This window comes from Coturnix japonica, chromosome 2 (assembly GCF_054131305.1).
Source record: "Coturnix japonica strain WE chromosome 2, WE-NBRP24, whole genome shotgun sequence".
NCBI lineage: Eukaryota > Metazoa > Chordata > Aves > Galliformes > Phasianidae > Coturnix > Coturnix japonica.
Window position 1 is genome coordinate 120,774,111 of NC_140664.1, and position 126,985 is coordinate 120,901,095.

A 126,985-nucleotide genomic window follows, 5' to 3' on the forward strand; every position below is an offset into this window, starting at 1 on the left:
ACTTTATGTTTCCTCCAGACAGACAGACACACCACTGTGCAACATGAACCAAAACAGAAGAGAGGGGATTTAGTTTTGTGGATGGAGAGGAGTGCTGGACTGGGACTCAGGAGATCTGGATTCAGCTCTCGGGCTGAGCCCAGACTCCCAGATTAATGCATTCATTAGGACGGAAATTACAACACTGGCTTCGACATCTACAGAAAAAAAGAAGAGTCAAGGCTTATTATTAAAAATTAAACAGGAACTATAGAATACTTTCTCTTATCACCTTAGAGTTCACATCATAACTCGCTGCATTAAGTGTGGCTGCTGGTAATGCTGAGTAAAAATAATGGAATGAAACATGATCGAATGTCAACGAAGGACTCCATGAGGGTCGAAGTCACACACTCTTCCTCTTCTTTGAACCCAATTCGTGCCAGAGTCAGCAGTGCCCAGACAATGCGGCCACCCACAGAAAGCTCAGGATGAAAACTGCTCCCATGAGAAGCAGATCCTACACAGAAGCCCATTGGCGCCGGGATTTCACTTCCAAAGCCTGCACTGACACTGAAGCAATAGTGAAGTATTTATCACAACAGAGGGTGGTGCTTGTCTGAAAAGAGGCCTACGGTTCAGTATTGGCTGAAGCTCATTAGAAACACTTAAGAAAGTCTAAGTGTTACTAAGTCACGTAAGCATAAGAGACACCAAAGCCTTTTGCTAATTAAATAACAGAAGATAATGTGATGAACATAAACAGAGGAAAAAACCCACAAAGATTATTTTTTTTTCAGTTTATTTTCCATTATAATTTTTGGATAACCAAGCAGCTCTGTATGGAGAAAGCACAGAAGAGTAATTCTGGCACTTTAGGACAGTACATTTTTTTTTCTTTTCAAGAAGTTTTCTAGACACATTCAGTCCACTTGCTCGGCCTACAGTCCATTTTATGAGCATGATCAGCTCACACGATTCCAGAGGAAGCTAACAATATATACAGTCAATGAAACTATCTTCTTGGCTACTCTGGGCCCTTTAAAATGTCTTCTAAGTCTACCCTGGCTAAACAGAATCCACAATATACATGATAGCTACAGAATACACTGTACTGAAATGAGAAATGCTCAGCACAAAAGGGGGGCTCTTGGCATGCAGCTTAAAATAAAAGGTAGAAGTTCAGAAGTTTATAAAATCCCAAACGGGGTCAATTAAAAGGAGTTAGCAAAAGAAGGGACTGTTCATTGTTACTGTAAAAAAGGCACTTTGAGTAAATGGGACCAGAATTGGAGGAATCTTAGTCGACACAAAGTTCAGTTTGGTTTCATAAAAAGGCTTCAATGCTAAGGGATGCTACTCAAGTTTCCTGCAGTTTTACATTAAAATAAATTGCTGAGTAGTTTATAATAAAGGACATAAAATGTTTACAACCAACTTGTAAAATTAAGAAAAGCATAGTATAAGCAAAATATTACTAAAAGCAGCAATGCATAGCCTTCCGTTGAGATAATGCACAATTTTGGACACCGTGTGTCAAACTCTTGTTTTTAGGATACTTTCAGTAGCATTATCGACATAAAATTGGCCTACAAAACAAAAGCTTTACCAGCTCCCATTCTTAAGGAGATTGAGGTCATCAACCAACCAAAACGATTTGTCAGTATTTTCAACGTCCTGGATGACCGACATCAAGTATATGAAATAACAACCACACTCTTTGTTCGGCTGGCTCACCGGAGGCAGCCGTCAAATCAGAGGAATGATTTTAATTCTTTCTCTAACATTTACACAGTAATGCGTTGCAGTTCTTTCCAATGTTGCTCACCACAGTTCATTTTTTCTCTTTTCTCTCCACAACCAAAAAATAAAAAAAAAGAAAAAAAAGAAAAAGGAAAAAAAAATACAAATCAAGCACTTCCACAGAAAGAATATTTGGCAATTTTATACTCCACTGAATGGTGGATTTTCACAATAGCTTACTTTAGGTTGAAAGTCATTAGTGGTCTTTCCTCTCGTTTCTGCCAAGGACTCTTCTTATCTTCACCTTGGTCATCTTCCTCATCCTCCTCATCCTCCTCCTCATCGTGACCTGGCGTTCCATGCTCAGGACTAGTTAATGGCTCTGGTTTGGTATCCACAGTCCTCGTTTCCTCCTGCAGGCTGGGGAGCTGCACACCACTTCTCTTACTGGCGCCCTCCAGTAGGCACCGCAGAGCATTGTCCTCGGGGCTACAAACCGCTGTTCCGCACTCGCTGCCACTTTGGTCCATATCATCCAAATACACAAGCTGCGTGTAAGCTGTGCTATCCGAAACCTTCCGCTCCCTCTGCTGGTGCTCTTGCACTGGTGGGTGACTCTGTGGCGCGGACAGATGATCTCCTCTTCCCTTTCGTGCAGATTTTGGTTCGTTCATGTCAACGCCAGAGTCCAAACTGGCATCATTACTCCCATTCCTCCCAGCTCTTTGGAGATCGATGTACGAATGTCTAACGTGAGCATTTGAGCGTCCATCTAGAGAAACGAACCACGCTCGAGGGTGAGGCAATGGCTTTCCCCCTCCTAATTCCATCAACGCCTTTTCTGTAAGAAGCTGCACTTCGCTATTCATTTGAGCCAGGGACGCATCATTAAGTGAGGCGGGGATGGAAATAGATTCGGACATGGGAGCGTTTTGTTGGCTCCACTCAGCTGCACCTGCATCTTGCAAATGCTGTTGAGATATTGCTTGTGATGTTAACTGTTGGGGCTGCAACTGTTGTGGGGGGTGTGGGAAAAGCCGTGCGTGAGGATTGGGAAGCTCAGCCTGAAGTCTTTCTAGATCAATGGGCTGGTCAGCTGGGACAACCAGCGGCTGGCTAACGAAAGAGTGCTCTGGTAATTTCATGTAATGACCCGGGATCACCAACGCGGGCAAAACTTTTCTGTAAACACTGTCATTAACTTGGTCAACAGAATTGCAGCAGATTAACTGACCTGGTCGAGGGAAAGATGTAGGTCTTTCAAGGTGATCAACTGAACGAGACATCATACATTCAGTAGGTCTGCAGTCCAGCAGCTCTTTTTCAGGAGCTGAAGGTGTGGGGTATATTTGCTCCTGAATATTGTATTTACTTCCAGTAGCAATATGGTTCATAGATACTTGAATTTCTCTCTCTTGCTTTTCAAATAAAGGCTGAGATAGCATAGCGTTGTAACTTCTCCTGTATTCATCTTTGCCGGGGGACTCATAGCCTTCAGCCATTTCTGTGGATTTTCTTGTCTTTAAAGGAAAACTATCAGCTGATTTGTGGTAGTCTTTTCTCAGAGACCCGCTGGGAGTCAGGTCATCCAAGGAAATCCTGCTCTTGTCCTTCTCCTTGTCTGAGAGCAGCTCCTCTCGGGAGCTGAACTCCTGGGAAGTACTGAAGGAGTGTTTGAGCATAGGCGTATGCATATCTGCTTCTCCACTAGGTGATACCATCTCCATGTGGACAGCACTGATTAATTCCTTTGCTCCTGAGCTTTCAGTGTGCCCGTTGCTAGCAACAGAGAGCCCGCCAGGAAATTCTGACTCACGGCGTGAAAATATTAAATTTATATGGGACATAGAGGTTGCTTGATCCTTCTTAGAGGTGTCCAGTGCTGTGGGAAGTTGCAGTTTCTTATGGTGCTGACGTGGTCTTAAGCATTTTCTTCTAAAAAAGCCAGTAACAAAAGAGTTACACAGTTAGGACTACTGTATGCAGGAACATGTACAGCGCGTGTGTTAAGGGGAGGCTTTTAGGCAGTGATTAGCAATGGGGGGAATTGAGCTTTTATTACTTAACCTCCCAATTAAAACCTTATCTTAGCAGCAAAGATAAAACTACAGAGCAACTTATGTCAGTTGCAAACATCTCAAACACCAATTACAAATTGGAGCAAATGCCTACAGGAGGCATACACAAAATCACTCATTAACACTGACTTGCTGATAAAAGTTTAACATTCTTTGTAATACAGGACAGGATTTAAAAAGGTCAGTTGGCCAAGCGCAAAACAGGTATAATTACAGAGATCTTGGACCAATACCTGTTTTTGATAGGAAGTTTTAGAGAACACAGGTATCGATGTGCACATTCAGCTTTCAGATTCCTTTAGCTACCATGCAACCAGAGACAGGGCATGCACATACTGCAAGTAACCAGGAACACATCAAATTTGATTTCAATATTTATTTCCTTTTCAGAAATGCTTTCTTTCTTCTTTTTTTTTTTTTATTTTTTTAATCCCAAGTACAAAAGTTTAAACACATAAGCTTTGAATGCAATGAGCACAAAAAGAGCTTAATTTCCAACATGACCTAAGTAACGAGGATGCAAATCTTACCTGCAGTAATATAAAAGGAGACACAGCAAGACTAGAAGTATGAGAGCCATCCCTCCTAAAATTGCCAAAAGAAACATTGTGTGATAGCTGGTAATGTCGTGCGTTACAACGGGACCTGGAAGGCCAGAAAAGAGAACTTAGATGTGCAACAGCCTGCAAACAAGAGGAACAATATAAACAGATAGGGACATCTTCCCTGGTTATCAGGATGCTAAGTGAGCAACACCACCGCTCATAGCCCTGGTGCCCATTGAGCAGACCACCTCTGAAGAAGGGCGCAAGTTGTGGAGAAAGCGTGTGCTGGTTTTCATGACTGCAAGTCCAAATAAATCATTCTGTGGAAAAGCAGTTAGTTTCAATGGGAGCATGCATCAGTGAATGCTGCCTTCCAGGTCCTGATGCTGACACAGTGCACTAAAGCTTTCATTGCTGGAGAGAAGTCATCACAGCATCTTCCAGCACTGTAATGCACATAGCAGCACTGTCGCTAACAGCTTCTCTCCAACAACATTTGCTTTGCTTTGCACTAACAAGTACATACATTGCAGTATAGGATTCACTGGAAGATGTGTTGGTGCTCTTTAGTTTAGATCAAGCCAAGCCAAGCGGATCTTCAGTAGCTTAAAAAAGCAAGCCGCTAGCAAACCAGTGTTGTAACTCCAGGATTCAATAATGCTTAGCAAATGTTCTAACATACAAATGCACACGCGTGGACAGCACCTCTTCACAATTCTGCACGTGTAACTCTGTCAGTTTGTCAATTCCTTCTCACGATTTTGAAATAAAGGCCCAAATTTCCATGTGCAGGTAAGGAGGTGCAGCACCAGCTGACAGAGTAACACGCCTGTATTGTGAAGGACAGCACAACTGAACAGCATCAAGGTTCTAGATCACGAGGTTTCTAAAACCCCATTTGTGGATCTTGAGTGGTCTGTAGAGCCACTGCTAGGAACACAAAGCTCATTTTGGTCCATTTCTTCAGGTAAGAAATCCAAATAGATTCAACAAGGAGACAAAATAAGTGAAAATACACTAGCCTGATTCAAAGAACATCAACTAGACTACAGCTGGAAAATCTGAATATTTATACATGCTATCCCACTACTACCTTTACATGACTGATTGATAGCAGGGCTTCAGGAGATTACATAAAAGGGAGAAGAGAAAAACCAGTTGAATTTTTCATGAAGAGGTTGCTTTCCTTGCAACAAACTGTTAGGAACTCTGATCTAGCCAGCAGAAAGAAGAAAATGTACAGTATGAGCAGAAATTCTGCCATACGAGATAAACCGCAAGGACAAAAGTAGGCCTCCTCCTGCCATGAGTTACAGGCTGCCTCCTAACTAAAGAATTAGGGGGCAAATTTCATGACTGGTAACTTCCTTACAGTCTGTGGCATTTGCTCAGGGCAGCTCCTTTTTCTTTATGTACAGTTATTTTGTAAAATTCCATTACATTCAATGTGATGGTGCAGTGCAGATCAGGATAAGCTATCTAACCTCTCATCTGCAGTATATCAGCTGAATATTCCAGCAGTTTCATTTAATATAATCTTAAATAACACAGCAAAAGTCCCAAATCCTGTACGTAGCATGAATCGACTACATGGAATATCCAAACAGATTTTAAAATCAAAGAGTTTGTTTTGTTGGTTAGATAGAGTTTATTTAGTTCACACAGCCAAGACAAGAACATTTTCCTTTCCACTGTTCAGTTTTCATCCAGAAAACCCAACGCAGAAAATCTCTAAGAAGAAGAGCACTTTGTTGGATTGATTTATACTGAGGTTATCTCTGATCTGTCATGGCTGAAGTACTAATAAAATTAAGGCTGCCACAGGCAGGAAAAGGGAAGAGCAAACTGCAACATTAATAATCTCCACTGGCACAGAGGTACATGTAAAACACAGTTCAGAAGTTCTGGTGTTACACAAAGAGTCCTGCACATGGCAACCAGTAAACCCATCTACCAGCGTCACTCTGCTAATAACACTTTCTGCAGCTTCTACCCTTATTCTTGGTATAAATTAAGTAGTCACCAAGATGAAGCAAAACTGACGTCATGGCAACATCGGCATCTTCAGCATATTAAAGATTACAATCAATTCATCAGTAAACTTCTAACTCAGGATGATGTTGGTTTGGGGTGAACCCATTAATTTGAGAATTTCTGTACAGAAACTTCGTATCAACTGTTTTTCTATCTGCTGGATACCAATGCACTGATGTTACACCTCCCCTCGTTTTCTAGCAATGGCTCTACCAGGCAGTGGTGACAAACACATCGAAGCAGGAACACTTTTAAAAGTTTCCCATTGAAATGGTTCTGAGATTAGCACAATCAGAATAATACTGGAGCACAACGTTTGCCCCCCACATTCCCCAAAAGATTTTAGCCCTTTACTTTCAGATTTCTGTTTTCTAATAATCCATTATTGATCAAGCTGTGGCATCTCAGATGAGGTCATTCTGAAAAATATAAACGTTATATATAAATAAATAATTGCGCAACGTTGGACATACCAATGAAATTCAATTCCATCTTACCTGGGATCGTAGGTGACATAGCTGCAACCCAGTAGCCCAGCTGAGGGGCAATGTAAGTCCAAGTCAACTGATTTCCTTCCTGTTGCACAAGTCCCAAACTACTCTTCAGCCATGTCCCTGTAGATATAAAGGTTGTAGAAAGGCATTGTGCATATATCCATACATTCCTTGGCAAACAAGTGGAAAAGCAAACAGTAACCTATGGATGTGCTTTAGGAATTGCATGCATTGCTGTCTAGTGGGAGATCACAGCTTTCTGTCACTGGCCCTTGAAGACTCCTTGTGGCCTTTTCAGAAGATGCTTCTGAAAGAAGCACTTAAAATTAAATAAAATTTAAAGTTTCCAAAAGGAATTATGGAAGATTATTATGATTAGATTCCACTTCCTTGAAGAATTACATTCCTGGAGCTGACTATATGTAAACAGCACATTTAAAAACTATGCCAAGAGACAGCACATCTCTTAGACCACGCGTGAGTTCTGCACACCACCTTTCTATTCTGTGCACTGGCCAGAGATCAAGAGATGGAAAGACTAAAGAAAAGTCCTCCCCAGAATGCCAGTTTTCCTCTACTGAAAGCAGGCTTATGCATGGCACTTCCAGGGTATGTAAAACTAGGTTTCATTGCTTTGATTCGGTGTGTTAGTCATTCCAAGTGTGTATACATTGGAGAATACTGTTTGCTTGGTAACGGATGATGAGTTATCTAAAATATGTTTCTCAAAGGAACTACAACAGAATTTTTAGAATTAGCAAATGATTAAACATCATGATTAATACAGCAGACGTGTTCAAGTTAACAAACCTCTTAAATGATCCAGACTGAAAACCTGTACTAGTCGAGTAAAATTATGTTCCAATAATTGAGCTACAAAAAACTTTATGATAAAATCAGCCATTGATCTCTTTTTGCAATTGATTAAGACCTCTGATCCTGGGGCAATGAGAGAAAGAAACACTTTGGACACTGGGACAGGCTACACAGGGTGGTGGGCGCTGCCCAAAGCGCAAGAGTTGAAGGAGCATTTGGACAGCACTCTCAGCCATTAGGTTCGAGTTCTGGGTGGTTCTGTGTGTAGTCAGGGGTTGGACTCAATCCTTGTGGTTCCCTTCTGACTTTGGACACTCTATAGTTCTATGATATTAAACATCCCTTATGGCTTGTAGATCGCTGCCATCTTTTTTCTCCTTGAAAGTAACACAGGATTGTTATAGTGTGCACTGCTGTGAGTTGAAGAATCAGACTGCAGGTAACAGACAAGCTACCCACATGGGTCTGTGTGACAAGTCACCCCAGCTGTAAGAAAAGAGGAGTGAGTGCAGGAAAGATCTGAGGCGTTTCCCAAAGCTGCAGTCCTGGCTTGGCATCACCAGTAATCACTGCACTCATGCTATTAATGCAACTGAGATAAGGAGGTTCTTTGCATGCTGTGGTGGCCACTACCACTACAGCTTATCTGCATGCAGGGAACCAATGCCTCAGCACTTCTGTATAATCAGCTCTGTACTGCTGTCTGAAGGGAAGGCAGTGCCTTTCCCTTACTCAGCTTCAAATACATGCTGTAAAGACAAGCTGCATCTTACATTCACAATCACCTTTCCTTTAAGTAATCTCCTGCCTGGAGCTCCAGAGTTTTTTCATCAGGTGTCACTCATAATGCACAAGCATTAGGTGTACATCATCTCTACATCTAGCAGTGAATGCAAATACATGGAGGATTTGTATTATATTTAATACCACTGAGATCCTGATGATTTTCCTCCATGTTTCTTGGATTACCGTCCGTGCAAACCCTGTACATGTGAGAATGGCTCTTCTTTCTTCTCTGCTACTCATTTGTCCTATATAAGTACTCCTTTAAAGATCTTTGGCTAATAACAAACTCATCTGAATACAGTGAGAGGCTGTTAGAAAAATAGGCATTTAAGAGCATTTCTAGATTTATGTGACTATCACTGCCACACAGTGATTCTGTATTTGAAACCAAGCCAAATCTGTGGCCAGCAGGACAAAGAAATTACTGACCATCTTCTGTTTCTCAAGTATGATTTTCAGTCTGTACACAGTAGAAATGACTCATTACTTCATCCAGAAAGTCATGCACGAGACCAAAAGCTGTATGCACAGTCTGGCTTATATGGCATCCATAAGCATTGTATCAGAACACCCCGATGCAGCCATGTCTTTACCAAGAACAGAAGTGACCAACAGCCCTGAACCACAGCTGAAAACAGCCCATAGGGTCACTTCTATCTCATGCTTAAGTGCCATTTGGGAAGAAAACGCCTCTAAAATTCAACTTCACTTCCCCCCTCCCTTGTAAATTCTGTGCAGCAAATAATCCAGACTGAGATACTAAGGAAACTGCTCCTCCTGACACAGAGAACAGGCACCAACTATTCAAAGGCACAGCTATGCAGAACAGACATTAAGGGATTCAAAAGTGATGACTGAAAAGAAGAAGGAAGGACCCAGCTGATGAACACACCGTGCTACCTCCACTTCTTTTACCGTCTCTAAACCCTTCTCATTCACACACAAACAAAACACATACATATGTAGCACTGCAAGGTTCACTCTGCAGTGCATTTTTAGTTACCTCAGAAGCTATTACCGATTTCTTCACTAGGGGGAACTGGTGTCCAGCTTGCCTTACATCACACAGAGTTCCAACAAATGGAATCCCTGTAATGCCTCTTTAAAAGTCTTTTGCTCAGTAATGCCCTGCCTGCATAATGCAGCGATCAAGGAGCTATCACAGGCTGCACTCTTATCACAAGGAGCAGAGCTCAGCTGCCATCCTGCCAAAGCAGCAGCAGCTCGGATTGCTCATATTTTAGAAACAAAAAGAATCCCGGTATTTGCAATGGAAACAAACAACAAAGTCAACTGCACAAGGTCAGCTGGATCTCATGTTTGTCTTCTGCTCACTTAGATCACTTGTTTCTGTTAACCACTGGATACACTCAAGGAAATGTAATGGTTGTTATAACACCTGTGAGAAAACTAGCTGCTTCCCTCTGCTGTGCGTAACTAGGTTTTAAAAACCTAAGAGAGGCATCCAACATTGGGCACCCTCAGACAAGAGGTACGAGGTTTCTATTGACCATCCCCTACAGGTCAGTATGTGAGGACAGCCATAAGAAATGTGTTTTTTAAATGGCACTGACACAACTTCCTTCACCAGGGCAATGCCAAGGGTGGGCTCCTGGGGGACACAGGTAAACCATTTCATCATCTGCCGTTCTTAATACCTTCCTTGTACATTAGTTTGCTGATATGCTCACCTCATGCTTCTGCCATCTCTCACCTATGGTTCACTAATAAAAGAGCATCCTCTCATGTGGCAGGATGAGGAAAGTGAGGAACTCCATCCTTCACAACGACAGCAGCTGAACAACTTGAATGGAAGCAGCTGAAACACTGTATTGTTTCTGTATGTGCTGTGTTGTACTGTTCCTTGTATGATTCAATAGCTGAAAGCCAACACAGTATTACTGCAGGGACATGACTTTCAGTATTCTGCAGTATTCTGCAGGTCCCTCAGGGCATTTCCAGGTCTCTCTCATATTTCACCCTTCACAGGTTTCTAATATCCTGGTCACTTTTCAGCTATCAGTAAACACCAGTGTTCCTGTAACTCTCCACGTGCAATACCTCATCATAATGGCTAGTCTTGTACCTTCTACCAAGCCAAAGGCAATCACACTGTACTTACTAGCTATGCTTGTAGCATTTCAAGCTGCTTTGAGGAAGCAACGATTCACTGCTTTGCAGTGACAAGAATGAATTCCTTACTGTATCCTGGATTCTTCCTTGCAATAGGAAACGCAACATTCTCCTTCTCCAAAAGCACAGCTAACTGTCCTGTGTCCTCCTGTACTTTCTGGTATGCAAGAGTGAAAACTAAGAGGCAGAGAATAACGGACTTCCATTTTGTCCTCTCCTACCCACTGGCTTGCAAAGAGAACTGTAATCATCTCTCCTGTACACGTAGGACTGCAGTTGCCAAAGAGCTAAGCAGAAACATTTAGGAGGGAAGAGAGGTCTTATCTCCCTGCATGGCTAAGTGTTAGGATATTTTAATTCACTATTCTCCAAACATCCCATACTATCTACTTCCTTTTCCCCCACAAGTCAGAACAACGGATTAGATCCACTGCTTGCTCAGTTAAATACAATTTGTAGCAGCTGTTAAGTAGTAAGCAATATGTGATTATAAACAAAAAACAACACAAATGTCTGGACGTAATGGAACTGATCATTTTTGTTCAAGATTGATTCTGTGGTTCCAAAGAAAACATACCAATGTATCTTTGGAGCAGAAAGAGCAAGTTTAGCACGGCTTGTCAGCACTGCACGCCTTGGGCCAACTTGCCATCAATTCTTAAAGAGTGTCTGGTGCTCCATGGAAAATTTCTATATATAGACACATTCCTCCTTATAGATCATTTTTACATTTCTCTTCCACTTTTTCCTCTATTACTGCTCAGTGTAGCCAACACGCTGATCCAGGACTCAAGTCAGGGGAGCTGTCTGCTGGCTCAAACCAATGGTAGGGGGAGAACAGAGAAGTTAGGTTTTCTGATTTTAACTCTTCCCTCACAAATATATATATATACGTATATGTATATCAACATTTAGTGTTACTAACACCTTGGAATGAATGTAGTCATTTAACAAATTTGTTCTTAAAAACCTTTGAGAACAGCTGCCAGCACTCCTTCCTACATTTAACTTAAAAGGAAGGCAAGAAAACTACCACCATAGCATAACCCCTTTATCACAGAATGGCCTGGGTTGAAAAGGATCACAATCATCAACCAGTTTCAACGCCCCTGCTACCTGCAGGGTTGTCAACCACCAGACCAGGCTGCCCAGAGCCACATCCAGTCTGGCCCTGAATGCCTGCAGGGATGGGGCATCCACAGCCTCCCTGGGCAACCTGTTCCAGTGCATCACCACCCTCTGAGTGAAAAACTTCCTCCTAATATCGAACCCAAACTTCCTCCTGTCTCAGTTTAAAACCATTCCCCATTGTCCTACCACTGTCCACCCTCATTAGCAGTCTCCTCCTCCTGTTTATACGCTCCCTTCAAGTACTGGAAGGCCACAATGAGGTCTCCCCAGAGCCTTCTCCAAGCATCATTAACCATCATTAGCACTACAGAGAATATAAAAAATGAGGGAACTTTAATAGAAATACAAATTAAAAAAAAATAAAATAGAGCTGATATCCTTCTGGCTGAAAAAAATTCCCAAATATCAGAGACAGGCTGAAGAGAAAAAGGTTCTGCCAGAGATAAGCATTACTTTGCAGCAACTCTGATTCTTGTATTTGGCTCAGACCACTTTCCAATGGGAGCAAGAGGCTCCTATCCAGAATAACCTTATCATCAAAAGGTTTTTATATTAGATCTGCATTTTAACACGCACTGCACTAAAAAAAAATGCCTTTTCATAATTTAATTTAGCTTACTTCTAAATAAGATTGTAAGACAGTACTTTCAGCAAGGAGAGTCCCCAGGCAGGCAGCTATTGCACAAAATCCTTTACAGAAAAGCTCTTCTGGACTGTTTCTTTACGCAATCAGGTCACTGCACGTACGGCCAGGCTGCCCAGAAAAGAGATGTCCTATTGTCTTCAAAGACTCTATTCAATGTGACAGCTTGCTGGCTCCTGACAGCACGAATGGGTCTGCTTTTGTAGTCTAGATGCACGATTCCTCTGAACAAGACACTACTTTCATAGATTTAAAGCTCGACCCTATTATTTTACATTAATCTGTAGTGAAATCCGTGGAAACATACGCCCCTCTGGCTTCCATGTGTGTGACCGTGCACGCAGATAATCACACACTGCTCCATCTCAAGTAAATGGCAAACTTCCTACTGGCTTAGGTGACACAAGACTGTGCTTAATGCAGGCAGAACTGCCACACAAGGCCATCTGCTCTAGAGAGACACATGTGACTCCCATTAAAGTCAAGAATAAAGGAGACAAATGCCCCTGTTAGCCCTGTGTGCTGTCTTCAATGGGAATTTGCACACTGGCATCTGAGCACAGAACTCAGCCCTCTGGGAGAATGTGCAGCGTTGCTCGCTTCGTATTGAACTTACTGAGCTGACCGACTCAGAGCCTTCCAGATCATTACTGCTGACTCCTCCTTACTTTGATTGTGTACTCTTCCTATCAATGATCAAAACGATTCTGGTAAATGACAGAGTGTGCTGCAGTCAGCAGTTCTTCCTAAGGACAATCATAAAATCTGAATAACACCAGTGTTTAAATTTACGGTAGCTATGGTTTCTTTTCCATAAATTACTTTTCCATGTGAGCGTTTGCTTGGAGGCTCTTCCACTGACAGAACACCGTTAGCTTTTTATTTTGTTGCTTTTAAACAGCTTGCTGACAGGATCAGCCAATCACACCACAAGGTATCAAGCAGGGAACCAAAACGGTGCCACTTATAGCACAAATTATTTCCTTCCAAGAGGTTTGTCAAATCAGAAGATTTAATTAGCCAACAGAGAGCAAATTAAGCATAATCCCATTATATAAATTCATTTTTATTCACAAGATTACCTTCCACGGATAAAGGATTTTTAGAAAGAAAACACAGATGCTTTTAACAGTTCTATTTAATAGATGTTTTAAACATTTGTTAATGAGAAGTGGTTTTCTTTCAGCATGGATCCCTTCTGTGACGTCTGAGCTGTCTGGTAGAAACGCCCTCCTTAAGCAAAGATTCACAGTGAAAGGGAGGTGTATGTGTCAAAGGAATGAACCAAATTATTATCAGGCTGACTGTGGGACTGCAAAGGGTATTCAGAACACACTACCAGTGTTTCTAGAAGTAATTGATTTAGACACTTCCAATGGCAATGTTATTATGGGGAGTTAATCAAGGTCAAGTTTGTGAAAACAATTCCTTGAAGTACGTTCTGACATTCATAAATTGTAGCTTTTCATTCTATCGGCTGAAAGCTGCTTATCATGTTTCTTTTCCTGACAGAAGATCACCTCTAGTCTGCATCTGCATTACAAGTTTAACTACAAAAGGATGTTTTTTTTGGTTTTACTTTTGTTCTTCTTCTAAGAAGCCAAAAATCAAGGCAGCAGGCTGAAAATTTCATTCCTGACTATCGGTAGAGACTACTCTCCTCCCCTCCACTCCCCCCCCAATACACATGAGCTTAAAAATTCTCAGTATTTCAGTTAATATTACAATTTTGTTTTTGTAGTTGCTAGGCAACATCAAAACATAAATGTCCCTGCTCTAAGCTCATACCTTCGTTATTCTTCCGCTGCTACAGAATTTGTAACGCAAGCCTTCCATGGCTCAGTCCTGCTGTTGATTTAGCAGCACCATTTTTATTTGGTGTAAAGAAAACACACACTTTTAACATATCTGGAAGATTTTTGCAAAGCCTGACAGTTCAATTTGTTAACTAATGGCTGAGAAGCTTCGTAGTTTTTGCAACCTCTACTCATTTTTCCATTAAATCACCTGTCAAGTATTTAACAAAAGAACATGCAGTTTTCATTATTTAATAACTCTAATTGTGTCTGTGCAGGAGGCAGGGCACACTGCACAGGGAACTGCTGGAAGTGTTCTGGTCCCCGCCATATTTCCTTCCAGAATGCCAGAACAGAAGTGATTTATTAAGTAAAATTACTCCTATACATAATTATTGCTTAAATATTGTATTCCAAAAGGGAAAGCTTAGTTATGTTTACCAGACCGCCATCCTAGGCCAATGCTGTACCTGAAAGTCACTGCCTTTAGTTCTTACCTTCTCACATTATTCATCACTTTCAGTCAGTTACTGACAAAATTACTGGAACAAGTAATAAATAAGGATGAGTCAATTCAGAACACCACATACCTTTTCCTTCACTCAGCCTCACACCACACTCACGTTCTCAGGCTGTCAGTGGAAGCAGAAGCACATTGAGATTTGGTTTGTTATCCCCAGGCTGCAGAAGGCGGCTGTCCCACATCTTCCTCAGCTTCTTCCAGCCCCACTGAGACACTTCTGATGTCCCCTTCTGCTCTGTGCACTCCTGCCACTATTTCAGTTCCTCTCCAGCTCAAGATCGCTGACTTGTGCTACTGCTGTTCTCCACTACATGAATTTTGATGTCTATCTTGTCCCACCTTCTACTGCCTGACTTCTATAGGTGGAGCTACAGGGCCATCTATACGACACAATGTCCACTATTAAAACCTGTTCCCAGAAGCAATGCTATTTGCTTCAAGTTTTATTTCCTTGACAACACAGAGGTTGATTATTTGCATATACCATATTTTGGCACCAACCTCATTCTTTCCATGTCAGCTTCATCACCACAAGATGCCATACCATGTCTGCTTTGCCACCAGTCCCTATTTGCCACCTCTCACACAGCCCAGAACTGTACAAGAGGTGGGAAGAGGATCAAATCATCCATTCACATCACTTGCCCATTTAAAAACACAACATCCATTTAAAAAAACAACGTACACATCAACAAACAAACTCAACTGCCTCCTCTGATATGCTGCACCTCTCCAGAAGGCCCAGGATAGTGAGAACATACCTCAGCCAGCAATGCTGCGAAGCACTGGGGGAAGAGCTGCTTTTCCTTTTGCTGCTGAGATCTCTCTACTACTCTGTAATTATATCTGCACCTACTATGCAGGCACCGTATATGGTGTAAAGCAGGGTTTGGTAGCTGCCATTTCTATGGCAACACATGAGATACAAAGTTCTTTGAAAGCAGTTAGTTAGAAATCTGTATTCCTTGGTGGATTCAGTTTTTAAGAATAATCAAACCTTGACAGTTGAGACAGAGCTAACGATATACATATCTACTTTGTGAAGGCTTAGTTTTTTTCCTTGCAGACTGCAAGTGGATCTCTGTTATCAGTGAATATAATCTAGAATCAAACGTTCTGGATCTGGTTATACTGCTTGTATTAAATCCTGACTTCTTGGGGCAGGGAACGCTCACTGTGTTCATACAATAATGCATTTTTTTGGTGGGGCTCAGGACAAAACAAATAATATAGGCTCCCCAGGGAGGTGGTTGAATCGCCATCCCTGGTTGTGTTTAAGAGCTGTTTCGATGTGGTGCTCAGGGATGATTTAGTGTAGGGTTTTTAGAGTTAGGGTACTGGTTAGGCTGCAGTTGGACTTGATGATCTTCAAGGTCTTTTCCAACCTGGGTAATTCTATGAAAAGCCAATTACAGTAATGGAGTTATGCACATTTCTCATGTAGCAAAACCAGCAGAACCCACTAAGAGAGCTCATGAAGTCACAGATGGCATAAGCAGCTGCATGTAGTCCAAATGCAGTCCATCTAAGCCCAGTTCGGAGCGTGTTCTCATGCCCAGCATCAGATATCCCACCAAGCAACAGACTGCACACATTTCTGTTAAATTATCCTATGTCTGTTGTGCAGCGTGTGAATGTGGTGGCGATGAGAAGTTAACTCAATCTACAACAAAAAGGAACACATTTCATTTCTAAGTTATGAAAATGCAAGTCATTCTGCTCTTTGGGACGATTCCTTTTACAACCAATAGGAAATTTAAATCAGAGACCTTTATGAGCCATCTTATTTACAAATAATAGACAGGTAGGTGTACAGATGCTCACATTTTCTCCCTGACTGTAGCTGTTCCTCTTCCCTATGAGTGCTACAAGCAAAAAGCAAGCATCTCTTTGCCTACATGAAATGCAGCAAAACCATATTCCAGTCTAAAGGTACTGGTTTACACATATTCTTACATTCTCGCAACTTCTTTAGAGCACAGAAAATATCTTCATTTTGCTGAGGAACAAGCAGGAAATTTTGACTCTACAAAAATCAATGGAAATGTTACCACTGAAAGCAGTACGTCACCCAGAAAACATAAATATTAGACTTCCCAATGTATTTAGTCATCTGTTACGACATTAAATGCAGGCAGAAACTCCTGACAAAGCAGAGCAAGAGTACATGAAGTATTGTTCTTTACAAAGCTATAGCAAGAGCTCCCCAAGATACTGTTCTCCACATTCTGTAATCACTTAACATAAAACATGGTCAAGCTTTTCAGGCACTGGGGAAAACCTCCTCCTCCGTGAAGAAGCTTAAACACAACCAGGTCATGTCAAAGATGTACACCGAGAGTTCAGGGAAGAGCAGGAACAGAGAAATACTATTCTGTACTTCCCTTACACAATAGTACACAAAAAGGAACACATTTTAAGGAGGGTGGAGACAAAGGATGGAGGTTTAACCCCCTTCATACCAAGAGTCCTTTGCATCCACTATTGAAAACAATGTTGAAAATATTGTCCTGTATTCTTGGTGGGATTAAGAAACAACCAGATGCATTGGCGTTGTCACTGAAGAACAATAAATGCCATTTCTGTATTACATGCTCTGCAATATTTGCTAATATTTTAAAGTATTCCTACAGCTCCAGACATGCATCTGCTAGTCTACAGGCAACATAATGCCTCTATGCCACATAGCATGAAACGGAGAACTTAAAACGAAGAGTCTTGCAGTGTTGCTCACTGTTTCACATGAAAAGAGGCACCTTAGCATAAAACAAGAACCGTTCAAATGGTGACAGAGGAGAACACAGCTGAACAATTGCTGTGTTACACAGCCCAGCTGGTGGGAGCTGGAAAACATGCAGGAGGTACCAACTTTCATTCCTACTCAGATCTGTGGTATTCATTTCAGTACTAACAAATGGACAAGGCTAGAAGGAAGTTCAGGATGACAATTTTGTGCTCAGGAACAAAGAGAGTAATCACACTGCTTTAAATCCTACTGACATCAAGGCAAACGTACAGGGACAAAGTCACAATTCCAACTATCTGCTTATGGATAAAGAAAAAATAATTCAACTCCTTCAGGTCTTGAGTGAGATAAAACAGCATTAAGAAAATGAAAAACAAAAGCCTCACTGAGCAATTCTAATGATGAAAATGAATCTGCATCTCTTCCATTCAAAACTTTGTGAATGATGAAATAAATGCACTCTTCAAGAGCTGCATGGAATATGAGTGAGAGAGAGGGGTGTATCACAGTGCACAAAGATGATGTTCTGTTTTAGTGTATGTCTTCACAACATCAGTGCACCTACGCTTGGCATTACCAACACTAAGCTTTGCAGCGAAGTGGCAGAGTACCTCCAACACAGGAACAAGGTTGGATGCCTTTATTTATCCTAAAACTTCTCCATAGCGTAATTAGTTGATGTTTATGTCATTCATTATTAAAAAGGTACTACTGCTTTAATTCTCTCTATGCACACAAGGCATTGCTAGGCAATAAGTTTGTTTTGTAATGAAACATCTCATTTGGAACAGCATTAAGTAAATGCAGCAGCTTGTCTTATTTTGATGTCAGCCTGCTTTTCCTGGCTGTTTCACCAGTGCCAGTGGAGACAGCCTCAGCCTCAAGCCTTTCTCTCTCTAGCTCTTTCTCAAAGAGAGAAGCTGGGAATGACAATTCAGATTGTTTATGGCAAACATCCTAAGAAGCTATTAATTATATTTAGCTGCTGTAATACGGAAAATACACATAGTTTCTATAGAAACTCTATAGAAAACCTCTGCGCTTCCAGTCAGACACCACCGCATTCATGTCAATGCACCATGAGTTCAGCATAACACATGTGATTATAAGAATTCAGACACATTTCTATTACTTCTGTCCCTTCTCTATTCCCTTCCCTAAAAAGTGAAAAAAAATCTGCTTTTTAGAGCAGAAATTATACTTGATACAGTAATGATGACAACCACATGGATTCTGAACAAAAACAATGGCTTGCACGAACAAACGCCCACTGTACTGTAAATACGCCAGAAAGAAGCACTGCATTATTGTCTGGTAATACATTCATGGTTTTCCATCTCTGGCATTTGCTCAACTTTCAGATACAAGTGTGAAAATTTAAGCCGCTGAAAAGCTATTAAGGACAGACCACAACGTAATTAGCTCTGAAAAAAACAGCTCCTGAAATGAAAGACAAAAATCAGAATAATAAGGTTAGAGGGTCTATCCTGACAAGGCCCAGAGCTGGCAGTGCAAAAGGGTTACAACAACTTACTTGCCTGATAAGCATTTCTCCAGTGTGAGGCCATCCCAGTCACAATCCAACCTCCTCCCTTCAGATTCCTAGCACTACAGGAACAGAGAATGATTGGGTACCCCCCTGTCAGTGCTACATATGGCTAGTTTGACAGCCCTTAGGGTGCTAATGCAGCCCATACAAGATAGAGTAGCTGCTCTACTTATTAAATTAGTCTGTTCTAATTCAAATTGGTTGGGATGTGGCCAAAATTCTGCTAGGACTGGCATGGTGCAATCAGGGCTTAAGTAAGTCTTTGTTCATCGTCTTTGGTTGCATGGAAAGATGCTTACTTCAGCTGAAGTCTGAGCTGGAGCCTACGGATAATGTCTTCAGTACCTTCCTCTCCATGAGTGTGTGAAGTTAAGTGGCTGGACAAAAAACTTGAGTAATCCTCATGCTTTCTCCTCCCTACAACACAAGTGATCCGTCAGTTTGTCATGAACTTGTGTCTAGACCAGGAGCCTCAAGCTGTAGCAGTTATTAATTAACCCATATTGATCTATACTACATAACATACACTGCACACAGCAGGGCAACTAGCTCTTTATATGTAACAGTGAAATACAACCTCAATACTAAGAGAGAGCTTTTGTGGCCCACTGCAGGGGCATGGAAATTTGGCTGTAAATGAGAAAGCTCCATAATCAAAATCAGAGTGTTTTGACCATCAGCGAGTAACTTGCAGTGAGGCAGGCTTCAGATGTAGCACAGCTGGCAGGAAGGATTAGGGATGGACTGTTTCTTGTGGAGAACGTAAACGTGAGCCAGTCTTACCAGCCTTGTCTCTGACTAGGGAAAATAAACTACTTTCTAAAATCACAAATCAAAATCAGTGTCAAGCAGAAGGTAAGTGAGACGCACTGCTAGGGCACCACAACAAAACCAACGCTTCTGCTGTTGAATCCATTTATCACACTCTTTTTCTACCACTCATTTTTGTACTGTATTCAGAACTACTCTTTATTAAATCCTACTGCCCTGCTCCCTAATACAAGCAATTCCTGACAAGTGATTTATCAGGCACGCTATTTCAAAAAAGTCACCTATTTCAGCAAACAGAGGCAGGAAGGAAGCAAAAACATTATTTCCCCTTTCACCTCCCTCTTCCCCCTCCCCTCCCCTTCCTCCAGCACAATGGTTTCAGGCTGGTTGTTCCACTGCTGGATGTGATCACAGACTGGCTCAAAACCTGTGCCTCGCAGGGACAAAGCCCCATTGATTATCTGCACAACCCCACATATCTGTGTCCTTTTTCTTCCTCTCTGCCTCACATCCTCTGCCTTTCTCTTTTCTTGACTTCTTTTCCTTAACAATCATCTGGTATACAATGCAAAGGGCACAGCGAAATAATTGTGGAAGTGGAATTACCAGGACAAGATTTAAATGCTTGCTCCTTTACACTTTGAAGGTATAAAGAAGGTCAGCACAGCATACAAGCTACCAATGGAAAAACAAACCCTTAGCAAACAAACAAACAAGCAAACAAAAAACCCCCAAGAGAATAAAACACAGATTTCTGGAGAATGCTGCTCACAATAGCAAAAGTTATCCTCAGTGTAAAATTTTACAGATTACATCATTAGGTATTTTGTCCTCTCAAAGTATTTTAACTCACCTACATGTACTTCTTTAATGGTGTTAGTCAATCTCAGAGGGATTTAGTAAAGAAGTCACTATTATATTTCCTGTGTCAGACAGGAAACTGAGCAGAGACAAGAGATGGACCAAAGGCCAAATAGCTGACTGGTGGCAAAGATAAGACTAGTTTCCATTTCTCCAGACTTCCAGTTCAGTGCTGCAGCTGATACAGCTCTTTGTTTCTCTGTCTGCCTGAAATCAAGCTCCCTCAGGATGGTTTTACGTAAAACGTTTAATAATTGCAACATATTACATTTATGATTTTTTTTGTCAAGAAGTGGCACAGAATGCTACTCAAGTATGTTTGCACAAATACTACATATTGCTTGAATAAAACAACACCGTCTTTTCTTCTTTTAGACAGGAAGCACATTTTTGTACACTCCAGTGAAGACTTTAATACGTAACATAGCGTAAGACAATAAACGTTAGTGAGACACTAGTTTCTGACCAATGAAGCCATCTAGGGAATCATTATTAAATGTGACCTACCAAATTTTTGGTCGAACCTCCATGCTGGAACGTGTGCATTGTGCTTCAAGTTGCTGTTAGTTGGCAGAGGCACTGTTACGTAGATGGGGCCATTCACTGGGACTGGAGTACCATCGCTGTTCAGGAGATGGACGCTGACTGCAGCGACGGGGGTGAGGTCATACCTTGTGCTGTTTCCTGTACCAGGAGAATGAATTAAAATTATGACTACAGACTTCCCTGAAGTTTAAGACATATCCATGTGGTTCAATATCACAGCACCAAACTGACATATTTCTCAAGGGAAAGTAGCATTAATCTTCCCCACATTACAAGTGCAGTGGTTGTGCAGCTGCTGATCCTGACACAGGGCTAATCTTAGTCTGCAGGTGAGGAAACGAATGGGGATGTTTGGTTGACAGTGAGGGATTACACCCTGCCTGTAAAACAGTTGCCTTATGCCAGCATAAACTGCCTGTAAAAGCACATTTCTGCCCAACACTCATCTGTCCATCAGCTACACCAAGTCACAACAAGGGGTCCTCAGGAACATACAGCATCTCAGTGCCGGTCCTCATCAAGCCAAACACATTCTAGACACCAGTGGGAAAGCACTAAGACCTTTACGACACCTCATAACAGACAGCTTGTAGGAATGGCCCTTACTGAACTGGATATCCTCATGTGACAGCCAGCTTGCCCGAGTCAGGACACCACAATCAAAGGGCAGAAGGAGTGGAGGCGGCAAAAACAAAAAGACTCCAAAACTCCCAAGAATTTTAAATTCTTTCAATTTTTCTAGAGGTACCAAGCTAAAGACTTGGGAAATAACCACAAGTAACTCTGCAGTTGGCTTATTTACTACAGCATCTACTCTGACATGTCTTTCCCACATTTCAAGGACAGTGCTCCACAGCCAACAGGCCAAGGAGGGATGGCAGCACACCCAAGGGCACAGATGGGCTCTGACTGCCTATAAACTGAGGGGCAGGAGGATGGCTTCCAGAGGGCCTGAACTGCTGAGAAAACAGGAGCATGAAGATGGCCATATAAGAGAGCCACAGAGATAGCAGAAAAAAAAAACCACCAGAAAATAAGTTCTGAGAATTCAAATATAGGACCGGGGAAAGATGCCACCCTACCCAATTATGGATATAATGAGCTCCAACAGTGCATTGTATCACACCTCCACAGCCATACAATGGGAAGCAGAGGAGAGGGAATTGGTGGGAAAAGTTGTTCCTTGATTCACAATTATTTAATCCACTGCCTTCCTGTGTACCTGTAACTTCTGCCCTATTGATGCCTGCCCCCACATCACTGCACCTGGGTCACTGTGCTTGTTAGGCAGTATTAAGGAATTAAATTCCTCTTGCTAATTCTTGATCACTTTCTAGCTTACACAGATTCCTAGAGACAAAAGCGCAACTTTAGATTTAGAAACCTTTAAATAAATATCTAAAACTAGGTTATATTTTGTACTGTACTTATTTTCAGATAAGGTTATATAGTCCTTAATTCCTCTCTTGATAAAGCATACCTGCCTAATATCTGTAAAAATGAATATCCAGCCCCAAAAATGCATCCTGATGGTGAAACACTGCTTGCATCTTTTTTACTTAAGGAGCACTGACGCTTTGCTTTGCACTGGGCTGAAGTTACATTAGGAGATGAAGTTTCTGAAATCCATGGATCTCTGGCAAGTAGAAAAAAAAAAACCTTCAGTTTGCCATCTTGTACAGTATGTAAATGTCCATTAAATAGAGAAATTTGTCCCCATTCAGTTGTGAAGGTAAATTGAAATCAATGCTTATGAAACTCTCACATGCTGTAAAACTGATGAGGACGTGCACAGATTCAATGGGAACGGACTTCAATAAATGTCAGCTTTCATTTATTTGTTGCCATTTTTGACTTCTGGTGACCTGTAAAGAGCTCTAAAAAACATCAGAGGAAAATCCACTGTGACTCAGACGTGACTCCCTACAATCCCAGCAGGAGAAATGATAATTAGCCAACTTTGTCCATTGCTGTATGGAAGGTTTTGCTCAGACTGGCCAAAAGGGTATTTTGTGAAACCATCCTACTGCTCTCCAGCCTGTGACTACTACAGACAACCAGCTAACACTATACAGGTATATCGCTACTTTCAGCAAACATGTTTGAACGCTTATGTTTGGAACGTGCATGATCACACAATGAATTTTTACCGGCCCATGTTACTACTAAAGCATCCATTTAGGATTTTGTAATAAACTGCTGAACTCACAGAGAATATGTTTTAGTTAGAACAGCTGTAAATCACTCTGGATAAATACCTGCCACAGAACTGAGCTGATCTAAACAAATGAGAGGATCTCTCTCAAAGTCTACATACCTACACAGAAACTGAAAGAACACAGTGAAGAACAACTGGGTAGAGGGGCAGCATTCAGCAAATTGGTTAAGAATTCTACAGTTTTTCACATTTTTCTTCTTTCTTTGGAGCAGAAAATTTTAAATCCCCAATGGATGATCTCAATTTTATCTCTTCAAAAGTTTTTCAGGTGACATGTTCACCATGTCACTCAGAGATGAAGAAAAGGAAGTCAATCCAAGGTGAGGACTTTGTAGTTTAACAGTTCCATGGCTAGAGAAACTCCTACTAAAAATATACTATCTATACGGTAGTGCAGATATGAATATATTCATAGTTTATATTATTCCATAGTAGATGCCACAGCATTCAGAAGACAAGACTCTTTAGAGTCTATCAGAACTCATTTACTTGCCACTCATTTTGGTCTTCTGGCACATAATTTGAACTGAAGGTTAATAAAGGTCAAATCAAAGGCATCCACGCTCAAAAACAGAAGATCCCTTCATAGTCTGTATATACAGACAACTAAAAACACGAAGGTGCATTAAGCTGTTTTATAGGAGTCCAGGTGTTTAAAACAGGAAGGTGATGCCCTCGTGGTGCAGTTCCTGCGACAACTGGTCCTGCCAAAATGTCACTAAATAAATGTGTGGGAAATTGGTTTGCATAGCACTACGAAAAGAACTGGGAGAGAGGAATTCTCCACACATTACCCAACAGTTTGTTGTTTAGAGATAAAAGGAAAGGAGGTGAGGAAGTAGACAGAGAGATGAATGTGATAAGTACGTCCCCTCCTTTTAGAAAGAGATAAGAGATATTAGAAGTTGTCTGAGTACAGACAGCCAGAGAAAACAGAAGGCTGAAGATGAGAATGAGGAAATGACAGGTGAAGGGATAGGATGAGATGTACTCACTGAAGCAGACGGAAGGATTGGAATAAGGTAGCAGACACATTTCTAATTGTAATAGAAAATGAGGTATTCAGATATGTACAAAGGGAAGGGGAAGTTTATTTTGTTTGTTGGTATTTTTTTTCTCCCCCTGAGGGAAAACTAGAAAGCTCAGTCACATACCCTTTACTCGCATGACCTAGCATTCAAAGTCACCTAGATCAAAACATCACAAGTAAATGTATCCTGAGAAACAGCAGGGAGGGACCTCAAGGGGCTATTTAGCCTGCTTCAAAGCAGGCTCTGCTATGCCTGTGCCATCCTGACAGGTGATTGTCTAAATCAGTCCAACAGCCTCAAGCATTCGATCCTATAGTTTAAACAACCCACACCACAGCAAGGTTTTCCTAATCCCAATTGCTTTTGCTGCACTGGAAGTCCATTAATTTCTTTCTAACCCAGTACGGCCACAGAGAACACACTGTTCTTCCTTTCACAGCAGTCGAAGCATTTCAAGCCTTCTATGCCCAATTCATCCATTTTGCTTTAGCCTACGCAACACCAATTATTACAGCCAAAACTAAATGAGAAGTGCAAGAAGAATTACAAGCAGTTGCAATCACAAAAATGTATTGTGGCTCTGAATTTAACACAGTCTGTACTTTCCTTTTGGTGCTACAAGAATTGGCAGTTTTTGGCCAAAGCTAGATTGAAAAGTATCTTAAAAGACACTGAAACAACTCTTAGTTGAAACAACATTATAAAATCTTTGATATTTAGGATTTTTCGCTCTTTTTATATAGAAATTAAACAAGAAATTTTATCATATCCTCAATATAAATTCTCTTTTTCTCCTTCACATTAATCTATTTTCATATGTGCAAACGCCAAATGACAAACTCAGAAACTTAGCTCAAAACTACAACTGCAACAAACTTGTTACTCAGTCCTTCCAAGGTCAGGGAATCTTCCTCTGTGTTATTCAGTTCTTCCATTTAGAAGGGACCTTGCTCCTTGCATTAATTTAAACCCTGATTCCTACAACTATGATTATCAGCACAAAAACCAGCTGATGTCAGTACCACGTGAATTCTGTTACATCAAAACTCCACATTAGAACAGCATTCTGATAGAACAGTTGAACCAATAATGCCATCCAAATTTTAAAGAATGTTCACTGTAACTGGATGGAAAAAATTACATGATCAAAAGTTTGTTGGTTCCTGGACTGATAGAAAATCAGAGCAAAACTGAAGTGATGGTTTACCTGTTCCATTTCCATCCAATCCCTGCAAGTAAGGGAAACTGTCCACTTCCCAGGGTGAACTGGCTGCAGTCAGATATGCTGTCAGATCACTATAGCTGGTGTTCTCTGGTAATTTCACTGATCTTCTCTGAAAGTGAACTTGTGGCTGAGTCCGTGCACCTAAAAACATTAAAAATGACATTATATTTAAGGTGGGCAGAAGGAGTTCATATTTATGGAAGCACATCAAGAGGGTAGTTTTTTTTATATTACAAGTAAAAATAGCTTGAGGAGGACAGGCATCCAAAAGCCATAGTGCTCATGGAGGAAAACCAGTATTTAATGTTTATTTTGCAATTGCCATTATTTTCCTAGAAGCATCTCTGGGTAAAACAGCTGAGGCAGATAATGTCAGAAGCTTTTCTAACTACGGTATTTCCTTGGATCACCTCAAATTTAATTTCATGCTTCTTTTAAAGAATGTCACTGAAACTAAAACAAAATTTGGAGGTGACGTGTGTGAAAGCTCAGACAAGTACCCAGCTCACCATTTTTGTTTACATTTTGTCTCTTTTGAAATAGCAAGATAAATTCATGCTCTTTGAAGTGAAGTTCTATGAAACAATTCTTCTTGCAGTCCCAATTAACTTACGTAACTTCCGCACTTTGGTTTTACTCAGCTGTGGCAATGTACTACACAACAGTCACTTTCTATTTAAGCCACTGGATAAAATCATTCTCTTGACAAAGAATGGGTGAAAGCAGTTTCTATACTTTCCAATGCAAAGAACACATCTAAACAGAAACAGATTACTTAGCATGTAATTCCCCATTTTTCCGTCATCTGATAGAGCTTTAGCAGTTTTTTCAAGGTTGCTAGGTGTTAATTGAATGGACTTTACTGTGACAGAACTGAATCCTGGGTTATAAAGTCAATGGACTTTTCCAGTGGATGCTTACCATTGGTACTGTTCAGCAACACACAGCAAGACGCCATCTGCAAATTTCTGTGTGCTACATGCAAATTAGTTTCTAAACCAGAACACTATTGTGTTCTCCAGAGCTCACTTAGAACACTCAAAGAACACACCCCCAGAGCACAAAATCAAAAGGCTAACAGGTTTTTTCCCCTTTCTTTGGATTTGGCAATGTGGTTTAAATATGTCAACTCAAAATAGTTTTGCTTCTTTTCCCCTATTAGTCTGCGATTGCAGCTTTGAGCTTTGTATAACTTCACTGAGACAAAGATTAAAGAGCTTGACTCAACTCCTGAAATTTACAATTGCCAAAGTCATTAGCCAAATGATCGGCATCTTTTCTTGAATTATTTTACAGCAAGAGCTGTAAGAAAGAGACCAAACTTTGTAATGCCAGCAAAAAACGTCTAGTTGGCACATAAGTATCTCCAAAGAGGTGATCATTACTTAGCTGTCATTTCTCTGGTAATTCTGCAAGAATAAGCTGTAAAACATTTTTTAAAAAATCTGAAACCTGGAATTACTTACAGAAGGATCTTAAGGCTAGCAGTGTGCTTTCATGTTTAAGATAGTCATTGAAAAACACATCTGTGAAGAGGGAAGAAATCTTAGCCAATGTCTGGGTTTAAATGGAAAAGGACAACACTCCAAATGAACTGACTGAAGTGAACTTGGGGAAGACTATCTCCCTCCTGTTTTACAGTACCATAACAGTTTGCTGTACATGGGGATGCAATTGTTCAAACATAGATCATTGAGCACACTGCTGTGCAAGTTCCTGAGTCCTATACCAATAAGCATCCCCAGTAACAAAAGAGAAAAAAAATACAACAAAGAATATTATCGTTATCCGTTCCATATAAAATTTTAGGATTTTCTGCTGTCTAAATATCTGATTGAGACAAACTATTTGAGTTGCCAAAAACTGGCATTGTATTTCTGAAGATACAAGTAATTAAGCATTAAAAACAAAATAACTGTTGTTCAATCCATCAGTGCAGTAATTAATGGGCAGGCTCTGGAGTTTTCTATTAAAAATTGGTTATTTTGTAGCACTGGGACTGCAAAGAGCTCCCAGGGCAAAGCAAACCTCTATTTCTTGAATTCTACAGACAATGCAAAATGTTCATGGCTAAGTCCCAAACCCAACAGGAAACTTGTACAACTCTGAATTTGGATGTAAATTCTAAGGTGTAAGCTACTCAGAAATAGTTTCCTGTGTAGACAGACTGTGCTTATAAATACAATGAATTAGTACAGAATAACTACTTAATTCACATCCTAGACTAACAAGCTCTTTCATATTGAAATGCCCCAAGGAATCTGGTTCCTTTCTATGAGGCCAAGTCCGGGACATCAGACAAGCTGCTCATCCTCTGCATCTCTCTCTTCCTTTCTCTAAAAATAGGAACAAAGATATTCACCTCTCAGTGCCTCCAAGATGCTAAATGCATTAGTAGGTGTTTAGAGATCTAGGTACTACACTGAAGGCTACCCAAGCACGGCTTTCTTTACACCAGGAACACTGCTTTCCCTTCCAGCGTAGTGCTATGCCACCAGCACACTGCCCAGCCCCCCAGCTGCCATCTCTCTCCACACTTCTAGAATACACACCAATGCACTCTTGTTGAAGGAATCAGAAGTGGTAAAACACATTTATGTCAACCAGCTTCTTTAACAGAGTATTTTTCAGCCAGTCAGCACTTACCACGGGGAACAGGTCAATATTACAGTTTTTATTATTAAAGAATATGTCTAGTTTTGACTTGAAAAATCAAAATCACACCCAAACAGACTTCACTATAAAAATGGCACGTGAGAACCCTCCACCCAATGAGTGCTGCAAGAAACAGGACTCTGAGCACTGCTCATATCGGCGTAAAGACATCCACTTGCCAACACATGAACCACAATTTTAAAGCTGTCATTTCCCATTTTCCTGTGCACAACTCAAGGAGTTCTTATAAGGCATCTCCTGCCATGCTGGATGTTTGACACGTGGCACCATGCCGGCAGGTGAGCTTCAGTCTATGTGAAGTAATATCTGAAATGCAATCCATTAATGCCCTGATCGCTCACATGTCAGAGACAGGTAGAGGGCACCAATACAGTTCCCACGCACTGAATGCAGAAGTTCAACTCTTCACTCTGCTGGTATTAAATAACTTAAATGACCCAGGGCTGGCAAGCTCTATCTCCTGCAATTACAGACAGGATGCAGCAGAGGATTGTAAGGCCATCGTGAAAATGAGCTTGGCTGCATCAAAACAAGCTTCTCAATTGCATAATAAGTTGCTTACTTGATTAATTATTCAAAAACAACCAGTAACTTACTGTACTAGACATGCCTTTCTTTTCCTTTGATTGGTGCTTCAAACACCAGTGTTCCCAGTCTGTTCCTAGTATAATAAGTTCTGCTTTGCTCTCATTTCTGCACTAAGGTGACTCCAGATCAACTCTTTTGCAGCAGCTTGAAATAACTGGGAAATAAACTGGAGAAGTTATAGAGAAAAACTAGGTCACAAGGATTTTGGATCAAGATCAGAGAGGCTTCATTCATACACTGGTACAATGTCTAAGCTGTCTTTCATTTAGGTTTCATCATAAGACAATTCCCAAGGAAAGGAGTGTGGGTTGGTACCACAGAATAGTTTTTACTGCGCAAAAACAGAAGTTCAAATTCCAGTTCTTAGAATACTCTGAGTAACGTTTTCTTCTTTTATTTTCTTTCCCTGTTATACCATCATAATCAGTTATATTATTCTAATTTAAATATATCTTAGATTAACTCATGGAAGGAAGCAAGATTACAAGGAAAATATGTAAGAGTCTCACTTGGCTGGTAAGTGTCCCTCTAGCCCTTACATTTCCCTGCTTTGTTTTTGCCCCTGATTTTTTGTTTAAGAAAAGAGATTGTAAAAATGAGTATTTTTCTTTTAAGTGAGTTGTGTAATATTAGCACATGTGTGTGAGAATTGAATATTTACTTAATCTTGTTAGAATACAGTTAGCAAACAATGTTTTATGGTTTGCCCAGTGGAATCCCTTATGATCTAATACAGCCCACTGCCCATCTAATTTATTCCATTATTTAATTCACCTCTCAAGCAGCAGAATATATGCACCACAGCTGTATTGCTCTCTAGCCCTCACTGAGCATTCCAGCAGCTATGTCATTTGTTTGGTGCTTTTTCAACTTCAGTCAGATCTAGTCCTCTCATTAATGAAAAGCCTGTTGTGTCTGGATGGCTTCCCCCATAAAAATAGATATTAGGAAGTCATAATTGTATTATTCTGCTGCAGACATAAAATAAGGTTATATATTAATGAATATATATTAATGAAGGTACTATTCCCTTGTTTATTAACTATCTGCAAGAGTTTAACATTACAGTACTCTTAATGCATGTGAATAAGACAGTTTATGCCCGATCAGGAGTGCTCACAGGAAGGATGTCCCTTTGTTTTGTCTCATTAAAGTATCTTTTTTAAAAGTTCTGTTCTTCTGTTAACAGACTTACCTCAGCACATCAGCTCAGTTGTGCTAAGGGAGGTTTGGATCCCTGACAGATTAGGTGAACATTACTGAATTACTGTGTAATTCAGAAGTTGCGCTGTGTTCATCTGACTGATACTACAGTTTCCTTTACTTCTGTGTTTGGCCTTATGGAAAGGGAACCCAGATTTTATCGTACTAATACAGTGGGTTTCATTGTAATATGTGGGATTGCAGTCAGTCTGCTAAGGGATTCACAAGAAGTAATTAAGGAAAGCAAGTTAATATATTAGCAATATACATGTATTTCCAGTTTATGCCTCTAGCACTCACAGCAGGAGACAAGGAAAATTAACATCAGAGTAAATTCTTAGACACTAAGAACACCAGAAAATGTTTACTGCAAGGATGATTAGATGAAGTTAGATGATCTAACATCCAGTAGATAACAAAGAAATTTAATATCTAGTTCTCAGATGGCACACTGAAGTTCAAGCCTGTTTATTACCAAGTATCTTGAATTCCCTAGTCACAGCAATTAGGGATGAATTCTGCTATTAATCGATTCAGTAAAACCATCCCAGAGAGGAACATTCCTCAGGGAACTCATAACAATTCCACATAAAATACTAGTCTTACCCACACTATAGTTCTAAAAGTACCAGGTTGGCACCTCTTTTGTTTGAAACATCATTTAAGTTTTAATTACAACTTCAAAAAATCAGCATACCTTGAAATCCTGAGACTATCTGGACTACATCATCATAGACCATTAGAGTAGCTGAGCGTTCAGGAAGAAGGCCAAGACTCAGTGAAGAGAAGACTGTGGAAGAGAAGTGGTTTAAGTGGGATATATATCACAACAAAACTTGAGAACAACAGAACATACCATTTTATTTTGCAAAAACTGGCAACCCAAACTAAAAACCGTATTATACACGTGAGGAAAATCATGTGAATTTATCCATCTAAATAGTCATGCATGGCAGCTCAAAGAATAGAAAGGTGCAGTGGAAAGCACGGTTTCAGGTTGTAGTTCCCAGCTCCACAAAAAGACTTGTCATTACATAAAGATGAGTGAAACTCTAACTGAGTCTGACTGAATTAATTTTGTGGTGAAACTGAATACTTCTTACATAAGAAAAATTTTAATGAAACTTAACTTATAAATACTTTGAGATGCTTACATAAAAACTCATAAGGAAATGCAATATGTAGTGAATAAGTCTGAATAATTGGGTCTAAAATACGGCATGTCCATATTGAGTCACTACCTACAGTACAGAACCTCTGCATATAGCAGAATCAGCATCATTCTATCATGTGGTACTAAAAGGGACAGTGAAATGGCATTTGCTGCAAGAAATCTGCATGCCATTGGATGCAGACATTCCTTAGAAGGTGGGTGGGTGGGTGGGTGCTGGTGCATTGGGAGGGTATATATGCATACATGCCCAGAAAGCAAAAATTAGGAAACAAATTCATTCCAAACTTTCCAAACCCAGAAGAACATAATTACACACAGACTTAGCCACTAACAACATCTGATTCATGCACCCATAAGAACATGTACCCATAAACACAGTAAGAATTAGAACTCTCTGTGCTTCATGCATGGTTTTCAAAGATAGAAAGAGAGGAGGAAATTAATACAGACTAGTCATGTTTGATACCTGGGCACTATCCCATACTTGCATCTGGGAAGTGCTTGTTCCATGCTGAAGTGACCACAAGCTCATGAAAACATTTCCAGAACTGATGAACATAAGAACAGCACTAGTTCTTCAGACTGTCATGTGGTCTTAACATTTCCCCTCAGTGAAGATGCCTTTCTTCATAGCAGAGACCATGCAGGCAATCACCAATGGTATGAAATTCAGCATGGGTAAATTCCAGGTGCTGCACGGGATGGAGCAATGTTGGACATGGGCAAAAATGGGAGCTGAGTGGTGGGAGAGCAGCTCAGCATGAGCCAGCAGTGTGACCTGGCAGCCAAGGGGTAAATCATGTCTTGGGTTGCACTAAACACAACACAGCCAGCTGGTCAAAAGAGGTGATCCTCCCACTGCATATAGCATTGGTGTGGTCTCATCCTGAATTCTACGTGCAGTATAGACTCCGCAATATAGTATAAAAAGGATGTTAAAGCCCTTAAAAGTGTCCAGAGGAAGGCAACAAAGTGTGTAACAGGGCTGTAAGACACAGGCTGTGAGGAGGGGCACTAGGGGCACTAGGGCTGACCAGGCTGAGGTGACCTCATCGCTCTCTGCAGCTCTGGCATAAAGTTGTGCCATAGGAGGCTCACACTGGACACTGGAAAAAATATGTCACTGTGAGGATGCTCAAGCACTGGAGCAGACTTCCTAGCATGGTGGATGATGCCTCACGCCTGTCAGTATTCAAGAGGCATTCAGACAATGCCCTCATTAATACCTTTTAGTTAGCCCTGAAGTTGCCAGGCAGATGGACCCTGATAGGCATAGGGCTCTTCCACCTGAATTATTCTAGCACAGATGTTAGAAACAAAAGAGACCACACGGTTATTGCAATGACAGCTGAGAATTTCCTTTCAAATGGTCTGCATGTGAAACATCTACACAATGTAAGTAAGGATGCCTAATGTAAGCAGCACCACAGTCACAAGTACAAAATGTGTTTGTCTTTAATAACTTAATTTGTAAGAAGAAAGCTGATATAACTTAGACACCCTGGGGAGCTCAATACAATAAACCACACCAATGCTTTACATTTACACCCCATTATAATGCACAGATAATTCCTAAACTTCCAGTGGGCTTTTCTGCACAATCTTTTTATGCATGACAAAAACAGGACATCATTTTTAAGGCCATGGTGAATCAATCCCTGGACTTTTCCTATGCTGAACAAAATAAATCATGCTTGTGTAAATGTTGCCCTGTATGCCATACTTTTCAATCCTTCATCATTCTTGATATACCTCTGCAGTTTTAAACATTCCTCTTGAACTGTGGATCCAGAACTAAATGTATATTTACCAGAGCAGCTGCACCATGAGCAAATGCTGAAATAGTGTGCTCCATCTCCTTAGTCTTTATTTTTCCTTATTTTACACATAATTCTCTCTTCTTGCAGTGCTACATCAGAAGCTTATTGTCAAACATACATCTACCACATCTTACATGTCTTCTGCACAGCCACCACTTCCCAGATGAGGTCTCCTCCCTCAGAAACACGGCAAGCATTCTCTGATCCTAGGACCACCTTCCTGCATGGTTTGTGTTGGCTGACACTACCACTAGTTTGAACTGGGATAGCTCAGTAATTTCCCTCTCCCCCAAACATCTGCTTAAATATGAACTAGTAGATTCAGTTTTACTTTCTTTCGAATTATTCATAAAGAAAAATCTACGTGTAGCCAAGAACAGATAGGGGAGCACATCTTCCATCATGAACACTTCAACAACTCAAGTGATGTTATATTAATGAACTGTTAATAAGCGGAGTCATGGCTCTGCTGATAAATAGTTTAATGGAGAAAGAGATCTTAATCTTTTCCTCCTGCCATTTATCATTACATAAATAAATAACCCTCCTGCTTAAGCGGTAAAGAGACAGTAATTATTTTGGTTAATATGAGAAAAGTTTGTTTGCTGAACTACGAGGACAATCCTTGACGTTAGGTTCTTAAAGCTACCATGAGATCAGTGGCTACACAGTCTTTTAGCATAAGATCATAATTAATGTATCTTGCCTATGATGGAAGGACTGCGATACCTCAAGAAAGTCCTATTACAGTGCTTTAAACATTACCACACTACAGCTTTCAAAGCGACTCCCACGTGTGGTTATCATTTCCACACTGAGGCGGTGGAAATAAAACCCTATATATTTAATTCACCACAGCATACAGGATGGCACGTGAGCTTAAACCACTGGTGTGGGTGGAATGCAGCTCAGAACGGCATATCTGGTCTGTGGGATGATGACTACAAGTACTGTTTTTTCAGGAAATGAAGATCCTTCTGTGAGTACCCAGGATGTACGCTGCAGAGTCAAGACTTAAATATGCTGACTGTTCCCCATCGCTGAACCCAGACTAAAGCCACCACCAACAACATTTTGCATTTTCAAAACCATGCTATGCCACTTACAAGCATAACAGGGGAGCACTTAAACATAAATAGTGAGTTTATTAAGCACCACAGACATTGAAGCTTTACAGTATAAAAAATAATAGCCTAAATATTTGGGATCTGAACTATTATGTCACATTTCTTTAATAGGGTAATTCAAAGAGCAAACCCATTAAATCAACATGAGAGGTATCAAGTTGTAACTTGTTGTTTCTTTAATCAAAGGAAGGATTAAGTTTAGGGTAGAGAATGGATTCTACTCCCAATTAAATCAATGGCAAATGATCCTCCAATTTCAATGTGGGAAGATTAAAGGTGAAAGGAATCTATTTTCTGAGCAAAGCTCAGATTTCAGCTGTAGAAATAAAGATTTCGTGGAAACAGTATAAAACTACAGCTCTTTAATCTTCAATGACTTACCAAAACAACACCATGCCTGAATCCCTTCCCTCAAAATCAATTTTTAAGAAAAAGCAACAAGCAAAAAAACCATAACCAACAGATTCCAGGCTGTGTTGGAATGAATGTCTTATTAATTATGAAATTAATCGTGTTAATTATGTTAGAAAGAATCTTTACATCTGGGTAATATAATTGCAGATATAAACTGTCCTATAGGATATGGCCAAGAGCTGAAAGTCCAGAGCAGTTTTGTAAACTACAGCCTACAGGAAAACAGTTGTTGCTGCATCTTGGGAGATAAAAGAACTGGTACGTCACAGCTGTTGAAACAGAGCACTTAAAAACAGAGTTCCTATAAAGAAAATGATCTGGAGTAGATTTATATGATTTGTGGAGCTGTAAGAGCATCAAGAGTTGTTTGAAAACTGATGTAACAAGGACAGGTAGGAGAGTGGATCTCTGCACAGCCTTGATGCCACAGCTTAGCTGAGGAAAGAACCTTGCATTTCTGCAACTCACAGATACTCTTCCTCCCACCCAGGAATGCAAGCATTACAATACATCATACAAAATTATAACTTCCTTTAGATGCAAAATCTTACCTCAGAACAAAAATAAAGATCTCTTACCAGGCAATCTTACAGGTTTCCATGGTGCAGAATTTGGCACATAGGCATGTTTACTAGCAGTCACTATCAGCTGATTGCCCAATTTATACTGAAACTTGAGGAAGGCAGTGCCATCTGCTCCTGAGGTTCCAGATGCAATGGAGATCTGGTTGGTAAAAATCTCAATGAAGGCTTCTGTTACTGGTTGATGTGTGCTGGCATCACTCACGTGGACTTTCAGGGTTACTTCTGTAATGACAAACAATCATAGTGATCATAATCAGAGCAGCTTCTGCAGGAAGCAAAACTTAGAACATGCTATCACAGCAACAGGCAACAAGACATGGAGCTAGATGCTAACATCTAAAACTATGGAGACAATATAGCCTCTCTTCATGGCCTGCAGCTCTCCAATTCAGGCAGCTGCTCTTTAGAGACACTGCAGGCTCTATCATGAGGCTGACCATGTGCTGGGTCTCTGAGAAGCAAAAGAACACACAGAGAATGATGAAGCACTGGAACAGGTTGCCCAAGGAGGCTGTGGATGCCCCATCCCTGGAGGCATTCAAGGCCAGGATGGATGTGGCTCTGGGCAGCCTGGTCTAGTAGTTGGTGACTTTGCACATAACAGGGGGGCTGAAACTAGATTATCATTGTGGTCCTTTTCAACCCAGGCCATTCTGCGATTCTACAATGAGACCATTCGCAGTCACGAGGAGTGAGCAGAGCCCAGGGGAATGTAGCTGTGATACAGACAGAGATTTTGAACATTCCAGCTGGTACTGGGCTTCTCCGCTTATGCCTAACCAGGGCAGTGAAACCCCACACTATCAGGCCCTTATCCTCAAAACAGGGCACAAACAGGTTGGATGCAGAGTGCTAGCAATGGGCAAGAGAGAAACACCTCTCCTGCCTCTCTGTTCACTTGCCTTCCTTCTGAAGGGGCAAATACATCACAGCACCGAGTGTCAGAAGTGGCAAGCAGGTATCACTAGTGAATTACTCATCCCAATGCACAACTGAACAGTGTAAGTGGTGGAAAAGTGATTGTTAAGCCAGTCAGGAGTACCATACATATTGCTGACATACTGTCAAAAGCCAACACAATGAACTATATTTTACTTGAGTAACGTGTCCTTTTCCCAGAAACTAACTGCTTGTTTAAATGCTTCCAGATGCACAATATTTGTCCACTTTAAGACACTCTTATGATTAAACCATATGTTGTGTCACAAAGCTTTCGCTACACAAAGCAAAGTGGCTACTGCAAGACAGTCCTTCAGAAAGGGACCCTCTGTATTGATGATATTTTTCTGTGCCTTCAATGGTTTTTCTGTTTTATGCTGTAAAGTAGCAGCTGTTGCCTCTCCAATAGCTATGACTTAAATGCAATGCTGGGTTGAAAAGACCCAGCAACGCTCTAATGGCTTCAACCAAACCACTCCTTGGATTGTCTCTTTTCTCCTAAATGAGTATCTATCTCCTTTCTCTTCTCTCCCACTCTCCCAACACTCCTGACCTTGCATTCACCTTTGGAAACTACCTTGTTCTTCCATGAACTTTCCTCCCTCAGCTTACCTCATCTCACAAGGTTGTGCTGCACAATATCTTGTGAAATCCCTCAATTTTTGTGTCATGGAAATGCAGCCACTAACAAGCAACATGTTCACACTCCATGCACATCTCATTTCTTCATGTTCTGCCCAGAAATGAGAGCAGGACTTCATTTTCATATGTATTCAGAAACACGTTAGTTTCTATGGAACAGTATTGGGGATAAAGTTCTATTATACTAATACTGTATATTGGGGTGTAAAGAAATGATTTTCATATAAAACAGCAAGACATCACATCAAGAACAATGAAGAGCTCAACAAAAGCTAGGTTGTGAATTTCAGTAGTGAAATGACACAGCTGAGTAAGCTGAGAAACATAACACAGCAATATAACAATATAAAAAGGACATCATGATCTAATACAACCCTTCAAAATATCAGCACCTCTATCCTAAGGGCATTTTAGCTATAAGGATATTGGGTCCTTTAATAAGCAAAGACCTTCTGTCTAAATGCTAGATTACAAAAGTATAAATATCAGGCAGCCCAGAACAAAATCCCCATTAGAGAAATTCATCATCACAGCCCTCGCCTTAGAACTTGGCAATGGATGATGCCAGTTTGGTGGGGATCAGCATGAAATACATTTTAGCTACTAAAGACTCTGGACTTGTTCCCAATTTCGCATTTAGTAGTCAACAACATATACTGAAAAAACAGTGCACATTCACTGGTGAATATGTACAGAATGCCCCCTTAGAAAACTTGCTTGATGAGCAAAAAACTTGTGGAATTTCATGCATATGAAAGGAAGCCACAATAATACAAGGAGGAATTCCTGTGTATCTACGTATTTATGAATTCTACAAGTATTTACAAACATTAAGACAAAAAGCAATACAAGTTTTTATTTTCAGAACCCGTAGGAACAATACACCTAAAGCCAGATAACTTTAGATCAGTCATAACATTTCCCAGAACACATGTGGCTAAGAATAATGGGTCATGTATTAAAAGAAAAGCAATGGAGTAAGACAAGCTGAACACCACACATAACCAGTCTCAGTAACACGGAAGCAAGCCTTTCCTTAAACAACCATACATAGCAAGGAGCCATGGAGCTACACTGATAAATAGTAATCAAGGATGAAGATTAGAAATAACTCAAATTTCAAACCTATTTGATTCCCTATAGACGGAATTTTAGTATAGGCACTATGACTAGAATTGATTAAGTGACGAAGAGAGGTAGCCAGCCATGAGTATTTCCAGAAGGAAATTCATTTCTCTTTTTATTCTGTAGTTCCTTATATACAGGCTGCAGCCTGCAACCATCTTTTTCTGCTATGGAAAGACAGGAGTTTCCAAAATGCTGTTTCCAAATGACAGTGATGAAGGCTGGAACCCAATATGTCCTGATGTTCTGCTACTAAATCACTGAGGCTATTTCTCCTCTTTTATTTAGATTTTTTTCTTTTTCCTTGACAGAAAATCCTAGCAGCCTGAACAGCCCTGCTTTCTTTCCATGCATTATCTTCACTGACATACACATGAAATGTCCATAATTTGCTTAAATTAAGGTTTTCTCTTACACAGCAGCTTCTTTTCCTTATCTAACGCAGCAGTGAAGTCATGAACACTGAACCTGCGTTATCACTGTGATTCCCACAGCAATAGAATGACCACAAGCTTTAAACTGAAACTGCCAAAGAAAACTCTCTCTAAAACATTCACAGTGATAAGAATGATCTATAAAGATTACCATGAAAACAAACCTCTGCAGTAAATTTCAGAAATGTGATGAAGGAGGTCTTGGAAATAGGAGGCATATGGCCAGTGCTGGTGCTTCTTTTCTATGCAGCCAAGAAGAGCTGGCTGAGGTAACAGATTCCAGACTGGTGAATTCAAAACTGTGACCACTCTCATGCCCCAGACATGCCAGCCACATTCACAATAGGCTATGCCTGAGCTGATAACTCTAATTCACCTGGATCCTGACCACTATGGTGTGAATGGGACTCTTTTGGACCTGAGCTGTCATGCCTGTGGTGTCCTATTGGCTCCCGGTACCACTTGGGTATGCACAGGCAGAGCCAGCAGCCATCTGCCACCACCAGCACACACACCCTGCCGCTGCATTCTTACAGCAGTGTTTCCTGTCCAGGGCAAGAGCTGGTTGTGCTCGCTGCTCATTTACACTAGTGAACATACCTTGTTTGAATGAGCAAAAAGAACGTGTGCACTGCAGGCAGAAATGGGCCACCTACAGCCATTAAATAAATCGAGCGACCTGGAAAACCATGCAACTCTTATCTTTGAGAATTTCTAAACAAAGTGGGAAAAGCAGATAAAGGGGAATATAGCAAATACAGGGTTAAATCCCATGAAGATCAAGGCTGCTGTTTGTATATGGCCAAGCAAGTAACTCTAGCCTAAACTTCTTGAATTTCTTTGTCTTCCCTCAGCAATCACATTCTATTTGTTTTTCAAATGAGAGCAAACCAAAACTACCAGTTATAAAGAAAACAGCTGCTTAAGTGTAACTCTGTTTTCCTAGTACTAAATTTATCGTCAGCTATATAAAGAAAACCAGCATCTCCAAGGTTATCATTTGGGAAAGTGAAATAAAGACAAAAAAACGCCTTCCATGTTAGCACTGAAATGCAGAATCCCATCTGTCCACTTAATCTGATTTCTGAGATTTAACTAAGTCTAAACTTTCCCTGAGCAATCCCTCCTGTGCCATCTGCTTTATGAACCACGCCACCTCCCCTGAAACACAAGTAACCTTACAGTAACTGCTCCCACAACCAAAACCCCACTTCTTGGATTCCCAGCCCCTCTTTATACCGCTGTGAACACAGTTTGAGGACGACTTACTTAAGAACCAATATCGAAACTCTGAAAAGTGAAAAAAACCCACACTGCTTTTCCTTGTTTTTCAAATAAGCCGGTAACATTCTACAGGAAGAAAAACTTCCAGTGATGGCACACTGTCAAAACTCGAACACTGAAACAAACAGAACAAGTGATGACAATGACTGAGAATCAAAGATTACCATCTTATTTAGGTCCCAATCTCGCAATCTGGTTTCTGCGCACACGCTCCTCTGCCAGGCAGACTCCCTCTGATGTCTGCTGGACAGATGATCTCTCTTTTGGGAACAGGCTGAAATAGGCGGCCGTTAGCACTTATCTTTTCCTCTGGAGGTCCCCTATCCATGGACAATGTCAGGATATTACCAAAGAAAAATATTTAAGTTATCTAGTTTTGATTAGAGAAAGAAAACTTCCTGCTCACTTTAAAAAAAAACACAATAACACAAAAAACAACACTATGAGCTTCATTTTAAATTGTGTTCGCCTCACAGTTGGAGCTTGTTGGCAGCCTGCCTGGTTTTGAATCCTACACGCCGAATGGATAAGCCTTTCTGCCTCTTAACCTCTTGCCCATGTGCAAGGTCAGCCCCTCAGCTGAACAATAGGATTTTAATTTATCTAAAGGAAACCGTTTTCCTAGAAAAAGAAGCATTCACATCCCCCAGCCACAGATGCCAACTCAAACGTTTACATATCTTTTAAATGTATTTTATCAAGAAGTCTCTACTGAAAAATGAACATCAGAAAGTAAAGTGCGTTCATATGAGAAAAAAAAGATGTGTGTGTAACATCACTCCAGAAACAGAGACAGGGGTCTTAACTGACGTGGTCCCCCTGGAAGCAACATCGAGTAGAAAGATTTCCACTTCCCTCTGTCCACAGCACTGGTCTAGTAAGGACCACCTGACAGGGCTCTGATCTTAGGTCCTAACTTTACCAATCTAGGAAACAGAGGAGTTCAGAGAAGAGCTATGTAAAAATCCAGAAGAGGGGAAAGCAGTTTTGAGACTGGCTGTCTTAAGAACTCAGCCTCTTCATGCACTGTGAGAGAAGGCTGGATCACTGAGCACAACAGGGGAACTACAGGAAATGACAGCCAAGGAACTTCCAGACTGAGATGCTGTATGACCCAGAAGCTGTACACTGAGTGTAAGCAAAATTCAAGCATAACTGCCTAGTGGGAAGAAAATTTGACAAGAGAACAGTTTATGAGATGGCAGATTCACCAGTGCTGAAAGACGATGATTATCGTCTAACGAAAGAAGATTAATTTTCTTCTTCAAAAAACAAAACTTAGTTATAGATGTTTAAGAGTTGTAACTGATGTTTAACTCTAGAATTAATCAAACTAATGTTTAGTTCCATATTGTTCATGAAGCGAGACCAAAAGCCTGTTTATGGTGACTCTTTTTAGCACCTCAATCTGAATTTAATAAATATTGTTCAGCTTTACAGGTCATGAGAAAGACTATCAGTACAGACCTCTGCAAGCTCGGAGCACTTGTAGTGCAATATTTAATCACAGCTATCACACCTCAAAAGGAAGATTTTTTTTCCCCCAGATACACAACTAACTGACCATATTTTTTTCCCCTTCCATTGCTCTTCAGAAACAGTAGAGATCTGCTGTACCGAGAGCTGCAGAGCCCATTCTCACAGCTGGAGCAGACATCCATTATCCATGATGCCCAACAGACACACCTTGCTCACCCCATCTCAGCAGACAATCAACCAGGAGCTGGGGTGCCCACCTGCCTGCAGGTCTCACTTGAGTCCTTCCTGCCCTCCTAAGCAGCACAGGTTGATTCATCTGCATTTTCATCTCACATTCCGTGACACTACAAGCGCCTCGGGCATTGCTGGCACTGCTGTGTATTCCATAATGCACAGGAATTTAATTTCCAGAGTACTGAAATGGTATACCCTAATTAAAATAACTGAACGTGATACTCAATATTCAAATAAAGCACAGTAGTGTGATATGAAGGTCAAGCAGGTGCTCTACTGTCTCTTCACGTTTTCAAATCTATCAAACAAAGCATTCAAAAATTAGAATTGATAAATACATTAGTTTTGCTCAAAATACATTATCTACCAATTCTAATGCACACATTTACATAGGACAGCCACAAAAGGAACTCTGCTATAAAAACTAGAGCACTTTACACCACTTCCCATGACAACCAGGCTGCTACACAACCACGTATTCAAGGGGGAGGGAGGGGCAGCCAAAGGATAATAAAATAAAGACATTCATCACACGAGCGTCCAGCATTTGAAAGAGGATTTGCATATCCTGACCTGTTAGAACCGAGAGTATCACCACCAAAATTAATTTCTTGGCAAAAAAAAACAGAACAAAAGTAGGAATTTGCTTTAATTAAAAAATAAAAAGTGAGGGTTATACGCATAATGCCCAGATGAGACTCCGATACCCTATTGTTAAGTGATTAAAAAAAGCATTTATAATGAACTCGAAACTCACACGGCTATGAAACTCATGAATAGCAATAGTTGCATTAACAGGTCTGCCTTTGATCTCTACAGGAACTGTGCATGACACAAACTAATTTCATTTCCAAACCCTGCACTTCAGACATGGAATTATATAAAGATACTGTCATGCAGCACAGATGGAAGTTGAGTTTCAAAGCTTTATCTTGCCACACGCATAACGCATTCTTTACAAGACCTGAAAAAGTAATCCCAGCATAAAGACCTCTCTTTTTTTCCTAATAGAGCGCTTTGAAACTCTGTTTGGAGATCAACATGGAATGAAAAGTTCACGCACTGATATTTTTCATTTGCTCAGCATTAGAATTCTCCTCTGATTCAAAGAAGCCTGCAGCCAATTTTGCAACATCAGCTCTGAGACATTATGAGGATAACAACACGTTGAGCTCAACTGCTGCACAGCTCCCAGGGATTTTAAGCCACAGTTCTACCTACTGTATCATCAGCAGTTTGGGGAGGGGGCCTGAAAGGGCAGCCTTGTATATGGCTGTGCTGAATAGATGCGTTATGTCTTCTTGGAACGGCTTCTTCCTAATTCTATAAATAACAGCTGATGAAAACAATTTAAAGCAGATGTATTTCTTGTTTAATTAAACCTGCGTATGTGTAATGGGGCAGGGAGAGGACAAGCACTTTTTTATTTCCAATCTTAGACTTAATCTACTCATTTCTTAAACTTGTGAATGCAAAGCAAGATGTCATTTTGGAAGAGTGTACTTTCAGCTTTTTGCTGGTTAGCTTTTAATAAAGCATCACCAGCTCTGAGAAACCCAGCTGAAGGGACTCTCTGCCTACCAGCAGTTCCATCAGAGCACTCCACTGATGTCAGCTAATAAACATACAGCGGCAAATTCCTGCGTTAAAATTTTATTACAGTTTTATCTAGGCACTTGCACGTTCTCTTTTTTTCAGGTAACTAAACAGTCAATTTATATGCGCTTCACTCCTTGAAGAGGTTATCCCCAGCTGGCACAGGCAGATGAAACAGAGGTGAAACCACACATGCTAACAACCTATTGCTCCAGCACAGCTGCTCTGAGTCCAAAGAGTCTACAGAGCAAACTCTTCTGTTTCCACGATGTGCTCTTCCTCTTTCTATTGTGCTGCCCTGCTGTCCCTTGGATCCGTCACTGTGCCAATCTCATTTACTAACCCAGCGCAGCACCAGCCTAACAAAATGAACTGCTCACTGCCAGGTTATCAAACCAAACTGCTGAAGTAAAGCGTCTACAAGTGCCAAAGTCAACAGACCGGGCAGATGCGGGGGTGGAAAGGCACCAGGTCTCCTGGCCAAGTGTAACAGTGGGGCAGAAAGGAAGGGGACCACCCCTCCTGGCTCCTCCATAATGAGGTCACCTCAGCCGTATCACCAACTGTACTTCCAGAGCCCTCCTCAAACTGCACCTACACAGACACTTTGGAAGGACACCTGTCATCGTGCTTATCTTCACACCCCTTGGGTGAATATTTGGCATCAACAGTTTCAGCAAATCTGTACCTGAATTAACCTTAGATAATCGACTGTTTCTCACTTCAAGACTAAGGTACCTGTACTACAGCAGTAACTCCAGGCCCCCATCAGAACACAGTGCTCATGACAGTGACAGGAAAGGGCTTGAAATGGAGCAGTGAAGCTCTTCCCATGGGCTCTGTGCAAGACTTACAACCTCTCCTGAACACCCTAAAGCCTCTACAGCCACAGTTGGCTTTTGGGGGAAGGAAGTTGCTGGTGAGTCCTTCTAGCCCCCAGAAGTACGCCTGAGCTCTATGTCAATTTGCCAGTTGCTGCAGCTTCTTTTGGTTTTCTTCTCACCACGGCTTTTGTGTCTTCCAAAAATATTTATGATAACTCCAAGTTCTTGAGATTTTTCTGATCCACACAAAGTTCACATGTCTTCACTTGGGACAATCCAAAAAATTAACTCGTGACCCAGGTCTTCTAGGTAGTTAAAAATGACTTTTCTTCTCATACAGAATGATCAGACACTGGAAAAGATTTCCCAGGGAAAAGGTGGAGTCACCATCCCTGGAAGCGTTTAAGGAAAGGCAGATGTAGTAGTTAGGGACATGGTTTAATGGTGCAGTATTGATGGTAGGTGGTTGGATGATCTTGTCCACTTCAACGATTCTATGATTCTACATCATCAAATAAAATAAGACCCCTACAGTTCCCTTCCTCCTAATACCATAAAGTCCCCTCAGCCGGACACACAGTCATTTGTCATTGCCTTTTGTTTACTCCTTCATCCAATCTCAATCATGCAGAAGAAATCTCCCTATCCAAGTCAATAAATTTTTCAATTAACGTTTCTGAACTGAGCTGCTGTACTGTCTGTATTTTAGCTGTGACGGCTGCATATATATAGACAGAACGCAACAACTGACTCAGCAACCAAACCTCATTTCAGTTCAAATTATTGTAATATTGATCTCAATTCTTGGCAGGGGATTAATTTTATGGCTGTTACTATTTCATGAGAGGAAAAATTACTAATCAGACTAAAATTGTGAATTTTTAAAAATTACTTTCCATTCCCCTATGCCTGAAGTCAATTATGTAAATCAGCAGTTATTGGCTCTTCTGTAAGCTCATGATCTAAGTACAGGCACAGTTACACTTGCAACACTCATTTTCTTTCCAAGCCTCTTTTGTATGGAAAACACAAAGCAAAACCAGACAAGAGTTTGATATGCATTCTTACATAGCTTTCTGTAACCAAAAAGACCACTAGGAGCATACCCTTGTCTTTCTTGCTCACCTTGGAACACTGCAGTGCTCATAAGTGTCCCACAACTACAGCTGCATCTGGGAAACAGTCTGACAGGCTGGGGGTGCACAATCCAGGCTTTGGGGAAGCCGCTAGGAATAACAAAGTCCTCTGTGGTGTGGAACTGTCTGCCTGTGATGGGCCTGAAGGGGCTGGTATTCCCCTGAAAGCTCTGGGTGTTCACAAACCAAAATAGTGAAAAACAATGAACCACAACATAAGTAACTGATCAAACAAATCTATGAATACCAATTTCTCTTGAGAGATAATCTCAACACAAAACACCATTGTGACCATTATGCACATACAACAGAATAAGGCTTAAGAGGAGATGGGCAACGATGATGCACTCATGAAGCTCAGGGAATAACTCAGGGTGTGCCTGACCACAGCTGCTGCAAACAAAGCTGACTTTATGTCAACACAAACAGGACTGGAGGGTGGCCTTTGTTTCAGATAAACAGCTGCGTCAGTGGAGTGGATCGACTGACTACATTACAGTTGAGTAGATGAAATGTTTCTTCTTGAGTTCATTTAAAAGTGTACAAACGTCTGTCACAGTTGGCCAGTCCAATGTATAAATACTGAAGAACTAACAAAAGAAAGCTGATGAGAGCACTGACCTTGAGCTGGTTTTAACCCATGTTTTCCTCTCCAGAGAATGGGGACACCCAGCATCGTGCCAAGATGCACAGAGACCACTACCTGGGGTCACACTGGGTTAGTGACTGACCTATCTACTGCCACTGCTGTATTTTATTTGCTACCAGTAGCTTACAATTGTATTGTGATTACGGCATATTTTCTATCACTGCTATTTCAAGAATTCCAAATAGCCATAAATATCTCCAGATAAATACACACATTATAAAACATCATGCCCTCTCCAGGTGGAGTATCTAAAAGAACCTGGTCAGAGGACAGGAGTCTGATGAATGCTTGGACTATGTGCTAGTTCATCCATTTTGGCAAGAGCAAGGGGTTACTGCTCATACTTCAGCATAAACCCGCTTCAGATATTTATAGCTGTAAACATCGCTCTGCTTAAGCTCTCTCCCACAACACAGATTCCCTCAGATTCCTTCACTTTGCATCTTCTGCTTCCTGCGGTCGTGCTGCAAAACACACATTTGTTTAAAAGTAACACTATCACTATAGGCTGCTGGCATTTGCAGTTTGACAAATACATTCACTTTCCCATTAACAAACAGATATGTGAAACTGAAAACATTCCAGTGGCTCTCTGCTTCCTTGGCACAGACATCAACATGAATGTTTTGTAGGCCATTTAGGCTATGCATTAAGCCAGCATTTTAAAGTATTATGCTGGTTTAAACAAGCAGCTGTATAGTAGGTAAGAGTTCTACTGTGTACAAGCAGTATTTAAAGGAGAAGCAGAAAAAAAGGATTTCTAAATAGCCAAATAACATGACATTAACTGGCATACAGAAGTTCCATTAACAGGATATACTGGGGGAACTAATAAGCAAGTGAAAAAATACAAACAAAAGAGCAATAACTGACTTCTGAAAGGGCAAAACACTTTTTATTATGTTGTACCTAAGATGAAAATAAAGCTTTGTGTCATCCACAAACCTGCTGAGAGTGCACTTGACCCCACTGTCAATGTCACTGATGAAGATGTTAAAGAGCACAGGTCTCACTCAGTAATGATCCCAGGGGACACCACTCATCACTGATCTCCATCCAGACACAGAGTCACTGACCACCACTCTCTCTGTATGGTCTCATAACCAGTTCCTCATCCATCAAACAGTCCACCTTTTAAATACACATCTTTCCAATTTGGAGAGATGGACATTATGCGGGACCATGTCAAAGGCCTTACTGAAGTCCAGACGTTATATCATTGGCTCTTCCCTTGTCCACTGATGCAGTTACACCACCATAAAAAGCCACAAAGTTGGTCATGCAGGACCTGCCCTTAGTGAAGCCATGCTCGTTATCCTGTATCTCCTTCCTCTTTTGCGTGTGCCTTAGCATAGCTTCCAGGAGGATCTGCTCCATGATCTTCCCCTGCATAGAGATGACAGGTTCTCGAAGCTAAGGAAATATGTATTTCACACAGTGATAGAGTCAGTGGATTTTTTTTCCTCTTTTTCAGCTAATCCTGTTCTCACACTTATAAAGGAACTGCTAAGAAAAATAAGCGTGCAACAGTTATCCATTATTTTAAGAGAGCCAGTACATTTAGACATAAAAATAAACAACAGTGAGGACTAGAGGAGTGTTAACCACTTTATATATATGGAAAATATACATGCAGAGTCCCCATCTTTCCTTCCGAAATGTAACAGCTTTAAGAAATCTACTAATGTAATTTTTAAGCAATAAATTCATTATAATTTCAAACTACATATTACTTAATTTGACATCTCCTTCCCTGAACTACAGTGCTTTATTTTAAAGTTCAGTTAATTTCTACATGTGCCGGGATTTGGAGAACTAACATTCCACAGTACAAAAATAAGGTATGTTTCTGTTTTGCTGAACATATGTTCTACATCAAAATTACTCCTCCTTCCCCCTCTCCCCCCTTCACACTCGGCCCTGGGAAAAGCACTGCACACACAACCAGTGCACGTGTGCACATACACATACACCCCCAAAGCACATAACTTCACAGGAAAGCTGATGTATTTATTTCAGCAACTGCTCTAATAACCCCAGTGGCCAGTTGCTCTCTTGAGGTTACAACATTACTTAAGGGAGCAGTAAAACACCAGGGGATTGCTATCATTGTTCAAAGCCAGACAGAATTCCCGGGCAGCCTCACACTACTGTACCAGCGCTACGGGATTTCCAGCCATCAGCTGGCAGAGCACAACATGCTGCATTTTAAAGGACTTAAAAGGGAAAGATGTTAGGAAACCTAGCAACATTCATCCTGAGGGTTGCTGCTAGGATGCCACCAACCATCTGAGCTGCCTCAGATGTTACACAGACAGGACTTGGTGTCCATGGCTCTAGCTAGTAACCTGGCATTGCAGAAGGGTGAAACAGCGGCACTGCTTCTACCAAGGTGCAACAAAACTGCACAGGCACACAAACATTCCCTTTCACAGGTGTGGGTGGATACATCAAAGACAAAATAACTAAAAACCTATTTCAAATTGCCTTAAATGGCAACACAAAACAGCACATCCACAGACACATGTTCTTCCCAGAAAGGGCTGGGTTATGCTACCAGTGAGATGCTCAATGTGAGCATGAGGGACTTCCAACCTTGGACCCTTCAATCATTTGGCCCATTTGAGTGAGCAGTTAAATAAAGGCCGGTAAATAACAACCATCAATAGCAAATTTTATTAAAGAAAACCGTTAATACCTGAGCTTAAGTTCATATTTCTGGCAATTATTTGGCAGATTTTTATTCTTGTGGTTATGTCCATATGGATCACAAAATCCCTAAGATCGTAAGTAGCATCTAATTTGCAAGATAACACTCAGCTAAGTATAGACACTGTTGCTATACCCATTTAAAACACGGCGAATCTTATGTTACCTGCAGTACCAAAGCCAAGCAAAATACATCTTGTATTTTTTATGGGTATGCTTTTATATAAAACACTGCTGTCTCCTTTGGAGGCTGGTTTTGAAATTCATTTTTGTAGCTGTCATGTTCAGACTGCAGTGAGGGGGTGGAATTTCTTTAAGTCTCTTTTCAACCAGGCATCTCAGTGAACACACTTTGTAGAGCCAACCCCCAATTCCTTTGCAAGAAAGGACTTATACAAAATCATACAAGTACCTGCAGAGCATAGAGGGTGAGATTTCATGATTCGCTTCTTAGGGATGCAGTGCTAAACTTGCAATTGGAACAGATGGCTTTGCAGGCCATAAGCTATTTCTGTACCATGTCTATACTTTTCCGTAAATTAGAGGGGTTTCCTGGCAGAATTCCCTGGGGACTGTCTCCTGTATCACCCATAACACCACCTACACTGAAGACACGTGGCTCTGGCCTTGACATTATCCCATTTCTGCTGCCCAGGCTTTGCTGAAGAACACAGGTAGAGGGTGTGCAAGAGGCAGATGCCCTCTAGCAGATGGACCTGCTGCAGGGAATCTTCTCCAACCCAGGCTCCTGGCACAGGGCAAGAAGCTGGGCCCTCAACCCAGGCAGGGATCATGGCCTGGGTTATTCTTCACTCTTGTGCTGTGGTCTCACCTGGCTTAAAGCTGTTAAAACCAATTACAGCAAACACATTTAAACAGCAGTTCTGCTACAGTTAAAAAATGGAGACGTTTCACATTTGTCTCCCTCAGCAATAGCTTGAGACAACCCTTCCCAAATTTCCCACGAGGTTTTGTCAAATAGGAGGGAAAAAACAATTTTCAGAAGATCATCATATAAAGAGCACAGACATTTCAATTTATATACATATATTTAAGACCTTTCAGTTTTTTTACAGCTTCTTTGCTACCTTGCTTCCAAAGAGCCCTATTGAAAATATACATCCCTTTTAGATCACTTATTTCAGTGGTGGCTCAGTTCTATGGTTATCAAACATTCTCCCAAATGAATAAAAGCCAAAGTTACAAGCAGCCCACAGAATCACACAGCACAGTATTCTGAATATTGGGGAAGTGCTGTGACCGCGAAGTTCAGAGCAGTGGGGAGGGCACCTGGTACACCAGTGCTGAGTCCTGGGGCTCCTACGTCTAGGGTGAGGAAACACAGGCTCTATTAGACTCACAACAAAAGCAGCATCTTCCTCTCATTTTGTGTAGGCAGCCCTAATTACCCTTGCATATCATTCATTTGCAACAGTTAACAGATGGGTAACTTGACCTACTCTCTTTGAAGGAAAGCAATCACCCACCCATGGACCTGGTTAGATTTCAAGGCAGAGCTGTTCAGGCTTTGTGCCAGGCCCAGAAACTACAAATTAAACTGGGAATTACACACATGACATCTGAAAAAGAGCAAGTCTTAAAAAGGTAAGCCATGAAGCTTATCATTACTAGAGTTGTTTTATATAGTTTAATAGGATCCTTGAAAGCAAAAAGAGTGAAAATGATTACCAAATGATAACTGAAATCTACCATAATGACAACTGGATTGCTTCTTGGCTTGGAATTCTTCAGAAGTAAATATAAACTCTACTTTGGAAGAGTAGCGCTCCAAACTGGAAAGAACAGTACAATATCAGAGAGTGAAAACACTACATAGGCAGGGCAGCATTCAGCTTTCACGTAAGTTGTAAGCCAAATTAAAGTCTACGAATCAATTTATTCTAGCAGGTTGGTAGCTTGCAGAGGATCTCACAATGTTTAGCAGTCACTAGGACTTTAAACTCCTATTAGATGAAAACATGACTGAAAGTCCCCTTGTGAACTGAAAGGCCTCTGGGCAGAGTTGGGGGTACAGAGCTGAGGTGGAGATATGTGAAAATATTAAGGAATAAAGTAATACTCTGCCTTCCCCCTTCTCACCAGTCAAGAAAGGCTGTAAGAGACGCACATGCTTCCCTGCCTACGCACAGCAATACAAGGCTGCTTAGGGGCTGCGGGAACATTACAGCCTCTCCTCCCACCCCCAGAGGCCCAGGGTGACTCACAGAAGCATTGACTCCAGCTCACGCAGGCACCAAAAGCAGCAGCAGGGTACTGGCGTGGGGGCAGGAACATGAACACAACCCAAGCTTCGTGGCATCGTAACCTCCAGTCTTCTGCTGCAGGATCTACAGAAACTCCCTGGCTCTTAGATCTGGACTCTGCAACAGATCCCAGTCCCATAGTGGGAGGAGACCCTGCATCATGCCTCTGAACCCTGCAGCTTGCCTCCCACATGATCATATTTTGCGATAACTGTCACCCCTCTGGATCGTGCTCCAGCCAACTGAATGCCAGGCACCTCTTTCTCTGAAGTTTTGGTATAGCTTGTGTGACAGCACTCAGCATCTGGGGCATCTGCTGCAGATTGCAAGCAAGTTCCTATGAGAAAGACATCTAACATTAACATGGCTCTTGCAAACACTGGAGAAAGCCATGCGTTCTGCAGTTAAGTGCTAAAAGATGATCTCAACATTGCTTTCTGCAGAAAATAAATAAGCAAGCGGAACAGTGGTAGAGGAAATCCATACATCTTTGAATCACATTAGCATTTGGATATGAAGCAAAACCTTAAGTGAAACCGAGTAAAAAAATTAACACACTTAAATACACAACACCTATGTCATATCTGCTCTGTCCTTTAGTTTAAAAACTTTCATGTTTTTATAATGATAAATGACTACAGATTAAAAATTTGTTAGCACCGATTTCTTCATCGGCCATTAAATACTTGCTTTTACACTGACTTATTTTGCTGAAGAGCTTTATTTGAAGTGCTTACAGCTGCTGCAGAGCAGACACTGTCACTTCCAGGTTCAGCTACTTCCAGACCTGCAAATTAAAGGTAGTCCTGAAAATGAAATTTCCTGAGTAGCCTTCATGATTCCAGAGGCTGCAGGGATTCGTGCTCTTATGTCACCAGCACACACTCACAAGAAAAAGCCAAGCAACATGTGGATCCAAGGCTACGTCCCCATTTTTGAATGCTCAGTTCTGTGTTAGCAAGCTAGTTCTCAGTTGTTCTTATGGTTAGTACACAAAGAAAACAACTTTTAATACGAATCCAGTTTTCCTTCAAAGCATCAGAGACCATATGAAATACAGAAAGTTTTTATCAGACAGTTGTTCAGTTCTGCTCTCATATCAACTGCCAGACTGCTTTAAATGAGGGCTCAAGAAGGCATACTTCTAAGGTACAAGCATATGGACGATAGCAGCAAGGCCAGTAGCATTAGATTTGTGAGCAGAATTGCATATTTTCCCAAGTTCTGTAGACTTGTGGACTTGATTTTCAAGTATTTTGGCTTTTGTTTTAAGGGGATTTTTGAGATTCAAACATATCGTTAGTGAAAATAGCTTGTAAATAAATGGAGACACCGTGTAAGTCTTACAGCTGCTATACTATGAAGACTTAATCAACCTGTGCTTACAAGCAAAGCATACCTGAGAAACTCATAGTCCTGGAAAAACACACAAAATAGGGTATCTAAGTATACTCCTCTTTATACCTGACCTGAAAAATCCTACACTAACTTTTCTAGTTCAGGTCCACTAAAAACAAGACTTCGTCCATTACAGAGCTTAGTCTGAAAAAATAAAACTCCACCAACAGTAACAACCCAAAAAACAAACCACAACCACCTGATGTGCAGTGAAACTTAATTCCAAGAGTATTACTTTAATGGTAGAATTAACATAAGAAAAACCACTACAGAGTCCAGCAGCTTACCAGTCCCCTTCAATTTCCAACCTGGGTTCTACCCAGACACAGCAACAGCAAGGCTAGAATGGGAGTGGCCAAGTTTTATAAGGAAGAAGAGATGATGAATATTCTGGGGCCTACTAGCAAAGGTGGAGGAGATTGCTCAGCTTTATAGACACCCCTCCTGCTGTGGAGCCTGGCTGTCTTACAGGCCCACCTGATGTGCTCTTCCTCACACTGCTCTGCTGAGGAGGCCTCGCAGAGACGCTGTGGTGTTACATGTGGGACCAACAGAGAGCCAGGTGACTGCAAAGGAACAGACCTATTAACCTCATCCTCCCACACCTTTCCCCCCCCCGTCTTTTTGATAAAGGACATGACATTTTGTGAACTGTGTGCTCACACATGAAAGTATTTTTTCCACTATACTGAAGGGGACACTGCCTCCCCAGCAAGTACACTCACAATGGCTCTTTCTTTAACTCAGAGCTAGCAGCCGGGTGAGTGGGCTGAGATGACAGCCTCCCTGCGAGAACAAGCAGGGTTCTGGAGACACACTAATCACTGCCTCGATTGACACTACACCTTCTATCTCCCTGGAGATCGCTGCTTCCTCAGCACAGCTACAGACTGACCAGAACATCCACAACGCTACACAGAGCCTCAATGGGAATCAAGGGCTCGCACGTAGCTTTGGGCCAGCTTCGTACAGGGGAGATGCTGCCTCTTTTTGCTTTTCAAATAGAAGCAGTTGTGAGGGGCACAGAAAAGCTGTGCAGATCACCAAGACATCAATTATGCTTTGTTTTTTTCACTTACAGTAGGATTTGCAGCTTTTTGACAAGCCTACAAGTAGACAAAGTTTCTCTCATTAGAAACTTTCACAGTCAATATGATGACAGTGAGCAAAACATACACTAGGTTGCAGAGATCTCTCAGCTTACACAGTTCAGTCTGTGGGTGGTATTCTCAAGGGCTGCAGTCTCCATTCTGAGAAGTGGCTATGGCACCTCTCGGTTACGGGGAGGAGAAGGAAGCAGTCTGCCATAGCAGGACTGCACTGACAGCTGCTGCGGCACACTGACTGCTTTTGTAATGCTCTGTGCCAAAGCAGAGCAACACCCAGACACCACAGGAATCCACTGTACTTCATTTATGGACACCCCTATACTGCTGTTGGTGGGACTGCCACACAGCGTGTCTTAAAATTGTATTTTCCTGTGCAGCAGAAGGAAGGAATGTTTAAAAAGGAGTTACTTATTAAAAGCAAAAAAGAATTACCTGGGAAGTTTATCTTGTCTTCGGCTTAATAAAGATTCCAGACAAGGTGGAATTGAAACATCTGAAAATGAGAATATCACCTAATTTCGCTGCCTCCTACAAAACTTTGCTTTATGCATTATATCCCCTATTCATTCCCTCCCTAATAGAAGTGTTGGCTCAGATGCCTGAAGGACAACAAGGACCAACTTCCCTGCAGTTAAATCAAGAAACCACAGTTTCCACTTCACGTGAGCTTTGTTCCAGGGCCAGAACACTTAATCATATGGTATTAATATACAGCTAAGAAATCCAATAAGAAAGGCCTATGATTTTTTACAAACTTTAGTTCAGCACCATTCAGTCTGGTGGTTGCTGTACTACCAATGGCATGCAAAATCTCACTGTATCTACCTTTTTTTTTTTGATCGAAAGGTTCTTGGTATTTTAGCTCAAAAAGCTTAGAATATTTATTCAGCGCCATATGACCACAATATGTTTGAGAGTAAAAATATCAGACCTCAGAATGGATTCAGCAACATGGTAAGGCTGCATGAACCATTCCATTCCTGCACAGCATGGCCCAGAGTAAAGAACGATGCAAACACCCCCCAGCAGCGCAGCCAGCAGAACTCTGCAGAGATCCACATCTCCCTTGTCAATCAGACGCTGCGTGCCAGTGGTTGACCGAGTGCCATAAGCAGGACAATGGTCCAACAGTGCTCTTTTACTCTGTCTCCCTGGCATTTGGCTCACCTTCCAGGTCTTCTTCTTTGTCCTGACTTCTTTTCTTTGCAGATCTGCAATTACCAGATAAAGCTCTAAAAGCATAAAAATCCTGTTACTGGAGATGTAATGAAGGGTTTTTACATCACCTATTTTAGGCTGCCAGAAGCATTTAAATCCAGTATCTCCAGGGAAGGTCACCATTCTCTCTAGTGACAACACACAGAATGCACTACTGCAAGCCAGTTAAATGCCCATGCTACCTTAACAACAATGCAGGAAAACGTTTCTCATATCACATGCAGCAAAATCATGTAGCAATTAAAAAAACAGAGTTGATAGTCAAAATCTCTCTCTGTGAAGTACTTGGTAAGCAAAGGGAAAAGAGAATCTGATTAAGAGAACAGAATTCCCTTTAGTTGACTTGAATTCAGCTGTATTCATTTATTTAACAGATGTCATAGATGGCAGACCATTATTTGTAAGTTTTGAACAGTTTCACAACACAGTATTTAACCCCCAGTGGTATTACCTCCTTTTTCTCTATGACCACTACAAAGTTGCTAGAAATGTGGTTAATTGCCTGTTATCAATACTGATACCACTATGAGGGTGAAAGCTATGCAGACAACCAATACTGTTTCCCACGAAAACAATCTCTTAATTAAAGGGACATGCTGAGACAATGAAATTAAGTGGTATTCTAGTTTCCAGATGTTCCAATTCCAGCTTGCCTAGAATGTTCACTAAGTCACTCCACAAGCACACTGGTCTGCTTGCAAAAGTAAGATTCCTGCATTTTACATGATCTCTCTTACTTACAGCAAAAGAACAACATGAAGACTTTACTTGAGACACACACAGCCCCAAACCTTGCAACTGTATCTTCTTTGCTTGCTGTTTACAAGAGAACACACAGATACCATATAACAGCAGCAAGAAACACTCCTCACTCAAACTGTACTGCAGTAAATTATCTCATTCTAAACTGTCTTGAAAGAGTGATCTTGCTGAAAGATGTCCTTTGAGAAAATACAAGAGAAGATTATGGAAAAGACACAACACTCCAGCAGGCTGGAAACTAGTTTAAAAAGCAATCTGTTTTCCCTTCCATGCTCAACAGAGAGAATTATCATCAACAAACCACTTTCTAAAATCAATTGGTTTCCATTTTCTCCTTGGAGCACTTTCACTCCCCATGTCTCGTCTAGATCTTTCTAATGATGACTGCATTTGCACCTGAATTTTGGTTGACATTTGAGTTACCTGAAACATTAAATAGCAGCTGAATGTAAAAGTACGTTCATTAGCAGTTCCTATATATGTGAATATAATTGATGTATCCCCTTAATTACAGCTAAGCCTCCCCACACCCGCTCCCCTCAAAAGCCCAACCACTTGCAGAAGCCAGAGCTGTAACACTGCATTCGTTTACTGGTGTCAGAAACAAAGCATAGTAGTGGGCAAGCTTTCAAAATACAAATTCTTCCGCTGTAAGAGCTCTCCTGTTTTCAATCTGTTACAGTGAAATGTGTGTGCTCATTAGAAGCATGTTTTGCACAAACAGGGCTTAAAGAGCAGTGAAACGTGCACTTACAAGTAAAGTTAATATGGCTGCTCACAAGTCAACATGATATAGCCAAGCAAAAAGGCAAAGTGTGGATGCAAAATGAACACCAATTACCTGCCAAGAATAACATAATAATCAAACCCACACTGCTTAATCGTATTTTTTTCCAAATACTGCATACAATCTTTCACATTCAGTCGACTTAAATTGGCTCAGGTCTCTCCCTTGTTCTACGAGTCCCTTTTAAAAGAACGATGATTATTTTTTAAAGCTGTTTGGTGATTTCAGGATTGTGATAAATGACTGAAACTTCCACAATTTTGGTAAATATTCAGGAAAGTTATTGGATGGATGCCCTTCATTAGATTTTCTCAACTCAGAGAAGGCTCTCTAATGACATTACAGTCTTCAATGATCTGATTCAATGATCTGATTCAATGATCAGGCATCAAAGTTTGCCTGAAGGGACAGGCTTTTTTTCCCAGGTGTCCAACACACAAGACCCAGCCCTTTATCCCCATGTGTCTTTAGCGGGGAAAAGGGACAAAAGGAAAGGATGTGCACAGCTTCCTTCTCTTGAGGACAGAAACCTCCTCCTGGCGTGCATCACTGGAAACAGCCTTGATGCAATTAATCACACGGTAGAAAATCATATAGTATCTTGAGGTAGAATTCCATTGCCATTCCATTTCTTAATCTGCTCATGTTTTTGGTTTTTTTCTTCCCCTTCCTCCCCAGGGTATTACTGACAATTAAGGACAAATCCAATCGGCATTTTAAGCCACTTCCAATGGACAGAACCCTATATTCCACTGTATTGAAATTATTTCATGTTCCTTCTGCGATAGTACATAGATGTTGCTGAATTTGGGACCTCAGATCATCGCAACCCACCACACAGGAAGGATGAAAGTTGAGGAAAGCATTAAGGAAGCCTTTCTAAAGGAAGTTTGGTTCAATCTAGCAAGTCTGCAGGTCTCCATCCAGAATCCATTTTGCTATGAAACTTCATCCACGCTACCTGAATGTAGCTATACCATCTGGATCAGTAGACAATAACTCTGTTAAGAATCATTGCAACTTCACAGAAATCTCTTCTTGTAGCACCCTCGTGATCCTATTAAACAGCTCTCCAACCTTATAGGAAGTGTTGTTAAAAGGAGAGTGTTACATCTTGGATTTGGGATTGCTGCCGACTATACTTCCAAGTCCTGGCTTATATTAAAAAGTATGCACATAAGGAGAAAAGATGTAAAGGAGGAGAGAAAATTGCTATGAATAGTGATGCATGATGACTTTTCATGAGGCTCTCGATGAGATTTTGCATCAGCCTAAGGATCCTTTAACTTTTTCCATAAAGATCTATTTATTCTCTCTCTTCTTACATCTACCTATAAGAAAACTATTGTTTTCCATTAACAATATCATTCATGCAGAAAGCAACAAACAGTGAAGCTGCTCCTTAGTTTTACCCACTCCTTTCTTTATCTGGATTGAATTCAAAAAAGAAAGTCCATTTTTTGTCATTTAGTCACACGCGCATTACAAAGACAAGATGGCGCTTAGCGTCACTTCAGTACATGCAGTGCATCCACCTACAATAATGCTGTACAGTTGCAAAGATGGGTAGATGAACCATCATTACAACTAACAGCACAGTAACTTTCACCTCATATCCTTGTTTATGAGACAGAAAATGTATCTGATGGAAAAAACCTTTGCTACGCAAAAACTTCTCAGTGTTCCTCATGTCTGCTCTTTAGGTTCATATCCATGTTATGAATCATGATGGTTGTTTCAGTCAGTTTAAATATCAACTTTTCCATATCCTACACATGTTCTAGTTATCCTACCAGTGAACATTTGTTTGTCATCTTAGAACAAGACCAAAAAGAACACAACTGCTGAGGTATGAAAGATCTGGAGATCCCAGCTGCAGCCACTGGATCTCAAAAAGGTTGTAACCTGAAAGAGGCTTTCACTCAAGATAAAACAACAGCAACCGAAAATGAGAGCCTACAAGATAAACCATCCTCCATGCAGTTCCAGAAGTGCCTAAAGTCAGCTTCAATAGATCATTACCTTGACAACAAAGATAATTATCTATAAAGGAGCATGAACTATCATCAACCTTCTCAACTAACAGATACAGTCTTAATTGGCCAGCCATCACATACGCAAAAATATTTAACAAAAAATGATGGAAAATATTAAAAATGAATTAACGCTTACTGAATTATTTTATTTATTTACAAAAAATAGGACTGTTATACACTCAAACACTTTCCAGTTCTTCCCCTGCTACAATACAGGACAGAGTGTCCTTTAATAGCAAAAGGCAGAGAATTGACTATCTCGTTGACTTCTGTTTGTGTTTGAGATGGGTTTTAGCCACATCCATTCAGGGTTATCCAGAGCCAGTGGGCAGGTACAGCTCACCTGACAGATTCTTCACGACAGAATTCAGTCACTGCTTTGACTAAAAGCAAAGATGAAAGTCAAGAAATGATGTTGAACCACCACAACGTGCCTTCTGGCAGGTTTTTGTTTGCTGCTGTTGGTTTTTGTTTGCTTGTTTTTAAGTAACAGCAAATCTTTCTTAACAGATCAGGGACTACCAAATGACATATATGGGAGTGATCCTGTTGCATTATCTTTTGTTAGGCTGTCAGTTACTACAATGTACCACTGAGGCAACTCAAATAATTACACTTGTTCACCTGATTAAACCATTATATTGGCACTCCCAAAGGCTGTGCTTCCTTATGCATTTGTACATGTTCAGCCCCCAAATACACAATTATTATAAAGTAATTAACAGTCTTGCATTGTGGTTTGGATTTAGATGAATTACACACATTTCCACAAAACATTTGGGAAAAAAATGGAAATAGGATTTTCCACAGCAGATCAAACCACTAGTGAATCTAACATGGTATTTGCCTCTGGCACTGCCTTGATTCTGCAGATCAGAGAGAAAAAGACATAAGATGGCCTAAAATAAATAAAATAAAAAATAGAATTGCATAACACACGTATGAAAGAGCAGAGCATAAGGGAAAGAGCATTGTCTTAACATTAACTCGGATAATAAATGATGCCATTTCCCAAGAGTTAATTCACTGTTCAAGGTCATAGTTCTGCAAGCAGCCCAAGGAATCATTAAGAACGATGCCAAAATATTCCTCACAAGCATTGCAAGTGAGAACAAATCTGTAAATACAACACATAATGCCATTTCTACAGGCAGGACTCTGTCTGTCAAGCTCTTACATTTTAAAGGAATTTCAAAAGAACTGATAGGAAAAATCTTCCAGTGGGCACAAGATGTTCTGCAGAAGCAGTTCCAGGGAAACCTCTGCAGGCCTTCAATTCCCATCACTTTCCCACCTGCACAGGCTGCTGCACAAACCCAAGCTAAAAAGGTAACTATAAATGTTGGTTTTTACCCAGATCAAGTCACTGGCTTGGAGCAGTGGGTGGCAGCGTTGTCAGTGCAGCTGAAAGGTGGTGGGGTTGGGGTCCTGAACACTCAGCTGTACCCGGATTTTTACATACACATTCACATTCACTACTTCATTTTACATTTCTGGAGATAAGAAGAGTTGCTCACAACATATATCATTTAAGATGTTTCATGCTTAACAAGAAACTGCCCATGAGGGAGCTATATGTTGATATTCAGGAAACAATCCCCCATCCAAACACCATTTTCCCAGGCAAAGGACTACACAGTCCACACTGATCTGGATTAAACCTCTACCCTTATAGATAACTAACACAGCAGTTGTGGGATAGAACTCTATGTTCTGTTGTACTCCAACCAAAGCATGAAACAAAGAACGAGGAAAAAAAGGAAGAAATCCACTTCAAGAGAAAGGATAAAGATGAGGAATTGCTCAAGAAAACTATCCAGGCAAAGATCAACTTGCAGGCAAACTTCAGCAGGCTGTAAGTACCACACTGGAACAGTAAGCAAGACACAAGATGAGGCAAGAGAGCAGAAAAGGAACCTGGGATCCACCTCTCCTACAATTTTACTCAGGATCCCTTTTCAACAATCAATTCTGGCAAACCAGTTGTTGAAACAGAACATACTTTAGATTAATAATAATTAAAATAGTGAAAATAGGCAGTTATTTGCAGTAAACTTGGAGAATTTTAGCTGTGTGGGATACCTCCTGAAGAAGGATATTCCATAACCCAAAGTGTTCATGCAAAAGAACATCAAGAACCATGTAGAAAAAAACTGAACCAAAAAAACCTGATTGATGGAAGTGAAATAAAGGCAAAGGATCGTGCAGAGTAGATGAGATTTCCCAGAAGAAAGCACATTTCACAAGGAAAGTCTGACATTCGCTACTCATGATGTCATGGTTTTCTATAGATAGAAACTAGAGACTGCAGTTGCTCTCCTGTGAAATGCAGCAATGCAGCCTTCCCAAGTGCAATACCCAGCTCGGGCACCATGAACAGCAGCAAGCAAATGACTATAGAAAGCTTCTCGAAGGAAGTCTGGCCACTATCCCTCAAAAACAATGTGACTTGTATTCCAAAAGAGCTGATTATTATTAAAGCACTGTACATTTTGCATCAGAGTCTATTTTTTTCTACAACTATTACCTCAGGTGCTTCATATAATGCCACACCATGGTGCTGAGGAACAACCTTCCTTCCTACAACTCATTCCATCAGCTCAGTTAGGCCAACATCTGCAGCAGTCACACCTTGGTGAGGTAATGGCCAGAATACGGGCATTTAAGAGCCATTTAACCTTTCCCAAAATTAAGGGCTGCATTTATAAGTCTGGTCTGGTTTGCACATTCCTTTCGCTATCCAAAGGGGGGTTTTGTATTAATGATTAACAATAACCAAAACCACCACAAGTGAAAAATCCCTAATATTCAATATTCATTCAAACCAACAATGAAATTCAGTTAGAAGCATTTTTCCTCAGTCCCTTATCCACACATTAATGATTTTATATATGCACTGAGAATAAAACTGCAATTATTTTCGATGGAACATGAGTTCTCATTCAGTAAATAGGGACAAAAAATAATTTAGCTTAAGAAAAGAATAATCTGTACAGAAATGATGCAGGTACGCTAACACAGGATCCTTAATACACTGGAATATAAATACAAAAGGAAGCAGAAACCTCAAGATGTTACAGTCACTTTTTTTAAACTTCTTTTGCTGGTTTTATTCTTTACTTTTTTATTTAATGGCTGGGGAACTTCAGACCATTTTTAGAGAAGGATTTTTTCCAGTTTTCCATTTTAAGAAAGCAGCAAAAATGGAAAGGCAAAAACATCTTTGCTGGACCTTCATTGTATTGCCACATGTTCTGTGTTTTTATTTTTACTGCCATTTTATTCTCAGTAGGAATATTTTAAATAAAAATGAAGGACACAAAGGAATCCCGTGGGTAGCCAGATCCAGGCCTTTGCCACCACAAGAAACATACATAATAAAAAGGCTCAAGCTTTTCAAGTTCCATCTTAAAGGTAATTACACTTCTCCTGCTCCCACGCAATAGGATGCTGTGCCAGAACCCCATTCCTCAGTGGCTATTTCTGTTACCTGCAGTTTTCTTATGGTCAAATTCCCATGTGCTACCCTTGCCTTAAACAGGCCTCGTCTTCATCTTCATTTCACTAAGACAAACTTCTTGGTTCATCTTTTTGTTCCCCTCTAAGTAAGAGAGACCCTCATCTGATTTATCAGCTTAGCAAGTATTTCCAAATGTTTAAACTCATCTTTTCCACATAGGAAAAAGATAGGAAGCCAAAGTGAAGGTGCTGCCAATGTCTTTACAGCAGTATTAATATCATCATTTCTTCTGAGAACAACTACCCAATACATTCTGCAACAACACCTGCTTTTTCCATTGTGGAATCACCCCAAGCCCCATAAAACACTGTAATTGACCAGTGTTCCTGTGTCTGCTGCTTCCTCTGCAACTAACAACTGATGAGACTCCAACTTAGACATATTGGTCCCAAAACACACAACACCATACTGTAATATATAGTTGCCTCACACTATAAAGAAGACTGTAACATTAAAACTTTATGTATGTTATTAGTAGAACTATGAATAGAAAAAGTATTGAATACTTTACTGAATATCTCCTCAAAAGGCTAGCGTGCTAGGTCACACACACAATGCCAAATGTAAAGCAGAATCCTTATGAAACACTACTACCAGCTTTGTTATTACAGGTACAGTAAGGTTTGGTCTTTATCAGCCTAATACTGAATAGGATAATAGTTCCGCTCATATTACGTTTATCTGCAGTTTTAACACATTAAAGATTCAAAATATCTTTCACAAAAGTCTGTCAATATTTCAGCTTTCCAGAAAATAGCTGGAAAACTGTCAGAACTGTTCAATGTTACAACCATTAGTGAAATGACAGAAGAAATGTAAGATGTTTTCCCTACCAAAAAAAAGTAAAAGAAGAAGGGACTATTTCTGGAAGTCTAAAGACAATGCGCAGACATGCTGAAACCTCTGTCAGGTTGAAAGAGTTAGACTTAAAAAATTAAGATTTGGACTGATCGCAATCCTGACAAATCTGATGCTTATTTACTCTCACAGGTTACTGCACCATGCAAGCACTTATTTCAAGGCCAGTAATGTAATAATACAGATATGAGTGTGTATACCTACTCTGTTTAATGTTAACACTTATGTTCATTTTATGTTTGCCGCTAACAAAGTGACAAGCAAGCAAGCTCATACTCTTCTGATAATCAACACTGACAAGATCATTTCAACTCTGAGAGAAGCACAACTGTTTCTAAACACAGTTAAATCCACAGAGTGGCAAGAACAGGAAGGTAAGCATTGCCTACCATTTAGGTACTCAAGCACCTCCTGCTATCCACAACCATCTCCACAATTTTGGAAGACAGGGAGCAGGTCAAATAGGAATGGCCTGTGGACAGCATGGTGAGACCTGCAGAAAATCAGCCCAAACAAAAGAACTTGAACTTTCTCTTCCACATACCCTCCACCTTCTCCCCATTTTTGGGTTATTTTGTTTGTTTGTGGTAGGTACTGGGGCACAGCATCAGGTCACAGGAAGCTGAACGTCTAAAAACACACACTGCTATACTCTGAGATGCTCATATATACACAGTGATTGACATAAGCAATCTGTATTAAATGGAAATTAGTTAACAATGTCATGAGGAAAAAAAAAAGGGCGTGACTGAATGAGTTCATCTGCAGTTCACAAGCCAGGTATCAACAAACATAGCAGAAGCTGGAAACAAAGTTTAATAATCCGTTTATTATCTCCAGTCATCATACACTGATGTTTAGATGATTACTCAGGGCCTGAAGCGCCTGTTTCCTCCTTTCTGGGAAAGGAGAAAAAAGCCTGAATGTGATGGAGCAATGCCAAGTGGCACAGACCTGAAAAGAATAAACACAGCCACAAGTGGCTCTGGGAGGCTCTGAGGGCAGGCAAGCTACAGCAACTTTTCTCTATAGGTAAATAGTATCAGCTTCATATTATCCAAAAGAGTAAGGCAACCTCTGAAGGGGACAAGATACTGTTAATATAGCTACTTATCCTGGATACAGAAGTGCAGGTGCATGACACAACGCAATCACAAGCATCAGTACCAGCTGAAGACTCATACCCAAGCTGCCTTGCACAATCTCTCACCAGAGTATTATCGCTCCTTACGCTCGAAGAAATGCAGAGAATTATTTGAGCACATTCAATCCAGAGGTGGCCAGCTGGTGAGCCAACCCACCACTACTGCTGGTTGGAGAGGAAAAGAAATAGAAATTAAAGTTATCTGAACTGCATAATAGCAGTCACTTAGTCTGGAAGGAAAGTTATCATCACTTGACTGTGAAGAAGAAACAGAATAAGGACTATGTTATAAAACCACTTATCAGATAAGGATTAGATGCTCACACACATGGCCCTGTGAACAGTACCACCATGATTCCCTGTATCTTAAATTATATATAGCCAATGGTACAGATGGACAGATACAGTATTAAAACACTGTGCAAGAGACATTTTAGATCATAGACAACTATTAGAAACCAAAGTTTCTACCAGCCTACCATATATCTTAATTACTGACAAGTGCTATTAAAACAGCAAAACTCACTCAAAACAACCTGGCAGACTACTCACCACTTCTTGGTCCTGGCATGGAATTAATAATCTTGTGGAAACAAGCAAAGCATGGTTTCCTGGTTTCCAAGATAAATATCTTTTAATGGATGAATAATTAGTAAAAGCTTGGTAACTTTTCCAACACACAGAAGTATTTTCACCCTTCCAGGTCTTATCAGTAACAGAACCTTCCAACTAAATTTAACCTGGAAAAAGCTGCTTTGAATGCGGCAAATTACGTGTCACTGTTTTTCCTCATATTCTCCTTCATTGTAAAGACAAGGCCAGGCTCCTTTCAATGGTGCCCGTTGCCAGGACAGGAGGCAACAGTCACATATCAGAACACTGGAGGTTCCCCCTGATCCCCAGGAGCACTCCGTGCTGTGTGGGTGCTCTAACACTGGCACAGATACCCAGGAGCTGTGTCTGGGGTTTCATTTGGAGATCTTCAGAAGCTGCCTGGACATGGCCTGGGCACCTGATCTGGGCAGCCCTGCTGCAGCACAGGTTGGGCCTCGTGGGCCTAGAGAGCCCCTCCAAGCCCAGCCACTCTGTCACTGCCATCCTTGCCTCCCCCAGTGTTACTGGCTTGCCTTCCTCAATCTCACTGATGTAGACTACCCTTTTTTTCCCTTTCAGCATGTCTCAATAATAACTAAATTAAAGCCAGAGCAACTATGCTGAGGTATGCACAGGCCAGAAAATACCCAACTGAATGTAGCCCGCACAAATAAGTATAGAGAAGGAAAGTATGAGGTATCACCAGGTTTATACTAGCTTAACACTGCAGTGCTGTCACTTAAGTTCTCCTGAACACCAACCAGATAGGAATTACGCACTTGATCTTCCAAACACTCTGTACTTGCATTTTCTGCACCTCTTCTTACAACAACAGTTCAATCTTTGGTTTTTAAAGCATTCTTTCATTTCTTTCTTTGTACAAGCGCTAATTTCAGCACGTCAGCCAGCAGGATCAAGCTGCTGGGCCACTCATGAACTGAAGTGTCTCAGTCAGCTCCCATTTCCTGATGTGCCAAGTACCAAAGAGAAGATACAAATCACAGATATTTGCTTCCCATATTTTGCAGGTAATAACCACTTTGCACCAGGCTGAAAGCAAAGGAAAGTCTGCACTATTTAAACTAAGAGGGAGGAAAAAAAGGAAAAAAAAAAATCCCCCCCAAAAAAATCCAAAAATCAAGTACAGGCCATTGCTGGTGCCTGTAACAGCTCTCAGAAAGTCAAATAAACACAGATGACTAGCAAGGAAATCTCAAGTTTATGTAATACACAAAATCTTGAGACTATTACTGAAAGTTATGGAGTGCTCCAAAGACTACAAATGGTCCCCAAGGAAATAATTCTAAAATAATAATAATAAAAAAAATTAACCAGAAATCACAAATTGCATTTGTTCTGGCATCTGACCTGTATATTTCTTGGAATTAAGTATCTTTCTTTTTATTAAAAACATCCATGTCTGTTCATGCTGGGTTTAAAACATGAGCAGAAGACATTTGCTAGATTAACACCCTTGCTATCATGTTTTAACTCTTTAAAGAATGACGCAATAAAAACTTTCCATCTGATTCTCATCAGTTCATGATATAGTTCAATTTTTTTTTTCATAAAAATACTATCTGTGTTTGTCTCTCAGTATAAAAAAGACAGAAAGTAAAGAGTTAAAGCTGTCTGGCAGCTGTTACTTTAAACACTTTGGGCTTTATAGTTTGCAGAGCGTCAGTTCCTCCGTCCTGGAACTCTTTTTTCTGTAAGCACCCAAGCAGAGGAATGTCACAGTACGCTCATCTGCATGAGTACAGCAGGCAGATAGGATGTAGCAGGGGACCTTGCCTCAGAATCTGTCAACTGTAATAAATGATGGCACAGCCAGAAGATGACACAGACCAAGCAAACAGAGAACTCAAAGCTAAAAGAGTGTGTGGAATTGGACATGACCTATAATGAAGTGGTGCGCAAAGGTTTGCAGAGCAGCATGATTTCCTATAGAGAAGATATGTGGAGAGGAGGGACAAGGATGGAACCGACCAGACCTCCACAGTGAACAGACAAACGAATATAATACCTTGAGTGCTCCTATTTCTTGCTCAGAAGGACCAGTGTGTGTTACTAAAGCTCAGCCACAGCAAAACCAAAGTATACAGAAAACACCCATCTCATCTCTGGTCAGTTACCAGAACTGAAGGAAACGTGGCACACTGAGTTTGAAGAGAACACCTGCAACTGAACCTCTTGCACACTGTCAGACTTTGGCAAGTGAGGACAGACACATCCATTTCATACATAAGTAAAGATGGATACATTCATGTCTTCCTTGTATAGAACAAGCATTCAAAGTCAGCAGGACACATACGTACCTTTCACATATTCTCATCTGTTTACCTCTTTCAGCTATTCCCATTCTCATATGAGCTTTGCTCTCTTGTTTCTACCTTATTCTCTGCCATAACGCACAGCTTGCAGCGTTAAGAGGGACTGCAAAGCAGAGTTTCTGCTGTTTATCTCCTTGTGCAATGGAAAGAAGAAAACAAATTCAACAACATGACAGGTTACAGCTCAGCAGAAGCCCAGGCACAAGCTGGGGCCCTCACACACTACAGCTGTTTGCAGCCAATGCAGGATCCAAGCAAGAAGTTGCAGTGGCAGTAGGCAGTGCTAGTCCAGCATCTGCCAGCTGCAAGCACAACAATGAGACATTTGTTCCCAACTCACACGGCAAGGCAAAAACAACTGCACAGCAGTCACCATTCTTCTGAACAGAAGCCAGTGAGATGACTTCTTAAAGTATTTTTATTTTTAATTTCTCCCAAAGAGTTCACAAAATTATCCAGAGCCATTCTTTCGCTTTTATTACTACATAGCTCCACGTAACATGGCAGCCGAGCCCCCCAGAAAGCAGCTGCAGGGCTGTGGAAAGTGGCCGATCCATCAGCACAGCCCCCTTCAGTCTGCCCTGCCCTGTCCCACCAGCCCAGACTGCCTGCAGGAGCTGCAGCGTGGGATCCTCCATGGGAGGCACAACAGGCCTGTATCTGACTGCAGCACGTTCAAAAGAATATTTAGGTCTGGTCAAAATCACAACAGGTAGCAGCCATGAAATGTTGCTGCGGGTATCTAACCTGGCTTTCCTTAAACTGGAGTGACAAGAGACTGCTCCAGCTACAGTGTCATCCATACACATCCCCAGGTGCTAGCAAACACCCCCCCTGAGGGTCTCATTCCACCTACGCTCAGTATCTCTCTGCAGAAACCAGAGAGCAACCAAACCCTGCTCAGACACTTCATATGGGGATGGGAACCTGGGGCAGAGCACAGGGCAGAAGCTGGAACAGCTGTGCTCAGAGCAGCCCAAGTCATAGGTGGAAATGCTGCCAAGGACAGCACGGTGATGAGCAAACACCCAGTTAGTGTAACTGCATCAACACAGTTTGACATGCTGCCTGGAGGAGCCCAAGTGAATCTGACAAAGCATGAAGTATCTCTGGAGTTAACACGAGGATGGACTGCCTCCAGCAACGAGCAGCAGGGAACAAGTGGATGACAGCCTCTGCACTGCAGGGAGGTACACTGCCCATAACAAAGGAGCTCGGAATCAAGGACCTGCTGCAATTCCACAAGTTATCAATTTTCAGTGGTGTAATTTGCAGATTAAGACATGATTCTGTCACTCTCTCCATGGATATCAGAGATAACCACAGATCTCCTATTCCCTTGCTGCAAGGTATTGTGGCTTTAAGTGAATGTCTTACATAGTCACCAGGCCCATATAACCTTGGAAATACCATTTTTTTCCTCTGTTTGATCACCATGCACCCACACTAAAGTCACTCACTGCCTAGCACAACGCTGGAAATTCAGAATTCACTGGCTCTGTGCAAATATCCAATCCAAGATGTAGTCAGTTTTAGGATACCTTATCTCCCTCTTGGGTCCTGCTTACCTTAGTTTAGGCAAAATGATACAAAGCAGGTCATGTTTCTTTTTTTTTCCTGCTAAGTATACCTGTTTTTCAGGAGGTATCATCCATGTGTAGTATTGAAAGCACTACCGCACAGTAAAGGATGACTTTTCTTGAGCTACTAGAGTAGGGAAAAAATTCTAAGCAGTATGAGCTTGTAAAAAGATAACAACTGAACACCACCACATTAAAAACATTTCGAAGTCTAACGTTAATATCCACTGTCCCTGAGAAAGCTGGAAACGTGTAAGACTTGACAATATGCAGATAACACGAAAACTGCATGATTAGATGAGGAAAAGCCAGTACTGCTTGATTACAGGCCTCGATTGTTTAAAATGCTAGAACACAGAAGTACACATCCTCATACACACAATTAACTCACAAGACTCCTATCTGCTAGCAAGGATTTATTTCAAATTTATTTCATGAACAAGAAGAGAACAAACACATCTGCACATGCTTGTAAGCCAAAGCTGCTTCAAGCAAAGCAAGGGAGCAGAAAAGGAAGGAGACGAAGGGACGACAACTCCTGACATTACAGAATAGCCACAGTAGGACCAAATTTAAGCCAAGTATTCTGGACAACACATTAACTTCACAGAACAATGATCATTTACAAAAGACAACCACTGAAGTTGTTCAAAGTACAGCGTATCATACCACAAACATAACTGAAAATGGTGGAAAATGCATTACATTTTTACTACCATGAGGTAAGGTTTGATTTGTACCATATGGCCTTGCAAGACAGGCATATGTGCACGTCTCCACATGTGTGCATAAACGCTGAGGTCTCCAGTCCACAACTGCACCCAATGCAGTTCTCCAGCAGCAGTGAGGAGAAGACAGGAGGATTCGAGCAAACACAAAGTTCACACTTTTTCAGACCTACAAAGGAAAGCTAATCATAATGATTCACTGAGTTTGGCTCAGAAGTCTGAGAACGAATACAAACTGACATAAATTAAAGCATGAATGTAATACTTAACTATGTTTATAGTTCTCCTCTCTACAATGCTTAAAAACAAAAGTAAAACCTAACAACAACCTATTACACTGGTGTCTGCATAATTCATGACAAGAAAAGGATCAATGGATGTATCATTAAGTTCTTTTCCTCTCCACTATTCAGTTTGACATGGTACAAAACAAACAGCATTTTATTTGCCCCTTGGGCAAAATGACCCAGTTAACACAATGTATGGCTGCCCCATAAAATTGCATCTGAAGCTATCGGTCTGAGTCTGAAATAAAGAAGCTGAAACCAAATATTAGACTAGGCCCACAGACACCATTACTTACAAGTTCAATTAGTTACCGTCATACTTCTCTTTGCATACGTTCCTTTGCAGTGCCTCCCTCTGAGACAAAACAATCACTTCTTACAGTAGCTTCTGCACTGTTAAAAAGTCACTGCTTGTTTGTAGTTACAACACCCTGAATTTGAGGTGTTTTATCCCCCTGCTGCTTAAGAATACGAAATGAGACTGATGTGAGCAGCAACATCAAGCTTGCAAGTATGTTTGAAACACAGATTTGTTTACATGACTACTTCTGAAAATGTAGGTTGTTTTCTGACAGACTGAAGGAAAATAAAACTTGACTCGGTAGGAAGCGGAAGGCAAGGGAAGGAGCACAAAGAAAAGGAAGAATGTTTCTTACCGAGAACCATCCGAATTTCGTTTCCTATACACAAAGTTTTACACGTCCACATATACTTTTATTACATAGATTCAGAAGCCAAGCTTGCCATCCACTTGGAGGACAAGTGTCTTTATGTCTATGTACAAAAATATCTTCAAATTCAAACAGAAATGGTCACCGAGGTTCTTGCTGTCTGCCTCGCCAACAGGTTGAAAGGCAGACCCAGCACAGCTCCATTGCCACAGATCCCTGGCCATACTCCATCTCCAGCATTTGCCCATACATTCATGCCAGTTTGAGAAAGAAAAGTATGAAATGGCAAGAAAAGGGTGATTAATTCTGAAAACGACTTAATGATGGTTTTGCAGCAACTGCAATGACTGAATACCAGTATATTCATTACAAGGTCCCTAACGACTGAATGAGGCAGGAATTAAGAGCTTAGAGTCCGACTCTCACATAGTGTGGGTTTACTACCCAGCCTTCACCTGGACAACACGCCATCTTGGACCCTGTGCTTTTCTCTGTACTCCTTTTGCCCAACAGAAGTATCTTCCCTATCCTGTGGATAGAGGGTAAGCTGACAAAGCAACAAGTGTTCCTTCTGTTTCAAAGATAGGCCCTTTTATTAACGAAATCTTTTTTTTTCCTTCACTCAAAATGCAGTAAGAGAAACTTAAGAGACACAGCTGACCAATAGAAAGTGATATCCCTTCTGACAAACACACACATCTCCTCCAAAGCCTCTGGACTGTCCAAAGTTATTTTGGATTTTAAGATTTGGACTAAACAAGGCAAAAATGACAGACCAGAAAGTAAGCCTTCAAACTGATGTCATGTACTATTTATGGTCAGCCCCCAGATCTACAAAAGCTCTTTCTCAATGGATTATTCAGAATCCAACCTTATTAACTGCTGATCCGTGTAACAGTAGACAGAATGGCATAAAGTAACAGAAGCGATGAAATTTCTGCCTATCAGCATCATGGTCAGGAAATACTGCTCTACATTCACTCTTCCAATAATTCAGTACGCAGTTTATTCACCACAGTTTTCTAAGGCACAGGCATGCGTGAACTGAGGAAATATCACCTGAGAAGGAGTCTGGCACAACGTTAGATGTATGAATTTGAGCTTTGATGTTTCCCACCATGCAGCTAAGCTGGAGATAAGGGAAGAAGACAGCACTTAATCGTTCTGAGCAGCCAACTGATGCGATACTCCTAAGACTTGAATGCATCAGATATTAAAAAGCATCTTTGTTTATGTGCAATCATCCATGGTAAACAGATTCTCCATTGCTCTGACCAAATCTACTCAGCTATTATTTATTTATGAGTTTGATCTTGAGAGCTTATGCATACTCTTTTATTTTTTTCTTCACCACAGAAAAATTTCTTAAAGTTCAGACTGCCCACTTAAATTATGCATTAAGGGGGTATAAACATATTCCCTTGCACAAGGAAAAACCATTACCTTCCTAGAACATCACCAAAACAACAGCTCCACTCTGTTACCCAGCCCTCACCTCTCGAGGCCCAAAGATGTTTCTGTGCACAAGGTTAACGTGTGACATGACACAACTGAGTAAATCAACTTAGCAGACATCTCCAGAAAAGGGACTGAAGGAATCTCTCCGCAACAGCAGTAAAACGTGCTTTAAAAGAGTAGAATTAATGAAAGATTAACTACATACAGGTAAAATTACTAATTAAAACAAGATCTCCGGCAAGATTCTGACTACAGCTAAGGAGTGCCAAGAGTAGGTAACTATCCATATCTGATCTAAAGAGGGAAGTCCTTATCTAATCAAATGTCTGGAAAAGCAAAGAGTGTTCAACATGATCTTTTGTACCAGGTTCTCTTCCTTCAACAACTGAGTTTTAGAAGTGCTTTTACCGACTTAATATTCCAAAGCTGGCTGCAATTATAACGAAATAGCTTGCAGCAATATGAAAATCCCATTAGAAGCTCTTGCTCCCACTGCTTTGGGCTGCTTAAAGCAAGTGTATTTTTTAATTTTCACACAGACTGCTTACAACAATATTTACATCGAGTGAGTCTAGTGCCATAATTCCCCTCTAAGAAGTTTTAACTAGCAATACACTCAAGAATGAAATAACTGTTCTGGTAAGAACAAAGGAAATCTGATCTTCTGAAGAAAATGAGTCTAATCATATTAAAGTTTTAACAGTGGGGGGGGGTGGAAGAAGTAACAGAGGTAACACTTCCCCCACACAGGCACCCCTCAAAACAACAAAAATACAGCTCTGGTTTCAAACATCTGTGTTTCTGGCTCCTGTAAATCATACATCATGAACCCAGAGACTGCCTGAAACTTAAGTTATTTACCACGAGCCTGACTGGAGCACCAGATGCTGAAATGAGTGGAGCTGCAAGAATACTCTGGATACTTACAGTAAAGCTACAAGAACAAGTATATTGCTGTGATCACAGTATCTGTCAACATTATTACCACAAGTAGCTTTTTAAACTACTGTAATATTTGTCCAGGTCAGCATGCCACTCAGCAGGTTTCCAAACTTGCCAGGAGCACAATTTACAGCAAAGCAAAGAGCAACTCCTGCTGTCTGGAGCCGATGCCAGCCATTCTGCAAACACAATGTGGGGCCAGACCTGTCCATTGCCCAGCAGCATGTTCCCACCTTCCTGCCTCGCCCTGTAGCCCAGCAGTCCTGTCCCCAGGGCTCCCAAACCCATTCATTTCCCTAGTATCGCCCGCCCAGCTCAAACATAAACAAGGTGCTGCCACAACACTCTCAGCAGACCTTCCTGTCACCCCGCAGCCATGGTACTCCGGCCTCTCAAGATAGCAGAGGGCTACGCAGGGACAGAGTAGAGTGGGATAAGAAATGAAGCCGCCTTATCTTTCAGCAGACTCCCTAAACTAGGAGATATCAGTGCAAGAGTGTAATAACTAAGGAAAGCTTAGTTACTAAGGGTAATTGTCTGGAGAAAGGTGGAACTGCTCTAGCAGACTGACAGCTGAGTGAGGAACCAGGCAGCGCCAGGCACTAGTTACGCCAAAGTGTGTACTTATAGCATGCTGATAAAAATTACTCCAACAGAATGCGATGTTAAGTGCCCAGTACTGCCCTCTGCTTTTCTTCAGCCTGTAAACTGGCCAATGTGCATCACTGCTTCCCAAGCCATTAGGGACAGGCTGAGAGCAGAGCAGAGCAGACTTGGGCACTAACCCATACATTATACTGCAAGCAGCAGAAGAACCAGTGGGAGCAACGCATCACGGTGCACATTGCCTTACGCTGTGGATGAAGCTGTTCAAATCCCTTGCCAGGTACAAACCAAAGCAGCTGTGGCAGCCAACCACCCGTCTGGCCAGAGATGGAGATGGTTGTGGCTGAGAGCATCTTGGAGCATTTGCAAGTGCAGGTCCAATGCTGCCAACATTTGCTGTTCAGAGCTCTAAGGCAGTTTTTTCCATTGTATTTTGGGCAGATTAGTTTAAGAAATTATTTATACTTTTTCTCTGAGCAATGAGGCAGCACATTTTCAACAGCCATCTTCAAGCAGTAACTTCTACAACAGCTCACTTGCTGCATGTTGTGCCCTACATTTCATGCGTAGATCTACAGCGCATTTAATCCTGCATCAACTGGCACTGTTGCCACAAAGCCTCCATTCTCATTCACCAGTTCCTCTGAACCCAACAATGAAGACAACAGGTTTGCACAACCCCCTGTGAATTGAGCTTGGGAAGCAATCCAGGTGAAAGCAGAACTGGTAAGTACACAAGTCTTCAGCGGGTCATTTCCTCCATGTGATTTACCACACAGCTACACAAATGCCAGTGAGAGAGAAAAGAGACAAAGGTGAGAGCAACAATACAGCCTAACCCAGAATAAATCAACCCTTGGGAACACAAAACTAATTAAATCTGTGGGAAAACCAACACGGAGACAAGCCCAAACAACTCTGTAACTCTCCCGTTTCCAAACCCTTCTTTAAGCTTATTTACCCCAGGGAGGAAAACACTTGACTCATAAATGTAACACTACAAAGAGAAATGTTTTAGAAATTTAAATAGAGTATTAAGACTTGAATTAGCTGTTGTCTGAGAAATGCATGATAACCCATCCAGGTCACCCAAGGGTGTGCACTCATTTAGCAGAAGCTACATGGTACGCACCCAGTGGCTCTGAGGCTGACAGTAACACTGTCCTGATGAAACTTCCAGTGATGGTATCTAGGGGAGGATCCACTGAGCTAAAGAGCAGTGTAAACAGGGCTCCCTGGACCACACAACCAGAAGATGCTGCAGCATGGTTCATTTGACTAGATGTGCTCGCTCTTAGTAACAGGAACTATGCTCAGCACCATTAGCCAAACAGATCAGATATGGGTGTCTGTAAGCAACACAGATGACCATATGAGATGAAGGTATCTACACAATGAAGGATGCACTCTAACCTAGGTGACAACTGCACATCCTCTGCATGGGAAGAGTTATACACAAACAACATGTAAGCACAGACTTGGAGGTGAGATGCTTGGATCTTTACCTTTGACTTTGCACAACTGTCTGACACACATGGTGCAGAACAAAAGAGCTGGACAAAACTGCTGATAGATTCCCACCCAGAAGCAGCAGCAGCCTAAATACAGCCACTATCATAACTGTTATTGTTATTTTATAAATCAAGGAAGCCTTACAACATCACTTGAGAAACTCTTGTTGCCATATGGGTATGTATCAGTGCTCCCAAAGGATGAAAGATAACTTTTTTTTCCAATAATGACAATCACATAGGTAAGATGAAATAAGACAGAATACCCAACAATGCTGTCACCTCTAGTAACCACTCAAAAAATAAAGGCCCCCATCTATCATGTTTTTTGTCTGATTATTTTTGTTCTGCTTTGTTTTAAGCAAAGCATGACTACCTTACATCTATACCGCTTATTTACCTCAGCATCAGACTGTCAAAACAAATGCCTCTTCATTGTGCAGCCTCACTCACAACTATCACACAGCACAACAGTTGTCAGAACTTTTGCAGGTAGGACTTCATGAAAAAACTCAAAGCATTCTGCACTTCATGGGACTCAGCCCCATCACTGCCCCTTGCCAGAAGGATGCTGCTACTTCCTTCCCTCCCCCCCTCAGCTTCCCCATGCCCGCTTCCTCCCTGCTGCTCTGTGGCTCCTCAGATCCTGCTTCCCAGAGGGAACATGCTGAGGGTGGCCCCTGTAGAGTAATCTCATGTCCAACGGGGCTTATGGGATCCCTTGCAAACGCTAAATGCTTTTGCCTCCGTGACTGAAAAGATCCAGTGCAGCAGCAGAGCAGTTTTCCACTGGTGCACATCTAGGCTCCTACTCATAGTGACAGGAAGCCTTTCCCCCCCGGCACACAAGGCATACAGATAACGAGTAAGGACAGGATTTCACTTTGCTACACTTCCATGGTATGGTACAGTGACAGCCCACGGAGCTGCAAAAACTTGGAGTAGAAACAATTAAAAGATCTTCAGTGTTAGATTTCCAGAGGGAGATTTGTGCCCTGCCTGCAAAGAGACTATTTCTACCTAAAACACACTTTATATTAACAGCAGCTCTGTTTAAACATACCCAATCCCCCATGCAGTTCTGCATGGGAACCAAATTTACAGACTATACTTTACAGAAGTGAAATTTTACTACAGATCCTCTCCAAATTCACTGCTCTTCAAATAAACAAAATGATGAAATGGGCACATCTGAACCAGAACATTTTGCATGACTTGACTCAAAACACTGGCATTTCACATGGAATGAGAAACGGGGCTTTATGCAGAATATATTTAAATACAACTTTCAAGGTCTCAGACTTGCTGTATGTCAAATAGGATTCTCTGTTAATATTTAAAAGTGAAAGATTAAATGCATTTACTAAAAGCAACAAGAAATGACAGTATGTTCACGTATATCTTTCTAGTTTCTAGTAAAACTAAAGATGTGTTCACAGAAAGCATGTGTATCAGACTTATTACCCATTCACAACAAGCCAGCTACTACATTAGCTGAAAACTTAATGTAAACCAGCTTATAGGAAAATGTTCCTGGAATTTCTGAAGCAGAAAACCCACTCGGTATTTTCCTCTCTTTGGTATTTCCTAAACCAAAATGGTTTAGGTATGTATGATAGGTTCCAAAAAAGTATTGTTCCAGGTAGGTTGGTTTGACTGTCTACTCTGACAAGTTTCTGCGAGGGAAAAAGAATTACCCCCCCAAAAAAGGTACATTAATGTAAAATGTTTAGCATTACTTGCTGTTCTAGGAAGTATAACTCTTGTCTTCCTCTTTTGTGTTGCCTGACAGGTATATGGTAAAACCAACAAGAGCTGTGGGCAGAACAACAACACCCAGTTCTGACAAAAGCTGTTGTTCTCAGATCCAAGGGCAGAACCAGCCTACACTGGCAGAAGTACCCACACCATCACCAATAGCAGGGGCTCCATGGGCATTAGGAAGGCTGTGTCCATGTTGACAGTGGAAGGTGTGTCTGAGTAGCAATATTTTGGATAAACACTGAGTGTCCTCCAAGTCTCCCAGGTGATCCAGTAGCTGCTAATGACTGCTGTGTTTAAGGAAGCATATCCATTACTTTGTCAGAGAGTATAATTTTGCCTTTAAGGAACCACTAATGGTTATTTTCATTGCATTGTATTTCATCTTCTCTTTTGCTAGCGCCTTGGTAAACAACTTCATAGAGAACGCTATCACACCAAGGTGATACCCAAGGAAATGAAGGCACTAAAGCAGCTTGTAGCAATGGTCTCTACAACCCCAAGCCATGCACCAAGTATCCCTGCCATGCACTTTGTTCTCAGTTCTCTGCGGGCAGTAATGCTGCCTGTATGTATGTAGTCACTCTCCATTCATGGAAGCAAGCAACTTGCAGAGGCAGTAGGCACTGACACCACTGACACTCTTAACCCGCAAAGCACCAAACACTGAAGATTTCTCAAGTTTTCCAACAAACATAAAAGCTCAGTTAGCCTTCCATCCCCACACATATATGAAGATATTCAGTTTTGCAAAATAATCGGGCATATAGTCAAGTGGCATTTCATTGCTACTGTAGAGCAGGGACTGCTATCTGAGACCATTCACCTGCCAGATGTCGGCACTGCAGCAGTCCTTAAAAATGCCACGGACCAGGTTCTGGTCACATACAATAAGAGGAGTCAGTATGAGGTTCAACAAAAGAGAACCAAAAACACAGAGAGGGAGAGAGGGAAGGAGGGAACAGGATACTTTAGGCTGTGTGTTAGGTAACACCTGGCAACCAGCTCATCTCAAGGCACAGGCAGATAAGTGACTACAGGGAAGCAGCATGCGAGTTTGCCATCCCCTGACAAGCATATCCATGGTGCTCTGAGCCATACACAAGGTTAGCTGAACCACTTTACTGCATGGTATGGCAGACTATAAGGTATGAACACCCCCCAGAAAGGCTGCAATTTTACACCACTCACACACAGAGGTGATTGCTCATTTGTCCCAGCTCTACACATGCCATTTACAGGCACTAGTAGTTTAAGCATGAGAAAAAAACTTACATATATTTCTCCTGATCTGATAACTGATAAAACCAACCAATACATCCCCTTCACAATACTACTTAGCACTAAGCAAACAGTTTGCTCCTCCACTAAAATAAAGCAACATCTTCCAAACTGCTTTACAGCAATTTACTTCCCACCCTGATGGGTCCATTTGTGGTCTCAATGAAACAGACGTTTGCATGTGAAGGACATTAGTAATTCAGAGCTGACTGAGAAGACACAGCTCAGCAGTGCAAGGTGAAAAAGAAGATGACTTTATTTCTGCATCACCTAAACTTTATCACCATAGCCAAAACTGGAAGCTCAGCATAACAGTCTTAAAAAGAAGCCAAGAGTGTGAGGGTCTCCTTGCAGCTGTTACTGAGCTGTCCAGAAAAGCAGCCTTCATAAAATGTCCAGCTGAAGCATTGTGAAATCAGCTTTCACAATGTTCAAGTCATGTAATGGCTGACTGCAGGCGGGCAAAACCAAACAGTAGCACTCAAGCATCAATTTCCCCATTGTCCAAGCACACAGAGGGAGAAGGTAGCACACTCTAAGCAGTGACAGCTGAACCTCTATTCATCACCACACTTGGAAAAAAAACATTTGCTCTACCTTATCCCATGGCTACAAAGGTGGGCCAGCCTGGGCCTATGCATCTACTGGGAGAACAGTCCTTGAACTGGATGCTATCTATTACTCAAATGCTTTATTGAAAATCTTCTTAGGTTAGAATAACTAAGAAAACACAAAGACTAACAAAGACAAATTGAAACCAATACCTACCACATCAGAGAAGAACCATGCAGCACTTCTGCACTACAACACAGCACACAGTATTCCTTTAAAAAGATATTCCCTAGAATCTATGAATGATACATCATCACCTACTGCAAAGTAAAGTTGAAAAACAACAAAACAATTTACCCCCCTCTCCAATTACACTGGTTTTGCTTCAGTTCTGCCTGTGTCAGCATTACCCCCACATGCAACTCTTGAATTCCTGCCTTGCCAGGGTTCCCGACGTTGGAAAGCATCTGTTCATATGAAGAGATGAGCAGTTTGTCTGCACTCAGGAAAACGACCAACTAACCATAATGCAGCTTGAAGGGTGCCATGGGGTTCTTTGCATTTGTTTGTTTGTTTGTTCATGGTTTGGTTTGTTTTTTTGCTGTTGTTTGCATCTAAAATTAATATTTCTATATATCCATTTTAGCATATGTTCAAACCACTTTCAGCTTTGGAACACATGATAGAACAACTACGACAAACACAATTTAGACCTCACATGAAACACTGATCAGGGCACAGGCACCTGAGAGCAGACAGAGAGAGGTCTTATCACTGCTTAGATGGATCCTCATGGAATCCTAACAACTTCACTCTCAAGGTGCTAAATTTCAACAATGACAATAAAGAACAACTTATCTGCACGTACTTTACTATATACATTAAGAAAAAAAAGTGTTCTTTCACTTGCAGAAACTTACAGGTTACCTCTGTGACCTTCAGAGGTCGCAATGTATCTGCATAATGAACTAAATAATGCAATAGCCTGCCAAACTCATTCAATTTTCTAAATAGATACTAAGTGCGCAGCTTAATTACCAGTACTTTCCATATTCACAAGTTATATAATAGGTCTGCCCAAGCAGATTTTCAGGCTGGAACTGCCTGAATGTAAAGCTAAGAGCAGCAAGAAAAATACCAAATGCATCCTTAACCAGAACAGCAGCCACAACAGCTCCAAGTTCAGCGCACTATGTGGCCTGTTGACATGGAAAATCTTAACTGGGTCTCTTCTAACTGATCCCATCACAAGGAGGGCTGTACCCCAATCTCTTGTAATCTGCCCAATATTAAATGTTGGGGTTGAAGCAATTAGTCCACAATGGCATCCTCTGGTTTTCTCACCTCCACCTTAACTCTGATCCCTCCGTATTCTAGTCTTTTCCCAGACACAAGTGGTAGGAAAGAGCACCCACTGCATCCCTCCCTAAACTTTGGCAACAGTGCCCTTCACCTGGAGCTGCAATTATCACCACAGTGCTAAAAGGGCAGGGCAGAAAAACAGTTGGTTTAAGCTGTATAAGCATTTATCACTCACTCTGCTGAGCACACAAACAAGGAATGCGACTGGCACTACAACCCCATCCCCCAGATGTTCGCACCTTATGACTACGCAAACTACAGTTCCTCATCTCACTCTTTTTTTTCTTAAAGACCCATAATAAGGAGCTGGTAATTAATTATCACAGCTGAACAGAACACACTTCAGCACCCGATCAGATCGATGTAACCATTATAAACATGCACATCCAAAGCTTATAATGGGAATTTGGAAAATAATCCTACCCGTGAAAAACCCAAATGTTCTTACACTGGAGATAAAATTAGACCATTCCACCCAGATATAAATGCTCTGAGCTCACTGACATTGCTGCTATTACTTAAATAATCAACCATCAGTTCTGATGGGGATGTAGCAGCTCTAAAGACAAGCCTTTCCACATACAACGAATTGAGCTTGACAGTAGAAGACAGGATCTGCAGGGCAGCTGAAAGGCACTAATTTTGCTTATACTTTACCATTCTGCCTATGAATACAGAACACTTCCCACATGATACAGAGATTACTGTGCAACTTGATCTCTAAAGAGCCAGCATCAAGGGATGCGCAGTTGTGTTTCTCCCTGGCATTACTGTCACTAAAACACTGTCCTGAGTCTAACAGCCCTTGAATCACAGTTCAGCACTTCTTATTCTGTAAGTACCAATGTCCTTAAAGAATGGATGAATAGAATATCAGACTGCTAAGAGTGGTAGGTTTAGCTATAAGATATCATTACCTTCTGAATATTGTATGTAAGAACACTGATCCACCTACATCTTACCTCACATACCACAAAATACAGCTGTGTAAGAATTGAAGAAGGCTACTAAAAGCACGCACCTTTTCTCGTTGCAGATATTACTCACTGGTTCTTAACGACACGTAGGACAGACAAGCTTAGAGGGCAGAGGACACAAGCACAATTCACACGATGTCCTTCCTTCCCAAAACAGTGAGAAGAAAGCTGCTAACCCACAGCCACAAAGGCTAAGCTTCCACCCCAGATGACAGCTGTGCCTAAAGGACAACACAAGCCAGGAGGCTCACGCTGACCATGCTGGAGATGTTTCCCTCAGCACTGCTGAGTACCATTAGACACATTTTCAGCCTTCTGTCATAACTGCGGTCCTGGTGGGCACGGTGCTGGAGTTGGTCCCCTGATTGAGATCTCCCACCATAAGAGGTGGACGTGGGCACGGAGCAGCATCGCCCCATCCCAACACGGGCTGCAGGGCACTGGGCAGGTGCACCTTGCCGTGAGGGCACACGGTGCCCAACATACCTGCACGGATCGGGGCAGAGCAGAGCACCGGGGCTCCAGCCGGGCCCAGGATGGCCGCAAGTTCCTCAGGGCCGGGGGAGCCACGCCTGGGGGGGCTCGGGAGCTGCCGCCGGGTTTCTCCTCGCGCCCCAGCGAGGCCGGAGGGGCTGCGAGCGCCAGGGCTCGCCCTGCCCGCCGCCCAGGCCCGCAGGCAGCCCACCGCTCCGAACAAAAGGCCCGGCCGAGGCTCGGAGACGTCCCGCCAGCCCGGGGGTCGAGCCCGCAGCCCCAGGCCCGTCGCCGCCGCTGCCCCTCACGGTGGCGGCGGGCACGGCGGGATGGCTGCCGGGGGAGACGGACGCGGCGCAACAGCTCCGGCAGCGCCGGGGAGGGGGCGGCACAAAGAGGCCGGCGGCAGCTCCTGCCCCGCCGCTAACAAAGCTCCCGGCCCGGGGGTCGCTGCCATCGCGACGGGGCCGGGGCTGCGGGCAGGGGCGGCCGCGCCCCACGGCCGGAGGGGCCCAGAGGGCTCCACCACCGCCGCCCCCCCCCCCCCGATCCCGGCCCCCCGAGCCGACCGCCCGCACGACGCAGCCCCCCGGGGCCGCGGCACAAAGCGGGCCGGTCCCGCCGCCTCCCTCCCCGCACCGACCTTGAGCCGCCTCGGGCGCCCCTAAGGTTTTGGTCACCGCCTTCCACACGTTGCAGCCCAGCAGGCAGAGGAGAAGCGCCGCCGACCTGCTCATTTCCACCCGCCGCCGCCAGCCGCCGCCAGGGAGGGAAGCGCCGCCGGAGCCGCTGCCCGGAGGAGGAGGAGGAGGAGGAGAAAGAGCCGCATCAGGGGCCGGGCCGCTCCGCGCCTCCCTCCATGTTGCCGCGCGCTGCCCCTCCTGCTTTCTCCGCCCGCCGCATTGTCGCCCCGCCGCGGCTCCGCGGCCCGCGCTGTCCCCCCCGGGCCGGGCAGGAGGGTGGAGAGCTGGGAGGGCCCCGCTCCGTGCCGGGCGCGATTATTTCATTTTATTTTTCCTCCTCCTTTTTTCCGACCCCCTCCTTCTCTCCCTCCCGCCGGGGTAGCCGTGCTCCGCCGCCCGCTCCTTAACCCTTCGCGCAGCCCCGCGCCCCGCCGCGCGGCCCGGCCCCGCAGCGCCCCCTGCCGGTCACACCCCGCTCCTCCCGCCTTGGGCCGCGCTCCCCCCCCGCTGCCGGCTGCCCCCACAGCGCCGGCCCCGCACCTCTACAGCACAACACCCGCGGGGCTGCCCGCCCTGCCGCCAGGTGCTGCCCGCTCACCTGCACCAGGGGGGGCGGCTCTGGCCGCGCTGCGCCGCCTTGTTCCCTCAGCAGCTGCAAAATGGCCTCCGCGGCGGCACGGCCCCCCGCCGCAGCCCGGCAGGGGACGAGGCAGCGTGATGGCTCACGGGGGCTCTCGGGACCCGCGGCCTGAACGCCTGTTGCGGATGGAGAGAGCTTCTTAAAACACACAAACACGACGGCAGTAGGAGACCCGCCGAAAATGAACGTATCTACTGTTGGTGCTCTCAAAATTGATCAAAAAACCGTAAAAAAAGAAAGGCTATTGCAAAGGGGGGGAGAGAAAGGAAGGGCGAGTAGCTGCATAGCCACTGCAGCCACTGCTGAGGTCACAGTTCTGCTCCCGTTGGGCCACAGCCTCACAGAGCCCTGGGGATGCAGCCCTGGGGATCAGTGCTGTCCTTCTGAGCCTCCCTCACCGGTTTGCATTGCACCATCCCTCTGAGCATCCTTCTCCAGGAGACAGAATGTAGTGCCACAGCACTCAGTTCTCTCTCCCTGACTCTGCTGAGCATATTGCTTCCTTGGGGAGCCAGGGCAGAGCTCCTCATGTTTCCTCACCCCTGTCAGGGACAGCTATTCTGGACGGGCTTTACACAGCTGTGCAAACCAAAGCCTTGGCGCCCTGGCTCACAGCTTTCCCATGATCTGGTCCTAGTGCTTCAGTTTGCCTGTATGGCTAAATTCTTCATACCCTCACAGGAGCATCTTGTGGCTTCAGGTTTTACTTGTAGCAGAATTCTAACTTTAAATAAAATCTTCCATAAAAATATGCTGTTTATTTATTTGTAGAAAACAATGCAGACATATACTGCTCCAGTATAACCAGAGTAGCTACACCACAACCAGTTCCTTTTCTGAATGCTGTGGAACTCGTCTCTCAGACGTGACTGAGCTGACTTTGCAGTGCTCAGATATATTCTGTTTTGTTTAAGAGAAACTCCAATTGATCATAATGTATTTTACCCTAATTTTATTGTTAAGCTGTTCAAATACATCATCTTAGATTTGAGAACTATTGTGTAGACATTGCAATTCTTTCTTTTTGTTTTTGTTTGTTTTTTTCCTTACCATAATTTGAAAGATTTATGAATAAAACTTGTCCCTATGAGAAAAGTAGGTACTGAAAGGCAATTCTACTCAAAGAAAGGAGCAATGACCACATACAGGTCATCTGATCTAATTCCAATTTATCGTAAAACAAAGACTTGAATATCATAATCTCACATCCGGACTGAACAGTTACAAGCATGGTTTCAATAGCCCAGAGGATTTATAGCAGAAACTGGATGAAAGCTCGGGGACTATTAGTTACTGTGACATGTTCCTTCATAGAGAAGGAACTTTGGCTATATGGTAAAAAGTTGTACCCGATCTACCATCTTTAGACACCCATGGAGTTAAATTAGCAAAAATAAGATGAGCTCCTAGTTTGAGAGTTATGCATAAGATTATGTTTGTCCCTGAGGAAAGCTAGACCAATTTGTTACAGTGAACTAATAGTTCTGCTGTTGTCATAGTAAACAGATAGTACGGCCCTTTGCAACATCAGTGGTTGACTTCCAAACAAAAATGACTATTAGTGCTATTAATAAACCCAAAATCACCTCAAAGAGGGTGTTATTCCACAAAAAACTACCATCCTTTGTCTCTAAGTTTACCATTTCAATATATTACTATGGCTGCACATTGAAAATAAATAAACAGTATAGGAGTGCTTTCCCAGTTCTGATCAGTATGTCTGGTTAGTTGTAGCAATGAAAACAGCTTTTAAGTATTACATTAAAAAGCTTCACTTTCTGCAGAGCAGAACTTAGAGACATTCAAGTTATTGCAAGAGAAAGTTGAAGGAGGATGGGAAGTACTTCTATGAAGTATTCTATAAAGCTGGATGTTTATTATTGGGGTTCATTCATGTTTTGATAAGAATTTTGCCATCAGATGTTGGCATTGAATACTTATCAACATAATAGAATCATAGAATCACCCAGGTTGGAAAGACCTTGAAGATCATCAAGTCCAACCGCAGCCTAACCATAGTACCCTAACTCTAAAAACCCTCTGCTAAATCATATCCCTGATCACCACATCCAAATGGCTCTTAAACATATCCAGGGTTGGCTGATGATCAGGGCTGGAAAAAAGATGGGTTATTGCACCAAGAAATAGCATATTGCACTGAGTTTTCTCCAGAATTTACATCTATGAAAACAAACAGCTCTTTACATAGGGCTTGAATAGGAAACAAAAGGTCTGTTTCAAGATTCAGTTTTGGCTGCATTTTTTCACTTGGCCCATTATGCAGTGAATTTACGTTTCAAGAAAAGGAAGTTTCCTATTTGGTAGTACAAGTGTACGAAAGGTTAACTTTGTTTTTCAGTCCTTGCCATCTTCCTGCAAAGAAGAAAGACAACTTGAAGCCACTTACCAAGGCACTTTCCCCTCTCTTGTGGCTGTAAGTTGAGAACTACCACTCATTGGAATTGAAGAACTCATTGGAATTCTAGACTGCTTTTTCCTTACTGTGTTGCAGTTTTCTGCCTGACTTGAGTAAGCTACAAAAGTTGGACCAGAGCAGGTTCATATTGGCTACTAAGAAAAATTTATTCCCGAGAGAGTGATGATGCACTGCAACAGGCTTCCCAGGGAGGTGGTAGTCTCCTTCCCTGAAGTTTTCAAGGAAACCATAGATGTGGCACTGACAGACAAGCATTTATTCAGAGGTCGCTTATTTTTAAACAACGTATAAGTTAATTTCTAGATTATGATATTACAATATCCAATTTAACGATAATGTATCAGAGGGTGGGAAAAAAAAACAAACAAACAACAGTGGTTTTCATCATATTCTCTTAAGTAATTTGACCTACTGAGATGAGATGCAGATACCTGATCCTAATTAGGCTTTGCAGATTTTAAAAACAAAACATTCAGAACCACATACTGCCTATGTTAGCTCTCTTTATTGGAGCCTAAATGCACTTATAGACTATGCTGTGCTCACAGGACTTGTCTCTTTCCTAAATAAGTTAAATTTATATGTATATATATATACAAAATTATATGGTAGCACTCTCATAAATGCACCCAGTGCATGTCATGAAACAGACCTGGTCTACTTCTTCCAGATCTTGAGACTGTCCTTCCACCCTTTTTTCAGTGAGTACTGAAGTGTCTAATACTGACATACTGGTAATGCCACTGATCTCTGAATGAATACTTTCTCTGGTAAACATGGGATAGCTCATGTCTTCAAGCTCAGTTCAACCCCTCTTCATACTTAAGCAAATATCTGTTATGCTCCAGTTTTGTCTTTATGTCATTATTTACTTAGGATATTTGAGCTCTAGCACAGGTGATGCAGTGGGGTGGGATGGCCAGACCTATTCCTATCCTGTGCTGGAGAAGAAAATTTCCCCTTCCTGCAGCATTGTGCATTCCTCCAGTCCAATCTGAGGCTACACATTATGCATTTTCACATTGTACAAACAAACATTTCTAAATAGTTGACCATTCAAATCTTTCGTACTAACATACTCGAATGATTTCCTATTGCTGAGGCTGTCAGTGCCAGGCATCAGAGGACAGAGAAACTCAAAGGCTGCCTTGGAGCATCTGCTTTGCTTTGAGGCAAGGCTTAGAATTAACATTTTCAGTGTTCTGTGGTGAGTAGTTTCAGAGATGTTTTGGTATGGCATGTTGAATACGCTTACAACAACACCAAAGTGATTAGTTACTGTCTCTTCTCTCCCACATCTTCTAGCACATTTTTGTATTTCAGGTGGCAGTGTCTGAGCAACACCCAGACAGCCATTGACAAATCCATGCTGTATTAACAGTTACATATTTCCCATATACAGAGTAAGTTCAGTGATCCAAAAGCTGCCAATACTTGTCATAAAGGCTATCCAGCCTTTCTTGTTGGTAGAACCAGTCTGTGCATTTGAGAATGGCTTTGAAGTACTCTTATCATTTCTAGCAGAGTTGTTATTTACCAGCATGCAAGTTACTTTACATATGCAAGATCTCACGAAACAAATGTTAAAAATAAATAAGTGAACATCTGAATACAAAGCCCTGAAAATTACTTTGCAGTGCTCCTGATAGGTGGAGCCAGATACTGATTACTCATCATTTTCACATGGACCTTCTAGGAGATACCTCGTCTTGGATCTGTCAGAGAGATAAACAAAATTTTCCAGCCTGGACAAGAATATCTTCTTATCCTTACTGCAGATATGGGGGTGGTGTTTTACTTGCACCCATGCTGAGTGTGGATATAACAACATAATGCTATCTTTGGCATAGATATCTTTTACCCCAAAGATCTCAGACCATTCCCATATTGACATACATGTGCTGTGCTATTTATATGGAAGTCAGCGAGTACCTATGTGTGCTATAAGGTGAAGAAATGTTTGCCTAAGCAAGACCCAACTGCACATTGTGAAGTCAGTGCAAAATACATCCCCATACCTGACTGCACAGTAAATTCCTCAATGGTCAACAGGATGCGGTCCAGCTCAAACCTTTAGTAAGCTTTAAAACCAAACCTGAAGTATCTGAAAGGAGCTTAGATCTAGCTCCTCACACTGAGCCATGTGTTGCTTCCAGCCTTCTCCCCATGTAAGGCTGGTGGTGCAGCTCCATGGAAGGTGAGGGGACGCTCACAGCCAGCCAGGTGCAGCTCTGCCCTGGAGCCATTCAGATGCCCTATCCTTCCCAGAGGCAGTTCCTTCTGTTCCCTTGCAGTTCAACAAAAATAAAGTGCAAGGGTCTGTCCTAATGGCCTTGAGATGTCATTAAGAAGTTATATACAGATCTTAGTATTTGGAAGAGCAATGAAATCATTTTAGAAAACAATAAAAGAATCTGGCAAACATTGCTTGCAAAAGCCATAATTTTGAGAAAGATTTAAGAAAACAACCCTGATTTTCACATAGTTCTCCACACAGTTGTGTCAGTCACCTCTTTTCTGTGGCTTCCCTCCCTCCCATCTGCCTGTCAGCTCTACTTTCAGCCCTCCTTTCGCTCAGGACACAGATTCAGACACATTAGTATTCATTTTTCTTCTCTGATTTCTTTTTTTTCTTGCTTTAACTGTGTATTTTCAAGCACATAAGTTTTGCAGTTGAGAACTATGAACTTCTCTTTTCCTTTACCATATTTAAAACCTGCTTACTGTTCCCTCACCCGGAATTCTAAACACAGAACTTCCTTTATTCCTGCATTTTCTTTTTTCATATCAGCTTTATCTCATGCACGTATCCCAGGATATCTTTCTAAAAACCACCCTTTACTAGCCATGCCATGCTCCTGTTCTAGCAGCCAAACTCAATCTCAATCTTAATTACAACTTCCCCCAATCACACCCACCTTTCAGCTCCAGCTTCTTCCCTTCTTCAATCAAAGCTAAGGAATATTCCTTTTGACAGAGCCAACTTCACTGCTTATCTCTACTTTGTGCCAGCACATCTGCTGACTCAAACAGCAAACCCTACATCCAATTATTTCTTTCTACATAAGTATTAGAGATATGTTTTTTAAAGTTACAGCTCAGGTTTTATTGTAAATGTAATTATGATGCAGCAGCAGTTTAAAAATAATTTATAGTTATCAGTAATTTACAAAGGTGGAGAATTACGCTACAACATTGGAACCTCCAAAATATATACCCTCCCAGGTTTTATCTGAGCTTGATGTTAAAAATATTTCAGCTAGTCCTTTCACCACATCATACCACCATTAGCATCAGTCCTTACTAAAATTAATTTCTGGAATATCTCATTTTTATCAACCTGTTATAAACAAAATATTGAGGCAGTTATTGGTACTATTTTTCTCAGATGATCGCTCTGCTGCAGCTGATTGCCACACATCCCATCAAGGCCGAGCAATCTCTGAGACAGCCACAGCTGTGCCAGCAAATGTACCTACTTCCTCAGCTCCCCAGGGCCCAGCTTTAAATTAGCTGCTGCTAAGCAGTGCTCCTCCTACAGCAATTAATGTGATATGCACTGGAAGTTTGGGGGTTTTTTTCCTTCTGTCACCGCATGGGCATGAATACACTCATGCTCTTGTTATAAATGCCAAACTCACACACAGTTTGTTACTAAGTTGTCTTATGTGATGTATATGGATTAAATTCTAAAATATTAGTATATGGAAGCTGCTTGGTTTTTACACGTGTTTTTGCTTATATGTGATCTCAGTGGTTTACTTGCTGCTATTCTGATTCTCACAATTGCATCTGTCCTAGAGCTTACTGTCCTCGGAAGCACCTTCTTGTATCTGCCCTTTCCTTGTTCTGCTATCTCATTATTTCAGAAGTAATCAGAGCCCAACCCATCACCTTTTTGCTGCTCCCCACACCCTGTGGAAATAGAAGCAAAGTCCTGCTGAGACTCCAACTGCACCCGTTCTCAGCACATGGCACAAAGGGAGGAAACGACAAAAAGGAGAGAAAAGGCATGAAGCAAAGTGAGGGTACAGGAATAATATCAGAAACCTGCTGGAAGAGAATGACTGAGGGGCTGATGTAAGCATTCTCTTTGGTGAAGGGAAGGAGACAACATCTCTTGTAAGCTAGGTGCAGCTTAGAAGTCAATTACTATACAGGCAAATATTTATACATCTGTGCTGGGACTTCTCCAGGTCAGGCTTTGCATATCTTCCCCTATATTTCCCTGCATGCCTATTAGAAATGTACAAAATTCTGTACTCTTCTTTCTTTTCCATTTTTTTTTTCCCTGTATTTGCCCAGAGAATGTAGATATGGCTGAGCAGTCTGCTCATTTGAACTGCAATACCTTGCACAGTAAGCTGGAGGTATACTTGATGTACAGTAGATCACACTGACTGAAGCACTGCTACAGAACCCATCACTGACTGCTAATTACACCTGGCATCTGTCCTGTTGCTTACAAATGTACCAGAGCTGAATGTTTGCTATTACTTCTATTATATGACAATGAATAGATAGGAGAACGGCTACTGCTTCAGTTGCTCTTCCCATTCTTCTTTCTGAAGGCTCTGTCTGAAACAGATGCCACCACAAATTTCCAAGAAGGGGAGCGTGACTGAGAGATGGAGCATCTGCAGGTGATTCCACCTGAATTACTCAACTGGAAAAGACTGAGCTTAAGCAGCATGCATGATAAGAGTGTGAAATGGGAAACACTGAAATGATGTGCAGGACTCTATTTAATTTGTCTCATGGATAAATAAGACAGTCTGTCATAGTTCTTCCTAAATACAACTGGCGGGGAGGGAGATTTTGCAGAAAAACTTTGCAAGACTTTGCAAGGCTCGCAAATGTCAGGTGGTGGGGCTGAAGCACTGCTAGACTGCTTTTGTGTTGGGGTTTCAGAACACTTTAGAGTGCCCTGGGCAGGGCTGCTTCTGCATAAGGAGAAGCACACAGCTGCCTGTGGAAGGAGAGTCCTGGGAACAACAAACTCCTGGCTTTCCCAGCCCCTTCCTCTCAGCCCTGCTTGCAGCCTGACACACCGTATGCCTGCTCTGGTTGGGGTTTACTCATCTTAATCTTGCACCAAATCCTGTGCTACTTCCTGAGGAGCATTCACAGCCCCTCACTGAGCACTCCTACACCCCTGGCCGCTCCATGAACTTCCTCCAGCTTAAAGTATGCTTTCAGTAAAGGGGGATAAAAAGTGTTATTATCAGCCTCTGCATCCAACACAGAGAAAATCTATTGAAGGCAAACAGTGTGTGACCATGTGTTGAGAAGTCAGGGTAGAGACTAAAGAGAAAAAAACTTTTTTTCTTCATCTTCTCCCAGAGAGAAGAAATATGGGAATATGGAATAATCTCTATAAATAATAATACTCATATATTATCTCAAGGATGCTGCAAAATAAGGTAATCTGCTTCTTTACTTTCTCCATACACTGCAAAAGAAAGAAGATGGGAACAGGGAAACTGTAATAAATTCATTCTTTGACAGAAATGACATAGCCACCGAACGGGTGATAGGATGTGTGTGCCATGACAACTGAGATGGAGAATATTTCTGCTGTCAGGGGAAAACTTTCTGCCAACTAAAAAACATCTGTTTCAGTGTTCTATTTCAGGATAAACCCTGTACAAGGTGGTCACTCACGTGTATCTTATACTGCTGTCATTTTATTTACTTTGAGGAAAATTAAGAAAAAAACAAGAGGTTTTAGCCCAAGGAAAACAGACAAGCCCCCACCATGATTGCCTTCATACAGAGTGCAAAGGACCTCAGTATGTGCACTGCCGTGCAGTGCTCTCAGAAATGTTTATACAAATCATCTGCATTAAAATGAAGGACTTGGGATGATCATAACTTATGTAAATACTACTGAAATGTTAACCACAGAAAATTGGAACTGTTTAAATGTTAGGCTTGTCCTTGTACACATGCACACATGTTGGATATGCACTGGTTACTGAAAATGGAAACCCTATAGTGCCGACATGGAATTTGTACAGTTAAATTATGCTTTTCTTGTATTTTGTCTCCATGAAAAGCAGAATACTGGCCTTTTTTAATTCTTATGTATGTAATGTTAATATGTATGTTTATCAAGATGCATAAATAGATTTATGTACATAGAAATCTATCTGTGAATGCCACTGGTAGGCCTATGTGCACATATATTAACATATTAATATAAGAGAAGTGTTAACTTAGTAAAAGGCTTTCATTCCGTGTTCACTTTAACATCTGCAGAGCTGGTATCAGTTTTAAAAGAACGGCTGTATTATATAATGGTGCATAAACATTATGTGTTCAGAAAAAAATAAAAGTACATGGGTAAAATTTTATAGCTCACGTTCTTACTTTTCAGCCTCTGAGGAATGCGTCAGAACAGTGTCATGACCTTAGAGGCAAAGCGTGGGGATGACTGGAGTACAGCTGACGAACCCTGCTGGGATTATCAGCATCACCTCCCTGCTATTGCTCTTGAGACAACTCTGAGAGCACAAGGAGGAAATCAGTAGGGGCTGGAGGAAAGGATGAGACTGACAAAGATGAATTCTAGGGGCTGGGAAAATTGAAAAGGTGTCTGCGGGGAGTTCTGGCTATAGAAAGGCTGGGAAAAGGCAATCCATGGTCCCTGATTAACCCTGATGGAACAGGATTTTTTAAAGAAACTTCATTTTTCTTAGGTTGTGAGTGTCATCTAGAAGAGAGAGCATTTGTCTTGTATGAGTTATGTGGTGTTTGTTCACTGTATTCCTCCTGGAGCTTAGGGAACAATATGAGAGCTCTCCCATGGCCAGCAGACACCTGTAAAATTCCTGACTGCAAAGACAAAGCAGCCCACCGAATGATAGGTCTGCTTTCTTGTTCAGTGGAAGTAAGTGGTTATTATCATGTTATTTATTGTATCTCCAACCTGACCAATTCTACGATTCTATCTACAGTATCAGAGATGTTCCTGGCACTCTGAGAAGTAAGTAAAAGATGAGTGGCTGAACAAACACCTCTTGTCTGAGTGCAACGATATAGCAAAGTGATACACAGCAGTAACAAAGGCTTGTAAAGAACATAGCGACTCATTATCTTGCATTGCTCTATTAACACAGGCAAGAGAAGGTGGGTGCACTGAAGAGATGGCCCTATGGAGCACTTTTCGCAAGGCATCAGGACTGTTCTGAGCTATTGCAGTGCACACATTCCAATACCGAACCAGCTCTGTGCTTTGACCTGATAGTTTTATGGACCCCTTGGCAGAGGTGTGGATGCTGCACTAATTACTGAGTGACAACTGATCACGCCCAGCAGAATTCCTGTTAATCCTGTCTATCACTTTCACTCAACTCCAGCTCACTTAACTTAATCTTCATCTACTTGGTTTAAAGCAGTATCAGACCAAAAGAATTCAAGATCATGAGCAGATCTGGCACATCGCAGTTTTTGCTGTCACGTCATTAAGATTTCCAGTATAAAAGTTCTGTTTGCTACAGATGCAGGCAAAGGAATTCTTTGTAGCCTCTTCAGAAATAGAATCACTGCTCATACAAAGAATATGGACAGCAACAAAGAAAACCCTTTTAAATTAAGAAATTTGTCATCGATTCAGCCTTACAGCAACTATGAAAATACCTTGCTATTTTTCATTTATATCCCCCATGATTCTACTACGTTTTAGACTCTTGTATTTGTCTATTTTCCTATAGATATTTTCCTATGCTTTCCAGGCATATTCCACCTTGACAAGCTCTGGCTCTGCAGTCTCTCCAGTTCATCTTATCGTGAGAATGAGAACTTCTGCAACCACAGAGAGCTCGAAGCGGCTCGGCAGTGCAGCCGGCGGCCGGCAGGTGGTGGTGGTGCATCGCCCCGAGGCCTTTAACATGCTTGGATGGAGATGATAAGGGTTTTAACGTATCTCATCATTAAGAAATGAGAAATGTTACAAGTCTGCCTCTTTTGAATTGTGTAGAAATTGTATTTTTTCCCCCTCCATATACAAATCAAAATGAAAGAAGCAAGAAGAAATATTATAAATGATACATCATGCAATGGCAACCCTGCTGTTTCCCACCTTACTCCCCCTTTCACACTGCTGTTGTCACAGTAGCATGTGTTTCAAGGTGAAGAAGGGAGTGAAGGAGCTGGTCTCAGTGGTCTCAGCCTCCATCTCCCAGGCAGGTGTGTGGTAACCCTGCCAGTGACAGGGTGCTGGAAGCGAGTGCTCTTTAAAGCCTCTTCCAAACCAAACCATTCTATGATTCTATGACAAACCATGTTGAGATGGGACCCCTACTGAGAATGGAAGAAGTGAATCCTGTTCCGGGATGATGAGTGCGCCTTTGAGCAGTACTGCTGCTGAAGCTTTATAACAGGAACTTTGATGGGAGAAATATGCTGAAAGAAATATCTAAAATGGCTTAGACATGGGACAATACTTTTTCAGTTACTTGGTCACACTGGCAAAAAGAGAAAGATGAAGGTGCTGACAGATCATGTGCATGAACAATCAAAGCTAAGATAGTAATTTAATTTGGGCTGAGTGTAAAGCCTATTATGGAGGTAAAACCAGGTGTAAGTCAAAGCTGAATCAGTACTTGAGAGCAGGATGAGGGAATCGATCCTGTTTCCTTTTGTCAGTGCCAGAAGAAGAAACTAATATTAGAGAGGAGAATTGAAAGGGGGAGACTTGGCTGAAAGCATCTTCTCATAGCGTCTGTTCCTGTTGAGAAGTTTTGGTTTGGGTGCTGCCTTCACCCAGTAACAGAACTGCATTAAGGAGGGGATGAGTCTTTTCCTTATCTCAAAAACACTAGCAAAGGCTGGGCAGTGAGACAAAGAAAAACGTGCCCTGAGGCTAGCAGAACAGAATCAAGAAATGACCCTTTAGAATTTTCCCACTACATCTGATTATAGTTTTTTTTTCTTCCTTTTCCTCCCTCTCAACTTCTCTATAATTTTTCTATCACCTAGGAAATACAGGAAATGCTTGCTTAAAGATGTAATATATAGGGCAATTCCCACGCTGCCCCTTTTGGATTTGAAAGCTGGTAAGAATTTATAGCTCACTAAGTTCAACTTGATTCTTTGACATTTCTGAGGGCAATGGCTATCTAAATGCATCCTTATACTTTCTATGAGGAGCTGCTGTTGCAAACAAAAATCTGTCCCCATGGGCAATGATGTCACCTTTATGACTGAATACAATGAATGGAAAACCATAAAAAGATATTTTATGAACAGTTCCTCCTTTATTATGTCATGCAAAACTCTGTATAGCTTCAAAAGGAAAAAAGAAAGGAAACAGTGAGAAATTTCAATAACTTGTTTAATGATAACTTTAAATACTAAAAAAGGAATACAATAAAATAGAAAAGCATTTCAAAAACAAACCTCTGCTCAGAAATAGTTCATTTTGTGCTATGGAGATATCAGTGTAAAAACATTACCCATGTTAGAAAAAAGTCTTAAGATAAATGAATATCTTACAGAAAAATCAAATTACAGGTTGTACTGCAAGGCTCAGTCATTAGTGAAGTTATTTAACATAGACGTTCCACCATGCGTTATAATTAACATGATTAGTTAATCACAGATTTGACAGTTCTTCCTTGATTAATGTATATTGTTCTTATAGGCTGGTTGTTTTCAATTAGTGTCATGAACTCTTGGCAAACTGAGCCTGGAACCTCCATATGGAGGGACAAGATTTTCAGTGGAAATGGAATTTCTAACCCTTCAAAGACTTGAGAAAATTTACCCTCCAAAATTAAGACTTCTCTGGTAATTGGATGGAGCAAATCCTCCTATAAGGACTGTGAAGTTCATGAATGCTGCATATATTTGATATAGTCTGACCATCAGCTCTCACACCTATCCATGCAACATGAAATCTCCCTAGTTTTCTTTGGCAGATGTGTCACAAAGGATTCAGGGAAAGGTAGTACCTAAAAAACCCACCACTGTCAACATCACAGGAAAAAAATATCAAATATCTTCACATCCCAACTCCTTCTCCTGGCAATCTGATTGCAGTGCCCAGCCTGTCCAGAAGCACTTTCTAACACCTACTCTTAATTTCCCTCAGTGACACAAAAACCTCTTATTTTTGTTGCATCCAACATAAGTGTGGTTAGCAGATTACTCCCTTCCTCTTTTTGCAGCAGTGCATTTTCACATTTGAGGGATATTGCCATCTCCCTCCTCAGTGCTCTCTTCTTTCAGCTCAGCAACCCCATTTCTGTCAATCCTCCAAGGCAGCTCATCATTCTTTTTCCTCTCCTTTGGAGCCTTTCCAGGTCATCCACATTTTTCTCAAAGCAACTGGGGTTGCCAGATACCCTTTTTAATATGGGACTTCCCATATTTAAGCCTCAAATCTCAAATGCTGTATTAAAAACACGTGATGTATTGCCTGCTCTTGTACTGCCTCTATATTTTAATAGGGGACACACGTTGTGAGGTTGAAACACAGAAAATCCTGCAGCTGCTTTCCTGCCCTGTTTTTGGAGTATCCTTTGGGAGCATAGAGACACGATCCAGTTGGTGGCTGTGACAGGACTGAGAACTGGAGCAGCCCTAAGGAGCTGAGGAGGGCTGCAGGGCAATGAACACACTGAGGCACCAGGAACGCACACTGGTGTATTAAAGTTCAGAATGCAGCAGCTCCCCTCTGCTACACATCAGGTGTAATTGATCCTCCAGCCAAGGACTCACTGATAACAAAATAAATATTTTTGTTTTGTAGGCAATACTTTTGCTTACACAGATAGCACTCTGGGTCAGTAACTTAGGTTTGGCTTGGGATACTCTATGGGCTCTCCTCTACAAAATACTAGCCAGGTAGCCATGCTCTGTCCTGCACTTAGTTACTGTTCTGACTAAGTACCTTGCCACTTTGTCTTTACTGAAGTTGACCTTTTTTTCTCAGCAGAATACTTTTCAATTTGTCAGGATCGTTTTGACTTCAAGTCCTGCCCTCCATTGCTCTTGCCATTTCTCCAAGCCTGATGTCATCTGTGCATTCAATAAGCCGACTTGCTTTTAAAGCATACAAATTGTTAAAGAAAACACTAGAACCAGACCTTGGACAGACCTTTGAACTATACGTGATGTATTTTTAATTTCCTCAGAGAAGCATCTGCTCTGTTATTTGGAGCAATTCAGGAGCAGAACAGATTCCGACAATTTCCATGGATACTGCACAACGCAGAGGTCTAAGCTTGCTTCCTCCGCTGCCAGATGTGTGGAATTACTGTGTCGCTCACAGCATCAGCTCTTGTCTCTGGAAGACAAGTCTGGAAGACAGCCTGACTGTCCTCATTCCTCCCCTCTGTGGCAGTATCACTGTTCTGTGGACACACGTGCAGATCTAGCTGGAGCAGAAGATCAACCCAAAGGAGGAACCATCTCAGTCCCGAGAATGCAAAATATCTACCACAAAAGACAGCAGTAGTTTGTCTGGGGGTTTCCATGAAACTTGGAAATACAAGAGAGAAATTATCATTGCCTTTTGCAGCCTATAAGAATGGTGACAGCCAATTGCAGCAACATCCATAACTTCTGAAAATGAAAACTTTTTTTCCTACTGGCCCATCCCAACTGCATGAGAAGTGTTTCTTTCAGCATCACCGAAGGCCTGGGAGGAGGAAAGAAAAGCAACTCGAAGTAAGTTTTCATGTTCCTTTTGTTTTCTTCTTGCTATTCCTAACTTAATTTCTAACTTTTGAACAAATTGCCGTTCATTAGCTAGAACATTAAAAAATAAGCTTGTCAGAAACAGAGAAATCAGTTGAAAGAATCCACCAGCCAATAGTGGGAACAAGGGTGTTTGGAAAGCTATACCCTGTACAGCCTGTGCTGATAGAGCATGGGCTCACAGGATTTATACGTGCTCAGAACTACTCACGGGATTGCTCTGTGTATGTGTGGCCAGACCTCTGAATGTCATGGAGTAGTTTTGCTTTGCAGTGATGCAGGGAGGTAATAATTCCCACATTTTTCTCTTGGTGTCAAAGGGATGTTATCCTGAAGAGCAGGAAGGCTGGGGATTGGGACCTCCAGTTTCTCTAAGGTGATATTTAAAGATTGTTTAACTCCAGACACTTTGTGTTACTAAGCTCCTTGAAGATTTACGACCTTTATGGCAATCATTTTCCTCTGTGAAATTTCCCTTCTGCTTAAGTATTCACAGGAAGAAAAAGTTTTCCTTCTCTTCCCCTCAAGGAAGCAATGCTTATCCTGTGAGGATTTCTGAACTAAAGGGGGGGATTACTGCCTTAGCTCAGCTTGGAAGCATTTACAAGGCTTCCTGCTGTGCCTCCTGTCCAGCTGCCCTGCCTGTCTCTGCATGCAACTCTTCAGCTTTATTTTGCAGGAAGGAATTGGGAAAAGAAAATCCACTAACAAGCTTTGAGATGCTTTACCTCATAAAATCCCACTTGGGATATCACGGTTTTTGAGGAAAAGAGGGAGCTTCACATAATGGGATTAAGGAAATTCCCATCTGCTTAGAGCCTCCTTTTCTCTGCCTCTTGTTGACAGGGAAAAAAGTTTAATCACTGTAATTGCATTGTAGGATGATGGCTGTTGGCTCAGTGCACAAGGCTTCATCGCCTTTTGACTGCAAGGGCCTGAACTGTATGGAGGGAACCGGTGGTACCCAGGACTTTTTACCATAACCAGTCTCTCACCAGGACATAGGAGATTTATTGTGATTCTTAACTGCACTTTGATGGATCTGCATGACAGGATCACTCACCCTCAAACCCATCTTATTAGAGGAACAAGGTGGAGATACTGTGGCCCATGTTGTTTCTGAGATTATTTTGTTCCTGAGAAGTAGACATCCTCACCTTTTCCCCCTCCTCACCTCCAAGTTTATCAACCATTACAGCTTTCTTTCCCAGAGAAGAAGCAACTACTCTGTTCTTTAGCGCACCTTATTCCAGTCAGAAGCAAACACACATGACAGTCTGGGCACTTAGAGGTTCCTACTTTCTGTTTTACTCTCCAAAATCTCTTTCAGCTTTTCATTTCTCTAGCAGAAACGTTTGGGCAGCCCCACCTAAAAGGCAGTCTGGTCTCAAAGGGATGGTAACCCCATGCCCCCAGACGCCTGCGTGATCCCAGGGCTCCTTGCCCCAGCATCCCACTATGCTTTGAAGCACCTCTGCCACAAAGACCTCCGCAACCACTCAGCATTCCTTCACTTACGTGCTTCTCTGTTAGCACTGATTTCCACATACGTGCATTTCATTTTTAGTTCTTAATTTGACTGATGAAAGATTAAAGAAAAACAGCGCTTTTCTCGAGGATGTCAGAATTTTCGTAGTTGAGATTCTTGAAAACTGAATAAATTTATCTTCCACTTCACACATTTTTTAATGGAAACTTCCATATTTCCAAAAGAAGCATAAAAATGGTCACAAAAAACTATTTTCAGTAGAGTGAGGGATTTTCTTCTAAATAATAATTTTCACTTTTTCCTAAAGAGTCAAAAACACTTCCCTCAGAAAGACCAAGGAAGCTGAAATTAATGATCCTTGATTTTGCTACAAGCCTTGTAAGAAGCCTCAGGGATTCTTATTAGGAGCTCTGGCACTTCAGTTGCATCATTTTTACATAAATGAAGCTCTTGTTAAACGTTAAGCAAAGTTAAATCATACTCTGCAGAGACTGCTAAGCAGCTTGACTAAAACTGCTCTTTCCTCTTGATTACTTGATTTTCTTATGGATTCGCCGCCTCTCTTCCTCTCACATTGCCATAGAGCTTAAATAGTTTATTGCAATGAATCAAAAACTCCCAAATAAAAGAAAAAACACAAAGTAGGACAGTAACATGGGCAGAAAAGGTACTAACAGAGTATTTAGAAACAATAATTATGTAGGGGGTGTGTTCCTTTTTTCTTTAAGAATTACATGACACCCTGTTATATTTCATTGATTCCATTAACACACTACATTTCAATTATGCCTTACTATATCTTGTTTCACCATTTTTTCCAGCCTTCACAAACACACCTGCTTGAGGGGCCACAGAACTCCAGAGTGAATTGGTGCTGTGTGAATCACTGCTGGAGACTAACATTAGAAATCTATCTTCATGTTGGCCTGGTTCCTCAGCTCCTACATCACTAAAGCACAACTTAAATCCAAACATCTCCCAAATGTTTTGATATAAGGCTTAAAAAAAAACCAAAAACAAAAAACAAAAACCAAAACCCCCTTTGTCAGCTCCCTGAAGACTTCACAGACCATATGCTTCTCAAAGGAGAAGTTATGCTGTTTTACTTCTTTCTAATGACTGCTGGTCAATAGGAAAACATCAACTTCGGTCATGTCCATGTCGAGATGTTGAAGATTTCATTAGATGCTGGAAGACAGTAATCACATCCAAAGTACTCAATTTCCATGCTGCATCAGGCTTTGTCTCAGTCTCCCCAGAACACAACTGAAAGATGTGACAGTAGCTTTCTGTGTAGAACTATATATGGCAAATATATAAACCCTCCAGAGAGTCCCCTGAGAGGCTGAAGGAATTTAAACTTACAAGTTGCATGCAGAACTCCTGTAAGGTGTTATTTTCTCCCCTAAATACCATGTTGAAATTCTACTTCCAGAAAGTTTAAAACTGGAAGCTACGTTATATTTACAGAACTGGAAAAGAAATCACAGTGAATAAATAAATCTTGAGAGGTATAGCTACAGGGAAACAGGCACAGGCCTTGCGCCATTCACAGCTCCAAAAAAAGAGAAGTGTTTGAGCTTAGTAAAGGCAGCTTCACACGCACAGCAGATTAGAAGGAGGGCATGCTCTCCTCATGAACCTGGGGAAAACACACATTTTGAGAGCGCATAACTCAGCTGTAAAATGTTAACAACTGTTTTCCAGACTTCACTTTGGTATACAAAAATCAGCCCAGATACTCTTCGATTTCATAAAGTATGGTTCAAATTAAGGGGGGGGGGGGGGGGGGGGGGGGAAGGGGGTTTAAACCATAGAATATGAATAGCTGCTTTTAGTTATGCAATTGGATGAGCAATGTTAATTAGATGATTAATTAGATGAACACTTAGATCTGTGTAGACCTTTTACCAGTACGTTTCAAGAAGGTAAAAGTACAAGAACCTTATATTGGAACCAAAGAAATGAAGAAACATTGGAAGTGACATATCAGCTGATCTACTGGACTAGAAACCAAGATAGGAGAAAGGCAAAGGAAGGGATTCATGCAGTAAAAGCCTTCAAATGATGCCAGGCTGGATTTTTTTTTCCTTTGACAGACAATTACTGTACAGTTCTGGTCTCTTCTTCTGTGACAATTACTGTACAGTTCTGATCTTCTAATTAACAGGCTACAGTACAGTTTTTGCAATTGCCCTAAATACGTAGGTATCTGGATATTAAGCCTATAGTTTCATGCAGTACAGAAATTCAGTTCCCTCAGACCCCCCCGAGAAAAAAAACAACCACCATTATCCTTCCTTCCCCTGAGCACTTCTGGTGGTAACAGCTCTGTAGAATGTTCCTGTGCATTATCTATTGAGCATTAGCTTTGTGCACTTCATACAGTGATGCATCACCTGTAAAACTGTCCTTTGCTGCAATTTTCCTTAATTACCCATGAGAAACTTGAAGAAAAAAAAAAAAAAGATTTAAGCTCATAAAAAGGAGTAAATAATGCAAACCATTATTTGGATTTCTTGCTACAATCCAAAGTTGGAAGTTCAGGCTTCAGTAACTTCTGTGAGCTATTCCATATACCCACACTTCTGGGACATACCATGGGAATGTCTATCTGTACACAGCACAGAATTATTACCCTTTATGAAGACAGCATTGGAACAGAGATATAATTAATTACATTAAATTTAGCACCATGGATTTAAGGATTTGACTTCCATTAGCAAACAGGGGAGGGAAACTTCGAAGGTAGATAACATCTATTATAAACAGGGAATGTATAAGTGTGAAATAGGCATTTATTTTATCTTTCAAAAGCACTATGAGAAAAAGTAGTTGTTTCTTGAAAGCAGATGTGCTATTTGAAAGCACTCAGAGCAATATTCAGATACTGTTTTATGGAGTCTGTGTTAAGGAGATCTCAGAGCAGTTTGGACGGCCTGTTGTAAGCTGGCAGGGTGAGAGCACAGGCTGCAGGCACAGTGTATGGCTGGAGATGGATGCATGGCCACACTGCCAAAGAGACCTGCCTCATCCTTTAGGCTGAATATAGGGGCAAGACAACCCTGATCTTCAGCATAGTGGGCATGCAGCAAGACTAAAGAGAAGATACTGGGAAAAAAAGCAATGGCTTGAGCCTTTCTGCTGGGGAAAAAAAAAAAAAAAAAAAAAAATCAGAAAAAAAGAACCCCAACACTGTCACAACCAAAAATCCAACCATCCAAAACACTTCATCTGTGAAAAGAGTTAAAATTTAGTTATTGACTGAATAACAAATTACTGCATCTCAGTCAGAGGCTGTATGTGAAAGCTAAAACAGAGAACACAGCTAGAAAGTATTCCACATGCAGCCTTCACCCAGGATTCTCAGCAGCACAGTCTACATCAGAGACAACAAAGCAGGAAATACGCCATCAAATGGAAAGATCTGCTACATTCCTCAAAAAATTGCCTTCTAGAGCTGGAGTCTGTCTAACAGGCTACAGCTGAGGGGCAGGTCCCCGTGCTATGAAACACTGATGTTAGAGAAGAATTGAGGAACGGCCTTTAGCCTAAGACTGAAGAGTCAGTACTGACAAACTCTGGAGTAGGCAGAAGGACTTTTCCAGCCTGAAGCTTTAATTTAAATCTCACTGATAACATAAAATAGAAAAAAACACTATTGAATTTAATATTTTTTTAGCATGCAAGACAATGATCAGCATTTTACTCTACAACTCTTTTCATGGCCATCTTACAGTTCAGACACTGTCCCCCAGGAACCTGTAGCATGGGAGTCATAGAAATCTCATCCTGTACCCCCTAGATACTTCAAAATATTTCCACATCAAGTAGAATATATATAGCAAAACCAAACTGGGCATGCACAACCACCTGTAGTTTCTCCAGGCAAGGCCACCTCAGAGATTCAAGAATAACAGTCTAGGAAAAGTTTTAAAGACTTTTTTTCCTGCCAACATACACAAATTTTGGCCCCTTGGAACAAAGTACCTATCTCACCAAGTATTACATTGTTAGTTAATTTGGCCTAAATGCTGACCAATTTTTAAATACAGCTTCCTTTAGGTTGCTATCAACCTCGGGCAAATATAAAGCATACTGCTACCTCCCAGCTTGTTTCATCCCCTATGATGTATATATTACACTCATATATTCTACACAGCACAGCTGTGAACACTTCAGGAGCAGCCATCCCGCTGATGGAGATCTACCATCCAGTACAACCCATCCCATCCCTCTGATTTCCTTTCTGTAGGGTTTCACCATTGGTTGTAGCCTTCACAAATCTTACCTAACACCATCTCACCTAGTCTGTATTCCAAAATCTGATTTATGCATCTGGATTTATTCTTTTTTTTTTTTTTTTTTTTTTTTGCTTGACTTTGGTGTAATCTCTGTCTAACAGCAGAGACAGCATTTGTACTTCTGACAGCTCTCAAAAGTTTATACACCGTTTGGAAGCCATGCATTTGCAGATGGATAAAAATAATCTTTTAATGTTAATCTTTTAATCTTTAATGTTGTCATTAAAAAGTGTTCACAGTGCAGTAGTCAGTATCAGCAATGGCAATAGCCAGTTACAGCTAATGACACCTTCTGATAAAGGCATTAGATTGTTTTACCCATAAACTAAACTCTACTAGTTTGATTAATTTCTTATTGCACCTCTGTCTTGCTGCGGACATTCCGTTTTTACCCTACCAATGTGTACTCCTACAGTAATCAGAAACTATTTGTGTTTACCCTTATTGCTGGTTAATACCCCCAGAATTGTGAAATATCAGCCTCAAGCTGTTATTTTTCCACTTCTGCATATAAACTTGCATGGAACCACCCCAAAAATCACAAATTAATTGGCCAAGCTACTATTGCCCCTCAGAAACCCCATATTAGGGCCTACATGGCTCAATTAATCAGGCAGCTAATACCAAGCAAGTCTAAAGACATGGATGAATGAAAAGGATCCTGGGGGACTCTGTGCAGGAAAGTTAAAGACAAAAAAGGAAGATTACAGCAGAGACCACAGTGGGACAGAGGAGGTGCTCCTGGCTGCGAGCTGTCTGCAGATCCAGGAGCCCCAGCCTTTTGTACTTCTTGAAGAATTGCAGCTGCTGATACTGTCAATAATCCAGAAAAAGTAGCAGCTGTAAGACAGGGAGGGAGAAAGACTGCATAGGACTTTCTGACTGGCCTCACACTTCTGTAGCCCAGATTGTTTCTCCCTCTCTCCTGCTATACTTCACCCATAAAATAACTGATTACTGTGATTTCACACAGGTGGGGGGAATTTCATTTTCATGGCTTCAGAGCTGATTCATTTTCAGATCCTATGGGTTTCCACAGCTTGGAGAAGTCACAGGTGTGATTTTTCAAGTGTGGGGCTTGGGGGGCACACGGTGTCGGGACCTGCATTTTTACTACTGCTGAAAAGATCTAGAACTTGAGGATTGAAAACCATCAAGTGAAGGTCATAAAATGAAATACATCTTCTGCAGAAAGTGGTTTCTCTCTGTTAAATTTCACATCCACTCACTGTAAAAGCACCACAAAAAACAGAAACCAAAAAGTAAAATCAGTATTCACGTTACTTTGTGTTAAAAGACAAAACACTCATTAGAAATGATGACACTTTCTGATTCTTGTCTTACAGAATAAGCTACCAACCCTCAACATATAAAGTGACTATAAAATAAAAACTAATCTCCTGCATAGTTACCCTTTTCCTGAAACATTTTTAGCTATGTAATAGAGTTCCAAAGGAACACATTGTCATGCCGTACTTCATTAGATGTTTCTCAAGCAAACCAATTCAGAACTTCCAATGATGATCTTCTACATAAGTACATAGATAGAGCATATAATTGGACTGCTTGCAGCCACATTAAAGTTTTTTCTTCAAAAAAAAAATGATTTTATTATTAAAAGTGTTAAATGTATATTGTAGACAGCAGTATAGCCATTTTGGAAGGCCTAAAGTAAGAACTTGTAATGCTATAATGAGATGCTAGTAGCAGAGTAGCAAAACCTTTGGCTACAACAAATGAGAATGAACCCAAAAGCAGCAGCCACAGATATAGAAAAGAAGAAAAATGCTGCTAACCTTCAAAAGGTCTCAGGTAGACAGGGATTTCTGGCAAGAGATGCCCCCACCTCCACTGACAACCCTTAAATGAGACCTGGGAAGGGGTGGATCCTGGCTGCACCCCTTTCAGTCACTCAGGTGCATTGCATACAGCTGAGCTCCTTTGGGTTGGTTCTGCCTTTCCATCAGATACTCAGCTGCTGTTTAAGGTCATGACTTAGCATTTCCACTTCAGACCTGAAGCCTTTCATGTCTGCATTATGCTTTAGGGTCTCTGTGGAAGGCTGCAGAATGGAAAAATCGATCTTAGCTCGTAACCATGGACAACTGGGACCACAGAGTCATCTCCTTACTTTTGAGTTGCCTCTTCTGAACTGCTTAGTTGGATGCTGCTCCCAGATGGGCCACAGCTAGCAGCACTGCCAAGACTGTGAATGGTATTTTGAAATAGGAAGTCTGCTAAAAGTAGAAGAGCTTGGGGTTGGTACCTGTTGTATGATCTAAAGCTAGATCAGAAGAGATGGATATGTGAAGGATATCAAACCCTTACTGTGGAATAGGTTGGATTGTTCCAGTTTTCCTTCTCGGAAAACAAACTATATAGCAAGAGAAAGGACTGGTTGGAATTTTCCTTTGAATTTCTCATTTTCTTCTGCATCAACAAGTTTCAATCAGTCCCTGAGAACAGATCCAGGCATTTTTCACCCCAAGCCCTCCTGGCTGCTGCTCACAAAGGACAATCACTGTTCCTTGGCTTACCAAGTCCTTATCTAGAGGGAAGCTGTCCCAAAAGCTCTCTGCTTAATAAAAACATTCCATCCATCACACATCGTAAAAATGAAGTAGAGGGGCATCAGACAGCAAACGTAAACACTCCCACAGTCCTCCTGCCACTGTAAAATAATTTATGAGGTTGAAACTACATTGGCATACTGTTGTTGGTAATGTTCCCATTGGCTTACCAGCACCTACAGTTTCTTTGGCTGTTTGCAGAACAATTCCAGCTCTGGTTCCAGCTCAACAAGTAATTTTATTTGGGTCTGGCTCTTAAAAAGTCTCAGATGTGGCCTGCTGTCCCTCACTGAGTGGAAAACTGAGTTCAGCTGCATCAGAGTAGCCATAGGTAAGTTCCTTTCAAGCTTTGTGGCTTTTTACAGAATAATTCCAAAGAAAAGATGTAATTGCCACTGCCTCACTTTTGTCCTCCTCAGATGTCTCAAAATCACTGCAAGAGGTCCAGGCAACAAAAATCTTTCTTATAAGAAGGCAGCCTTTCATTACCACAAGAGCCTCTCCCAGAGTGCATCTCTGAAACCAAATGGAAAGCCTCAGGCAGAAAGTAAAAGTGTGAGTTTGCAGACTGGGCCACCACCAGAAGCACACTGATATTGCAATTGGAGATGCAAAGTCACACAGTAGTGAACTCACAATGGCAAATGTTTGTGCTGAATTTCCTTTCTGAGGGTTTTTGGGAACATCGTTGCAAAAGACTTTGTATTCCCATAGGACTCAAAACCCATCAAAGTATTTGAGAACAAAATCTCAACAGAAAGCACTTTTCTGCTTAAACAGTAAGTACTCATGCTAAGACACTACTTAAAGATACTTCTCATATCTAAGATAGCACTGAGCTTTTACAAACATAAATCTGATGGATACAGAATACAATGCTCATTAGAAAACCTACATCACATGATTAGGTTGATTTTATTTGAACGCTCTTTCCCAGCTGTGCATTTCTCTCTTTCTCACTATTACAACAACAGTGTGTGGCTACACTGAGAAGTTATACCACTGAAATGAATTGCAGTGTGTATGATGCCTACTACTGTACCACTGCACACTATTCCAGCACTAGCTAGAGAATGCTAGAATGAGTCCTAAAGGAACTCTGTACCTTTAAAACCTCATAAACTTAGAAGCTTAATTCTTTGTTTGCTCACTGAGATCAGTTGCAAAAATATGGCTGGGTTGAGTGTGTTGGATGGGGGGGGAAATGCATTGGAAACGTGTCATTGCAGAGGATGTTTGCTGCACCGGAGTAGCCTTAGGTGAGGGGTGAGAGACACAGTAGGTACAGGATATAGGGAGGTAGAGATACAAGCCACTCAAATAAAGCAGAAGCTACCTTCCCAGTGAAGACCCTTGTTGTTAAAATTACAAGTTCAAAAGGGAAAAATAATGGTGGACTGTGTTCTTAAAGAATGTCAGAGTGAAGTTACCTGAAAACAGAAGGATACATTTGGAAAGCCTATGTATGGTGTTAGATATAAAAGTCAGCTTGCATGGAGCTAAGACCAGACTGCCTTGCTGATAATACAGGTAAACGAGGTAATACTTAATTGAAAAAGCGTGGCTTGGATTTTTTTTTTCTGTTTGCATCTCCCAAGTCACATAAAAATACACTGACGGTTAAAAATTGGAAAAATCACAGTAATGGTTTATTTATAAAAGCTGCCACTTCTTTTGCCAAGTCATTTGGAGTGTTCTGCAGCAAAATAAACATATGGTGAAAATATAAACACAGAAATATGAAAACAACCTCTTCACATTTAAACAAGAGTCATTTGAGAAAAATGCCAGATAAGAAATTAGAAAAAGGAAGAAGATGGAGGATAGAGTCAAAATGATAAATCATGGCTCAAATGTGGTGTAACTAAAAATATCTTTGAAGCAGAATGTGAGGAGAGATAGAAATGTCCTCTAAGGTGATGACCTCTGACAAAGTGTAGGAGGGGGAGCAGTTACTGGGGCCAATGCAGATGCCATCCAGCACCGAAACTCATAAGAAAGGAACCCCACAGACATCTGCATGGCAAGCTGCAACTCCATCATTCTGAAGAAAGAAGGGAATGAGAAAAGATGAAAGCTTTTTCCCCTGTAAGTAAGACTTGGCCCACTAGCCTGCACTCCAAGGATGTGTTGCTGCCACAACAGATGAAGAAGCAGCTTTCATGGGACAAACCAGCATCTTCTGTGGCCCAGCCTCCAAAGGAAAGACTTACCTCAAGAAAGGTGTCCCCAGCTGAGGGGGACTGCTGTGTCCTTTAGCCTCATCTACTCTCTATTCCCTTTCCTACCTTAATCAATTAGCTGCAAAGGGCTGTAGGAAAGGGGATAGTCTGATACAGATAATATCTTGTAGGAATTCAGTACTACAAGGGACTGGTGACTAGAGGTGACAACAGATTATAGTGTTGTTGTCAGGCACTAAGTCCGAACAGCTCCTAACACTGCTGAGGCTCCTAAGGTGAAGGTGCTATGGGTATAGCGCCAGTATGAAGATACACAGGAGCTACTTCTGAACTACACAAGCAAGCACCTACAAACCAGTTATTCATTTCTAACTTTTGAAATCAGGCTTAAAAGGAAAAACATTAAACAATAAATAATGCATACACGTTCTCCTTTTCCATAAATCTTTGCTTTTCCCTCTGTAACTTCAAGTCTTCAAAACTAACCAGAAAGAACTCCTGGTCAGCTCTAAGCACTTTCATGGCACTTTCAAACACCCTCACAGTCACCTTTCTTTAAAACAGAAACTACCCCTGTATGTGTCCCATTCAGTTTTGCGAGGCCTGAGGGTTCCATCTCACAAAACATTTAAGCACTTACTTAATTTTAAGCATTTAACTCAGATGAAGCCTAGAGGAGAATGTAATTCAATCCTTTTGTGCAATAGATAAAACCAACATATTATTTTGGTAGAAACTCCGCCAAAGAACAAATTTTTAATTGGAAAATAAAGAAAGACAAACATTTTGAAATTAAATCCAAATCAGAGCTTGATTCTGTATCCAGATACATAATAAACGTCGTTAGTGAGAGCATAGCACTGAAATCAGAGGACTGCGTGGAGATGGTTCAACTTCCTCAGAACAGAAACTGACAGTTTCCTGCCCTTCCCAATGTGAGCAATGACTAAATAAAGTCGTCCTTGTCAGTGGTAATACCAAAGCAGAATAGGGTGTTGAATGACATGTCTGAGCTGTGGGTAGAAAAGCCTGATCAATTATATTTTTATAGAAGCCCTCTGAGCTCTCATTAGGGGGAATGTGGGGTATTAAATGTACTGAGGCCTGTACTGAGTGCAGTGCTTCTGGCTTCAGAATGTACCTCTAATAAAAAGTTAACTACACCCCGTTTGTTGGCAAATCCCTAAACGAAACCCTAGGCAGCCTGAGAGTGTGAGGGTACTTAGAATAGTGTGTAGTGATGGAAACTCTGTTGTGCTTTCAGAAAGTCTAACCAGTCCGGAAACATAAAATAGATCTCCTCTCCAGCAGGTCAGCCCCTAACCTGTACTGATGCATGCAATTATTCCTCTCTAGGTGCAAGACTCTACACTTGCTTTTGTTAAACCTCATCAGGTTCCTCCCTGCCCAACTCTGCAGTCTGTCCAGGTTCTTAATCCCCCTCCCCTCTTAGGATCGCCTGTTTCTCTGAATGCCTTCTCTATTATTATCATTGTCACATAGGAAGTTTATAAATAATGCAGTGGATTTATCACACTATGTTAGGGGGTTTTAGCCTTGTGTTAGGAAGGATGAGGAAGATAAACCTACAAGGCTGTGCAGCCTCATCCCTGCTTTGTCTGTCCCTGGCATACACCATGCTGGGAGCTCCTGATCACTGGGGAGGTACCTGAACTCGAGTTGCTTTGTTTTAAATACAAATTGTACTTTGGATTAGTTCTGTGACTCCAAGGGAATGTCCTTTTCATGCTGTGACATAAACATTGACACAGCACAGAGAAGCACCCGCACACAGAGATCCTAAAGTCGTGGGGCCAAATCTATTCTCAGTATTGAGGTACTGGCACTAATGAAGTTACATCTGGGATGTATTTGGCCCCTAGCCTGTGAAAATAGAAACCTCATGAAAACCTATTGCAAAGTTAATGACAGTGTTGAGCAGTAAGTAATTTTCCAATAGGTTGCAATACACAGTGGTCATAAATTTCAGTGAGGAAATTGTTTTCCTTCTTTATTGGCAACCAGCTTCATTTAATCAGACTGCAAGAAGGTGGGAATTGTCCAGAAATTCTACTTACTCTTTGCTCTTCAAATACAGTATCTGACAGTGTGTGTACCTGTGGTGTGCCAGATCAGCTACCCAACGCAGGCTTGCTCTACACAGAAGCAGTCAGCCTCTCCCTCTCCCTCTGCTGTCCCCAAAGGGCTGGGGTTGGTGGAGAATTAAAACTGACATCCTGACAGAAGAGTGGAAAGGGCCAGTTCCCTGTGTTACTTGAATGAAATACAACTGGAGGACAACCCTTAAGATAGTAAAGAGAGGAAAAGGCAGGAAGGAATGAACCTCACTGAAATATCACCACCCTCTCAAAGGGAGAGTGTTGGTGTTGCAGGATCTTGTGAAGGCAAAGGGAAGGAAGGTACAGTTTGGAGATGCTCATTTTGGAGTTAGACTCCTATTTCAGGCCTCTATCTCAGAACTGGTAACTTACTGTTTATCAAATTCTAATCAAAATAGTGAAGAGTCAGTTCTGCTCACTGCCAAGAGATACAGGGTGTCTGGGATACTGAGAAAGACAACAAGCACTCCATTGTCCTGTCTGCACAGCAAGCAGGTCAGCAGAGAAGCTCAGGGCTAAGGATCTGCCTTTGTTTCTCTTTGCAGGAACAGCTGCTCCTGGTGGAGCTCCATTTCAACCCCTTGCTGTTGCGAGCAACAGAAACAACCCTTACATGTCTCTTCTTTAGCTTTACAAGGCTCCTGGAAGTAACAGAAAATGCAGACATGGCTTTGCAGAAAATCCATGTGGAGCATAGGTGTGTGCCCACATATTTACCACCCTCTCCAGAATTCTCAGTTTAAGCTGAAAAGAGATGTGTGGCCTTGTTTGTAGACTTCAACACTGGAACTACTTTTGTTCTAACTGTAAGATACCAGGACTTGTTGTGTTCAAAAAATATCACAAGAAGAATAACTTGTTTTAAATAGAATTTCATGTAACATTTCAAAATGTTAATGGAAGCAGAATTCAAACAAACAAACAAGGATAATGAAAAGAATTCAGTGGAAAAATAAAATGTCTTTTAATACCTTTTGATCTTAGCTTCCTTCTTAGCGCTGACATAGTGGTCTCTGTCTGACATGTAACCTTCCCCACATCTCCACAGAAACTTCAGCTGGAGCACAGAGAAGCTGAATATGTTCTGCTCCATGCTAACCATACTCACATTGCCACAATACACAGTAATGCATCTGCTTCAGTGCAGTCATCCTATCTACAGAGAACTCCAGTGGTGGAAGTATTTCTGAAGAACTCAAATAATGTAATGTATTATAAACCATTCTCATTTCCCTTAATCAGAGTGAACCTTTCCAGGTGTTCTTTAGCCAAATCACTTAAGCAGTGTCTAGGTTTCTCTACAAACAACGTTCCATTTGCTGACATATAGTTTCCTGTCCTTTGCCCTCCTTAAAATGTGGGATTCAAATATGCTACTTCTTAATCTTTAGTAATCTCTTCCTGACCCTTGTGAACTCCTAGGAAATGTCAGAGAAAGCACTGCAGATGTGTTTCTCCTACAGACTTACGGATATACATTATCTGCACTGCAGGCTCTGCCTGCTTTTAGTGCACCTTGTATTTCTAGTGATGCTGCTGCTGTTATCTCTAACTCATGAGCAGAGTCTCCATCTCTCATTACTTTCTCAAGACAGATACAAGTGAGCTGTTTAACAAATGTGCTATTTCCTATCACTCAGCATCTTTTCCTCACCGTCATTTTTCATTGACCCTGTGATTATCCATTGTCTGTTGTGTATATATACAAGACCATTTAACATTTATCACGCTAACCACATATAATATCCAGAACTGGACAGTTGTAGGTTTTTAACATGAAATCAAAGTCACTTGTTTGAATGATTTGCAGATGTGATCTCAGAGCTGCCTGTGAGTGCTGTAGTGGGACTTACTGTGACCAGCAACCTTCCTTGGGTCTGGAGAACAACCACTACTGACAGTATTAGAGTGAGTCTCAGTCTCAGCTCCTAGGTGATACAACAGTAACACACCAAGTGAGCAAAAGGCTCTTTGGATGAAGCAAACACAAACACCTACCTTCAGTTCCTTTAGGACAAAGGAATTAACGCACATTCTTGGATAACTTATACTAAGAAATATTTTGTGGGTTTGAGGAGCCTCCATTGATGACCACACTTCCCGTTGTGGTTCCCCATGTGTTCCTGAAGCGCTCTGGAAGACCTGACAATGTACTCACTGCACAGTAGGTGACTCCAGCAATGTCTGTGGCGAGGTGTCAGTGCTTTTGAAAAGGCCTGACATGTTCTACTTCCCTCAACAGCTTTCTGGAATTCTACAGGCAATGTTTCTACATCAAACACAGCGTATTTTGTACTTAACATCATCTTTTCTACCATATTCTCAGCATCATACACTCTCCATAATTCCAACAGTGTTTGATGTTCAAGGAAGAACGTGAAGGGCAATCAGTATTCCTATTGCTACTTAAGGTGTTCCAACTGCTGCTTAACATTTCACATACACCTAAAGCTACCTACATTTTTAGTTTATTTTTAGAAGTATCTTGAACTATATTGAGTGTTTTTAGGAGGTGTTATAGGAAATGTTTAAAAAACTATGACCATCAAGCAAAATCACTGCTGATATTCTGATATTTGCCTTGGTAATAAAGAGCACCAGAAAAAGATTCCCCCCAAGTAGAACTACAACTCATTATTTTCAGGTAGGCGTAAGTATCAAACCCCTTTGATTTAAGTAGATGCAATAAATACGCACCTGCTGTCATGCTTTCAGCCGTCCTCGCTGTGCCCAGCAGCGGTGCCGCAGAGCCGGACTCGGCCGCTTGGGAGCGCTGCGCCACCGGCTACGGCAGCATGACAGCCCTTGTAGCTTGGTGGTTAAACATGGTCACACAGCACTACCTGAAACATCCTCGAGACCCTGAAGTGAGTTACCTGAGATCATTCCATCCCACAGCAGCTCGGCAGACACATGTAGCTGAGAACTCAGCAAGAGCTGTATCGCACCTTACATCTCCCCGTTTGTGTCTTACATCCCTCTCTGCTGCCCCATACGTAAATTAAAAACATACCAATGTTTGCTGTATTTTGGGTTATAAATAAATGACAGCATCATCCACTTGGAAATGTTACAGTGTGAAACTTTCACCTCTGATGGTGCAGTGGAAAATCAGTCCTGGCCAACGGGTTACAGCAGCCAGGGTTCTCTAGATACGGATCATCTGTATGTTCAGGCCCAGCTGACAGCTGTGTTTGTGTCTGCTGAAAGCCTCCACCTGCTCCCTGTGTCACATCCATTTGAGATTTTGTTGTTCTTTGTCAGATTTCTCTGTATTTTAGGAAAAGGGCAGAAAAAGAGAAAGAAAACGAGAAGAAGGAAAAAGGAAAGACAACTGTTGGCAGTAGTGCTGATGTGTGTCCTGGCTCCCCAGTATGTAATGATGGCCTCAGAGCTGAGGTGAGTCTCACTGATGGAATGTAAGCATAAAATTAACTCCTCAGTATGAGAAGTTCATTTCTGTGATGACCTCTCAAAGAAGCTGTATTTCCCACACTTACCTGGATAGCAAATCCCATAACAAGGGCCAAGTGCTGTCGGGTTTGGCACAGTGCTACTCTAATGGTACAGCTTCCAGATGGGAGCTGGCTCCTGCCATGCCAGCTCAGAGACTGGGCAGGATGAACTGTCTGCCTGCACCCATCCATATAACTGCCTTAAGGCCATCAGCTTTCCTGGAAGGTAGGAAAAAAAAATGCCTTATCACACAGAGCATATAGATTTCCCTATCAGACCGAGTTCACAGCTGTGCAAATAGTACCAATTTCCCTATGTTCCTGATTCATCTTTAGAATAACAAATATTTTTCATAGTGTACTGCTAAAACTAATACATAATAACATCATTTGTCTTGCTGACATGCAAATATTCACATGCAGTTTCCCTTCTGCAGAGTATGGGGAACTGACCCTTAAGTTGTTAACTTAAGAAGTTACTTAGAAACTGGGCAACAGTGCTATGATGATTCAACATTAGTTCCTTTCATGCTGGGTGGTTGGGCAAAGAGGCATGAGTTGCACTGTCTTGTGTGATGCACAACCATCTATTAATTGGCATAGAAACAATCTGAACTACAATCCCAGTTCTCTACATCCCCATCTGAGAAAGACAAATGAAGCCCAACAGGCTTTGCCCAGTTTTTGCCCTCCTGACTTTTCTGGTGTCCATCCCACATCCTGTATTCTTTCATAGTGCATTTATGGGACAAAGTTTTCCAACAAAAAATGACTGCAGTAGCTTTCTCTGTTCATCAAAGCGTGAAACTGAGTGGTTGCCTCTTGGAAAACATGAAGGCGTTGTTGTGAACATCACTCTAATATTTATAGGGGAATGGGAAAAATAGCAGCTTTTTAAAGAGATTTAAGTCAAATCCCCATGTGCAGCAGTGCTGCCTCCGGCCTAAAGCCAGTGTAGTTTTTGATCCTAAGCCTTGCAATCTGAAGATATCCTGTGTTTCTACAGTTGTGTTTGTTTTGGAAGATGTATAACAAATAACGAAAGGAAGGATATGTGAGATGTCACAGAGAGCTGTGGGGAAAGGGGTTACAGCTCCAAGGAGGGGGAAGCTTGGTGCACATGGCCTCTGAAAACCAAAAAGTGTATGGAGATAACGTTTGCTTTTTCTACACTCCCTTGCACTCCCTTGAGAAAACAAAAATAAAGGGCAGAGGAATATTCTTTTTTAATCTACTTTTTCTTTTTAAGCCTTTGGTTACCAAGGATCAGATACACTTCTCATCAGTTGATCTACTGAAGAGAACAGCAGAAAGCTTTAGCCACAAGATCCTATGGAAGGTAGTAGAGCAGACAGGAATCAGCACTGTAAATGGGAGTCCATGGTGAGGTGGTCAAAATGCCAAAGAAGTTCTGTCCTTGGGAAAAAAATAGCCCCTGGATTTATCAGATGCAGATCCTAGTGCTCAGCAGTCATTAAAGAGAGGATTAAGAAGAGGCCTGTGACTAAATGCAAGAGAAATTTCACACATGAGCGAGCAAGGGAAAGGAGGACTATTGGCAACATATGACGAAAAGCAACGTGTGCAGAACAAGCTGAAATGAAGCGATAGGGACAATGGTGATTAACCACAATTGAGCTCTTAATGGAGACAGATTAATTTCAGGTTGTACAAGAGAAAGGAATTAAATCTGTACTCTATTATCTGATCTTATTCCGAGGAGGAGAGCAGTTATTTTAAAGGAGATTCATATGGTTGATAAGGAGGAAGGAAATAAGAACAAATTCAAATTAAAACATGGGAAACCAGGGAGAAACAAAACAACAAACACTGACAAGGAGATGGACCAGATGACCTTGCAGGTCTTCTTTATCTCGTGCTTGTTTGACACTTTAGGAAGTCATCTGGGTCTCGGTAGCGGATATTTAAGATATCATACTTATGTCCCACTTCAGCAGATTTGTCCAGCTCAAGAGGCAGCTTTTTCCACAGCTTCTCTGTAATCATAGAATTTAGAATTATCAAAACAGAACCCTGAGTTTCATCAAATCAGATCTTTAAAATATGGGCAATGAACAGAGGGGCAGCTTTTCTCCTTTTACAGTTCAATGATATCTGCGTTGTCAATTATTTTGGTGTTCTTCCAGCTGCCTTCCTAGATTGCTGCTGAGACTAACCAGGATATTTAGCTGTGCTGATGCACAGTCACCCCACAAAGAAGCCCCCCTGTTCACATCCTGGCATGCATCCAGCCTGTATTTGGCCTTTATGGGGTCATTTCATTGCATGCTGTTAGAACTGGGCTGCTCGGGGTGTTCTGGCTCTGTGGGGGAAAAGAAGAAGGAAATATCAGTCCTGGATACTGACCCAAGGAAGCACTGAAGGGAATTGCTAAGGGAACAGCCAGCCAGTCACAGGAATGTCATGTAGCATTGAATTAAACCAAGGGGTACTGACTAAAACGATAAACCCCTATCTTCAGTAATGTCCCACACAATCTATATTTAGATGTATCGGGGCAGATTTTTGTACATACTGGCAGCTTAGACTCAATTAGTGTCAAGAAGTGCAGGCTGGAACTGGACAGATGCATACAGGAACCCAGCTGAGGCTCTCGGTAGTCCATGTAGTGTAAGTGAAAGTGCAGCTCCCACTGAAATTCACTGAGGTATAAAAGTATGCAAAGCAAATCCTCTGCTGCAGAGGCTCTGCAGAGATAATTTATCCAGCTTTAGTTTTATAAACAATACTTATCCACTTCCTACCTCTGTGTTAGGGTGTGGGACAGTGTGTACAAACAACTGAGAAAGCCCCTGCTATATACTGTCTTCTCATTCAGTATGTCATATAGAGGGAGAGAATAGACTTGAGCAAACCATTCTGACTTCTCACTAACCTTTGCTACAAGTTCATCCTATAATTTATGGTTTGATTTTTTAAAATGACTTCCTATTGGATCACATGCATATGAAAGAGTTCATCAGTCAAGGACGTACATACACAACTCCTAAAGACTGGACTCCATTTAGAATCTTTTCCTCCACAGAAAAGGGCAGAATCATGAAGAACACCCTGAGCATGAGTGGGATTCCAAGCAAATCTAGAGAAAGAAACTACTCTTTTCGCATTTTATAGTACTTTACTATCATCCTAAAGCAAGGTTTTTGTGTCAGTGCTCAGCAGACTTCAGGTGAATGTCCATTCTTGCCCCTTTCTTCCTCCCCCTTTTCTTCTCCCATTGCATCTGGGATCTTAAAACTAGAAAATTCTTACGTTTTATCAGCTCTAGTTGTCTTACAGGGGGGTTTCAAAGAAGCAATCATGAACACACCCAGACATAATACAGATGTTCCAGTGATGACATATCAGCAGAAAGAGTGCCTCCTCCTTCTTCCTTTTTCCTTATCTAATCTTATTCTCCCCTCAACACATTTGACAGTGCTATTGGTGTAATGCTTGGAGGTAGGAGTGAAGCAGGAGAAGTGGCTGTGCCATGGGCAGCTGGGGCAGGGAGGGTTGAAGCCCTTGCCCTTTGTACCTGGTGGGCCTGTTTCTTAACTGCAACACATCCACAGCCATGGGCAGAGAGGACTGACAGGGTCTGCAAGGGGTTTGCAGGCAGCCACCCTACTGTCATTGTGCATCACACCTGAGAAACCATCCCACAGACATCCCACTGCATGCCCCAATGCCGTGGCCATCCCACGAGGCTGGCAAGCTGCAGGCCATCCAGGTGGAAAGGGCTCCCAGCAATTCAGCTTCTGCTATGCATTCACTTTATCAAAACCGAAGTATTATTTATGGAGATTTCCTTTTAAAAATATTAAATGTCCTCTGGCCCAAGGAAGTGTAATAAAGGCTTGAAATTATGTTCTCAGTCCAGAATTAATCTGGATGATTGAACAAGAGAGAGAAGAAAGGATGAAGCAAGTGCTTTGATTTGTAAGGGAAAAGGTTTTCTTCCAGCTCTGTGTCTGAGAAGGTGAAGTGTAAAAACGCAAACACCATTTTTACATGTTTCCTTTAAGAAAGAAAACCTATAAAACCTAAGAAGGATCTCAACAATTTTGATAAGAAACATTTCTCTAAGAAAGAGCAATGAAAGCCATGCCAAATCAAGACTCCCTTTCCTCTTTCATCATTAGGAGATCACACAGCTGCCACCCTCTCTACCTGGCTGAGATCTCCACAAGGACACAATCCTCCTGCTCCCCACCACTTACACAAGTCAGGTGCAAGATGCAGCTGACCTGATCACAGGAACCTATTCTGTACCAGAGGAGAGAGGGTTTTCTCTAGCACTGGGACTAAGACTGTTGCTGGCAGTGATTATATGTTTTCTTACAATGGGTAAAACCTGATTGACTTTATTCCTGCCTTTCTGGGTATCAGGTAAGTAAGGCAAGAATAGATCCTGCCTTAACTGCTAGAGATAGTTAATCCCTCAAATGGAGGCATCTGTGAAACACTTCCATTTGGAGTAGGTCCTATAGCTTCCCAAGTAGATCCATGCTCTGCAGGGCTGGTGGCTCTGGCTACTGAGCCTGCTGTTAAAGAGCAACGGCAATGCTACAGTGGAAAAAAAAAACAGATTTATTTATTTTTACCATTGTCAGCATGCATTGTTGGGAAACATGTTTGAGTCTATCTGCACTTTAAGCAGTGATTCTAAATTTATTTGATAAAAATTACAGTACTGATGGAAGGCAGACTTCTTTAAAGCACCTGCTACCATAAAGCACTTCAACTACAGACTGGTTTCAGTTGGAGTCAGTATGGCCCACATTCATGGACTTTGTGCAGACGTGGATTAGAACCAAACAAACAATGTGTGTCAAAATGTAGGTTGGAAGCAGGAGTAAGTTAGTAAGTGAATGTCAACAATAAGCTCCTACATTTCAAGGAGCAATCCAGTTTTTGATCATGTGTTTTTTAACTTTTTTTTTTTTATCAGTAAACTAACATGAAACAAACGTGACTATAACATTAGGATATTTGAATAAAAATCACATCTACGTAACATACTGATAACTGTGTCATGATGGAAAACACAACAATAAGAGCAGAGTAGCAAAGTCCCAGGCAGCAGCAAGTGAAGACTTGCTCAAACACAACAACCTTACACAGAGAACAAAGGAAAGACTGCTTACCTTCAGAAGGCCTGAGGTATGCAGGGATCTCCAGCAATACAGCCTTACCTCCACTGCCAGCCCTTACATGAGTTCTGGGAAGGGGTGGATCCTGGCTGCTTTCAGTCACTCAGATGCATTGCATACACCTGAGCTCCCCTGGGCTGGCCCTGCCTTCCCACCAGGTGCTCAGTCTCTGGTTCAAGCCATGACTTCGTATTTCTACTACAATAATACGCTTCTCTTTCTAACAGAGAGGTGAGAGAATACGTAGCAATTGCGTGCTGAAGTTCAATAGATTTGGACTGCAAATGAAACTTTCAAGAGCGCAGCTAACTGATGAATTTAATGTAGTATGTAACTAATTCCTACATAGTTAGGGGCTCAGGTGATGCAGCTACACACTCAAGCATGACGAATGGTCAGAGCTGTGGGAGGTCCATTACAGCCTTTCATTTCACTGTAATGAACTGCCAGGTTGTTGCTTTCACACCTGTCTTGGAAGCAGTGGTTTAGTTACAGGAGCAGGCAAGGAGACTTCTTTTTTTTCTGTCCTACCTTTTGTACAGTGCTTTTCACATTTCTTCAACACTGCTGCTCATCCGTATCCCTTCTGATGACACATGTAACTATCAGAAATAGTTACTAGAGATGGATCAGGAACAAGACAGGCACACATGGGAGTGTTTTGAAAGCCAGTTGCTAGATGAACTGCAGATGTTCCTTTCAAATACTGGTAGCTATTCGGCTCAAAATTATTTCCAAAAATACACTCAGCACTGAAGGGATTAAGCAAATTCTTTGTTTAATCAATACTTTCACTTTAAAATACTTCTCCCTCCCCCACACCCCCAATGTTTGGCAATTTAGAAAGAATAGAAAAAGTCACTGCAAATAGAAGTTAGAATTTCTCAGACAAAACCCAGAAGATCCACAAAGGGGAAGGGTAGTTTCTGTTCTCCAATCAATGGCATTTTTACAAACAAATTAAGTACAATATTTCTTCACAGAACTTTGTCCCGAGTCTGGCACGCTTTTGGGAAAAGCAAAACAAGAACAGTATGCAGGATATTGTATATTACAAGTACTTCAGGCATTATGAATGGAAAAACAAATACATATCACTGACAAGGTTGTTGTCTCATAGATTATTTTTTCTCTTCTCTGGCTTTCATTATTACCAAAGTAGTTTGTTTATAAACGTCATATATTTATAAACTGTAAGGCTGTGTGTAAAAAACAGATAATAAAAAAATCAGTGCTTAATGTAAATGGTTTTACAGATATCACATCATTTTAAAATGACTTTGTGACTTTTGCACAGATAATATTAGGGGCTTCAAATTTTGACCCTTCTTTTCAGAAGCTGGGTTGTTTTTAAGCAGTGAAGTATTTGGGCAAGTTTCTTCCTTTTCAAGAGGGGTTAAAAAATAAGAACATTTGCTATGTACAGATGCAGATAAACACTGGAATTTCAGGATGAGAAATCAAGCTTTTGTTTAATAATTGTTTAATGACAGACTACACCAGCTTGAGAGAACATCAGAGAGTTGTTTTGAACTGTGTATCATTCACATTCAGAAACTCAAAAAGCCCCAACTCTTGAAAAGTCAGACAGATACATCGGACATGCTGAAGTTGCAATACCTAGATATCCCCCATATCCACACCACTAATTTACATCAGAGAAAAACACTTTCCTCTTCTTCTTCTTCATCCCGTATGGTGTTCAAAATTCAGGGGTGAATTTGAAGGTGGATGTTGTTGCCTTCCAACCCAATAGTTATAACAGGTAAAAGAAGCTGTGGGGCTTTACTGGATGCAGTATTGCTTGCTGATCCCCATGTCACTGTAAACACAGGCAGATTGTTTCTCTTTCAAACACCTTGATGTCAGATGAGTTCAGTGGGATGTTTCAAAATTAGACAATGATAATATTTGTTGCTACAGTCAAGGCTGCGGATTCAAGTCAGGTAAAGTTTCTCTTGCTCAGGTGCTCCTGACATGAGTCCGTATGTGCAGCACAAGCATAAATCACCACCATGCTCTCTCCGGGGATGCTGTTGAATTCCCCCCACTGGAATTTGCACTGGGGCTGCGTTCTACAAACAGAAGCAACATGTATCTGCGTTCCCCAAAAGAGAAGCAAAATGGCTGTGTGGAAGGAACTTCCGCATTGCACACATTCCAGTTGTTCCTTTGAGCCACAGCCATAACTCCCTCCAGATGTAACCCTTCACTTCTCCCTCTTTACGAGTTTATTTTCCTTGTAAGGAAGAAAAACATGGGAAAGATTTTTGGTGGGTGTAGACTGAACTGAGAAGTACTGAATGTAAAGAATGAAGAAGGCTTTGTACAACATCCGACTTCAGCCACTGAGCTTAGTCACACACAAAGCCCTGAAGTGCTAAACCCTTTCAGATGCCTCTGTCTAGGTGAAATCCATTTTCTTGCCTAACAGTACTTGGGAGAGTTGTATGTGTGTTTGTGCACACACAGGGAAAGAAATCTGAGCTTCCATTTACAGCCTGAGCTCCTCCATTTATGGGCTGTATGGATTTCTTTAGCTCCTGCTGTGGGCTCTGGGGCTGATCAGAGCCTGAAGGTGCTGCAGATGTCCCCCCTGGGGGGTTGATCACAGCAGACATATGTGCAAGCCTGGGGCAGATATGCAGCTCTCACACTTCTCTGCTAATGCTCTCTAGAGGAGGACAACCCTCCATTTTCACACTTAAGTGTTCTCCTGAGAGCAGTATGGTGAACATGCTCTACTTCAGCCTAAGGTTTGGGCTTAGGCACTGTAGTGGTTGACAGGTTCTCTTATAGTCTTTGTGTGGAGGACAGCAATGCGTCCTGCTTTCTGATAATGGAGTGACTGCAGCTAAGCCTCTGCCTAAGCCTTGTGGTGAGTAGCAGCACAATGGTGGCAACTGAAGTGCTGAGGTGTGTTCTCTTTTAACCCAAATCTCAACTTCATTCATCCACCTGCAGGAGAGCTGGGGACAAGTCTGCCATGTGCTCTTGGCAATGTCATTTCCCAGAGACCCAACAGCAATGATGGCCATAGTCCCCAGAAGACCTTGCTAGGAGTGCTTTAATCCACCAGACAGAGAAACTGTAGCAACAATCTCAAAACAGCCATGATGTTTTATGACTTCACCATAGTTGCTACTAAGATAATGGCAGAACTGAAAACCTAAAAACCTTCAGGCACTGACACCAAGCTTTATTTTTGAGAAGGCCCAGAGATAGAAACAACAGCATGGGACTGAGTGAAGGCTTCTTGCTGAGGTGCAATGGATGCCCGCATCACTACCACACATCACACTAATGTGGAGCCTGCTGGCTCAGTGGGTGCCGGGTACAGAAGTTATCTTCCAAGGACGCTCTGAACAACTGATTCAAGAATTCATCTTTGGAAAAAAGTACCTGTGTATACAGATGCATATTTTATGTCAACACATAGAGATCCTACAGAGTATTGTTTTTCTTTCTTTTTATTCTCCCTTGTTTTTTTGCTTTGGTCTGGTTTATGTTTAGATTCTTATTAGAAACATGTGATAGTATCACAAACATGAATTTGACTGCCAAAAGTTAGGTCCCTGAAACCATATGTAGGTAAGTAAAGTGCCTGACCTTCAGAGATGCAGGGCTCAGAGTGGCAGAGCAAGATAGTGATTTAGGTATAAGAACACACATCTTCAGGTGCTTGTCTTGAGCAATCAGGAAATATTTTGGCCACTGTATTCAGGCACAAAAATTTAAAATGACAGATATTGGAGCATCTGACAAGTTAAACTCTTAAATCATTAGCAGAATATGGCAGGGCAGTAAACTTTCCAAGACATTCACTGGGAATCTCAAATTAAATAGCTGGAATTCCAAGCTTCTCTAAGTTCATTTGTTATTGCCAAGGGACCACTTTTAGACCAACTATTAACAAACCTAGGGTTGACTAAAGAGAAATTTAGGAGCCTTAGTTCAAGAGTGCAATTGATACCGTGTATTGGTTGAGGCTGCCAGCCCCTGGGGGATCTGAGCCATAGCTGTGCTTTTTGCACTGCAGTTCTCCTTATGTGCTCATGCTTTTCTGCTCACACTTGGAGCTGGATCAGCCTGAGCAGTTCACTGCCAGAGGTTTTGCAACTGGTGCAGCTCAAGAAAGGACCAACAGAGAAAGGGATGCTGCATGTTGAACAGCCTCTTGGCTGCAGCACTCAGGCACAGAGCAGAGAAAGTGGATACTTGGCTGTATCCAGGGTCTGAATAACCCATCAGGATCTGAATAACCATTTATTTCTCAGGGGCACAAGGGGGTTGCTGTCCCATGACTGACACTTCCACTGGCTGTATAAGGCATTGGAGTAACAAGGGAAGATGATCTGTATTGCCTTGCTGGGCCAGATGACTGCTATTTAGGTATTAAAATGACCAATTTAGGCATCCATAATAGGAAGCTTGCTTATTGCTTTGGTGTGCTATAACTATTGCGTATTATGCTGTTCATAATCGTGTCATTGTTTCCGTATGCTTCCTGCTTTATTACATCCATCTGCTGCTCCATATTTTACATTTGAAGTGCAGGCTTTCTGTGCCATGGCTTTGCTCAGTGGTACACGGTAGAGGCACGCCAACACTCAAATACTGCATTTCCCCCCAGACCTTAGTAGAAGCACTTGATGCTTAGATGGAACAGTTCAAGAGAGTAGATCAGAAATATGTTTAATTTCTACTTAGCCCACCAATATCTGTGTTGTTTGTGTGCTGGTGCCTGCCACTTAAGGGAGCAAAAATTCAGAATGTGGAAGGCAAAGTAAGGGATTGATTTTCCTATCTGCTTCCAGTCTTTAAGCTGTAAAAATCATTGTCAGCATACCAGGAAGAAAGGATAGCTTTCAAGGAAGCTTTATAAGCTATTTTGGCATCCATGACAAGTCAACCCCAACAAGGAGCTACATCATTAGCACAGAGGCACTACTGCCACCCTCTTGTTCTCATAGTGGTTTCACAGAGGCTTTGGATGCACAAAGCATTCCTGCTAGATCTAATAAAAGGCCAGATGTGAGCCAAAATTTTTAAGTTATCACTTTTCTGGGCACACAGCTTAAAGCAGTTCTGATTTTTCAGAAGGCACCCAAGGATTCAAAGCCCTGATCACTTTTCTGTCAGTCACCACTTGATTGAGTCAGCACCCCAGCCAAGATGTTGTCAGGGACCATATTTTCCTCCTTGTAAAACCTCTGTGATGATCTGATTCATGGCTGTTTGTGTATCTGTACTGCCATTCAGCATCCCTTCAGCTGGAGACAGAGGGCACAGAGTAGAGAAAGGGCAAGGAAGGCTATGTATTTCTAACTTGCTGCTGAAAAACTACAGACTATTTTGTTAAGAAGCTCTAGAAATCACACATATCTTCTACATAATTCTATGTTCAAAAGAAAAACAAGACCAATCCCTTGGATATCCATGGATATGATCCAAAGATGAGAAGTACTTGATATTTCTCCCCACCTACACTGTTCTACACAACAGCTTGGAAAACAATTATTTGTATGACATTTCATTAGCTTTGTATTTGTCTGGATTAACAGTAATGGAATAAGCAGACTTTCTCAGCTGGCCTGAGATGAATAAACAGATGAAATCACAAGACATGTAACTACTGTCTTTATTAGTTTGCTTTTAATTTATTTAATCCCATTTCTACCAGGTGGGACCTGGTTTCCACCAGAAACAGTTGTTATCCATGCTGTTCTTTGGTGTTCCCTACTCCTAATGAAGACACAAGGTATGAAGTGCTTTGCCCAATACTGTATCAAGTTTGCAGTGAAGTTGATGGGCAGACCACGTTTGCTCAAGTTCTGCTTCAAACCCAAGCACAAAGCCATTCCTTCTCTTTCTTTTCATCCACATACACTGACACGTGGCCACTGCAGAGGAAGCTGCAGGGCCTGGAGTGATAGTGGAGAAGCTGCTAATAAAGCTCCAGGGCACAAGTTATGCAGGCAGCTCCAGAGACCAGGCTGTCTTAGCAGCTGAGAGAAACAGACCTCAGCTATGACAGGGTGCCAGGAGAGGTTATTTTGAGGGGCAGTTTGCAAGGAACAAGCCAGCATGTTTTTCTGAGATACAAGGGATGACCTTGGAGGAAAAATAGGGCAACAGACATTAAATGGGGCAAAAAGCAAATACCAGAGAAATGTCGTTATAGATGGGAAGGCAGGGTTGTGTGTGGGGGGACAATGGGGCAAGAGCTATCTGGAAGATGCCTGCTCAGATGTTACTTCTCATTAACACCTCAGCAGCCCTGTGGAGATTATGCTATTGCTGTATCTGCTCCCAGACATGGCTGGATTCTGCCCAGGCCTCCCTCGGAGGAAGGAGGAGGCAGCCATGGTGTGAAATTAGCCCTCAGGAGACCTATGGTGTCCAGCTGGGGCCTCATCATGTCATGGTGCCAAGCAACAGCTGGTGGCAGAGCTGGGGAGCTGTGGCTGCGTGGGAACACTGGGGGATTTCAGCTGGAAACACAGCAAGGAGCTGTAAGAAGGAGCAAGAACGTAAGGACTGAGGCAGAGAGAGGTGACACTGAAGGGTCTATAGCATGTTTTGTAAGAAGGTTTGCTTTTGAAGACATTGTAGTGAGTTAAAGTATTGGGAAACCAGTGGTTTCACGCACTGTTGTTAGATTGAAATGGCTGGAGGGTCAAATTCATAGTCTTTGTTTTACTAAATTACCAAACAAAGACTTGGCTGGATGCTTAGTGAAATAATGGGTAATAGGCACCACAGGACTGACTGCCTTTTTGTGTATATATGGGCATTAGAAGAGTGGGGGTGGAGACTAAAACCCTTTCCCCAGAATCGAGCAGAACACAACCTCATCACTCCCAGCTGGGGAGCTTGGCCTCTGCCAGCCCCTTACCCTGCCACGAGCCCCTCATTAATGGGGACACCTCACTAGTTGGTTCCTGAATCCCTGAGGTTTTCATGGAATCATAGGTGGATAATGCTAGCAGTGTCACAGTCTTGTATTTTTGATACTGCATAAGAAGGAAATGATGGAGAAGATGGAGAGTATTCTGGAGAATCTTCCAAGTCCTGCTTGTTCTTGGACTTTAAAAGGCACTTGGCACAGGAGGGTAGAGACAGTAGCACAAATCCCTTTGCTACAGATGAGTGGTATTTCAATCTTCTTTCCTTCTTCCTTTTGTTTTCAAAATAGGAACCAAAAAATGAGACATCGAGGCTTCTTTCTTCATGAAAATCCTTAAATTGAGACTCAGAAAAAGAAAAAAAGAAGCAACTTAAAAACCCACTTTAAAAGTCTTATGGGTTAGCCATAGGAGGAAGTTATCCATGAAAGATCTACTTTGTTACTATCTTTATATTACCTTTGGGTAGCACAGTCTGTACTATGCCAGTGGAAGATGTTGTGCAGTGTTAATGAATACTAAACCAGTTACTCTGAAACAGCAGCTAAACCAGAAGCTTTTAGCAGACATTGGAACAGATTCAAATCTTATGTCTTCACCACCTCCTTTCCATTCTCAAAGTCAGTGAAGTGAATACAGCCCTTCTTGTAAGAATGAGAGGGATTCACAAATAACTCAATAATCCCGTCACAGCTGCAGAGATATTTTTTCCTGTCATTATCTAATTACTAGGGAAATGCTCTTCCTCAAACTCTGTATGACCAATGAATCAATTGCTCGTTGTGGAAAAAATAATCACTGTGGTAGATCATTAGCTTTGTTATCTGCTGGGGTCACAACTTCTCATCTGTAGCAGCTGAGCCTTATTTCCAGTCCATCCATCTTACTAATCAACCTTCTTCTCATTCCTGTGGTAACCTGTGTGTTTAAAGGTTTGATTTCTCCTCTAGAGCCTCCTATCCATACCCTCTATTTCTTTATCTCTGTCACTGGTAGATAATGTAACATGCTGCAGCCTTCTTTACTGCTTAAACCCTTAGTGCTCAGCCACCTTGCGTTTACACTTGGGCCAGTTATGCTTGGAGGACAGTGCTGTCACAGTTCCATGTTCTTCTCTAGAAAAACAAATCTCTCCTTTTAAGCACTGAGAAAATTCACTCTTTGTCCTTCCCTGCAGGAAAAGTTTGCGATGTAAAATTCTTATAGAGGCTACAAGACTCCTGGAGTAGTTTTGCAACTTCAGGGATGATTTTCTGTTCCTTCTGATCAGTGATTGGCAGGTTGCATTTGCTGGGAAAAATTTATTGTAAACCTTCATGACCAGGAGAGTGCACCAGAAGATGGGACAGATGTTGTTTGCATTCTTGCCATGCACTTGATCTGACTGCCTTTTATTTCTCCTACTCAGATCTAAAAAGTTCCCACCGCTCCCCAGCCTTGCTGTGAGGATTGCTTGGTATTTGATCTTTGCAGTGATATTAAGAGGTCCCACTCCAGCCCCATTCACAGGAGAAATAGGGAATCTATGGTTGATGTTTCGTTAATATGACTGGGTGAATATCTAAAGAGTTGTTGGAAAATCAGTTATGCCCTGCACTGCACTGACCAGTTCTCAACGCATCCTGAGTTCTGCTCTGCTGCTGTTATCCCAAGCTCCCTTCTGGAAAAGCAATACTGCCTGCCCCAACCCGGTGTGAGCTGCTGCCGCCATGAGAAGCCTCCTGAAAGAAAGGAACAGTACACAGCCAAACGAAATGCAGTGCACCAGCCAAGGAGATGCAACACAATGAAAACAAATGAAACCAGCCTAAAAGCAATTTCAACAATTACTTCCATTCTCATCTGAAATCCCCATAGGTATATAGGGTAGCATCTTGAACAGTGAAGTGCCCCTCCAATCCAGGAGCCAAAACAAGAGCAGTCCTTCAATATTAAAAGCATTCCTGCTGTGTCAAATCATGGCGCCTGCCTAAGCTGAATTCAAGACTTTTTATTGTCAAGAGGCACAACCATTACATTACATTTTAATATGGATCTTTGCCAACAATCATAAATAAAACACTTACTCATAAACAATTCCTAAAGGCAGTTTGTCAGACAGTATTTCATTAAAAAGAAGTTTGCTGCAAAGTAGTGGAATACCTCAGTCCTTGCGCAGTCGGGGCTTTCTCTCCCCTGCATCTCTCTCAATGCTTTGTCAGTTCCCAAAAGGCTTTTTAGCTGATGTATGCAGAAGATCCTTCCTGCAGACAGCTGACAAAAAAACAGCTAAAAGGTACAGAAAATCTGTGCCATTTTCAAGAGATGGGGAACCCGCTATGGCCCTTGTTGCTAGGAAGTTGGATAAAGTTGTAAATGAGTGACAGAGTGGTGGCAAGAGAACATCCTTATCAGTAACCTGATTGTTACATGGAAATTGTGTTTGCTGCATAAAGATTAGACCAGAAAACACTGCTCAACACTAGTAAGAAATGGATACCCTTAGGGAACTTGATGCACAGCACAATCTGCAGGAAGCATGTGAAACAAAAGATGATGTCTCTGTGTTTAACTGACTGCTGGCAGTGGTCACAGCGGTGAAGAGCTTTAAAAGACTTTAAGGTAACCTCCTTTTTCCCACCCTCCCGACTATTGCTGTGCTCTCAATTAGCAGCTCACCGCGTCCGCTCGGATGCCTGGCTGAATTAGTTTTACAGAAAGTTGCCTCTAGGAACTTGTTACAAAGCTGACATCACTGAAACACAAGTTCACCCCTGTGGGGATGTGGCAGAGGTTATCATGTCACACATTACTAATATACCAGGGGACAGATCATGTCTACTGCCTGCTGGCGTCC

At 41.7% G+C, this 126,985-nt stretch overlaps 1 protein-coding gene across 6 annotated transcripts; it reads right to left on the bottom strand.

Moving 5' to 3' along the window:
* Positions 1 to 764: 764 nt before the first annotated feature.
* On the bottom strand, positions 765 to 82,300 carry FAM171A1 (family with sequence similarity 171 member A1). 6 transcript variants are annotated; one of them, XM_085540648.1, is made up of 8 exons: positions 81,780 to 82,300; positions 35,229 to 35,456; positions 30,813 to 30,905; positions 25,631 to 25,789; positions 21,136 to 21,312; positions 6,877 to 6,993; positions 4,331 to 4,445; positions 765 to 3,657 (listed from the first exon to the last, which is right to left on the bottom strand). In XM_085540648.1, exons 3-8 carry the CDS (start codon positions 30,853 to 30,855, stop codon positions 1,959 to 1,961), a joined length of 2,310 nt encoding a protein of 769 aa, XP_085396774.1. In that variant the 5' UTR covers positions 30,856 to 30,905; positions 35,229 to 35,456; positions 81,780 to 82,300; the 3' UTR covers positions 765 to 1,958. The 6 variants fall into 6 exon arrangements, with proteins under 6 accessions (XP_085396774.1, XP_085396775.1, XP_085396773.1 ...); XM_085540649.1 differs by having other exon boundaries at positions 35,202 to 35,456; positions 81,780 to 81,988; XM_085540647.1 differs by lacking the exon at positions 81,780 to 82,300 and adding an exon at positions 81,228 to 81,303.
* Positions 82,301 to 126,985: the final 44,685 nt, after the last annotated feature.

Bases quoted from the DNA above. Each gene is read 5' to 3' on its own strand.
- FAM171A1 (XM_015853417.3), bottom strand. From the start codon at position 81,235: ATGAGCAGGTCGGCGGCGCTTCTCCTCTGCCTGCTGGGCTGCAACGTG. The intron at 21,313-25,630 runs GTAAACCATCAC...CTCCTGGTACAG, and splicing joins ATTGGATGGAAATGGAACAG to GAAACAGCACAAGGTATGAC. The intron at 4,446-6,876 runs GTAAGATGGAAT...CTGGCCTTCCAG, and splicing joins TATGTCACCTACGATCCCAG to GTCCCGTTGTAACGCACGAC.